At 42.8% G+C, this 144,179-nt stretch overlaps 1 protein-coding gene across 1 annotated transcript; it reads left to right on the top strand.

Annotated features, from left to right (window-relative positions):
• The first annotated feature begins 48,240 nt into the window (after window positions 1-48,240).
• DEUP1 (deuterosome assembly protein 1) lies at window positions 48,241-108,834 on the top strand. Its single transcript, XM_065423394.1, has 13 exons — window positions 48,241-48,296; window positions 48,483-48,654; window positions 54,537-54,632; window positions 62,738-62,872; window positions 64,871-64,984; window positions 67,908-68,120; window positions 73,709-73,854; window positions 74,529-74,634; window positions 76,341-76,538; window positions 77,303-77,389; window positions 79,770-79,969; window positions 101,422-101,647; window positions 108,661-108,834. The coding sequence occupies exons 1-13, from the start codon at window positions 48,241-48,243 to the stop codon at window positions 108,832-108,834; spliced, it is 1,923 nt and encodes a 640-aa protein (XP_065279466.1).
• Window positions 108,835-144,179: the final 35,345 nt, after the last annotated feature.

Genomic DNA, 144,179 nt, shown 5'->3' with positions numbered 1-144,179 from the left:
GAGGAGTCCTTCTTTGGCCCCGGCTCACGTGTCAATGGTGCCGGTGCATTCCGCACTGAGGAGGAGGTGCTCGGGGTCGGATCTGCCGACCCAGAGTCAGATTGTGGGTGGAACACAGCCTCCATGAGGAGGATCTTAAGCCACTGCTCCCTGTCCTTAAGGGTCCTGGGACGAAGCCCCCAGCAGATCTTGCGGTGGTCCTTCTGATGACTCTCCCCAAACACTTCAGACAAGAAGTGTGCGGGTCGCTTCTGGGCATAGACTTGCCACAGTCCTCACAGGGTTTAAACCTTGGGGACCGAGGCATGCCCCAGTACCGGGAGAGCGTTGCGTGGGGAGAGAACCCTCCAAGGAAACTTATAAAAACTGTAACTAACTACTAATACTAATAAACTACTACTAACTAAACTACAACTATGTGCACAGAAAAATTGACACTGCCAAGACAGGCGCTTGCTGAGGCAAGAGCTACGGGACATTCCAGCTAGCCGTCACTGGCGGTAAGAAGGAACTGGGGGGGTGGCAGGTCGGCAGGGCCGTATATCGAGCGCCATGAAGGCGCAACCCCAGGGAGCGCCAGGCTGACCCTACAGATACTGCTAGGGGAAAAATCTTCCGCTGTTGTGCACGCAGCACGTGCACACCTAATTGGAATTGACATGAGCAATCGCTCGAAGAAGAAGTTTAGTTGTGTTACTGGCTTGGTATATCTGATGGTAGAATAACCACCAGTCTGGGGTGTGTCTGCCCTATTTCTCAGCAGTTCATCCTGAATTTGGCATCCTCAGCTGTGACCCACTGAGGCATGGTGACTACTACATAAAGCTTAATTCTATATGTTAACCCCTCAGGGAAAAGACTGCCTCTTTACTAAATGTCTGCGCAACACCTTGCACAATGAAATCCCGGACCATGACTTGAGCCTTGTAGGCATAATATAATAATAATAAATAATTCGCGCTTCTTTGGTACACCTCCCTATACAGGCCCCAATTCAGCTATGTACTTAAGCACATGCCCAACTTTGAAGTCACTGGGACTACTCATGTGCTGAAAATTAGATGCATGTTTAAATACTTTGCTGAATCGGGGACTTAAGCATCACTTGTAAAGCATTCTGCCACAGCTTAAGTGACACTATGAGCTTCACCTATTGTAATGCATTTGTCAGCCAGTTTATGAGCTGACACGGGTGTCTAGAGACATTTTCCAAATGAGATCTACCAATAATAAATATTGGAGTCTGCAATTTATAATACATTATTCCAGAAAATATGGTCACCTAGCAGCCAGCCACCATATGGTCGTCTCATTTCAAAGACTATGAACTCCAGACTGCCATAATGTGAACAAATCATGGCATTATCCTAATAAATTGAAGACTACATCTGTTATCCTACACCTGCCATCACTTGCATAGTGAGGCAACAGAATGATTTATAGTTCCCGACTTCACATCATTATGAAATGGTGCATGAATAGACATGTGTGCAGTCAACAGCTCCTGGAACAGATCGAAATCTAGCAATGTCATAAACTTCAGGCATTATTTCCTGCTAATGCTGAACCTCTTTGGAACTATTAATATCATGACCAGATCTTCTGGGAATGACATCTGGAAACTAGTGACTAACATCCATATGTTCCCAACAGTGGTTTGATGAAAAATTATAAGAAATACTGAGTCTAAAGCATCTTTGACAACAGTAGATAATGAATAACGTCTAATAGTTTGACTCATTTTAACTCATCATATGGAGCCTACTCATAACATTTGTGCACAGTGCAAAGATGAAAATCCATTTCTATACACGTGACTTTTGTGTGCTAATAAAAAGAGATCATTTCAAGCTATTTCTATTTTGCATTTTATTTAAAGGAAAGAAGCAGTATGGCAAGATTTAAAGGTACAGCTGTAGCTCAGAAAGAACATATAAGCTAATACTGAGATCATTTACTACAAAACTGCCACGGCCAATGGGAAGTTTTATTCACCACTGGTTCCAGCCCCAGCAACAAAACCTATGCATCATGTTACTCCTGGGGGAATCCTGTGCCAAAAAAAAAAAAAAAATCTGCACACAATCTTTTAAAATGCTGCAAAATTCTGCATATTTTATTTGTCAAAATAACACTATATAATCACACCAGTTTCAATTGTTTTAGTAATTTATTTCAAAATACCTGTCAGCAAGTATGACTGTAACAATACAAGTATCAGAGGGGTAGGTGTGTTAGTCTGTATCCACAAAAACAATGAGGAGTCCAGTGGCACCTTAAAGACTAACAGATTTATTTGGGCATAAGCTTTTGTGGGTAAAAAACCCACTTCTTCAGATGCAACAATACAGTCACACAAAAATTCCCCTAGAGGTACAAAGTTAAAGAAACCCCTACAACAACCCAGTTCCTGTTACTCTGTCTCCTCCCCCCCCCCCCCCAGCCCAACTGCAGGGCGCCCCCCCAGCCGATACACCTGCACCTGTGCCCCCCAGGGCCCAGCTGCGGAACCCCCCGCCCAACCCAGACACCTGCACCCCTACTCCCAGAGCCAAGGGATCCAGAGGGAGAAACAGCCTGATGCTGGGTCCTAGGCTTGTACGGAGTTTTCTGCATGCTGCCTCCTTCCTTCAGGGCATGCTGAGAACTGCAGCTGCCGGGATCCCTCCCCCCAGCAGTTTCTTCTATTTGTGAGCTGGGCTTTGCCAGGTCCAGCAGCCCCTAGTGGCGGCCAGCAGCTCTGCAGCCTGTGGGGAGGGGAAAGGAAATTCTGCGCGCACATTAATTTCTGTGTAAATTCTGCATTGCGCAGTGGCACAGAACTCCCCCAGGAGTAAAAATGTGTTGAATTAAAATATGCTGAGGCCTAAGGTTTTTTTTTAATTGTTCAAGAACCAAGAGTTTCTTTGCTTATTTTTAAATTATTCTTCATTTTCTCTATCTGCATTAGAACTCGCTTACACCCCTCTTCACTAATCTAACAACATGGTACTAGTTGGTTGTATTATAACATATTACCAAGAAATTCATATTGATTACTGATCATTTCATACACACCCTGCACAGGAGAGGGGTGCTGCATAGTCCTCAGAAGCAAGTTAGATTATAGCCTGTTTAAAGGCCATATAAATCAGTGCAAACAAGGTGATTATGCTTTTTGCTGATTCCAGGAGTTTATGGTTAGACACTAAAGGTGGAACCATTGGAAATGCAGATTAGTCAAAAGTGAAATGTTCTATAGTCATGTAATGATATCAGCTAATCTTTGGATGGAAGCCTGCCTGCTGTCCTGGCAGCTCCACTGCCTCCCCAGGTCCTTTGCTGCGCTGCCACTCCGCTGGAGCTCCCAGGGCCTCCAGGCTCTCAAGTCCTTGGCAGCTCACCTTGTGGGCTGCTGCTGAACCCCAGATCCCAAGTTCCCCAGCTCTTCAGTAACCAGGAGCCTGGAAGCTCCTGGCTCCTCCACAGCTCACCTGGCAGGTTGCCATGGAGCTGAGGCTGCCAAGAAGCATATTTCATTTTTAAAACTCCAAATGTGCTTACTATGAGACTATTTCAGAGTTTCCAAAACTAAATATTGCAACATTTCACTTCCCCCAACATTTCTGAGGTTTTGTCTTTTCATCCTGACTTGGGATGACATTTTTTCCCCAAAATCTTGAAATTTTTCATAGAAGTGAAATTCACTTTCCTGACCAACACTTTTAGATACAGATCTTTCACTGGTAGATGAAAGTTTGTTAGAGAGAGATGCATAGATTTTTGGTGATTTAGGGTCAGATTTTAAAGGCATTTAGATGCCATAAATTGCACCTAGTGGAATTTCCAAAAGTGCCTAGGCGACTAACTCCCATCAGTGAAAGTTAAGTGCTTTTCAAAATCCTACTAGGTGTGTATCTGCATCCTTAGCCACCTAATACCTTTAAAATCCGTCCCTTAATGTTGAAAATGAACATTTGTGAGTTCTTTTTATTGCTTCTGTGAGAATGTCTCTGTAATAAATGTCAACTTTCCCTATATTTGGCAGGGAGTTTTATTGGTCTTTTGAAGATTTAATACATTTTGTGAGGATTACTGCTGTTCAGAGGTGTTTTGGAGCCTGGAGGGTGTTTAAATTGTCAATTTTGTATTAAGAATTCACAGTATATTAATAATGTTTCCTGTAAATTAGTTATGTGTAAATGGGAACTACTCTCTCAAAACACAGGGTACAGGGCTAAATTCTGCCTTGACATATACCCAATAAAATCGCATTGACTTCACTAAAACTGCATAGGTTGTAAATCAAGTCAGATTTGGCCAATACAATGAAACAAATGTAAAGCTCTGGAGTTTATAACTCACTAATTTTATTTTTCTATTAAAATTCCTTCAAGAGCTGCTTCTTTTTTTTAGTGAGACCATAATTCCCAGTCAACAGCCTCTGCCTCAAGGGAGAGGAAAGATGTGGCCACAAGACCAGCTTTATGCTTTCAAATGAAAATATGTCTTCACTTTTGTTAGTTATTTAGGACCTTATCCAGAGCCTGTTGAAGTCCATCATTTATTTCAATGGGCTTTGGAGCAGGCCTTTAATAGTGGCAAAGAGACTATGTCTCAAAAACTGATCTTGATTACTTTTATCTTAGATTTTCTATAGTGTGGCATTACCTGATTACTTTTATCTGACTTAGATTTTCTATAGCATAGCATTTCTATTACACTGTTTAGCACTATTTGATCTCAGAAGTTATATGAATTGTTTTGATTGTTACTAATAAACTGTTTCTGCATACAAAGACCAAACGTTCTTCATACCTTATCCACTGAACTGCTCTCTCCCCCCCTCATCAAAATAATATTTACTTTCCTATTACACTTCTTTTACTTCCAAAAAAACTTTTCAGACATGCCATTTTATTTCCAAATAATCTCATTCTGAAAGCAAGTGGGAAAGTTTAGAGAAAAGCACTTCATGTTTGCCGCAAGCTGTCTGATCTGGAAAGAATATAGGAACCTTGCTGTATGAAATTCTAGGACAGGAAGCTATTTTTATCAGGATTAAAATTTTCTTATGCAGATTATCAAAAATATACCAGCAATGGAAATCCAAACCTGGAACTGCTGTCAGATTATTTCGCTATAAAATGACTCATGATTTTATCATGAAGCTCATGGTATTTGGTGTTTTTCTTCAGACATGTCTACACTTCAAACTGGGGGTGTGAATCCCAGCTTGAGGAAGCACACTCATGAGGAAGCTGTGATCGAGCTAGTGCAATCAAAATAGAAAATAGCCATAGCAATGAAAGTAGCTAGCTGCCCTGAGTATGTGCCTAGGGTCTTGGATGGGTACATACTTGGGACAGCTAGCCCTGTTGCAGTTCTCACTGCTGGGGTTACATTCTGTTTTTAGTGCACTAGCTTGATGAGAGCTAGTTCAGGTATATCGCCTCAAGCCAGGAATCACACCCCCAGCTCAAAGTGTAGCCATACCCTTAAAATCCCAGCTTCCTGGAATCCAGCAATTACAAAAAAATCTCAGTTTTCATTTAAAACAAAAGTGAGTTTCTAGCCCTTGTAGTTGAGGAGAAAAGCTTAAAAATGTGACCCAAGTGCACCCTAAAAGCTCACAACAAAGGGCAGGGGAGCAAAGAAAAAGACCCCAACATTCATTATTTTTTAAAATCTCATGATTTTTAAGCCACTTATGATTTTTTGGGGCCTGACTCATGATTTTTGAACTTTTGGGTTTGGCAACACTCATGTAGTAGTCTGTTAAATAAAAGGCAGTGATTGCATCACTTAGGGCCTTATTATACTCTCATTTACACAACTCCATTGACATTAGTGGAGTTACTCCTGATATTATACTGGTGTCATTCTGGTTCTTGGTCCAGTTCTCCTTTATGTTGCAGCCCCTTTATACTACTCCGGGAGTGTAATGATGTCCATTGGAATCACCCCTCAGGGAATGCCCCCGTGTGAGTTGGTTCCCCAGATGATGCAGAGCCACAGAATAGCTCTTAGCCACTATTCCTTGTAGTCTCTGGCATTAGGGACATGTTGAGGAGAAAGTGGGTGTGGCCTGAGCATGCTTTTCTCTGGGTAACCTTAATTATGAATGAGCCCAAAGAAAGATGCTGCAGTAAAGCGTAAATCAGAATAGCCCCGAGGCTCTCTAACATATTAAATGGAGCCAGACCCAGAATACAAGAAGTACAAAGAAGATTTACAGCCATCTTTGTCCCATCCTGCATTTCTGCACCAGAGCTCAGTTGGAATGAAGTATCTGGCCCTTAGTTTTGAAACTATCAAAACTCCATAATGCAAAGTTTCCCTCCTCCTCTAATTCCATCTTTCCACTTCCTTGTTAATAATTGAGTTTGTCTCTTCTCAAACATTACCGCTCCAGTCCCGTTTCAAGCACCAATTCAGAAGTGTTATGTTCTAGCTGCTTTACAAGACTGTGATGTAAATATCTCAATTTTTAAATAAAATTTCAACCTTTCTTCTCGTATTTCTAATCTTCATTTCAATTCCTCTCTCCAAACCCAGTTCAGAAAACATATAATTAATAAACATAATACTTTGCACTTATTTACCTCCTCTCATCTGAAGATTTCAAAGCACTTTGGAAACATTAATTAATCCTCATAACACACCTCTAAGGTAGGGAAGTATTTGAGATATAAAGAAACTGAAAGACAGAAGTTAAATGATTTTCCCTTGGTCACCCAGTAAGTCAGTGGCAGTGCTTAGAATACAATTAGCAATCCTGAGATGCAGTCACCTACTCTAACCACTACACCAATGCTTCCTCCCTCCAGACTCTGATCTTATTTACACAGGAGTCAAGATGGACTAATCCCATTGAAATGAGACTGGGGTGTAACTGAGATGAAAATCTGGCCCTGCTACTCTTCTCTTTCTTTTCATTTCCCCCATTATCATTTGCCCTTTTTCTCAATGATAACTTTCAGGTTCCATGCTGAGCCTATCACAGCACTGTCTGATTTTATATAAATGGTCTCTGAGAACACAGTGCACTGAAGCTGAGAGTGGAATGCATCACTAGGGAGGGAGAGAGACTCATACCAGCAGTAAAAAGAGGCCAGCTATAATCTGTTTCACTTTCTAAACTGCATTTAGAAATGACATTATTTGTACAGTGGCACAAAAGGTTAGGTCTCCCATTTGAAGAGGCAATAATGCAGAAACTTCACTGGGATAAGAGTCTTCAGCCAAGTTAATTGCCTCATAAAATGAGAAACCCGATTCTTTTATTCCTTAATTAAAATTAGAACAGGAAAAGAATCTTAAATTGATTTAATTGATATCCACCTGTCATTTGCAAACATAATAATGGTTTGTCCACAGGATGAGTAAGAAATAAAGCTGACACAGTAGAGTCTTTCCAGGGACCATTGATTTGCAGATTCAGCTTTCTTGTCTGTCTTGTTAAAATGCATGCCAAGCATGATCACATCACATAATATATTTTTATTAATGTGCTCTGTTACTAATTGGAATGGTGCAAATTCAGTCTAGACATACAATGTGCTCTGAAATACCAGCATGGATTCTCTCAAGACTGTTTGCAGAGTTGCTCTCAAAGGAGTTTGCAGGAATTAGGCAACATCAGCTACACAGTGACCTTTGTTGACTTCAGAGTGAATCAGTCTATTGACTTTCTAAAGGCTATCCTTGCTAAGTTTACATTCAGCTTATTTCAAGGTCTTTCTTGGTCTCTTGAACAATTTCATTGCTATATTTGGTCATTGAATTATTATTACAAGGCATTAATATAATGGACCTGTTATAGCATAAAATTAGAGAGGAAAAAGGCTTAGTAGGACATCTTGTCCATTTCCCTGTCAATAGATGAGTGTTTCTTAGAGTACATTCTTGAGTGCTTTGTCCACTCTACTTCTAAATTCCTCAAGCAATAAGGCTGACACAATTACCCTTTGGACAATATTCCAGTGTAGCAGACATCACTGTTAAGGTTTTCCCTGACAATAAGTCTAATTTTTTCTTTGCTCAGTTTCAGCTCATTACTCATAGTTTTGCCCCCTTGGTCCACTCTGAACAATTCCTCTTTCTCTTAGTTGATTAAGCTCTTCATTCAAATAGCTGTAGATAGATATCTTGTCACCACATCTCAAGCCCTGAAACTCTTTTACCCACTTAGCCAGTTATACATAACAGGGTTCATTCTCCCTTGCTTTTACACTTATGCAAATGTGTTGTAAAATTTTATCGCATTGTATCTTTGTACTCATTTTGCACAGGACTAGATGCTAATCTCCCACCGGGAAGTCTTCCTGGGGATGCTACAAATAGCCTCTGAGTTATGGCTGCTGGGTCATGTGACCAAGTCACCTGGTACTGGACTCCATGATAATATTAGTATTTTTCTACTAACTGGGGGTGGGAACCACACTGGGAGACAAAGGATTCGTGCCCTATGCAAAAACTACTTAAGGCAGGGGAGTGACATTATCGGGGTTCGTTGTTCATTGACTTCCCGCCCAACAAGGAAGACTTCTGAAAACACCTGACAAAAGAATGAACTGGGGGGAAGGACTGAGCCCAGGCTAGAGGGTTTTCTAGTGTGTAAAAGGAATATCTGGAGTTTTAAGCTGCAAGAAAGTCTCTGCAATCTGCCTAAAACATCATTTTGAGTGAGAATTTGCTGCTTATAACCTCGTTCTTTAGTATATTAAGCTTAGATTGTGTGTTTGTTTCATTTGCTAGGTAATCTGCTTTGATCTGTTGGCTATCCCTTATAATCACTTAAAATCTATCTTTTGTAGTTAACAAACTTGTTTTGTTTTGTCTAAAACCAGTGTGTGTGGAAATCATAACTTGGGACAGAAAGCTGTGTATCTCTCTCTCCACTTTGAGGGAGGGGGCGAATTTCATGAGCTTCCGCTGTATAGTTCTCTGTGCAGCGCAGGACGGCTACATTTTGGTTTTACACTCTAGAGGGGATGTGCACTTGAGTAACTGGGCAATTCCTTAGCTGAGCTGTCCCATGCAAAGCTGATCTCAGCATCTGTGGGTATAGCTGCAGCTCGGTGTGTCCCTACTTGTATGTGTGCTGGTAAAGTGCAATCTGAAGCTTGAGGGAGGGCTTGGCTGGCTTGCCTCAGCAATACAGTGTAAAGGGAGCCCAGGCTGGTGGGTCAGGAGGGCTCAGTGGTACCCCAGTTCCAGGCGGCACCACGAAGAGGTGGGGGAACCCATCACAGGCATCTTTTATCTTCTATGTGGGAAAAGATACAGCATTAGGGAGAGCAAAAGTCTATGTTCTGCAGTCTTAGAAAATCATCAGACATTATGTGCTAAGAGTATGGGGAGATTTTGGCAAACCAGTAAAGTGCCTGAATCACTATTGCTTATTGCTAAAAGTAGCCAAGTCAGCAGGCCGTAAATTGGCCAGGCAGCAGCCTTAGCTTAGCCAACGCAGGAGGGGAGGGGGTTTTGGGTGCCACAGAAAGGGCAGCTTGACCTTGCATCCTTCCTGCTAAGAATGTTGAAATTGCTGATACAGGGGAGTCGCATCTTATGCGGGGGTTAGGTTCTAAAGTCAGTGCATAAGGCAAAAATCGCGTATAGTCAAAATTACCCTTGAAAATCCCTTAAATCGCCCATAAAGTACAGTATACTGTACATGGTTTTGTGTATACAACCCTGTACAGTAATACTGTATGTATACATGTATAATGTATACAGTAATGTACAGCATATAATAAAAAGTACATATGCAAAATATAATTTTACAGTATTTTTAATTACATAAGAGAGAGATGGAAGAATGAAAGAATAAAAAAGGAAAACATTAAACCTAACCATTCCATTCATCCTGGATATTCTTGCTAGTCTACGATGACGATGATAATGGTGATATGACGACTATGACAATGGTGATGCGACGACGATGAATGATGACGATGATGATTAGTACAGCGCCTGTATGATGAACGATGAGACGATGAAGATGGGCGCTGTACACACTCCGATGATTAGTCTTCCTCTTCCCCAACAACACTATTGGGGGGTTGTCAGGGTTGTCGATCCAGGAGACGGAGGTGACGGAGAGCGAGTCGTAGACGAAGTGCTTGGCTCTGGTTCAGCTCGAGAAGTTGATTGCGTAAGCTCATCTGCTGCTGGTTGTTTTTTCTTGAAAAACATGGTGATCAGCAACTGTCGCTGTTGTCTCTTGAGCGGCTCAAACATTTCTTGATATGGTCTCAAATCGTCCGTAATACTACGTGTGATTTTGAGGCTTCATTCCATAGAGGGATTGTATTCAGAAATTAAATCATTCAAGTGTTTCACTGCTTGGAACACTTCAGCAAATTTATGAAGATTCCAACTTGCTGGCTCTTCCTGTTCGTCGTCATCATCTTCATCTTCTGTAGACGATTTTATCAGTTCCTCTAACTCTTCGTTAGTCAATGTTTCTCTATGGCTCTCAATTAATTCTTCAATTTCTTCCTCAAGGATGTCGACGAAGCCATCACCACCCACTTGCCTGGACACCTGAACAATGCGTTTCATTTCTTTTACATCTCTTATATACTCGTGAGGGAATGGCTGACAACATTCTGGGAGGTCAGACTATTGATGTAATGGTCCCTTCTGGCCTCAGAATTTATGAATTTATGAATCTTCATTAGGTCCCTCCTCATGAACGGGAATCTACCAGAGCATACACCCAGAAAGACCTGCTGGAGAACACAGACACCATTACAAGATCATATAAATGCAAGAGGTAATAGTATGAACTGTAATGGCCAAAAGTTATTCATTTTCCCACTTATTCCTAACAAGTAGTACCATCCAGGAGATACCAGTTACTTTCCTTATATTATAACTGTAAATTCAGATTATAATATCTATGTACAATCTAAAAGATTAACAAATTTTATTGGTACAAGGATGCCAAAGGGTGCAAGTTGCAGTTACTCTCTGGCTACTCTCTGGCATTACACCTGGCAGTAGGTTGCTCCAGCATTTTGTCAGTCTCTGGCTAGCACTCCATCTAGGCACTGGGGTTTCCTTGTTACTTTACTCCTTAAAGACATAAATGAGCAGACTGACTGGCTCCTAAACCAAGCAATATTCAAATGTAGCCTCTTGCTCAAAAAAACAAGTATTATCACAGATGTTCAGCCCCTTTAATAATCAGGCCTCTTTAAAGTGTCTGAAGTTAGCCACCCAAAAATAAAAACTCCCAAAAGCACTAGTGACTTTTGAAAACTCAGGTCTGTATCTACAGTGTTAAAGTTTGGGAATAAACCATAGATATGGATAGGACCATAAGAATTGCCCTACCAGATCAGACATGAGGTCCATCTAGTCCAGTATCCTGTCTCTGACAGTAGCCAGTATCAGATGCTTCAGAGGAAGGTGTAAGAACCCTGCAGTAAACAGATGCAGGATAAGCTAAGACCCACATTAGGTCTCATCCTGATATCAAATGATTAGAGATTGTTAAGCCCGGAAGCATGAGGTTTAATATCCCTCTGAAAGTTTTATCATTAATTATGATAATTCTGGATAGTCTTGATAGCCATATAAGTGTCCAGTTCCTTTTTAAATTTTGCTAAATTCAATAACATCCTGTGGCAATGAGTTCCTAGTCCAATTATTTGTTGTGTGAAAAATTATTTCCCTTTTTTTGTGTCAGTTCTGAATTTTGTCATCTTTTAAATTCACTGAACATCCCCTTGTTCTTGTGTTACGAGACAGGAAGAATAGAAGTTCCTGATCTCTTCCCTATACAATTCATCTTGTGAGGGTGCTATGCTGATTCTATACAAACGGGAACAGTATCAGGTCTAGATAATACTTAGTCCTGCCTTGAGTGTAGGGGACTGGACTAGATGACCTCTCGAGGTCCCTTCCAATTCTGTGATTCTATTTTCATAGAATGAGCTTGATTCTGAGCTTGTAAGTGGATAACCAAGAGACTACACTGTATAAAAAGAAGATGCAATTGTAGTGTAATTGCCATTGATTCTGCAGTGGGGTAAAAACATTCAGATAAGGGCATCTAAGGGGGGAAACAAAGCTAACAGGGTATAAAAATATGGAAGGGGACATAATCTATACAAGGGTAGGAACAAAGTTTGAACTGAATATAACCAATACAGTTTTGTCTTCCTAATATACACAGCCTGAAACAATAGCTCTGAGAGGTGTGAATGTCCTCTATTCATCTCAATGGATTGCTAACTCTGAAACCCAAGGGTGACAATCAAAATCCCAACATTGTTATTTCACTACACATAATTTTAGTAGAAACATCCATCTAATGTGTTTATCTCACAATCCCAAACTGCCTGACATATCTTCCAAGTTGCAAAAGCCTCAACAGTCTCCTACCCAGATGCCAAGATTCCAAGCTCCCCTATCAAAAACAACGTCTCCAATGTATAACAACCTATGCCGCTAAAAACTGAAAGGGTGGAGATGGCATAAAATAAATTGAACTTAAGATCAAAATAAAATATACAGTTGACATTCTATGTATTCCATATTCACTTTGAATGCTTACATTCAAATTTATGTTGCAGAGAAGACAAAATGGCTTTTTCTAGAACTTGCCTGTTTTAATAGGAATAGTTTCTAATCTAATACATCATCAACCGAATTTTTGGTGGGTTCTTGTACTGTGAGGTCATTTGTAGCACAATATGGCACCTGTAAGTGGAAACAGTAATACACCATATGAGATCTGACACAGTCATATTTTTCTGCCTCTTTTCCCTCTCATTAATCATTGACAGATACCTGTAAGGATTTGCCATTTTCTGATAAGCAAGAACATGTTAGCCAAAACACATTGCTGTTTACGGAGCACTGGAAACATCCCCACACTGCTAAGCTGAGAGTCATCCCCAGAAGACACTTTTATTGTAAACCTGTCAAATTGTCTTATGCTGCAGTAGCAACAACAATGTAAGCAGATACACTGCAACAGAAGAAGATGTAGTAGTGCTAAACACCATCATGAGTCTCTAGAATGTCATACAAGCAGGAAGCTTTAGGAGAATAATTTCTCTTCTGCACATACACTACTACCTTGCATTTCCCCTTGTGATCATGACATATAAAAGGTTGAGATATTAGTTGTCCCAGTTACAGGGCTGGCCGCACTTCTGTGTCCCTCTGATTTCTCTGAGTGCACCCCCATAGTGTTAGCCTCATTCCTTTACCTATCCTGGGGTGGAATTCCACAATTCTCCCACTCTTAGACCAGACCATGAAGCTACAGTACCCTGTGTCTCAACCATGCTTACCCAGCAGGGCTGATGCACACGCTCTCATGAATAAATATCTTTTCTTTACCATAAAAAAGTGCCAGTTCTTAGTGATAATAGTGTGATGGATTTGGAGCTGCTCTGTAATTATTGAATAAATTAATATTGTATGTTGACCTGGATAATGGGATGTTTGCTATATGAGTATATTGGTTTAATTTACTGGGGGGCTGTTGGGGAAAACAAGCAGGAAGGAAAAAGAATGGGTAAAGATAAGCTACCCTTCAGCAAACATTTAAGAACTCTTTAAGAGACAGTGTGAGGACAGGAACAGGCTATAGTGTCACCAAATATACCACCCAGGATTACAAAACTAAACATACACCTTTGTTTAAAAAGAATTACAGTTAAAAATGCTTAAATGCACTCCAACTAATACTAACAATATTATTACATTTCCATTACAAAAATTCTACACATTTAAAAAATTCAAATGTTAAAAATCTGGAAATGAACAATTAAGGGCCCTCCCACTTCCTACTAGGCATATAAACCTTCATGTAATACCACCCCATCTGATTTACACCAGCCAACCAATATTAACTTTGTCCCCTTGTTTGTTCTGTTAAGGAAATATGCTATTGAATATATATTGTTCATTTTATATATTATTAAACGTGTACCGAATACTCAAAATGAATACACTCCCAGGAAATATTGTTATATCGCAGTTCTATATATTCTTGTAATATAACATGTTGGCAGAGTGAATATTTTTATGAATGGAATTTAAATTCAAGTCTCACCTCCTCCACTGATTGCTGTTAATATTTCTGTGCACTTCACAACTGTTATTATTGAGAAAGGCTTCACACATCCCTCCCTATGATGCAGATAACTATAATTCCCCTCATTTTATAGAGAACTTCTGCCAGAGCAGGGAATAAAACCAACATTGCTAATATGGCAGACCCAGCTCTTTGTCCTATCCCTGTCTGATCTGGGGAAGAGACAGTCCTCTTCCCCTCACCCACCACAGGGCCTGACTCTAGCTTTCTACTGCTTTTTGTTTATATATAGGCTCCAATGACTCTAGTTAACTTGTTCCCTCGCTAATTTAATATGGGGTATGTGTATTCCTCACAAGTTCTTTATTACTCTATATCTTTGTAATTCCTCCCCTCACCCCAGTCACTCCAAATACTATAAGGCAGTGGTTCTCAAAGCCCCTCTGCCGCTTATTCAGGGAAAGCCCCTAGTGGGCCGGACCGGTTTGTTTACCTGCCGCGTCCACAGGTTCAGCCAGTCGCAGCTCCCACTGGCCGCGGTTCGCCGCTCCAGGCCAATGGGGGCTGCGGGAAGCGGCGCGGGCCAAGGGATGTGCTGGCCGCCCTCCCCGCAGCCCCCATTGGCCTGGAGCGGTGAACCGCGGCCAGTGGGAGCCGCGATCAGCTGAACCTGAGGATGCGGCAGGTAAACAAACCAACCCGGCCCACCAGGTTCTTTCCAAAGTGGCGGACCGACTTTGAGAACCACTGCTATAAGGCATCTCTTCTAAGTAAGGCCAACAAAACTAACAAACTTTGTGTTTTTAGCCCAGCTATTTTGGAGAGAGGAGCAAAAATAAACAAAAGCATTTCTGAAAAGTCAATAACAAGGACATTTTTAGACACCATAGCTGAGTTTTTCAAAGGCATGTAGGAGATTTAGAATCACAACTCCAACTGATTTCAATGGGAATTGTGCTTCTTAGTTCCCTAGGCAGCTTAGAAAACCTCATCTTATAATTTTAATACTACTTTTCTCTTTCCCCAAAAAAAAATTCCCTGAGAAAACTGTATCAAAGTAGGAAATGTGGTAGTGAAATTTCACAATGATTAGTTACTCTGGAAAAAAGTTCATGTATGTGCGTTGAAAATTGGGCTTTAGCTGCTCCATAATAAATAACAAAACCAAGAGACAACTAATTAAATCATTAAAGTTTGCTGGCATTTAAATTTGTGAAGTTATTCCCAGGACATGAATTTAAATCCTTCTGAATGTAAGTGTTTAAAAAGGTGTCCTAAACCAGAAGAATGTAAAAATCCAGAGTTTGAGCCATGACCATTATATTTCAAACACTTCAGGTATGTGATAAAAATAAACAGCTTGACTTGGTCAGTTCAAACTAATTTTGTTGCATTAAGTATATATGCCAAAGAGGGTGCAACTAAGAAGGTAGCATGAGGCATTTCGAAGACATTATAAAAAAAGGATACTGCTGAAACTAAATTTTAAAAATAGAAAAATTAAGTGAACTTGATATTTCAAAGTGGAAACATAATTTTTAGTGACCTTCATGGAAGCTGCAAAAGAAAATTAGCTGCCCCACGAGATACTGTTAGGGTATGTCTACACTACGTGATTACTCCGATTTTACAGAATTCGATTTTTGGCAACAGATTGTATAAAGTCGAGTGCATGCGGCCACACTAAGCACATTAATTCGGCGGTGCGCATCCATGTACCGAGGCTAGCGTCGACTTCCGCAGTGTTGCAATGTGGGTAGCTATCCCATAGCTATCCCATAGTTCCCGCAGTCTCCCCCGCCCATTGGAATTCTGGGTTGAGATCCCAATGCCTGATGGGGCAAAAAACATTGTCGCGGGTGGTTCTGGGTACATCCTCCCTCTCCCTCCGTGAAAGCAACGGCAGACAACCGTTTTGCGCCTTTTTTTCCTGGGTGAACTGTGCAGACGCCATACCACGGCAAGCATGGAGCCCAGTCAGCTCAAGACAGCAGTCATGAACATTGTAAACACCTTGCGCATTATCGTGCAGTTTATGCTGAACCAGAACCTGAAAAACTAGGCGAGGAGGAGGCGGCAACGGCGGCGCGGCGACGAGAGTGATGAGGACTTGGGACACAGAATTCTCTCAAACCGCGGGCCCCGGCACTTTGGAGATCATGGTGTTACTGGGGCAGATTCTAGCCGTGGAACGCCGATTCTGGGCCCGGGAAACAAGCACAGACTGGTGGGACTGCATAGTGTTGCAGGTGTGGGACGATTCCCAGTAGCTGCGAAACTTTCGCATGCGTAAGGGCACTTTCATGGAACTTTGTGACTTGCTTTCCCCTGCCCTGAACTGCCAGAATACCAAGATGAGAGCAGCCCTCACAGTTGAGAAGCGAGTAGCGATAGCCCTGTGGAAGCTTGCAACGCCAGACAGCTACCGGTCAGTCGGGAATCAATTTGGAGTGGGCAAATCTACTGTGGGGGCTGCTGTGATGCAAGTAGCCAAAGCAATCACTGAGCTGCTGCTACCAAAGATAGTGACTCTGGGAAATGTGCAGGTCATAGTAGATGGCTTTGCTGCAATGGGATTCCCTAACTGTGGTGGGGCGATAGATGGAACCCATATCCCTATCTTGGCACCGGAGCACCAGGGCAGCCAGTACATAAACCGCAAGGGGTACTTTTCAATGGTGCTGCAAGCACTGGTGGATCACAAGGGACGTTTCACCAACATCAACGTGGGATGGCCGGGAAGGGTTCATGACGCTCACGTCTTCAGGAACACTAGTCTGTTTAAACGGTTGCAGCAAGGGATTTACTTCCCAGACCAGAAAATAACCGTTGGGGATGTTGAAATGCCTATAGTTATCCTTGGGGACCCAGCCTACCCCTTAATGCCATGGCTCATGAAGCCATACACAGGCAGCCTGGACAGTAGTCAGGAGCTGTTCAACTACAGGCTGAGCAAGTGCAGAATGGTGGTAAAATGTGCATTTGACCGTTTAAAGAGTCGCTGGCGCACTTTACTGACTCGCTCAGACCTCAGCCAAACCAATATTTCCATTGTTATTGCTGCTTGCTGTGTGCTCCACAATCTCTGTAAGAGTAAGGGGGAGATGTTTATGGTGGGGTGGGAGGTTGAGGCAAATCGCCTGGCCACTGATTACGCGCAGCCAGACACCAGGGCGATTAGAAGAGCACACCAAGAAGCGCTGCGCATCAGAGAAGCTTTGAAAACCAGTTTCATGACTGGCCAGGCTACGGTGTGAAAGTTCTGTTTGTTTCTCCTTGATGAAAACCCGCCCCCTTGATTGACTCATTCCCTGTAAGCAACCCACCCTCCCCCCTTCGATCACAGCTTGCTTTCAAAGGAAATAAAGTCACTATCGTTTAAAAATCATGTATTCTTTATTAATTGATTATAAACATAGGGAGAGAACTGACAAGGTAGCCTGGGTGGGGTTTGGGAGGAGGGAAGGAAAAGGCCACTTCAAAAGTTCAAAATAATGACAGCCTTTTGCTTGGGCTGTCCACTGGGGTGGAGTGGCAGGGTGCACGGAGCCTCCCCCCCCCCCCCGCGTTCTTGGGCGTCTGGGTGAGGAGGCTATGGAACTTGGGGAGGGGGGAGACTACAGGGGCTGCAGCGGCACTCTGTGACCCTGCTGCAGTTCCTGAAGTTCCACCAGACGCCGGAGCATGTCCGTTTGATCACACAGCAGCCGCAGCGTTTCATCCTGCCTCCTCTGATCTTCCTGCCGCCACCTCTCATCTCGAGCATCCCTCCTGTCCTCACGTTGGTCCCTCCTGTCCTCACGTTCATTGGCAGCTTCCTGTACTTTGATACCGTGTCCTTCCACTCATTCAGGTGAGCTCTTTCATTGTGGGTCGACTGCATGATCTCTGAGAACATGTCGTCTTGCGTGCATTTTTTTCGCTGCCTTATCTGAGATAGCCTTCAAGACGGAGGAGGGAGGCTTGAAAAATTTGCAGCTGCGGGAGGGAAAAAAGGGAGAGAAGTATTTAAAAAGATACATTTTACAGAACAATGCTTATACTCTTTCACGGTGAATAACACTATTCACATTACATAGCACATGTGATTTCGGTACAAGGTCGCATTTTGCATCTTAATATTGAGTGCCTGCGGCTTTGGTGTTAGAGATCACAGACGCAGGGCCGGGCAACAGAATTCGGCTTGCATGCGGCCATGGTAAGCCATTGTCTTTCGGCTTCTGCAACCTTCATAAAAGCAGCGCCCTCCTTTCCCATACCAAGCAAAGCCCATTGAGTGCTGCGGTTTTCATGTTAACGTGCAGCAGCAGAAACCAAACTAACCCCCGCCCCATCCAATTCTCTGGGATGATCGCTTTACCCCTCCCCCCACCACGTGGCTGGTATCAGGGAAGATCCCTGCTAGCCAAACGCGAAAAGCTCAGCACCAATGCCCCCCTCCTCCCTACAGTTTGGCTAACTGCAGGGAAGGATTTCTTTTCAGCCACAGGCAAACAGCCCAGTAAGAACGGCCACCTCTGTCCCCTTAATTAAATTCCCGTATTTCAATCAGGTTACCATGAATGATATCACTCTCCTGAGGATAACACAGCGAAATAAAGAACGGATGTTGCTTGAATGCCAGCAAACACCGGGACCATATGCTGCCAGGCTTTGTCATGCAATGATACCAGATTATTTGCTACTAGCATGGCGAGGTAAAGTGTCCTACCATGGAGGACGGAATAAGGCTGCACTGCCCAGAAACCTTCTGCAAAGGCTTTTGGAGTACCTCCAGGAGAGCTTCATGGAGATGTCCCTGGAGGATTTCCGTTCCATCCCCAGACATGTTAACAGACTTTTCCAGTAGCTGTACTGGCCAAGAATGCATCCCAAGTCCTCAGGGCAAATTAATCATTAAAAAACGCTTGCTTTTAAACCATGTTTTATATTTACAAAGGTACACTCACCAGAGGTCCCTTCCATGGCTTCATTGTCTGGGATACCGGGTTGGGAGGGTACTTCAGTCAGGCTGAGAAAAAGATCCTGGCTGTTGGGGAGAACGGAGTACTGTGTGCTCTCCGCAAGCTCCTCCTCCTCCTCATCATCATCTTCCCTGTCCGCAAAATCCTCAGGCATGGCTGAGAGTACCCCCTCATCGGAATCCACGGTCAGGGGTGGGGTAGTGGTGGTGGCCCCCCCTAGAATTGCATGCAGCTCAGCATAGAAGCGGCATGTCTGCGGCTCTGCCCCGGAGTGTCCGTTTGCTTCTTTGGTTTTCTGGTATGCTTGTCTGAGCTCCTTAACTTTCACGCGGCACTGATATGAGTCCCTATTGTGGCCTCTCTCCATCATGCCCTTGGAGATTTTTTCAAATGTTTTGGCATTTCATCTTTTGGAACGTAGTTCTGCTAGCATGGAATCCTCTCCCCATACAGCGATCAGATCCAGTACCTCCCGTACGGTCCGTGCTGGTGCTCTTTTTTGATTCTTGGACTGCATGGTTACCTGTGCTGATGAGCTCTGCATGGTCACCTTTGCTCTCCACGCTGGGCAAACAGGAAATGAAATTCAAAAGTTCGCAGGGCTTTTCCTGTCTACCTGGCCAGTGCATCCGAGTTCAGATTGCTGCCCAGAGCGGTCACAATGGTGCACTGTGGGATAGCTCCCGGAGGCCAATACCGTCAAATTGTGCCCACACTAACCCTAATTCGAACCGGCAATGTCGATTTCGGTGCTACTCCCTTCATCGGGGAGGAGTACAGAAATTGATTTTAAGAGCCCTTTATGTCGAAGTAAATGGCTTCGTTATGTGGACGGGTGCAGGGTTAATTCGATTTAACGCTGCTAAATTCGACCTAAACTCGTAGTGTAGACCAGGCCTTAGTAAACGCTGAGCTAAAGAATGGGGGGAGGGGAGCAAACTTTTTGGAAATTTTGCATTTCATTTTATTATTAGCTAGTCTTTAAAGACTGACTTTTTTGTAAAGAACATGGTTAGGAAGGAGGGTGTGATTTTGAGAGGATGGGGCAGGCAATGAAAGGGTTGGGATGGGGAGGGGAGGGAGCAGAGTGTGAGGGTTCGGGGCAGGTAGTGACAGGGTTGGGATGGGGAAGGGAATGAGCAGAATGTGAGGGTTCAGGGCAGGCAGTGACAGGGTTGGGATGGGAAGGGAAAGAGCAGAATGTGAGGGTTCAGGGCAGGCAGTGACAGGGTTGGGATGGGGAAGGGAGGGAGCAGAATGTGAGGGTTCGGCAGGGTCGGCCCGCAACATTTTTGCACCTGAGGCGGGGAGCTCAAATGACGCCCCCATGTCCCCTCGCTTTGGCCAAAACTTTGAAAGGTCTCAATTCTGCCTTCTTCCTGTTCTACTCCTCTCATGGTACTGCTCTGCTATCTACCCCAATAAAGGAGAACTAACAACTTAAAATGCCTTGTTCAAAAATTTTAAGTAACACTTAACTTTCAAACGCCTGAACAGCAAATGTAACTTTTCTTGTCTGAATAGTAAACACTGGCATTTTTATATGTTTGAATAATCAAAGTGGTGCTTCCCTGCCTTCTTGGTTGCAAAGATTTGAACTGCTTTCTGAAGGTCCACAGGCTGGGCCAGCTCATGCTCTATTGAGACGGTTGCAAGGCCGACCACCCTCTCCTGTGTCATTGTGGAGTGTAGATGTGTTTTTATTAACTTCAGCTTGGAGAAGCTGTGTTCTCCACTGGCAACTGTTACAGGAAATGTTAGAAGTATGCACAGAGCAACAAAAGCATTTTGAAAGAGGGTCATCTTATTTGTGCACCTATATTCCAGAACAGCCTTTGGAGTTGATCCTGCTGAAATGTATCTTGAAAGGGCTTTCAGTTCATCACCTAAATCACTTGCATCAATATCGCACATGTCATCATGTGTCAACACTGTCTTTAGTGCCCTGCATTGCTGGTATAGGTCTTCTTCAGGTATAGTGAGGAGTTTTGGAATATCCTACAACATCCCAAATGTACTGCTGTGTTCCTTGAGCTGCATGAAAGGTTCTTCAACTGACTGTATTTCACAATCTAGCACCTTGTTAAAGAATTCAGCTTTGAATTGCTGTTTGGGGTTTCTTATGGGATTATCCTGTGCCTCATAATCAAAATGTCTTCTTCTTCAGTGACTCTTGTATTCTTGAACGGGTGGGAAAATAGCTTCAGTGTGAAGTTCCTCTGCCAACTTCTGTACACTCTTCAGAATGTTTTGAAACCCCTCATCTGACTGGTAAGACTGTAGGTATGACTTTGCTTTGTCCAGTTGTTCCATTGCTCCAGATATATCAAGGTCAACACGTTGGAGTCTCTTGCTTACAACATTTATTTCAAACAGTATGTCATTCCACAACACTAAGCCACACAGAAATTTGAAGTTATGTATGTTTCTGGTTATTCCATTTCCCTCTGCCATTGTAATCCCACGAACAGTTCCTGTCGTAGCATTATCCTCCATAACGGCAACTATGGCATCATCTATCTTCCCAATTTGGTGTTTGATAGGCTTTATCGCCTCCACTCGACTTTCCCATCATGTGGCATTCAGTGGTTTCAGTGTCAGAGAGGATGTTCCCAGATGTTGCTTCAAAATTTGCCAACGATGAGTTGATGCAGAGAAAAATACTTAGATGCTTTGAATTACATTAAAAAATTCAGCAGCCTCACTAGAAGATGAAGCTGCTTCACTGACCACCAAGTTCAATGAATGAGAACTGCATTGGACAAAAAAAGCTTGAGGGTTTAACTCTCGGATCTGTGTCTGCACTCCTCTGTTCTTTCCTCTCATGTTGGCACCATTATCGTAGCCCTGACCTCTCATGTCAGCTATCGCAATTCCCGTATCTTCCAGCTTTTTAAGAAGCACATTTGTCATACCAGCTCCTGTAGTATCATCAATGTTAATAAATTCTAGAAAATGCTCTCTGACAGTCATCATTGGAGGGACATTTTCACTAGGTTCTGTTGTTGTTACAAAACACACCATTAAAGTCATTTATTCCGTATGGCTGATATCAGGTGTGCAGTCCAGAATAACAGAGCAATATCTTGCTTACTTCAGATCTGCCACAATCTTCTGTTTGACTTTTGTTGCCAGTAACTGTATGATCTTATTTTGAATTGTTTTTCCAAGGTAGTGGTATGTGTACATTTCTTGGGTGGTGACTCTTCTTAGATTCTCCTGGAGTACAGCATCAAACTCAGCCATCAGCTCCACAATTTTAAGGAAGTTTACATTGTTTGGCACATAGAGCTGATCTGAAGTGCCACGCAGTGCTAGGTTTTGGGTAGCAAGCATTCTCACAATGGCAATGAGCCTTTTCAGAACATTTTGCCAGTAAAGAGACTCTTATGCAATCTTCTCTTGATGCTGATAATCTATGGTGGCCTTTAACCTTAGTCTCATCTCAAGCTCTTTCCACCTATGGAATGCTCTCTGGTGATTTGCTACCTTCTCGTGGCATGCCAGATTTCTAGCTAGATTTTTCCAGTCCTTTGTTCCTGTAGAACCCAATGTGACTGGAACGTTAGACTGGAAGAGTTTGCAACAGAAACAGTATGCAGCATTCTGGGTTTTTGAGTACATAAGCCATGGCCTCTCCACTTTGTCACCATTGGGGATTTCATGCCAGTAATGTGTTGGATGGAAACTTCTATTTTCATTGTCTTTGGGGAACATGAAGTTTTTCACTTGCTGTGGTCCATGCAGTACAAGGAAGTCCCTCAGGCTACTGCTCAAGTGGGTCCACAGTCCTGGATCATCTAGACTTAAGGAATTAAACTCCGCAGCAGCTGTTTCTTGCGCCTCCATCACACTCTTCTCTGATCTACACTTTTCTTCAGGAATGTGCATGGTTACATCCATTTGAGATGAAGATATGGATGCTGGAGTAGCTACCAGGTCACCTGCACTCTGACTAACTGGAAGATCAGGCATCTCCTCACCACTCACATCCTCACTGGGGCCGGAAGGCTTACCGTGAAAGGCTCACCATGAACATTTGTCTCTATGTATCTCAGGAGACCTCCTTCCTGCTTAGATAGAAAAGCTTCCTTTGCTTGCTTTCTTTTTCTGAATGCTGCCCCAGAGGGGCATTTTCTTCTTTCACTCATGACTGCTGTTCTGTGCCAGCAATAGTGGCTCTCAACACTCAAGTGAAGGGGACAAATAAGCAGGCTGGTAGCAGGGCCTGAGTGAGGGAAGATATCAGGGTCTTAAGGGCCTAACTGGCTCCTACTACTTCAGTTGACTGCCTGTTCTCCTCAAGTGGGTTCAGGGAAGCATCAGGAAACAGGAAGCTCCCTGAGAAGCTGGTGTTAATCAGTCCAGGCTCCTGGGGGTGCTAGAGAGGTACATAAGAGACTCCTCCTCCTCTCTCTCCCTGCAGCTCCTGCTGCTTTCTGTTAGTCCCTCTCACCTTTTCTCCTGCCTGCCTGTTATATCTCTTGTGCCCTCCTTCCTCCAGCACAGAACTCCACCATCTCTGTGCATCTAGAGCAGAGAGAATACATATGCACCAGCAGCAGACACAATTTTCTACACTCTGGGTCCTAGTGGTGCCCCCCCGCCAGTCTGGCACCTGAGGTGGCTGCCTCAGTTCGCCTCATGGTTCGGGGCAGGCAATAACAGGATTGGGAGGGGGCTGAATATAAGAGTTTGGGCAGGCAGTGACAGGGTTGGGGCGGTGAAGGAACAGTACTGAGTGTGAGGGGCAGGGCATGGTAGGCCTTGGGCAGTGAGGTCAGGGGTTGGGAGACAGGGCAGAGTGTGACAGGTAGGGTGACCAGGTGTCCAGTTTTTGACCAGAACACCTGATCGAAAAGGGACCCTGGCGGCTCCAGTCAGCACCGCCAACCGGGCCGTTAAAAGTTCGGTCTGCAGTGCTGTGGAGCTAAGGCAGGCTAACCCTACCTGTCCTGACTCTGAGCTGCACCCCGGAAGTGGCCAGCAGGTCCAGCTCCTAGGCAGGGGGGCGACAGGGCTCCGCACATTGCACCCGCTCCAAGCACCAGCTCCACGCTCCTACTGCGAGGGCGATGCCTGCGGGCGAGAGCAGCATGCAGAGCCTTCTGCCACGCCTCCACCTAGGAGCCAGACCTGCTGGCCGCTTCCCGGGCGCAGCGCGGTCTGCGGTGCCAGGACAGGCAGGATGCCTGCCTTAGCCCCCACGCTGTGCCACTGAGTGGGCGCTGAAGCCCGTGCCCCAACCCCGAGCCCCAACCCTAGCTCTGAGCCACCCCCCAAACCCAGAGCCCGCTCCTGCACCCAAACCCCTCATCCCCGGCCCCACCCCACAGCCTGCACCCCCATATGAAATCCTCACCCCCTCCCGCACCCCAACCCCCTGCTCAAGCCCAGAGCCCCCTCCCACACCCTGAGCTCCTCTGGCCCACACCCAGCTAGGAGCCCCCTCCTGGGCCCCTCATCGCCAACCCCACCCCAGAGCCCACACCCCCAGATGGAGCCCTCACCCCCTGCACCCCAAACCCCTACCTAAACCTGCAGCCCCCTCCTGAACCCTGAACCCCTCATCTCCATCCCCACCCTAGAGCCTGCAACCCCGAGCCGGAGCCCTCACCTGCCTGCCCCCAAACCCTCACACTCAGCCCCCTCCCCTCCTCAATACTGTCATTGCCTGCCCTGTCCCCTCACACTCAGCCCCATCCCCTGCCATCCCAACCCTGTCATTGCCTGCCCCGTCCCCTCACACTCAGCCCTCTCCCCTCCCCATCCCAACCCCGTCATTGCCTGCCCCGTCCCCTCACACTCAGCCCCCTCCCCTCCCGATCCCAACCCTGTCATTGCCTGCCCCGTCCCCTCACACTCAGCCCCCTCCCCTCCTCATCCCAACCCTGTCATTACCTGACCCGTCCCCTCACACTCAACCCCCTCCCCTACCCTCCCCAACCCCGTCATTGCCTGCCCCGTCCCCTCACACTCAGCCCCCTCCCCTCCCCATCCCAACCCTGTCATTGCCTGCCCCATCCCCTCACACTCAGCCCCCTCCCCTCCCCATCCCAACCCTGTCATTGCCTGCCCCGTCCCCTCACACTCAGCCCCCTCCCCTCCCCATCCCTGTCATTGCCTGCCCCGTCCCCTCACACTCAACCCCCTCCCCTCCCCATCCCAACCCTGTCATTTCCTGCCCCGTCCCCTCACACTCAACCCCCTCCCCTCCCCATCCCAACCCTGTCATTGCCTGCCCCGTCCCCTCACACTCAGCCCCCTCCCCTCCCCATCCCTGTCATTGCCTGCCCCGTCCCCTCACACTCAGCCCCCTCCCCTCCCCATCCCAACCCTGTCATTGCCTGCCCCGTCCCCTCACACTCAGCCCCCTCCCCTCCCCATCCCAACCCTGTCATTGCCTGCCCCGTCCCCTCACACTCAGCCCCCTCCCCTGCCCTCCCCAACCCTGTCATTGCCTGCCCCGTCCCCTCACACTCAGCCCCCTCCCCTCCTCATCCCAACCCTGTCATTGCCTGCCCCGTCCCCTCACACTCAGCCCCCTCCCCTCCTCATCCCAACCCTGTCATTGCCTGCCCCGTCCCCTCACACTCAGCCCCCTCCCCTCCCCATCCCAACCCTGTCATTGCCTGCCCCGTCCCCTCACACTCAGCCCCCTCCCCTGCCCTCCCCAACCCTGTCATTGCCTGCCCCGTCCCCTCACACTCAGCCCCCTCCCCTCCTCATCCCAACCCTGTCATTGCCTGCCCCGTCCCCTCACACTCAGCCCCCTCCCCTCCTCATCCCAACCCTGTCATTGCCTGCCCCGTCCCCTCACACTCAGCCCTCTCCCCTCCCCATCCCAACCCCGTCATTGCCTGCCCCGTCCCCTCACACTCAGCCCTCTCCCCTACCCTCCCCAACCCCGTCATTGCCTGCCCCGTCCCCTCACACTCAACCCCCTCCCCTCCTCATCCCAACCCTGTCATTGCCTGCCCCGTCCCCTCACACTCAGCCCCCTCCCCTCCCGATCCCAACCCTGTCATTGCCTGCCCCGTCCCCTCACACTCAGCCCCCTCCCCTCCTCATCCCAACCCTGTCATTACCTGACCCGTCCCCTCACACTCAACCCCCTCCCCTACCCTCCCCAACCCCGTCATTGCCTGCCCCGTCCCCTCACACTCAGCCCCCTCCCCTCCCCATCCCAACCCTGTCATTGCCTGCCCCATCCCCTCACACTCAGCCCCCTCCCCTCCCCATCCCAACCCTGTCATTGCCTGCCCCGTCCCCTCACACTCAGCCCCCTCCCCTCCCCATCCCTGTCATTGCCTGCCCCGTCCCCTCACACTCAACCCCCTCCCCTCCCCATCCCAACCCTGTCATTGCCTGCCCCGTCCCCTCACACTCAACCCCCTCCCCTCCCCATCCCAACCCTGTCATTGCCTGCCCCGTCCCCTCACACTCAGCCCCCTCCCCTCCCCATCCCTGTCATTGCCTGCCCCGTCCCCTCACACTCAGCCCCCTCCCCTCCCCATCCCAACCCTGTCATTGCCTGCCCCGTCCCCTCACACTCAGCCCCCTCCCCTCCCCATCCCAACCCTGTCATTGCCTGCCCCGTCCCCTCACACTCAGCCCCCTCCCCTGCCCTCCCCAACCCTGTCATTGCCTGCCCCGTCCCCTCACACTCAGCCCCCTCCCCTCCTCATCCCAACCCTGTCATTGCCTGCCCCGTCCCCTCACACTCAGCCCCCTCCCCTCCTCATCCCAACCCTGTCATTGCCTGCCCCGTCCCCTCACACTCAGCCCCCTCCCCTCCCGATCCCAACCCTGTCATTGCCTGCCCCGTCCCCTCACACTCAGCCCCCTCCCCTCCCCATCCCTGTCATTGCCTGCCCCGTCCCCTCACACTCAACCCCCTCCCCTCCCCATCCCAACCCTGTCATTGCCTGCCCCGTCCCCTCACACTCAGCCCCCTCCCCTGCCCTCCCCAACCCTGTCATTGCCTGCCCCGTCCCCTCACACTCAGCCCCCTCCCCTCCTCATCCCAACCCTGTCATTGCCTGCCCCGTCCCCTCACACTCAGCCCCCTCCCCTCCTCATCCCAACCCTGTCATTGCCTGCCCCGTCCCCTCACACTCAGCCCTCTCCCCTCCCCATCCCAACCCCGTCATTGCCTGCCCCGTCCCCTCACACTCAGCCCTCTCCCCTACCCTCCCCAACCCCGTCATTGCCTGCCCCGTCCCCTCACACTCAGCCCCCTCCCCTCCTCATCCCAACCCTGTCATTGCCTGCCCCGTCCCCTCACACTCAGCCCCCTCCCCATCCCAACCCTGTCATTGCCTGCCCCGTCCCCTCACACTCAGCCCCCTCCCCTCCTCATCCCAACCCTGTCATTGCCTGCCCCGTCCCCTCACACTCAGCCCAATTCGCTGCCCACTCCCCTCACCGCCCCGCCCCCTCACTCTCTGACCCGCCTCGTGCCCCGTCCCCTGCTACTCCGCCGGTCTCAGACCCTGAGCCTGACCCTTTCCCCGGTCCCGCCCCAGCTCCTTTCCTCAGCCCCGTCCTGCCCCGCCCGCCCTCGCCCTTCAGCCCGCTTCCCCCGCAACGCGCCTCCTCCCGTTGGCCTTTCGCGTTGCCCTGGTAACGGGAGAAGCCGCTGGCCTGTCCTGTAACCGCCGCGGGGTGCGGGAAGGCGGCAGCCGGGGCGGGACGGCGCGGCTGGGTCGCGGGTGCCGGGGACCTGGGACCGCGCTGCGGCGGCGCACGCACGCTCGGAGGAGCAGAGCAGGAGCCAGGCTGGTAACTGCCCCTGTCCGCCCTGGGGAGCAGCGAGAGCGGCGGGCGGATCCCGCGCTGCGTCCGAAGCTGAGCAGCAGCGGGGTCTGGAGGCGACTCCACCGCCAGCACCCACCCGGCGTGAGCGTCCCTGCAGCGGGCACTGCCACAGAGCCAGGTACCTACCCCGTGCCAGTGCCAGCCTCACCCCGACGGGTCCCTGTCCCCACAGAGCCGGGGACCTACCCCGTGCCAGTGCCAGCCTCACCCCGACTGCTCCCTGCCCTACAGAGCCGGGGACCTACCCCGTGCCAGTGCCAGCCTCACCCCAACGGGTCCCTGTCCCCACAGAGCCGGGGACCTACCCCGTGCCAGTGCCAGCCTCACCCCGACGGGTCCCTGTCCCCACAGAACCGGGGACCTACCCCGTGCCAGTGCCAGCCTCACCCCGACGGGTCCCTGTCCCCACAGAGCCGGGTACCTACCCCGTGCCAGTGCCAGCCTCACCCCGACTGCTCCCTGTCCCCACAGAGCCGGGGACCTACCCTGTGCCAGTGCCAGCCTCACCCCGGCTGCTCCCTGCCCCACAGAGCCGGGTACCTACCCTGTGCCAGTGCCAGCCTCACCCCGGCTGCTCCCTGCCCCACAGAGCCGGGTACCTACCCCCGTGCCAGTGCCAGCCTGACCCCGACTGGTCCCTGCCCCCACAGAGCCGAGTACCTACCCCCGTGCCAGTGCCAGCCTGACCCCGACTGGTCCCTGCCCCACTGAGCCAGGTACCTACCCCGTGCCAGTGCCAGCCTCACCCCGATTGGTCCCTGCCCCACAGAGCCGGGTACCTACCCCGTGCCAGTGCCAGCCTGACCCCCACTGGTCCCTGCCCCCACAGAGCCAGGTACCTACCCCGTGCCAGTGCCAGCGACACCCCGACTGGTCCCTGTCCCACAGAGCCGGGTACCTACCCCCGTGCCAGTGCCAGCCTCACCCCGACTGCTCCCTGCCCCACAGAGCCAGGTACCTACCCCGTGCCAGTGCCAGCGCCAGCGACACCCCGACTGTCCCTGCCCCCACAGAGCCAGGTACCTACCCCATGCCAGTGCCAGCGACACCCCGACTGGTCCCTGGCCCCACAGAGCCGAGGCTACCCCTGTGCCAGTGTCAGCCTCCCCCCGACTGGTTCCTGCCCCCACAGAGCCGGGTACCTACCCCGTGCCAATGTCAGCACCAGCCCCACCCTGACTGGTCCCTGCCCCCACAGAGCCGGAGTTGCCCCTCTCCCACGTGCCTGTGCCAGCCTCACCCTGACTTGTCTTTGCCCCCAAAGAGCCAGGGCTACCCCCTCCCATGCCAGTATCAGCCTCACTCTGACTGGTCCCTGCCCCTGCAGTGCTGGGGCTGCCCTCCCACCCCCGTGCAAATGTCAGCCTCACTCTGATTGGGCTCTGCCCCCACAGGGCCTCTGCCCTGCCACCATGCTAGTGTCAGCCTCACTCTGGTACCTGGTCCCACAGAGTCAGTGGTGCTCTACATTGGCTGCTCTGCACCCCAGTGGCACATTCACTCCAACTGGACCTGCTCTACACCCTGTTTTCACTCCTCCTTTGATCCACCTTTACCATGGTGCTGGGTCAACTCCACACCCCAGTGTTACTTTTGCTGTGTCTCATCCTTAACTCCACAAAGATGGGGCTGTTCCAAACCCTATTGTCATGCTGCTGCACTTAAAAATGATAATAGAAATAGTATTTTTCAATTCACCTCATACAAGAACTGTAGTGAAATCTCTTTATCATGAAAGTGCAACTTACAAATGTAGATTTTTTTGTTACATAACTGTACTCAAAAACAAAACAATGTAAAACTTTAGAGCCTACAAGTCCACTCAGTCCTATTTCTTGTTCAGCCAATCGCTAAGACAAATAAGTTTGTTTACATTTACGGGAGATAATGCTATCCGCTTCTTATTTACGTCACCTGAAAGTGAGAACAGGCGTTCCCATGGCACTTTTGTGGTATTTACATGCCAGATATGCTAACCATTCATATGCCCCTTCATGCTTCAGCCACCATTCCAGAGGACATACTTCCATGCTGATGATTCTCGTTAAAAAATAGTGTGTTAATTAAATTTGTGACTGAACTCCCTGAGGGAGAATTGTATGTATTCTGCTCTGTATTTTACCCGCATTCTGCCATATATTTCATGTTATAGCAGTCTCGGATGATGACCCAGCATGTTGTTCATGTTAAGAACACTTTCACGGCAGATTTGACAAAATGCAAAGAAGGTACTAATGTGAGATTTCTAAAGATAGGTCTAGCACTTGACTCAAGGTATAAGAACCTGAAGTGCCTTCCAAAATCTGAGAGGAACGAGGTATGGAGCATGCTTTCAGAAGTCTTAAAAGATCAACACTCCAATGCAGAAACTACAGAACCCAAATCACCAAAAAAGAAAATCAACCTTCTGCTGGTGGCATCTGACTCAGATGATGAAAATGAACATGTTTCGGTCTGCACTGATTTGAATCGTTAGTGAGCAGAACCCATCATCAGCATGGATGCATGTCCTCTGAAATGGTGGTTGAAGCATGAAGGAACATATGAATCTTTAGCGCATCTGGCACGTAAATATCTTGCAATGCCGAGCACAACAGTGCCATGCGAACACCTGTTCCAACTTTCAGGTGACAATGTAAACAAGAAGCGGACAGCATTGTCTCCTGAACATGTAAACAAACTTGTTTGTCTGAACAATTGGCTGAAGAAGAAGTAGGACTGAGTGGACTTGTAGGCTCTAAAGTTTGACATTGTTTTATTTTTGAATGCAGTTATTTTTTGTGCATAATTCTACATTTGTAAGTTCAACTTTCATGCTAAAGAGATTGCACTACAGTACTTGTATTAAGTGACTTTTATTTTTACAGTGCAAATATTTATTAAAAAAATATAAAGTGAGCAATGTACACTTTGTATTCTGTGTTGAAATTGAAATCAATATATTTGAAATGTGGAAAACATCCAAAAATATTTAAATAAAAGGTATTCTATTATTGTTTAACAGCGCAATTAATCGTGCGATTAATCACAATTAATATTTTTAATCGCTTGACAGCCCTACTCTGAACCCTAGTGTCAAGACTTCTCCAATTCATTGCTGTAGATGTAGAGCTAGGACTGTGCCAATCCCAAATTTCACACTCACTCCAACTATTGCCACCACAGGACTGGAGTTTCTATAAACCCCCGGGTTGTTGCTCCTCTCTAGCCTGTGCTGCCACCACAAAGCTGGAGTTGATCCAAACCCAGCTGACATACCATCTCTACCATGGAGCGGAGGCTGCTCTATCCCTAGAGTTACCTCAAAGCCACCACCCAACAGAGCCAGGGCTCCTCTAAACCCCAGTGTTGCATCAACTCCAACAGCTGCTGTCACAGAGTTGGGGTTACTCCAGATCCCAGTGCCATACTCACTATGAGCTATTCCACAGAGCTACTCCACAATTCAGTGTGCGTGGGGTATTTGCAAATGAAAAGTTACAAAATTAAAAAAAAGTTGAAACACTCCACATGTAGTGAATGTCTGTGTAAGTATACACATAAGAGTCTAAATTACTTTATTTCATTGTTTGCTTTTGACAGTTTAAAAGAACAATATAGAGGGGGAAATGGAGCAGAAATTGCAAGTGTTGCAGGAACAATTTGTGGTTGGGTAAGCACTGACTTCTGTTTTGGGGGTTGGAGCCCTTAATGGAATTGAATTTTTGTTGTTTTTTTAAAAGATGTAGAACATAGCTTTAAGATAATTCTTCTCCCATGCCCTTCATTGCTTTTTCTATGTATATTATGGAGAAGTAGTAGTCACTATTAAGTAGGGCAGTACAGCTCACTCCATGGTAATTTAATAATCTGATGCCTGTCTGTCATTTATTTAAATGTTTAAAACTATTTTAATTTACGTGGACAAAAGAAAGATGTATGAGCAATTTTTGGAAGCCCTAAGAATTTTCTTAAAATTGTTTTTAAAAGAACAGTTAAAGTTGGTAAGCCACAGTAGTATAGATACCGATCACATCATTTACAAAATCCAAGCTCTTAAGAGCAAGGAAATGAAAAGTTAAAGATATAATTAATCTTAGGTTGCCTACATAATAAACATAAACACATTATTTTGATCAAGTATTAAGAAATGCACTTTTTATCACAACAGAACAGTCTTAACTCTGACACAAAATAAATACAATTATTTCATCTGTAATCTCAATACACAACCTTTCTAAAGAAGAAATATAAACATGGCCAGATTGTGAACTTCTTACTTCGTTACTGACACAAATAGTACCATTTAAATCAATGGGATTTATTGCAAAGCACTGTACTACTTAACATAAGGGTGGCAGAATCTGGCCCTACATATGTACACATTAATGAGACATTTATCAGCTTCAGATATAAGTCCATATACATATAGCCAGACTATGGCCCATCCTGCTCGCTGCTAGAAGGGAGCAGGGGGGTCGTAAGGGATCCTTTTACTCTTTTCTACCAGTGCCACATACCTCTGCTTTTTTCATGCAAGGGAAGCAGGCTTTGCAGAACCACTCTGTCCCTGCCTTCACCCAGGTGGGTGGAACCTTGATTCCACATGTGATGTAGTTAAGTTGACACATCAGGGAAAATATACTACAAGTATAGAGACCTGGATAGTTTATCCCTTCCCAGAGCAGCAGAAAAACCAAGAGAGAGATTGAAGTACCACCCTTTATTATGGGTTAGACAACAAACTGATGATTTGGTCCATAATTTATAAATAAAAAATGTTATATGTTTTCCTATAAAGCAACATATACAGCATTGTAAATCTCAAGTAATTATAACTATTTTATAAAAATATTCTGTCTATAAATATAATACTTTAAACGTAAAAGTATTCCTTAAAATTATACAAAAATAAATATAACACATTAAAAATGCCATGGGTCAGAATAAAGATTGTGTTGTACTGAAAAAGGTGTTTGTTTACACTTGATAAGAATAACATATTTATGTTTTGTATAGAATACGTTTAAAATGTATTATGTTACATATACAGTTTAATATGTCTTGAATTATTTTTCTTTGCTTATAAGTGCTTGGATTTTGTAAATGATCTGATAGGTAAGTATGGTGATGTCACACAACAACCTTAACTGTTTTTTTTAAATAAAATGTATTGTTTTTAGACTATATTTTAAAATTAATTGGAAGGATCCTTTAAAGGTCAAATTTGCTCTCCTCACTAATAAATCTGACAAATGTTTTACTTTATTTTATCAACTGGTGGTTTAACGGCTTTGGTTGAGATTTCAGACATTTTTGCAGTAATTCACTTCACATAAAAAGCAGTTTTGACTTAAAAGTTGGAAGTTTGCAAATTTTTTAGTCATATTATAAACTAATTCCTTTGGCAATAAAAAAAATCCATTGGCCAAAATATTGCTGTCTTAAAAAGCAGATACTGCTCTTTCTTAAAGATTTTAATATGCATAATTACTGGGACTAGCACAGTGTACACTTAGCCATCAGTATACTAGGGAAAAAAGAATATTCCCTGAACATTAGCAAGACAAATTGTATAAGAGTTAGCAAAATAATGAAGATTATTTTACTGCTATAAACACTCAGAATACACAGATTATCTATCCACGTATGTGTATGGATGATGGAAGGAGTGTAACTGTTAAGTAACTGAGCTCTGACTAATGCAATTAGGTTTTGGAGAATTTGATATTTTTTAAATTTTGACAGATAATACTGATGTTTATTTTTAAACGTTTTGATTTGTATCTATTTAAATTTTCACAGTTGTACAAAATTATGCGTTTTAAGCCTTTTTTAATCAATTTATATTTTCAAATTGTGGGAAATTGTAGAGGAACCTGACAGTAATTGTTTTATGACGGTGGACTTTGAGATTCAAAAAGTTAAACCTAAACTGTTAAAAGTTAATCCATTAAAACATGAATTCTCAACATCAAATGTCAAAATATACAGTGTAAATATCCTTAAATCAAAACTCTAATAAATTCTCAAGCAACATTTTTCTTACTTTGCCTATCTGGAAATTTAGATGATCATAGATGGAAATATTTTTTCATCAGTTTGTGTATGTATGGTGAAATCAATGTTTACTGATATTTTCACATAAAAATCTAATCCATCCAAGCCTAAATTTAATGGAATTTAATAGCAGCAGATCCTGATGGACTATTGCAGGGATCGGCAACCTTTGGCACGCGGCCCATCAGGGAAATCCGCTGGTGGGCCGGAACGGTTTGTTTACCTGCAGCGTCCGCAGGTTTGGCAAATCGCAGCTCCCACTGGCCACGGTTCACCGTTCCAGGCCAATGGGGGCTGCGGGAAGCGGCAGCCAGCACATTCCTTGGCCCACACCGCTTCCTGCAGCCCCCATTGGCCTGGAACGGCGAACCGCGGCCAGCGAGAGCTGTGATCGACCGAACCTGCGGACGCTGCAGGTAAACAAACCAGCCCGGCCCACCAGCGGATTTTCCTGATGGGCCGCATGCCAAAGGTTGCTGATCCCTGGACTATTGTATTAATAATCAGATTACATTATTCCTTTTTTAAAAGCTATAATAAAGGAAAAATACGTTAACATTCTAGTATCTGGTTTAAATATCTAAACACAAGTGAACTTATGATTTAAGATGAAACTTTCCTTAACCTATGTTGTTGGTTCACATTTACATACATAATATCGTAGGTGATGATCCAGATGTCTGCAAAATCTAAGTATAATGAGGAGAGAGGGCAAAAAGGAAAGAATGATTTTCTGGACACAGCATTTTTAGAAAGTTTTAGGCTCTAATTTCCGTTTCTAAATTAAAATTTTAACTATTATAAAGAATAAAGACAAACAGGTTCTTCTTATGTCTATTAGGAAACATTAGGAAAATTATACAAGCTGTCTAGAAACCTGGATGAGAAGGAGAATGAACGGAATTGGTGATTGAAGAGAAGGGCATGACTAGTGGGTAGAATCAACTATCGTTGAATTAGAAGAGAGAGGCGTGGTCATTGGTAATAGGTTATTAATTATTATCATTGTATGTATTATCATAGTGCCTAGAATCCCCAGCCATGGAGTAGGTCCCCATTGTACTAGGCGCTGTACAAACACAGAACAAAAAGATAATCCCTGCCCCAAAGAGTTTATAGTCTAAGCATAAGACAAGAGACCACAGACAGATGGGGGATACAAAGAAACAATGAGACATTATGGTCAGCATGGTAGGCTGTGGTCTCAGCACCTGAGCAGCCTAAGGTTGACAATGTTTTTGTAGACCTCATGGCAAAGGAGAGTTTGAAGGGTGATAATGAGTTGGTTTTGCAGATGTTTACTGGGAGCTTGTCCCTAGGATGAGGGTGCTTGTTTGAAAATTTAACAAGTGGATGAGAGAGGCTGACATCATGGACCAATCTGAGGTCGGAGTTAACCTTTCAATACTGAATGAGAGATGATAGGTAAGGTAGGGATAGGTCGTGAAAGACTTGAAAGTGAAGACAAGAAGCTTATGTTTGATACGATAGAGAAGAGTGAAGTAGTGAAGGGATTCAAAAGAGAGGGTGACATAGTTAAAGTTTGCTAATCTAATTCTGACCCAGTTCAGTAGTAAACAAAAGTTGTTACAATCTGAAAGATATTTGTGGTTTATGTGGAAAGCTGAATTGGTATTCATAGTGGAAAGTTGTCCACAGTACAAACCACTATCCAAAGCTGGCATTTTTGTTGGCAGATTTAGTACAGAAGGCTGATGAAAAATTACACACTGAGGGTGTGGAAAGGTGGGATTTAAGCAGAATAAAGTAAACAACCTGCACACACACACTATTTGCTTTTTCTGGTGCAGCCCCATCCTTCCATTCTGTCATCATGTAAATTACATCAATTTACCGATGTGTAATTTACTGCACAATTTAAATGGGTTGTGCCCGGGTTACCTCACAGCCTCTCTCTCTATGTGATATCACAACATATGGGTTCAGCTGAGGTGCTGAATCTAAACAGCCCATAGCTGTATCGTACAGGGACTGTTGGTGCAGGAAGTTTTCAGTAAGGGGGCCTCCATTATAGATTCATCGATTAAAGACAGAAAGGACAATAGTGATCATCTACTCTTTCCTCCTGTATAACACAGGCCATAGAACTTCCCCCACATAATCCCAGAGCATATAGTTTTGAAAAATATCCAATCTTGATTTAAAATTTTTGTCAGTGATGGAGAATCCACCACAACTCTTGGTAAATTGTTCCAATGGTTAATCATGCTCACTGTAAATGTACACCTTATTTTCAGTCTGAATTTGTTTAGCTTCAACTGCCAGCCATTGGATCCTGTTATACCTTTCTCTACTAGACTGAAGAGCCCATTAGTAAATATTTGTCCCCATGTAATTACTTATAGACTGTAATCAAGTCACCCCTTAACCTTCTATTTGTTAAGCTAAATAGATTTAATCTATCACTATAAACCAGGTTTTCTAATCCTTTAATCATTCTTTTGGCTCTTTTCTGAATCCTCTCCAATTTCTCTACATCCTTCTTGAATTGTGGTCACAGTACTCCCAGCAGCAGTTGCAGCAGTGCCAAATACGGAGGTAAAATAACCTCTATATTCCTACTCGAGATTCCCCTGTTTATTCATCAAGGGAGTGAGTGCATGTTGGCCACAGTATCACACTGAGAGCTCATGTTCAGCTGATAATCCACTATAAACCCTAAATCTTTTTCAAAGTCACTGCTTCCCAGAATATAGTCCCCCATCGAGTAAGTCTGGCTTACATTCCTTGATCCTAGATGTGAACATAACACACATTGTTTGCTTGCACTCAGTTTACCATGTAATCCAGATTGCTCTGAATCAGTGACCTGTCCTCTTCATTATTTACCATTCCCCCAATTTTGTGTCATCTACAAACTTTATCAGTGATGATTTTATGTTTTCTTCCAGGTCATTAATACAAATGTTAGGGCCAAGAACCAATCCTTGAGGGACCCACTAGAAATACACCCTTTCCATGATGATTCCCTGTTTATAGTTACATTTTGAGACCTATCAGTTAGCCAGATTTTAATCCATTTAATATGTGCCATGTTAACTGTATCTAATTCTAGGTTTTAATCAAAATGTCATGTGTACAAAGTCAAATGCATTACAGAAGTCTGAGTATATTACATTAACACTATTACTTCTATCAACCAAACATGTAATCTCATAAAAAATAATTTAGTTTGACATGATCTATTTGCCATAAACCAATGTTGATTGGCATTAATTATGTTACCCTTCTTTAATTCTTTATTAATTGAATCCTTTATCTGCTACTCCATGATCTTGCACAGGATCAATGTCAGACTGACAGGCCAATAATTACCTAGGTCAACCTCTTTATCCTTTTTAAATATGCACAACATTAGTTTTCTTCCAGTCTATTGGAACTTCCCCAGTGTTCCAAGACTTATTGAAAATCAATAAAAACAGTCTAGCTTCTCAGCTAGCTCTTTTAAAACTCTTGGATGCAAGTTATCTGGACTTGCAGATTCAAATGTCTAACTTGAGCAGCTGTTGTTTAACATCCACCTGAGATACTAGTGGAACAGAGTGTTATCATCATATGGTGAGACTATATCATCAGTCTTTTCCCAAATACAGAACAGAAATATTTATTGAACACTTCTGCCTTTTCTGCGTTATTATATGTAATTCTACCATTTACATCTGTAACCCTTCTGCCAGGTGAAATCGGCAACAACAAGGGCCAGGTTCAATGTCTAGTGGTTTCTCTTAACAACACAAAATGGAACTGGCTCAAGGCCCCACCAAGTAATCTGGGAAAACGAAATAACACCGCTGGGTGCTTCTATGGGGTAATACTTCCCCTCTCACAAGCATTAAGTCTGTGTACAACAAAATGATCTTTGATTAAAAGGGGAAAGGGGACCCAACATTAATTTGGCAAAACACCACAACCATAATTCAAAAGCATGTGACGATAGGCAAACACCCACCACACAGTATGTTGGGCATTATTCTTTGCTTCAGTTTCTCACTTTGCAGTGTGAAAGCCCAACAAACAAATGTCCCTTAACACCCCCCCCTTCCTCCTCCTCCTCCTCCTCCTCCTCTGTTGTACCCACTCACAGTTGCTGTCCTTGGTTAGTGGAGACCCAGAGTTCAGAGGTGCATTCACAGAGGTTCACCTTCCACCCCGGGGAAGGTGAAGGCATCGAGCAATGCCTCTGCTGCTGCAGCCACTGCTGCAACTGCCTCACAGTTGCTGCGATTCACTTTGCCATTGCTGCCCATGGCTGCCACTGTTCACTCTGCTGCAGCTGCCTCTCTGCTACATCGTTCACTCTGCCACCTGCTTCTCTATCGTGACATAACATTCTGAAGTTCCAACACATAATCCAGCTCTCAATAACTTCAGCAGATAGTGGGGAACCTCATTGCTAGTGCAAGCTGTGCAGTCACTTTCACTGCAACACTGTCCCACAGCAGGTGTAAGGTTCAGCACCCAGACCTGGTTATCAGTGACTTCAGCTCTAGTGATCACTGAACAAAACAGGGACTCTCAACTGACTCTAATCAGCTACCTCTTTAAACAGTGGAGACAGGAGGCCCAAATGATGTCTAGAACGCCTTAGGCAGTACCCACACCACAATATAAGAACACATAGGCACCAACTTTTCCTGGTGGTCGTGCCCCCCCGGCACCGCCCCAACTCCACCCCTGCCCTGCCCCCATTCCAACCCCTTCCCCAAAGTCCGCACCCCAACTCCGCCCCTCCCTGCCCCTATTGAACCCCTCCCCAAATCCCTGCCTCGGCCCCACCTCTTCCCCCGAGCGCGCCACGTTCCTCTTCCTCCCCCCTCCCTCCCAGCGCGTGCCACCGCGAAACAGCCGTTTCGCAGCGCAAGCGCTGGGAGCCAGGGGGAAAAAGTGGGCATGCGGCGCACTCAGGGGAAGAGGCGAAGCGGAGGCGGAGGTGAGCTGAGGCAGAGGGGCATGGCAGGGAGCTGCCGGTGGGTGCAGAGCACCCACCAATTTTTCCCCGTGGGTGCTCCAGCCCTGGAGCACCCATGGAGTCGGCGCCTCTGTAAGACCACCTACCCCCACCCCCTCTCTTCTTCACTGGGATTTGGCATTCCTTCCCCCTGCTTAGAGAGTGAGATTCAGTTTAGCTTTTACCCACTTGATCTTTCTTAAATAGGTTGTAATAATTGATTTTAATGTTCCAGTTATGTGAATCATCCCACCAAGTTTCAGTAATAGTATCGAGCTTGAATTCATGCTAATAAATGAGCAATTCTAATTCCTCTTGTTTGTTACCAAGACTCCTAGCATTGGTTTGTAGATAATTAAATAATTCCTTCTCTTCCTGTCCTTTGGTTCCTTGATTAATTTTGTACTCAACATCTTGATTCTGTGCTAAATGAGTCCTCGTATCTTCCATCTTTTTACCCTCCCCTTTTGTTACTAGTTAAACCCCTCCAACCCACTGAAATGATTTAACTTCAAGAAGTTCATTTTTTAGGAGGGGCAAATTATGGTCATGAGCAGCTCCCTGCCACGCCCCTCTGCCTCAGCTCACCTCCGCCTCCGCTTCGCCTCTTCCCCTGAGTGCGCCGCATGCCCACTTTTTCCCCCTGGCTCCCAGCGCTTGCGCTGCGAAACAGCTGTTTCGCGGCAGCATGCGCTGGGAGGGAGGGGGGAGGAGGAGGAGGAACGTGGCGTGCTCGGGGGAAGAGGTGGGGCCGGGGCAGGGATTTGGGGAGGGGTTCAACTGCTTCATGACCAGAGAAAAGAAGAATGGGCATAATATTTGCTAAACATGTAACTTTTCAGATTAAATATCAGTTTAAGAATAAAGAGGGATGGTTTATTTTATTAAAGGGTACAATTGCTGGCTTAGTAATAACAGTGGGCTCAGTATATACTATGAGTCAAAAGCAAATAACTTTTTAAAGGATTTCTTTAAAATGTTGCAACATTATTATGGGAAAGGGAAATTATATTTGGAGGAGACTTCAATTGTACACTGATTCCTTACTGGGACAGAGCTGATAAAAAAATTAGCTAAGGAAACAAATGCAGCATTAGACTTTCTATACCAACAATTCTGTTTCAGATTGCTGGAGAGAATTGCATCCAGTAGAATGAGATTATACATTCTAGTCAGTCATAATTTATATACAATAATAGATTTAGTGTTAATCTTTAAATCCTTAAAGAAATGAGGGAAATCTACAGAAATTGGCCCTATTACATGGTCAGATCGTGTCCCATTGGAAGCAATAATTGATAGTTTGGATGGGTCCCAAAGATCACTTTTTTGGAACATGAATTTTTGCTTCTCCAGGACAAAGATTAATCTGCAGAACAATATAAAGAGAGTTCTACTATAGGAGGCAGGTAAAGAAGTATTTAGGGATCAGTTGGTTAGCAGAGCCTTTCACTTGAAAAGAGAAATAAGTCAAGAACAATTAAAAGCAGAATAGGACATAAAAAGGTTACAAGAGATTCATTAAAACATAGGTTCAAAAAAAGTATATAGATAATTCATTAATATTAGGGGGCAATTGCATATGTTGATGACAGACTACTGAAAAAGCCATTAGATATACGGATGTTTTACAAAAAAGGAAATAAAAGTGATAAGTTATTGGCTTCGAACTCTAAAGGCATTCAGTAGCAAAACAATCAGCAAAAGATAATTGTTCATCCTAATGAAATGTGTCACTTTTGCTGCTTATTATAAAGGTATATATACTTCAGATACTCCAAGCTCTGAAGGTATTCAAAATTATCTAGAAATACAGCAGGCTTGCCAAAGATGTATAAAATTGATAAAGAACCTTTAGAGAAAGAAGTAACAGAAGAAATTGTAGAGGCAATTGCAAGGATGAAAAGTGATAAAACTCCAGGATCTGATTGATTTTCAGCTAAATGTTTCAAGATATTTATATTGGGGGTTGCCTTTAATTGTCGAGGAACTTCCACAATCTATGAAAGAAGCTACTGTTGTTCTCCCTAAAGTTGGAAAAGACCTTATCTGTATGCACCTCTTATAGGCCATATCACTGCTGAATCATGATACAAAGATTTTATCAAAAATACTAGCTAATCAGTGTGCAATCCTGACCATGGAGGAGAATGAAAACAGCAGGAAAGGTAAACTATTATTTTACCTTATTGGGGAACAAGGCAGAGAAATCTGCACCACTTTGAAGCTCACCATTGCCTCCAGCCTCACTGCAGTCCTAGGAGCCCTGGAGACCTGTTGCTCCCCACAGCAAAACGAAACTGTGGAGCAACACAGGTTTTTCACTAGAGACCAGTTTGAAGGGGTGTGGAGATAGACCCCTATGTTACTGTTTTATATATATATGGGGACTAGACAGATTTCCTTAGTCGGGACTGTGGCAGTTGGGATCACCACCTGTGGGAGCGGCTGCTCAGGAAGATGATCCCATATTAGACAGATGCTTAAATATGGGGCATGCAGTAGAAGCCGCAAAAGACAGGATGAAAGCCCTAGGAGGCACAACACCCCAAGAAGTACATGAGATGAGACAACAGAAAAGGAGAGCAGGTGGCCAGGATATCATACCCATAGTGAGATGCATTTACTTTGGGAGAAAGCATGAGCTGGTAAAGGAGCAGTGCCCTGAGCTAGGACAGTATTGCATATGGCAATTTGAGCCATTTTGTCAGTGTATGCAAGAGCAGAGGAAGGTCTCAAAGATTCAGTCAGACTTGTACAAGAGGGAAATGGACAGCAGTGATGACATGAGTCCAAGACAGGGCAGCCAAACAAAAAAAAACAAACAAAAAAAAAGCCATGATCGCGATCTGCGGCAGCAATTCGGCGGGAGGTCCTTTGCTCCGAGCAGGAGTGAGGGACCGTCCGCCGAATTGCCGCCGAACAGCTGGACCTGCCGCCCCTCTCCGAAGTGGCCGCCCCAAGCACCTGCTTGGTAAGCTGGTGCCTGGAGCCGGCCCTGGTCCAAGAGCATATCAGGTTCAGGCTGCTGGGACACAAAGGAAACAAAGGACAACACCAACCTCTGTACATGCAACTCTGTTAATAGTGAAATGCCCTCTGCGATTTCAGCTGGATGGTGGGGCTTCCCGCAATGTGATTCCTCAGTGTGAACTGGACTCAAACACACTCATTACAAAGGGAAGGCACAGTCTGCTAATGTATAGTGGGAGCATAATGTAGCCCAGGGATTGGCAACCTTTGGCATGCGGCATGCCAGGGTAAGCTCCCTGGCAGGCCAGGCTGATTTGTTTACCTGCCGCGTCCACAGGATTAGCCGATCGCATCTCCCACTGGCCGCAGTTCGCCGCTCCAGGCCAATGAGGGCTGCGGGAAGCGGCGTGGGCCGAGGTATGTGCTAGCCGCTGCTTCCCGCTGCCCCCATTGGCCTGGAGTGGCGAACCGCGGCCAGTGGGAGCCGCGATCAGCTGAACCTGTGGACGCGGCAGGTAAACAAATCAGCCTGGCCCGCCGGGGTGCTTACCCTGGCGGGCCGTGTGTCAAAGGTTGCTGATCCCTGATGTAGCCTATAGGAATATGTGACCTCATAGTATCAACTGAAGTTTGTGGTGGTGGATGGTAAGCACTCCAGACCTCTCTTGGGGTATACAGCTATAGAAGCCATGGATCTGATCAGGATATAGTGTCAGAATTTTATAGCTGCAGTGCAAGAAGCAAAACGGGGCGTTCCGTGGACAATGGAGACAATTTTAAAAGCATATGGGGATGCTTTCAAAGGCGATGAGTGCCTCAAAGGAAAGCTGCAACCAGAAGTAGACCCCAGAGGGATAGCTCAGTGGTTTTAGTATTGGCCTGCTAAACCCAGGGTTGTGAGTTCAATCCTTGACGGGCCATTTAGGGATCTGGGGCAAAAAATCTGTCTGGGGATTGGTCCTGCTTTGAGCAGCGGGTTGGACTAGATAACCGCCTGAGGTCCCTTCCAACCCTGATATTCTAACCTTGTTTTTTTTTTATATTCTAACCTGTGTGCTTACCACAAAAGGAAAATTGCAGTGACACTGTGCCATCCAGTACTGAAGAGGCTTGAAAGTCTGCAGAGCAGGGGTATCATAGAACCTGTAGAAGCCACTAGAACCTGGGTAAGCAGCATGGTGGTGGTAAAGAAGCCAACAGGCAAATTACACATCTGCAGAGACCCAAAGCCAGTGAACCAGGCATTGAAAAGATGCCACTATCCACTGCCCACAATTGATAAAATTTTGCCAGAACTTTCCAAAGCCAGAATCGTTATGGTATATGATGTGTGGAATGGGTTTGGGCACATAAACCTGGATAAAAAGTCCAACATGCTGACACCTTCGCAACACCATTTAATTGCTACAGATGGCTGTGCATGCTGGTGGGCGTAAGCCTAGCACCCAACGTGTTCTAGACGGGACCCTGGAATGACTGCCTGGGTTAAAATAATTGCAGATGATATCCTCAGTATAGGTGAAAGGAGCAATGAAACAGAAGCTGAACAAGACCATGACAGAAAACTACAGGCTTTTCTACAGCAATACAAGGACAAGAACATAAAACTCAGCCAGAAAAATGCAACTCAAAGAGCTCGAGGTGATATATATTTTGGGACATCTGCTCACAGCAAAGGGACTGAAAGCAAATTCTAACAAGATCAAAGCAGTCAGAGACATGCCTGTGCCAGTGAATATGCAAGGGGTATAGCTCATAGGAATGATACATTTTCTGTCCAGTTTTTCTCCCTTCCTGTCTGCAGCAGTGGAACCAATACATCAACTCACAAGGCAGGATGCTGAGTGGGCAGGTTCCCAACAGCAAGCATTTAACATACTGAAATAAATTATAATGGATGCTAGGAGAGCCACTGACACTCCAGTGTGATGCATCGGAGAAAGGTTTGGGTGTAGCTCTTTTACAGGAGCAGCCGGTTGCTTATGCCTACAGAGCCCTGTCAGAGATTGAACATGGGTATGCCCAAATAGAAAAAGAGTTTGTGGTTGTTGTATTTGGGGTTGAGTGATTCCATCAGCACACTTATGATCACTCATTAATAGTGCAATCAGACCACAAAATTCCTAGAGACAGTCATGGCAAAGTCCATTCTTAGTGCTCCAAAGAGATTGCAGTTCATGTTGATGCACATCCAGCACTACCAGGTAGAGATCAGATGTTGTCCAGAACAATTACTGGTGTTAGCTGACACCCTGAGCAGGTCATATATACCCAGCACCAGGGAGTTGGGGGAAGAGAAATCAGGATATTAAATCCATTAACTTGCTGCACTATCTTCTAGGTTAAGCTGATGGAAATCAAAGACATTATGAAAAAAATCCAATTACAGGCAGTCAAGACAGCAATACTAGCAGGGTGGCCAGAAGACATAAGCTAACTACTGGTAGGAGCAGAACCGTATTTTCAAATTAAAGATGAGCTGAGTTGCAGGATATAATTATATTTTGAGGAAGAGAGCTATTGTCCCCACCTCATTGCATTGGGATGTCATAAAAAAAATATGACTCACAGCTGGGCATGACAGCTGTCTTAGACAGGCTCAAGAGTATGTTTACTGGCCAGGAATGAATACATTTGATAGAAGGGTGTGACACCTGTTGTTTGTGTGATAACCACTTGCAGAAAGAGACTGTTACCACATGAGCTGCCCACCTGACCATAAGAAAAAGTGGGAGTGGACTTATTTACCTTCAAGGAAAAACAGTACTTGTTTACAGTGGATTACTATTTGTATTTTTGGGAGTTTGATGCCCTGCCTGATACCATAAGCAAGTCAGAGATCAGCTATACCCTTTTCATATCCACTGGTTCTGGAATGTCTCTGTCTGCCTTGATCTTTAACTGTCCCACTCTCCCATGGTACCAGTGCCCTCAAGTTAGGCATTATGGCTCAGATCCTCAAAGATATTTAGGCTCCTAACTGCCTTTGAAATCAATGGAACAGTGGTTCTCAATCTATTTACCACTGTGGACTGCATATGCAGCTCTCTAATATATATACTACCTTTATGGCCCTGAGGATGTCACATGGGTTGCAGCTGTGTGCTGATTGGGCCATGGGTTGAGAACAACCGCAATGGAAGTTAGGAGCCTAAATACCTTTGTGGATCCCAGCCTATGCTTCGCAACATTCTAGAAAAGTTATTTTATACAGAAAGCTAACTTTCATAGACACAATGGCTTCTGGTCAATTAGGAAAGAAAAAATCTAACTAATTTATATCAATCTTTGAATAGAGTCATAGAATTTAAGGACAGAAAGGACCACAAGATCATTTAGTCTGACCTCCTGACATCTTTCCTAACAAAGCAATATGGTTTATATATGCACCAGAGGAAAAGGATTTGGATAGACAAATTACTCGAAAGGAATGGGCTTTGACCTGGAAAAGAAGATGACCAGAAACTTCAGTTTGTAGTACAATAAAAGAAAATGTATTTAAGATCCTGTTTCAGTGGTACCTTGCACCAGTCAGGTTAAAATGGAAAGAGACATTGAACAGAGGAAATGTTGGAGAAATTGTGATGAAAGAGGAGATTTTATGCATGATGGACATTTCCAGTCATTAGAGAGTATTGGGATGCAATTAGTAATGAAATATTAAAAATCATTGGGGCTTCATGGTAGAAATGGTCTCACTCAAAGAAATGAAGAATTAGTCACTCATGTGCTACTAGATTCCAGGCTACTGATAGCCTCTCATTGAGAAAAGAAACACAGCACAAAATTAGAGAAGTGGTCCTAAAAAATAAGGGAGGATGTTGTTATGGAAAAATTAACCTTCAGTTACATACCCCAGTAAAATAGAAGACAGATGCTTAGATACTTGATTACTATTTATTCAATATCAGACAATGTACATTCGCCTGCAAAGAAACTACCATGCCTGTCCAATTTTTTTGGAATATTAATGTTTGATAGAGACACCTGGTTTGATAAATAGTAGTCAGTCGTTTCATTCAATTTAATAAAATCACCAGAAACAAGACAGGCTGGTGGTAAGAGGCTCACTTTGTAACATGATAACATCCTGCTAAATAGAGAGATGTTCACTATTATATCATTGCATAATGTTTCTCTAAACAAAAATACAAGCCCAGTGTTGTAATATTAATGTTTTATTCCTGATATTTATATGGCAATTATTGTAAACCTTCTTAAATAAACAGTTATAAAAATGGTTAAGAGGTGTAGTCCTTCTCAAATATACGTTCGATTTAATGTTTGGATAATAATTGAAAATGTTTAAATACATTTTAAAAATGAGATAATATCCTGACTTACTTTTAATCCAGAAGGCAACAAATACTGAGTTTCTGATTACTGCCTTTAATATCCAGTTCAGGAATGTAAATACAGGGCTAGTTAGTCTCTGTTCAAATTTCTGACAGTAAATAGCCTTCCTGCTTATGAAGAGTCATGACCTGGAAGTAACATTGTAAATATGTCATTCATCAGTGTCAAAGGAGTCCTGTTGAAAAGGATGAATTTCAAACTTAACTTCAAAGGTTTGGAAACCTTACTACTTTGTGTTTGAAGATATTGTGCAACTCTGCTTTTAGGAACAGCACAAGTACAATGGAAAAAGGTTTCTTCATCTCCTGAAGAGGATATTTTCTCATGACTGGTCTTTTTTCTCTTTTTAGTGAAAGTAAAACAGTTGATTTAATAGGGAGATGCTTTGTTGCTTGAGCTCTTTTACCAGTCAGACTGGGAAAGTCAATAACTAGCAGTCTTGTTAACTAGACATAGTTTTAACAACCTTTTGGCCTTCACATTGGTCAAACAACGGGTCACAAAGACCTCTAAAATACTTTTGTTGTTTTGGTGACATTCTGGAAGTTATTTCTGTACTAGGACTGCAGGATCTGAATGATTGCTTCAGTCTGATAGTGGGAAGACAATGGATATGTCTACACCAGAGCAGGAGGTATAATTTCCAGCTGTGATCAAGCTAGCACCCTACAAATAGTAGTGTCACTACAGCGTTGCAAGTGGCAGGATGGTCTAGCTGCTTAAGTATGTATCTATGTTTCAGATGGGATCGTACTCAGATGGCTAGCCCATCCTGCTGCTCACATCACCAGGGCTATATTTCTATTTTTAGCACACTACCTCAATCAGAGCTAGAGCAGGTATGTATATCCAAGCTGGAAATTACACCACCAGCTCCTAGATATACCCAGTGTCTGTCACTTTCTACTGCACTATGTGAAGAGCACAGTCTGTATACTATTCAGAGATGCTAATCACATCAGTGAAAAATTAACCTGCTTGAAACAAGGTGTTTTTTAAACTTATCTAAGTGTCTGATGTTATAACAAAAAATAATGCTGTTAATATATCAAGCTTTTCTAATTAAAATGTTTATATATTAAAATAGTTAATCTGTTTCTGAAAATATCAGTTCACTTATATGTGATAGAGTTAACTGTTTCCCCTTGAATAATTAGAATAACCACCTTTTCTTTTGGGTAGGGATATCTGTGCTTGCTATGTGCAAGCTTTCTAAATACTCAGCTAATTTAAGTCTTTCCCTGTAGGATTTTCAGGGTAGGTTTTGTTTAAATCCCAAATTAATAGAAGGGTTCAGTCAAAATATTCCCTTCAACTGGCTTATCAAGCTTGACCACGCTAATTTTTTAGTTGCTCTCTTTTGGTAAGGCTGGACTCACAACAGTATTACTCTAGTTTTACACTGGAATAAATCCACAGAAATGAAGTTACACCTGTGTAAAATTGGAATAATGCAGCAGTGAATCAGGTTCATAGTTAAAGAAAAAGACATAACTTTTCCATATGAGAGGGTGAATGGAGAAGAAATCTCATAGGAAAGATGCTGATCTTCCTGTTTATCCTTCACTCTGGAAGGCACCCACATACCACGGTAATGGGTATGGTCTAAAAACAATATAGAATAGAGACATAGGGATGGAAGCACTATCTGACAGCCCTTCTTAGGGCTCCAGCAAATAAAGATTGGGAACCATTACATTAGCTATGGGTTGTATGACCAAATCCAGGTCTGGCAGGATGTAGTTTTGAACTCTCCACACTTGGGATTTTGAGAGATGGAACTTGGTGGAAATGAAAGTTTACTATTCAGCAAAGCATGTTATTTATATGACCTACTATCAGATCTACAGGGGAAAATATCCGTTTGACAAAAAATAATGAACACAAGCTGCTAATTTAACTATATATTGTTCATATGGCAGCACTATTGTGTGGCTACTATTGTTGCATTGATTCTTCCACAGTAGTCCACTGCCTGTTCAAATAACATGCTAAATGGATGGTAGACTATAATCAGGAAGTATTATAAGGTATTTATACTTGATAGGAAGTCCAGAATACATGCTGGAACTGCCATGCGTAAGGGCTTTGAAAAAAACACTGTAGCCTCCGACCCTAACTTCAAGCTAAGGTAAGAATAATGAACTGGAATTCTGTCTATGTTTGAAGTCATCCTTTAGCTTTAAGGCTCCTCCCCTTCTGCCCCCACCCCTAAAGACCTGGTATTTCTATGAGAGTAAATAAGTTACAGTAATCTGAATAAAAATATTTTTTGTCTCTAAATCTATATTTGGAAAATTTGTGTTTTTATTATTAGAGCTTCTCCATGTGAAGCTGAGCTTCAGGAATTAATCCACCAAATTGACATCATGGTAAACAAAAAGAAACTGGATTGGGAAAGGAAGGTGCGAGCTTTAGAGGCAAGAATGGATGTCCGGGATCAAGAATTAGCAAATGCCCAAAGCAAGTTGGATCTGAAAGGTCAAGAGGTACGTACATGAATACCATCTCCTATAAAGAAAGCATTTAATTCTGGGAGTTAGTTAATAGCATGCTTTATAAATATGCCTGTTCAGTGTATCACATCAGAATACAGAACAAGTTCTTTAAAGATCAGTAATGATCTCTGATATTTTGTATTAAAATGTGGTTCTGCTCTGAAAAATTACTGTAAAAATGTCATTGAGCGGTTCAATATTTAGTAACAGAGGGTCCTGTGGCACCTTTAAGACTAACAGAAGTATTGGGAGCATAAGCTTTCGTGGGTAAGAACCTCACTTCTTCAGATGTTAGTCTTAAAGGTGCCACAGGACCCTCTGTTGCTTTTTACAGATTCAGACTAACACGGCTACCCCTCTGATACTCAATATTTAGTGTGTCTCAATTATGTCCAGTTCATATATGTCCACTGTTTACAAGTAAAAAGTTGATTTGATGGTTTTTCTAAATGCCAGCCCAGCTAATTCAATCTGGGATTTTAAAGTCAAAATGGGTTCTTTCCTTCTTGTGCATTCTCACTAATTATAAAGGTTCTCCAGGCCAAATTAGGCCTTCATTTACACCTTGGCAACTCCATCATTATTACTATTTATATTGCAGTACCACCTAGGATTACTGATTGAAGCTCAGACACCCTTTCTGCTAGACACTGTACAGATGCACAGTCCTATCTACTGGGTATACATTGAGAGACGATAGTGCAATCCTAATGTCTCCCAACAATTTGCATTTGTGTAATTCAAGTTTAGTAAAGAAATGTGGACAAAAATCCATCTTGCGAACTCTTGGCTATGGCCTGGTCTACACTATGACTTTAATTCGGATTTAGCAGCGTTAAATCGAATTAACCCTGCACCCGTCCACACAGCAGAGCCATTTATTTCGAAATAAAGGGCTCTTAAAATCGATTTCTGTACTCCACCCCGACGAGCGGAGTAGCGCCAAAATCGATTTTGTCAATTCGAATTAGGGTTAGTGTGGCCGCAATTCGATGGTATTGGCCTCCGGGAGCTGTCCCAGAGTGCACCATTGTGACCGCTCTGGACAGCAATCTGAACTCGCATGCACTGGCCAGGTAGACAGGAAAAGCCCCAGGAAAATTTGAATTTCATTTCCTGTTTGCCCAGCGTGGAGAGCACAGGTGACCACAGATACCACAGATACCTCAGCTCATCAGCACAGGTAACCATGCAGGCTGATAATCGAAAAAGAGCACCTGCATGGACCGCACGGGAGGTACTGGATCTGATCGCTATATGGGGAGAGGATTCAGTGCTAGCAGAACTTCATTCGAAAAGACGAAATGCCAAAACTTTTGAAAAAATCTCCAAGGGCATGATGGAGAGAGGCCACAATAGGGACTCAGATCAGTGCCGCGTGAAAGTCAAGGAGCTCAGACAAGCCTATCAAAAAACAAAGGAGGCAAACGGTCGCTCCGGGTCAGAGCCGCGGACATGCCGCTTCTACGCCGAGCTGCATGCAATTCTAGGGGGGGCCGCCACCACTACCCCACCTGTGACCGTGGATTCCGGGTCAGGGATAGTCTCATCAGCTACACCTGAGGATTCTGCGGATGGGGAAGAGGAGGAGGAGGAGGAGGAGGACGAGCTTGCAGAGAGCACCCAGCACTCCGTTCTCCCCAACAGCCAGGATCTTTTTCTCAGCCTGACTGAAGTACCCTCCCAAGCCTCCCAAGCCAGTAGCCAAGACCATGACCCCATGGAAGGGACCTCAGGTGAGTTTACCTTTTAAAATATAAAACATGGTTTAAAAGCAAGCGTTTTTTAATGATTAATTTGCCCCGAGGACTTGGGATGCATTCACGGCCAGTACAGCTACTGGAAAAGTCTGTTAACGTGTCTGGGGATGGAGCGGAAATCCTCCAGGGACATCTCCATGAAGCTCTCTTGGAGGTACTCCAAAAGCCTTGCCACAAGGTTTCTGGGCAGTGCAGCCTTATTCCGTCCTCCATGGTAGGACACTTGACCACGCCATGCTTGCAGCAAGTAATCTGGTATCATTGCCTGACAAAGCCTGGCAGCGTATGGTCCCGGTGTTTGCTGGCATTCAAGCAACATCCGTTCTTTATCTTGCTGTGTAATCCTCAGGAGAGTGATATTGCTCATGGTAACCTGATTGAAATACGGGAACTTAATTAAGGGGACAGAGGTGGCCGTTCCTACTGGGCTGTTTGACTGTGGCTGAAAAGAAATCCTTCCCTGCAGTTAGCCAAGCACGGGGGGGGGGGGGCGGGGGGAATTGGCCCTGAGCTTTTCGCGTTTGGCTAGCAGGGATCTTCCCTGTTACCAGCCACGCGGTCAGGAGAGGGGTACATTGATCATCCCAGGGAATTCATGGCGGGGGGGGGCGGGGGGGTTAGTTTGGTTTCTGCAGGGATCTTCCCTGATACCTGCCACGCGGTGGGGGGAGGGATAAAGCGATCATCCCAGAGAATTGGATGGTGGGGGGGGTTAGTTTGTTTTCTGCTGCTGAAGGTTAACAGGAAAACCGCAGCAGTCAACAGGCTTTGCTTGGTATGTGGGAAAGGAGGGCGCAGAAGCCGAAAGACAATGGCTTACCATGGCTGCCTGCAAGCTGAATTCTGTTGCCCGGACCTGCGTCTGTGATCTCTAACACCAAAGCCACAGGCACTCAATATTAAGATGGAAAATGCGACCTTGTACTGAAATCACATGTGCTATGTAATGTGAATAGTGTTTTTCACCATGAAAGAGTATAAGCATTGTTCTGTAAAATGTATCAGTTTAAAAACTTCTCTCCTTTCTTTCAACCCTCCCTCCAGCAGCTGCAAATTTTTCAAGCCTCCCTCCTCCGTCCCGAAGGCTATCTCAGATAAGGCGGCGTAGAAAGAGGACGCGAGACGACATGTTCACAGAAATAATGGAATCCACCCACAATGAAAGAGCTCATTTGAATGAGTGGAAGGACACTGTATCTAAATTTAGGAAAGATGCCAGTGAACGTGAGGTCTTGAGGGACGCTCGAGATGAGAGGTGGCAGGCTGCAACGCTGGGGCTGCTGCGTGAGCAAACGGACATGCTCCGGTGTCTGGTGGAGCTTCAGGAACGGCAGCAGGAGGATGACAGAGTGCCGCTGCAGCCGCTGTATAACCTCCCTCCCCCCTCACCATGTTCCATATCCCCCTCACCCAGACGTGTAAGAACGCGGGGGGGGGAGGCTCCGTGCACCCTCCCACTCCACCCCAATGGACAGCCCAACCAAAAGGCTGTCATTATATTGAATTTATTCAGTGGCCTTTTACTTCCCTCCTATCCTCCTCCCAAACCTCACCCAGATTACCTTCTTGGTTCTCTCCCTATGTTTATAATCACTTAATAAAGAATACATGATTTTTAAACGATAGTGACTTTATTTCCTTTGAAAGAAAGCTGGGGGAAGGGGGAGGGTGGGTTGCTTACAGAGAATGAATGAGTCAATAAAGGGGGCTGGTTTTCATGAAGGGAGAAACAAACAGAAATTTCACACTGTAGCCTGGCCAGTCATGAAACTGGTTTTCAAAGCTTCTCTGATGCACAGCGCTTCCTGGTGTGTTCTTCTAATCGCCCTGGTGTCTGGCTGCGCGTAATCAGCAGCCAGGCGATTTGCCTCAGCCTCCCACCCTGCCATAAAGGTCTCCCCCTTACTTTCACAGAGATTGTGGAGCACACAGCAAGCAGAAATAACAATGGGGAGATTTCTTTGGCTGAGGTCAGAGCGAGTTAGTAGCGATCGCCAGCGACCTTTTAAACGGCCAAATGCACATTCTACCACCATTCTGCACTTGCTCAGCCTGTAGTTAAACAGCTCCTGACTCCTGTCCAGGCTGCCTGTGTATGGCTTCATGAGCCATGGCATTAAAGGGTAGGCTGGGTCTCCAAGAATAACTATTGGCATTTCAACATCCCCAACGGTCATTTTCTGGTCCGGGAAGTAAGTCCCTTGCTGCAGCCCTTTAAACAGAGTAGTGTTCCTGAAGACGCGAGCATCATGAACCCTTCCCGGCCAGCCCGCGTTGATGTTGGTGAAACGTCCCTTGTGATCCACAAGTGCTTGCAGCACCATTGAAAAGTACCCCTTGCAGTTTATGTACTGGGTACCCTGGTGCTCCGGTGCCAAGATAGGGATGTGGGTTCCATCTATCGCCCCAGCACAGTTAGGGAATCCCATTGCAGCAAAGCCATCTCCACTATGACCTGCACATCTCCCAGAGTCACTAGCTTGTGTAGCAGCACCTCAGTGATTGCTTTGGCTACTTGCATCACAGCAGCCCCCACAGTAGATTTGCCCACTCCAAATTGATTCCTGACTGACCGGTAGCTGTCTGGCGTTGCAAGCTTCCACAGGGCTATCGCCACTCGCTTCTCAACTGTGAGGGCTGCTCTCATCTTGGTATTCTGGCGCTTCAGGGCAGGGGAAAGCAAGTCACAAAGTTCCATGAAAGTGCCCTTACGCATGCGAAAGTTCCGCAGCCACTGGGAATCGTCCCACACCTGCAACACTATGGGGTCCCACCAGTCTGTGCTTGTTTCCCGGGCCCAGAATCGGCGTTCCATGCCTATAACCTGCCCCATTAACAGCATGATCTCCAAAGCACCGGGTCCCGCGGTTCGATAGAATTCCATGTCCATATCCTCATCACTCTCGTCGCCGCGCTGCTGTAGCCTGCTCCTCGCCGCCTGGTTTTCCAGGTTCTTGTTCAGCATAAACTGCACGATAAGGCGCGAGGTATTTACAATGTTCATGACTGCTGTCTTGAGCTGAGCGGGCTCCATGCTTGCCGTGGTATGGCGTCTGCACTGTTCACCCAGGAAAAAGGCGCGAAACGGTTGTCTGCCGTTGCTTCCTGGAGAGGGGGGAGGATATACCCAGAACCACCCGCGACAATGTTTTTGGCCCCATCATGCATTGGGATCTCAACCCAGAATTCCAATGGGCGGAGGAGACTGTGGGAACTATGGGATAGCTATGGGATAGCTACCCACAGTGCAACGCTCCAGAAATCGACGCTAGCCCCGGTACATGGACGCACACCGCCGAATTAATGTGCTTAGTGTGGCCGCAAACTATCGAATTTATACAATCTGTTTCCCAAATTCGAATTATATAAATTCGGATTAATCCCGTAGTGTAGACATACCCTATGTTGGCTCTGCAGAGTTAATAGGAGTAAAAATTAGCAAAAAAAATTGTTTTGTCACTAATGAAAGCAGGTGTGATTTTCTATACACACATGAAAGACGATCTGTGCAGTAAGGTTCTATTTTACCTTTTTCACTATCCACAATGGCAACCCCTTCTGTTATTCAGATTTACCTACATTTTGTTGCCACAATGCTTGTGAGTTTGTTTCATTTTAGCGGGATGTTTGTTTGTTTGTTTTTGTGTTTTGTTTTTGTTTTTAAGTAATGCATAAACGTGCACATGAAAAGATAAAAATGTAAAGAGGTTCATTGTTGCCTTAAATGAGTGATGGGCACTGCTTATTTATGAGGCTAGTCCAGCAAAAATTTCACGCAGATGTGAATCTGCCCAGTTCTCAACTCAGCTACTCAGGTCAGGTGGTGGTCTAAGGAATTGCTTCTAAGACAAGATCTTTCAATACACAATTATATAATGCTATAATCAAATTATAATGTAAATATGCAATGGACTTTTTGGGTACAAAATCTCAAACTTAAGCAATTCAGTTTTGTGGTATCTAATTTTACTTTTTAATAGCTTGTTAAAATACGTACAATAAAAATATTTACCTTTGGGGCACCAGTCCTATTTACAATTTTGTCTATGTTAAATATTAACCTTTTAGGAATTATTTTGAAAAAGTAAAATTGAATGTTTATTCTAAATGTAGGTAGGGATACTTCGACAGAAGTTAGACAGCTTGCAGAAGACTAAATATGAGATGGCTCAGGATTTCGAAGCTCAACTTCAAGCACTGAAGTCTCAAGTAAGGAAAAAGTCAGATTCAGTATTTTACAGTAGTTCAATATTTTCAGGTTAGTTTTGTAGATTTTGAACAGTTTTCTAAAGTTACTTTATATTTCCATTTCTAATCCTATCAGCTAATATTTCTTTAGAATTATTTAAAGACTTACTTTGTGTTGAGAATTTGGTTTGATAAATATGAAGTATTTTTGTACTCGTTCAATTTGTGTTATCTACATTTAAAAATTTTATCCTTAACTATTTTCTAAAAAATGTTTCTAATGTATAATTTAATAGATGTGTCTTCATGGATTTGTGAATGGTAAATTATCACACTTTTTAACTTTGGGTGACCATATCCACTTTCATGGGTTCAATTATCATTTCTATAAGGAGAACTCTGAATCTACTTCTCCACATTGGACTTATTGTGACAATGTGATCAGAGGACATGGAAAGAGCCTCTGCCAGATGTAAGACCTGTGGACTATGGACTAAGTACCTTAAAGGGCTAAAATCACTTAATCAGGGTCATGATAATTAGAAGATGATTGCACACAGGGAATCTTGATGTGAGAACTGTCTTTATGTTGACGTGTTTTAGATTGCTCAAGGTTGTCTTGTTTTTAAGTTAAGATTATTTGTGTTATGAAGGCTACTGGAAAGCTCTGGAAACAGCTTTCAGGTTCATAGTTTTCAGGTTCATAGTTCCAGCTATGAACAGATTGGTAGTTTTCCATGAGAGAGGAGGTATAAAAACCAGAGGGAACTGGAAGGAGGAGGCATCAGGTTGGATTCATTTTGCTTTTTGATTATTTTGTTTGCTCCATGTCTGTCCTTTTTCTCTGTTTTTCTCTGTTTTCCACTCTTAGCTGAGTCTAATGGGTGTCAGGTTAACTGAACTTCAGTCCATAGTGTTTCTCAGATTTTAACAATGTAGCCTAGACAGTCCTAGATTTGGTCTTTTCTTTCTTATCTGATGGTGTCTTCAATGTTTTCTGCTAATGGGAAAGGGAAAGAAACAAAGGCTTGGGCTATACTTAAAACTTATACCAGCATAGCTATGTCAGTCAGCGGTGTGAAAAAAGCCACACCCTAGTGACATAGCTTTGCTGATAAAACCCCCAATGTAGATGCAACTATGCCAACAGAGGAGTGCTTCTGTTGGCATAGGTAATGTTATTTGGGGAGGTGGTGTTCTTACACCAGCAGAAAAACTCCTCCTGTCAGCGCATGCTGCATCTACACCAGGGGCCTGTGCCTGCATAAGCTCTGTAATGTAGACATAGTTTGTCCAACAACCAGACCTCTTCAACAAATCAGCCTTCCAGTAAAACCTCAGATGGACCTCGGACTTGGCATGGCCAAGTAAAGAACTATAATTTTGATCTGATGGTGACAACATTCCTTACCCACATACCACCAGACCATAAAATGGAGCATCTGTTCTTTTTTAAACTTCCATTTCCCTTCCTCCGTCTTCTCTTTTATCTGTGTTTGCCTGTATTTGGTTGGAGAAATTGATCTGACAAACAAACAGCTTTGTAAATAAGCTGAGAGTGTTTTGGTTGTCAACTAATTACCACTTTCAGTCATTTAAGAAAACAGTTATGAAACAAAAGCTGTTTTTGTAACTTACAATGTTTCCCTGCATTGTAAATATAGATACATCTTGGTGTGATTACTGAGAAGTTAAGCATTAGACAGTGAAAAAAAGAACTCTAGTTTTCCTCTAGTGATTCTGTACATATATATTCCACAGTATATAAGTGTAAGTAGGTATAAGTGCATCCAGTGCACTAGAGTCGGAGACTTTTGCTACCATTACCACCAAGTGGCTTATGCTGCCCTGCTTTCCTCATGCTCAGAAACAAAGGGCATAAAAGGGGCATGGCCACCACATCTTTCTCAGTTCCTTCTTACCATCTCTAGCAAGAATTGGAGCTCCCCATCACTCTTCAGCTTCAGTTAACCAGCCACTAGTCAGAGATTTCTCTAATTGTACAAGGTTCTGGTTATAGTTAGCCTTAGCATAATTTAGTTTATTAGATAGAGTCCTTTTATTTAGGAATTCAGTAGGAACAAATCCCCAAGATTCAAACAATGTGCCACATGCTGGGCTGTGATTGTTGTTACAGATAGACACAAAAGCTGCCTAATTTGCATAGGTGAGGGGTGTGTGAGGGACAAATGTCCTATCTGTACCCCCTTTCCTATGAAGATGAAGAAACTGGGATTTCCACCTCAAAGTCCATCTTATACAAGAAATAATGTTTCCCTCCGCAGTGCATGACCCTGATCACACGAGAACGAACAGCTCGGCCACAAGGAGCACCCCTCCAGCTGCCCCAGAGTCTAAGACAAAATGCTGCTCTTCTTTTTCTCCGGTGGCCTCCTTGAAACATTTTAAACTTTCTTCTTTATCTGAGAGGCAGTTGAAGTTTCACTCTGCACCCCACATGAGTCCTCCAGTGTCACGTCAAGGTCAGGTCACAAATACTGACACTTACCAGCGCTGTCTGAGGTGGCACTGTCAACTCTGTTTCCACTGGTGCCGGTCTTCACTGTTATAAAAAACATATTTGTTCCCAGCACTGTTGGGTCCAGTACCCCCGGCACCTGCAACAGAACACTTGCCTCTTACCTTACCTAACAGTCTCCCCCAGGTCAGTGCCACCAGCATCATTTACAATCACAGATTCCTCACTTCCACTGGCTTCTTCATCACAACCCTCAATGACGGCACTGTCAGCACCACTGACACTGACCTATTCTTTTGCCTTCCGACCATTTTGCCTGCTTCCACCAGCTCCGTCATATACATCCTCTATGTCAGTACCTTTAGGACAGCACCAGGTTTTGCTGACATTGAGACCTCCACGAATGCCAAGTGGAATGCTCGTCCATTCACTAAGGAGAGTTATACTGCCTCTTCAAATTTGGACCATGATAGACCTGTATTTCCTCCACAATCTTTCGGGTCTCCTTTTAGGTCACACTCTAGTGATGCCAGAATCAAGGGGCAAGATTGGCATTTTTACAAGGAAGTCCATGTATTATGCCTATCACCCTCATGGGCAGTTCAAAGAGTGGAATCCCCCGTTGGCTTTATTGCGCATCTTGGACTGCCCCAAGAGTGTCTAGACCACTGTTGGAGTCTCAGTGTAGGAGATGATTGCATTCTCCCCTTCTGGAGACTTCAAGGGAGGATCCTCCTACCATCCCTCAATCCCCTCCTTTGCTGAAGCCCACAGAAAAAGATGCAAGAGAAGAACACCTAGGTGTTCCCATCACCATATTTCATCTTCTTTGATGCATAAGGCCATCACCCCACAGTTAACATCACCCTCCTCCCCACCCCACCCCCAATAGAGGGCTTTAAAGTGTTTCAGGACCTCATGGCCACATCTCTAGGATTGCAGGAAGAGCTTGTGCAAGACCACCTACACAAGTTTTTTGATATCTTACAAACACCTACCACAAGAAGGGTTGTCCGTCCCATTAATGAAGCCTTTCTGGAACCTGCGAAGAACCTCTGGCAGATGCTGGCCTCTGTCCTGCCCATTCTTAAACATGTGGACAGGTGTTATCAGGTTTCCCAGCAGGAATTTGATTATTTCTTCACCCACCCTGTCCCAGAATCCCTTGTGGTTATGGTAGCCAATGAGTGTTCAAAGCAGTCTCATCCTAGGGCCACTTCAAAGGATAAGTTTAAAAGATTGGATTTATAGTGCCTTTCTGGCACTATCAATCGGCCTATATCACTGTGCTTCTTCAGATGAGGGTGTTGAATTATCAGGCACTATTGTTGAAATATACCTTTATTAACTGGTGAGCAGTTTCCAAATTGGGGGACAAAATTGCCTGAAGAATACGAAGAACAGTTCTTGGCCACGATCTCTGAAGGACATCTCACTGCCTGAACATCGCTCAAAGTGGCCATCAGTGTGGCCAACACTACCTTGTTGTGTACAATGGATTGTATATGTGCACAATCACGTAGGAGGAGGAACAGTTATTTACCAGTACAGTAACTGTTGTTCTTCAAGATGTATTGTGCACATATACATTCTTCAATCCTCCTGCCTTCCCCACTATTTCAGATATTAGATAGGCAGTGGTGTGAAGGAACAGAGAGGGAAGCTGCGGTCACACCCCTTTTATGCCATCACTCTGAGCACGAGGAGAGCAAATGCTGCCTGTTGTGCTGCCTAGTGATAATGCTGGCAAAAGTCTTTGGCTCAACTGCATTGGGCGCACTTACACTTACAGTGAAATATATATGTGCACAACACATCTCGAAGAACAATAGTTACTGTACCAGTAAGTAACTATTTTTTTTAGCACTAGTTGTGGGGTGGATTTTGTTACAATTAAATAATCCATAAATTACATCAGATCTAAATCCTGCCTTACATTATCATATTTCCTGTTATCGCTGTGGTATCTTGTATGGCTTGCCATCATCTCAAGTTAAACATTTTTTCTCCAAATGCTCTCCACTGCCATCATTTTCTGTTTCTGCTAACAACTTCACCATCCTCTCTGTTACTGAGACTCACAACTTGGCGGTCATAGATTTATAGATTCCAAGGCCAGAAGGGACCATTGTGATTATGTAGTATGACCTCCTATATAAAATAGGCCATAGAACTTCCTCATAATAATAAATAAGAAATAATAATAATTAATGAATAATTAATGTAATCTTTCATGACAATTGTGCCCTTGAGCGTATTTCTTTCTTCTGCACATCCAAGCCATGAGCAAATCCTACCTGTTCCCTTCATAATATTTTTTTAAAATCTGACCATTCCTATCCATCTTAACAACAGTCAGATTATTTGTTTACACTCTGAACATCTTCAACAACAACTAGCATAATTTCTTTCTCTCTGGTCTTGGGTCCCAGCTTGCCAAAATTTTCTTTGTTATCCAGCACTCAGACCATTTCAACCCCTCTTTGAATCTCTTCATTGATTTCTTATTGCTCTACATGTATGAAGTGCAAACTTCTTGTTCTGGCTTGTAAAGCCATACATCACTCTCTCCTGACTTCAATTGCCACCTGCCCCCTTTGCTTTCTGCGATTTCCTTTGTTCTGCCAGACATGCTAGTCTTAATGCCCCCTTCATTACATTCTCCCTCTTCTGCTTCTTTGCCTTCTTTCATAGACTCATAGACTCATAGACTTTAAGGTCAGAAGGGACCAATATGGTCATCTAGTCTGACCTCCCGCATGATGCAGGCCACAAAAGCTGACCCACCCACAACAGAATCTTCCAGCCTGCGAGCCCTGCCCTATGCTGCGGAGGAAGGCGAAAAACCTCCAGGGCCTCTGCCAATCTACCCTGGAGGAAAATTCCTTCCCGACCCCAAATATGGCGATCAGCAGTACCCCGAGCATACAGGCAAGATTCTACAGCCGGATCCTCATTTTACCCGCGATGGCACGTTAATGCCTAATTGACTAAAATCACGTTATCCCTTCAAACCATTCCCTCCATAAACTTATCAAGCCTAATCTTGAAGTCAGAAAGGTCTTTCGCCTCCACCGTTTCCCTCGGAAGGCTGTTCCAAAATTTCACCCCTCTGACAGTTAGAAACCTTCTTCTAATTTCAAGCCTAAACTTCCCCACGGCCAGTTTATATCCATTCGTTCTCGTGTCCACATTACTACTGAGCTGAAATAATTCCTCTCCCTCCTTGGTATTAATCCCTTTGATATATTTAAAGATAGCAATCATATCCCCCCTCAGCCTTCTTTTGGTTAGGCTAAACAAACCGAGCTCCTCGAGTCTCCTTTCATAGGAAAGGTTTTCCATGCCTGTCTTTGCGTGGGACATCCTTCAAATTCTTATTCACTAAGCTACCACTCACTTTTTCCTCATTCAGATCCCTCCTAAAAGCGCAATTCTGTCCTGAAGAAGATGAGTATTATGTTATACTAATAAAATAATACCAACAGGATCTTATAAAGTGTGCAAGGCAAAACGCCACATTTATTGTAAATACAGAGCGAGAGAGAAAAATTAGGATATGCAATTCAATATTATTTCACTACCATTCCTTATTCATTCACACATTCATTCATACAAGTTCTGCAGAGTTGGTATAATTACCAGCTTAGAGGTTGCTCATGGCAGAGTACTGGCCAGGTAGTCTACACATGAGGGTGGAGCCAAGTCCTTGTCAGATGCGCATCCGATGCTCCTGGAGGGTGGTTGCAGAACCGGACTCAAAATTTTCAGTCTTTAGAGTCTGTTCTTATAGGATTTTGTCCTTATACAAGTCTATGGGAATTGCTTCATTCTGCTGATGTTTGTTTGAGGTGATTTTCAAACAGCAAGTGGCACATCCCTGATGACTGAATGTCTGAGTGTTATCTTGTTCTCGGAGTCTTCAGCCCTCCATCCGGGGGGGGGCACTTGGGTGGATTCCAGCCTGCCCTCCGGGGGTCATCCGGTTATCTCTAGTCTGCGCATTCTTCAGGCAATCGAGACTGAAGTTGTAATTCCTAGGCTGGCACTTCCCTGACCATTCATTCTTTATCTAAATCAAGCATCCATTCACATACATCCTCTATTTTAACATGCATTTATCACTTATTACTTTACTATTTCTTAACTTCTAGCAACTCTCAGGATGTTGCAAATCTACTTAAACTTTAACATATATAGCAAACAAGTTAAAAGCTGTGTTCTGTTTTGAAGAACAATTACAGTTGTTTTTGAGAACAGACTTTCTGTTTTAGGATGTGTTAACACAATTAGCAGTTTGGCCTTGCATGTTTCTCACAGAGAGGGAGAGACACAGAAATGGAAAAGCAAGAGGCCTAAACTGTGGGGAATTCAATTGAATTCAATCTTACCCCTTGTCTCTCTTGGCCTCAGACTTGTTATACACATACGCTTTATGGTTCTAATACAGAAATTCCCTGATATGGTCCAACAATAAAGCCTCCCTACCCCAGATGTATCAGTTTATACACATGCCTAAACTAAGTAGCCACATGCTCTGATTAGTGTAATCCTTTTCCGACCTCATTTCTTCCACTCCCCTCATTTGTTTACTACCCTCACTTGTGTGTCATACCTAAACCTACACTGTGAATTCTTCAGGGTTGAGACATGGGGCCTAGCATACTTTTGAGTGCTGAAAAATAATATATCATAATAATATAGGGTGTTAATCTTGAGGCCCTGCTAATTAAGATTAACATTAATTTAGGGCTAAAATTCAGTGGAATGTAAACACAAAACTCTGGTGGCTGAGGGTCTGGCAGCTACTAGACTTCCAGATTATTTGGAGAAGTGTCCATGGTAAAAATTGTAAAATATTGGCAAATGTGGTGACAATGGCCATTTTAAGTATGGCCCAGTTCCTTCCACCTCAACCCCTCCGAGAATCCTCCTGCTACTGCCTGATTCCCTCCCTCTACCCTGTCACCAATGTCTTCTGCTGCTTAGCTTACCTTCTTCCATCTTGTACCCAGCACCTGAGTTGTTCTTTGTCCTCCTGTTGTCTACCTCCCTGTTCTTTCCATGGCTCCAGAGCCATCCCTTCATTATAGGTATCAGTATGCAGAGTTATATTTGGTATTATTTGGTACCTGATGATCCCAAGGTAATGAAACCACCATATCCCTAATATATCAACAGTTTTAATGTTAAAATTAAGCATTTAAATACCTTAAACTGCTAAACGTCTTCATGAATAAGTGGGTATAAACCAGTTAATCCCTTATTCTGGTTACTGAAGTACTTTTAAAAATTGTCAACACAAGATGGCACTAAACAAATGTAAAACAATTCATATAAATACAGTACAAGAATTGATTTTACATGGTTAAAAACAAAAGTGCCATACAAAATTTCAACAGAAAAAAACAACTGTGAAGTAAATCTGTGTTTAACTGGGCAGTTAATAAACACTCAGGGTTTTATGAAAGCTTAGTCTTGTTCATCTTTAATCATTTAGTTTTAGTAACTGGTGCTTTGTTACAGAGATTCACTAATTAGAATGTTTAAGCCTCACTGCATTTACCAATTATGACTTAAAGAAAAGATTATCTGAGATAGAAGAGTGACACATATTCTTAATATTCATATCTCCTTTCATTTTTAGTTTTGTAAACTGACACAAAGCTATGAAAAACTACAGTTACACCAGATAAAACAAGATAGGGTTCACGGTAAAGAAATATGTGCAGAAAATCTGGAAACTCCATTTGAACTGAGCAATTTAAACCAGAAATTGGAAGTAAGTATATTTTGCTGTTATAGTAGACCTAGTATATCTTCAGGATTCATACTTGGTTTACAGTTTCAGGCTGTAAATCCCGTAAGCATGTACAGTGTTCTGTATACAATATGAAAAGAACTGTGTGTTGACAGTGTTTTCTGTTCTTCAAAGGCATTAATTTTATTAATACTGTTTTTAGTCCTGTTAATATAGATCAGCCAGCTCATAAATTTAAATTTGAAAGAAACAGTTACTCTGTCCCTGATCTCTGAGGGACATATTATTCAATGAGGGAATGGTTCAGAAGAATTTTTGCATTCAGGGGGATGTTCTAGGCTTTTCATGTTATGGTCACTATTAATTAGTTTTAACAGATTTCAAGACTAGAAGGGACCATTTTGATTATCTAGTCTGACTTCTTGCATAACACAGAGCATAGGATTAACTCCTCCCACCTACAGAGGATTGTTCCTGCCTGATAGGGCATATCACCAGCCCTCCAATAGAGGTGTGGCTATCTCTTCACGTGGAAAAGCCCACACCATTATAAAATCTGTCAAGCCTTGGAGCCCACCAGAGTGGCTAACAGTTGTTACTACTAGAGCAATGCATGGTTTATGCATCCACCTAGGGCTAAATATATATCTTCCATGACACTCTCAGAACCTGCTAATCTGAGAATGACTTTATCCAAGGTTTGAACATGAATACAATGCAACACAGTGCTACCAGTTGGTAAATTATGCAGTATGAAAAATGAATGCTTGGAATGTGTTCAGCAGAGTCTAGTTTTAAGAAAATAATAACTGTATTGAAAATCTACTGAAGCTCAGCAATACTTTACTAGTTTCTTGAACCTGCAGTCCTCATTTTGTAGTCGGATGAATATGCATTGTATCTGATATTGTGAAGAAATAAAAGCTGTTTATATTTGCTTATAATTCCGAAACAGACAGTAGTAAAAGTATAGAAAAATTATGGATCAATCAGCTTCATAGGGCATAGATGCAGCAAACAGAATCTGACTGTTCAAAATTCATAATTACACTGAGATAGGAAAACTGCACAAATTTATCTGGGTCTCTGGAACCTACATTTCCATTTGGAAAAATGAAGTTCCTAGTCTGGGTTTTAAAGATATTTCGGCGGGGGACGGGGAGGGTTGTGTGTAAATCAATGCATTGTTACTTTGATTCTTTATCCAAAACTGAAAAAGCAACAATCTCCAGTAGCTATGGAGTACTACTAATTATTTTATTGGGTATAATCTTCAAAGTCTAGTTATGAATATTTAAATTCTAATACCTTTAAACACCTAACTAAAATACACTCAGCTCCATTACAGAAATATGAAAATAATAGAAATTGCTAATCAGGTTTGGGTTTAAATTCTGTGGACTCAAGGCAGGAATTCCTCCTACCCCTTAAAAAACCTCACAAAAACCATTACCAGAATGAGCAGCAAAAAAGGGCAAGAGAGGAAATGTTTCCCCCTTAGCTGCCCTCCCACATTCTTAAGAAAAAATATAATTCTGCACTGAAATTGTTCATCTGAACACCAAGAGCCTGACTTACTGCTGCATTATTCCAATTTGTACTGGTGTAACTCCATTGAAATCAGAAGAATTACACTGTATAAAACTGGAGTAACACAGTGGTGAATCAGGCCTCTAAGGTCTACAACAACTGAAGATATATGAAACTTTAAAAATGTTTCTAACATTTTACTTCAGTTATTGTGGATATTATTCAGCGTGCTCAGAATAACAACTTTTTCAACTGCTGGAATTTTCTCTTGTTGCAAGAAAATGAAAAACTTTTTTTTGCATTTCCTGACTTCTTTTCTTTCCACAGATTTGATTGTCCCTCATTATTAATAATAAATATATATTAATTACACAAGTGACTTTTCTTAGAACTATAAAAAAAATCTGAGTGTTCATTATTAAGAGTGCACTAGTGCAACTTGGAGAAAAATGATTTCAAGGCTTAGTGACCTTGTGTTGCTTTTTTCAGGAATTTAAAGCAAAATCAAGGGAATGGGATCAGAAGGAGACACTATATCAAAACCATCTAATTTCTTTAGATGCTCAACGAAAATTATTGTCTGAGAAGTGTAATTTATTTCAGGTATAGTTCCTACCTTCCTGCTTTAGAAAAATATTAATTGAACCATGAGCTCAGCTAAAGAGCTGTTTTAACTAACACTAAAATGTTTCTAAAACACTTGTTTGCAGTGGTGTTGTAGCCGTGTTGGTCTCAGGGTATTACAGAGACAAGGTAGGTAAGGTAATCTTTTGTTGGACTAATTTCTGTTAGTGAAAAAGGTCCTACACACGCCTATCACAACATGCAGTATATCTCATCTAGTGCACTAAGTGCCCTAATAACAACTATGTGGGTGAAATGAGACTATGTTCTCAAATTAACTCACACAGAAAAATGATAAAAGACAAAAGCACCATATTGCCCCTGGGTGAACACTTTTCAGAAAACAATCACTCCATATCTGACCTCTCAGTCCTCATCCTCAAAGGAATCCTCGTCACTTTAAAAAGATTCATAACTTTGTTAGACACTAAAAATCATGGACTCAATAAAGACACTGGATATATGGCTCATTACAACAATCTATAACCCACTAACCTCTTTTGTTCAATGACTGCAGAGATGTTAACTGCCCACTTCACCTTGAATGGTCTCTTACATGTTAACTCTTTATGCTAAACAATCTATTCCACCTTGTATTTAGCTGTGACCTTCTGAGTAACTTTCCCAGACCTAAAGAAGGGCTCTGTGTAAGCTCAAAAGCTTGTCTCTATCACCAACAGAGGTTGGTCCAATAAAAGATATTACCTCACTCATCTTGTCTTTCTAAAACACTGCTAAATTTACCATGACTCTAAAGAAGAATTAATATGCACAAATTGCTGTAAATCCAGGGGAATCCTCTCTGAAACAACTAATACTTGATACTTGGAGTAGTTTTTATTTAAGTTTTTCTTGTATATTGTGAATACGTACCAAGTGAGTATTACAAATATTTGGAATAGATAAATATGGAAAAATAATGTATACTCAGTTTTGCTTTAAAAAAGCATGATGCATATAGGGTCTTGCTCAGGTTCTTGTCTAGGTGGCATCTCTTCTATGCTATTTATTAATATACAGTTCATTAGGATGATCTGTACTGCAAGAAGACTTGCAAAGTAAGTAGTGCAAATTATTAGTGTTCATTCAATAATTGTCTATATTGATCCCCATTCATGAGAACAGTGCGACCCCAGAATTCAAGCTCAAAAATTTTCTAGAAAGTAATGTTTGATGTATCCACTCATCCGTCTTTCCTTGCACTGATTTCTGGGATTGTAACAGTTGAAGTGGCTTGACACACTTTCCAGTCCTCTTGACCACCAATGGTTCAGCAAGTTGTCCTCTGTGCTCTCCTCATTGGCTTTGAGGGTTACTGTTTTGTTTATATAATTACTTGGTCAATCAATTTTTAATTTTTTAATCTACTTTAGCACAAAGGGTAGATTTTTTTGGAGTCTTGATAGATTATACAACTATAAAAGCCTTCTTGCCTAAAGATAGGTTCCATGCCATCCAGGAGATAGGCTCCAGGCTATCAGTCTTGCGGAGAAACCTGGCTGGGGCCAAGATCTGGGGTGGACTGTTCCCTGTCAGGGCCTCCCTGAGAGAAGGGAATAGTTTATATTTCTTCGCATTTATTTTGAACTTTGGGTACCCTGGGAGGGGTGGAACTGCTATGTGACCTAACTGGAGGGCTAAATCACCTGGAAGGTATTGAAAGCTGGATAGATCAGCTGAAGGCCCTGAGAGAAACAGAGGCCGAATCACTGCCATAAGGAGGCATGCTGGCATTGAATATGGCCACAGACAGATAGGTGCCAAAATACTTTTGTTGATCTAGCACTTCGTGTAATATGAGGATAAAACCTTGGGTCAGTTTACCTCAGCTTAGATGGGTGTTGAGCCACCAAAAGATATCAGAACACACAAAATAGGACCTAAGACAATCTATAGCATGCCTTTTCACTGCCTCCATCAATGAAATATGCTACTTGTAGCTCTGTACACTTTTTTATGCAGCATTACTCTTTCAAGTGAGCTCTAGACCTGATGCCCAATTTGAAGGAGCAGTCCTGCTGTCATTTTTCAGCTAATTCAGACCCATCTTCTGGATAATTACCATTGCTTGTTAATCTTCCAGGAGTGGGGATCCACATGGTCAATTCTTGAAACAGTGAAAGTGGTTACCATAGTAACTGATTTTCCAAGGTGACTGTGGATCCATAAACACTGCCCACCTTCCCCAACTTTCAGTTGAAGGATTCCCTAATTAGTAAAAGGGACTACAGGATGGTTGGAGGCCAATCCCATTATACCCTCAGCTCAGATCCCTGTGTAATAGTACTTTCTAGAAGATTCTGAAGGTACAATTATTCCCCAGCTGAGTGGATCCATGTGGGCAATTATCTCAGAGAAGCACAGTTACTATGTAACTAACTGGGTTTTTTATATATGGATTGTGTGGTGTTAGCTTAAAAGTGAAGGGCAAATTTCTGCCTTCAAATGCACATACACAACTCTTATTGAAGTCAATGTATTGGAGGGCAAAATTGCCCTCAACTAATTATTTTTCTGTAGCTATGTGGTCCAAATATATCATTACATTCACATTAGTATTTACTCACATTATTGTCTATATCTTTCCCTTCTAGGGAAATAAGCACAAGAAGGGAAAACTCTTTGAGAAATTCTGCAAACTTAAATTTTCAGAGTTTCAACTACATTATTCCACTGAGGGCAAGGGATTTGAGGCCCAATAAAGACAAGAGTGGAACGTCCCTTGTCCTTTGGAGAAGCAGCAGGGAAGTCCTCCAGCGTGCACAAGCCTCTCTGTGGTGCTCTATCCAACTCCCATTGTAGTTAATGAAAAGACCGCTATTGATTTTATTGGTAGTGGTCTGGACCAAAGGGACGAAATATAGTTTTTGAATTTCACTGAAATTATTTCCTTGTTCTATAGAAACAGACACAGAATTATCAATTCCAAATCAGCAATAAGAACCAGAAACAGGAAGACGTAGCTACCTCCAGCCAATCCAAAATTGAGAGGGATGAGTTCATTATTGAAAAATTAAAGTCAACTGTGAATGAAATAGCAATAAACAGGAATAAGTTACAAGAGGAAAATCTAAAACTACAACAGGAACTAACAGTGTACCAAACACAGTGCCAGGTAATGACTAGTAATGGTATTTCTTCTCTATAAGTACAGTGGAATAAAGCTAAAGGAATTAATGTTGAAGCATTAATTATTGAGGAATACATTTTCAAAATTCCTTTGGAACACTTGTATGGAGGATGATTATGTAAAGTACATTCATTCTTTACAAAACCCATAATGTGCTTCCAGATGTGCCATCTTTTGAATGACACACAAGAGAAAACAAAAATGTTTTTGATATGCAGTACTGTCATTTATTTTATTCTTGTCTATGTTTTATTCCTCACACTTTACACCTCACACTTCACCAGAGAAACCCAGCTTCATTCACTGTATCTTGTGTATCAATGGCTTTCACGAATGTTGTTTGTCTGGCTTACGTGGAGTAGTACACAAGATGCTATGAAATTGTATCTAAGTATCTAGAAAAAATGTATGGTAATATATTTTGTTATAGGCAGATCTGGTCGCGCAACCTGGTATTAGGGTTGCCCACCACCCTTGAAGCCTGTCAAAGTTGCGGTAGCCTGTCCCCTGGTTTTGTGGGATTCAGTGCTGTCCAGAATCTCTGCAGTGCTATATACTGCAGCCCCATCTGCGATATACCCTTCTTTCCCTCAGCTTGCCTTCCATGCCAGAACTTGGGAGGGTATCCTCGGAAGGCAGTCTTACTGGTATCTTTTTTAGTTCTTCTTTGACTAGGGTCTCTATGGGTGCTCCAGTTCGGTGTGATTTTCGGTAGCAGTGCCAGCTATGTAGGGCTGTGTGGGCAAACTGTCTTCAGTTCCTTCTCAATCACCTAGGCCTCAGACAGAGTATTTAGCATGCCCACGTTAGAGCTGGTCAAGCTTGCCTCTGACTTTCAGTTAGTTATAGTGTTTTGTTTAATTTAATGTAGTATTTAGTATTTATTTTCTTTATTCTTGAGAGTTTTTACTTATTTCCCTGATCATCCTCTCACCCTCTCCTCCTGGGACGTCTCCCTCCATTTGAGGAGATATGCCAGAATCATTGGGACTCAAGCATGTGTGACATTTATGCAAATTATTTGCAAATGTCTAATTAAGTCATTTGCATGTATGTAAATTATTTGTATATACACATACATTTCTGCTTAACATCTAAGCATCACAAAACTTGGCAACTGTGGCAGGAGGGTGGGTGCCTGAAAGGTGTATTGGAGCTGCCTTGGTGGGGAGGTAAGTTGCAGCAGGTGGATTTGTGGGATGGTCTGGGGGTTGTATGGGTGGAGGTGGCTGAGAGATGCTGGGCCATATCTGAGGTTTATGGGGCTGTTTGGACAGAAGATGGGGTAACTGTGGTATTGTAAGGGAGGCTGGATGAAGCTATGTTTGTAGGAGTACCCAAGAGGGAGAAGACGGGGGTAAAGTCATTGCATGAGGGAAGATGGGTGGTAGCTTAGGGAAGATATGTTTGTGAGGGTGTCCAGGAAGATAGTAGGGGAGGTGTCTGGGAGGAAGAAGGAAAGAGCTGGCGAGGGTATCCTGGGAAAGTTGGGATGAACCGAGTGGGGTGGTGAAGGGTTGGGGGAGAGCTGGGTCCTATTGGGAATGAGGGAGAGAGGAAGCATGGATGAGGGGGACTGGCTGGTTACTATGGTGGGTTGCCTGGGGCTTGTATTGGGCCTCCCTCACCTTCTGTCCTTCCCACCATTGATTGCCTGCTCCTTCTGGCTGCTTTCCCCCCCACTGGGATCCAACAGGGGAGCAGTGAGCCACAGGCCAATTGGCTGCCTGCTCAGGAAGAGCCACAGCAGCCAAGAAAGAGATCTTAGAGTCATTGTGGATAGTTCTCTGAAAACATCCATTCAGTGTGCAGTGGCAGTCAAAAAAGCTAACAGAATGTTAGGAACAATTAAGAAAGGAATAGGTAATAAGACAGTAAATATCATAATGCCACTATATAAATCCATGGTATGCTCACATCTTGAATACTGCATGTAATTCTGGTTGCCCATCTCAAAAAAAGATATATTAAAATTGGAAAAGGAACAGAGAAGAGCAATAAGTATGAGTAAGGGTTTGGGACTGCTTCCATATGAGGAGAAATTAAAAAGACTGGGACTAAAGGGGGATATAATAGAGATCTATAAAATCATGAATGGTGTGGAGAAAGTGAATGAGGAAGTCTTATTTATACACCTTCACAAAACACAAGAACTAGGGGTCCCCCAATGAAATCAATAGGTAGCAGGTTTAAAATAAACAAAAGGAAGTACTTCTTCACACAACGCACAATCAATCCGTGGAACTAATTGCCAGGGATGTTGTGAAGGCCAAGAGTATAACTGGGTTCAAAAAAGGATTAGATAAGTTAATGAGGATGGGTCCATCAAAGGCTATTAGTCAAGATGGTCAGGGATGCAACCCATGCTCTAGGTGTCCCTAAGACTCTGACTGTCAGATTTTGGGACTGGATGACAGGGGATGGATCACTTGATAATTGCCCTGTTCTGTTCATTCTCTTTGAAGCACCTAGCATTGGCCACTGTTGGAAGTCAGGATACTGGGCTGGATGGACCATTGGTCTGACCCAACATGCCTATTCTTATGTTCTTTAACAACCATAAGCCATGATTAAAGGTCATTCCTGCAGCTTGTTGAACTCAGTCTGGGCTGTGGTCTGGAAATATTTGAGGTGTGGCCTGTATGTGTGTGTGACACTTGGCAGGTCTGCATAGTTCAGGTGGTGGTAGTGAATTCACTAGTGGTAATGAATTTACAAGACAACTCAGTCACACACATCTAACAAAGAAGCTGAACAGGTACAGGGAAGAGTTGAGTAGAGTTGGTTGGAAATTTTGGAAAATACTAATTTGTCAAAACTGACACTTTTTGCAGGAAAACTGCTGACTTGCTGAAGGTTTAAACATAGCTGCATTCTGGGTTCTTTGAATTATAAACCTTGCTACTGCTTTTATTATTTAATATCCATTCCTGCTCAATTCCAAAGCAGGAGTTATATGATTATAAATATAGTAATAAGAATTTCCTGGGTTTGTGTCCACTCACTATCGCTTCACAAGGAGCTGACAGATTCCTGGAATCCAAATCTTTCCTGCCTCTTTGGAAGCAATGACAGTGTTATACAGGGAATTTAGCTGAAAAGCATGCAGGATCCAGCAGCCAAACTAGAAGGCCTTGCAGAATTTCTGGTATTTATAGTAAATGCTTGACAATACATTCATACATTTAAAATCAATTCTTAAAAGAATCAAACTCTAAGGTAGCCATGAGTAAGTCCTTGTAGCCTCTATTAAGAGTTTATTAAATTTAATTTTTACTTGGAAATGCTCAGAGATGCACTTTGGTGTTTAACTAAAGCTTTAAACCCTTTAAACAAAGGGCCAGCCCAGTGGTGGAGTTGTAGCACAATACTTGAAATGCTAGAGATCCTATACACAATTAAAGCTTGGTCCACCCCTCTCAAGCCAACAAAGGCTGTGAGAATTTAGTCAGTATGCCCAACTCCTGCAGGAGAGAGAGAGTGCTTCACATCACTCTTCAGCAACCCTTTCAGGCAAAGAAAACCACAGTCCTCTTTGGTTAGAAGAAAAGTCACTCTAATCTGAGACCCCCCCTTCTGGGGGAATAAACCCTTTGAAGGGACTCACTTGCAATAGCTGTTCTGGATTCACTCTTCTGAGATGTAAATTTCCATGATCATTTTTGAAGGTTTAAAAGCTTTCTTTTCACTTTTAAATGTATTGAAATAAAACGAAGAAGTGATGAAAAACACTAACATTTTCTTTGCATACTATCTTAAAGGCAAAGTCTACCACCATTGGAACATTCTTGTTTCTTTTATCCACTACTTGGTTTTTTTGCCATTGCTCAAAAGTTATGTTTTCAAATTATATGCTCATATTTTGGTATAATTGTGCTGGTTATAATGAGGGTTTATACATAGATATTATTTCAAGCATAATACCGTTGCCCTTTTTGACCCAAGCAGCTAGTCGAGTTTGGGGCCCTATGGGTGTTCCAGTTGGGAGTAAAAATTGGTGTTAAATATTTCTTTGATGCAGTTTTGTGTATTTACAAAGAATGTACAAAGTCCTGTGATCTCTGAATGCAGAAGGAATCAAATAGCAGGAAACAGCTTCTTTTGCTTACAGTACCAAGAGCACTCTTATCAGCCTGCACTCTCTGACCCCAAAGTCTCTCCCCAGGTTTCTTCCAGGATCAGCCACCATGCTCCTTTAGGCTGTCTTTTTCTTGTCTGTTCTCAGCTTATTAGTGTAATTACACACACACACACACATGCTTGCTCACTTCTGGGCAGATTCACACACTCCTTTTGCCTTACGTGGGGCTTCTGCTTACAGTCAGGGTGAGTTCACACCTATCAGTCTCAATCCCATAACAAGCTTTCACCAAGCTCATAACAATATGATGTTTACATGTCAGTTGTTTGTCACATTTTTAATTCCAAGAAATGAATGGTGAAGTAGGGCAAAGCTCAATAGTGATGGTTTGAAAGCTTGTATAGTTGATGCTATAAATAAACTGTCATCTCTGACTAGATGCAGATAGCTTTGGAGATGAATGAGTGCATGTTTTAGCTAGATAGATTCTACTTCAAAGTGGCCTCTGCATGTTCCCACATGTGGAATCTAGTCACATACACTGCAAGCTTCTGGAAGCTTTTAGAGAGTGTCTGTTGGAGCCATTCACCTCCACCTAATCTTCTCCTTATTCAGGATTCCCAGGATATAAAATGTTAGACCTCAATGTTAGGAAAATATAAAATACCACTAAATGGTGCCACTGAATCCTGCATCATAGAGTGTGATCTAGAACAGTAGTTCTCAGTCCGGGGTCCCCTGGGGGGCCACGAGCAGGTTTCAGGGGGTCCACCAAAATAAACTGGGCTTCAGCCCTAGGTGGTGGGGCTCAGGGAGGGAGCGCCACCTCTTCCCCCTGTCACCTCATTGGGCCACCCAGCCTGCAGGTCAGCACCAACAACAAGTTTCACACTAAGTAAAAAAAAATAATATTCAGTTTTTTATTTTTGGACGTATATTATCCTTTTCTTTTTATATTATATATGTATATGTGTGTGTTTAGCTGTATAATTATCAATTTAATACAGCTTTTACTATACTGGATATGCAGAAAAAACAGTTGTGGCACAGGTGGGTCGTGAAGTTTTTATAGCATGTTGGGGGGGCTCAGAAAAAGGTTGAAAACCCATGGTCTAGATAGAACACACTGAAGCAAACTGAAACTGTTTTGGAAAACTTAAATAAAATGAGAAGTTACCATAACACTGCAGAAGGTTTCCTAGGAATATGTCAGAGATAAACGCATCTTAGCAATGCATGACCTAAAGAACTTTAAGTATCTTATTTTTGAGTGACATTTCTGGAGAGAGAGACTGACTGTTGAAAACCTTACAAAAGCAATGCCTACTCCAAAATAGGAACTGGCCTCAGAATAAAAGCAATTTTTCAAATAAAAATTGCTTCTTAAATTCATATTAAATATGTAATATAAAGTATATGTCAGAATATTTATGCTACAAGACCATGGAATTTAAAGCCACTATTGAGTCATTTTAATCATTTATTTATTTAGAACGTGGAGGCAGGACTTTCAGAGATGAGAAATGAGCTGCAGTCACGTGATGCCCTCTGGAGAGGGATGGAAGCGGAATTCCAGCAGTTGCGTAAAGAATTATTCAAAATTGGAGAATGTAAGAACATCCAAGAAAATCAAATGAAGTATGTATTTGAAAGACATCATTTACATTGTAAAGAATTTGTGAGCTAAATAATGTTTTTCTTCCCTTTGGTTTATATATATATTTTTAAAGATATTGTAGATTAGAAAATCAAATTCATGTTTGAATTAATATTTTAGTAATTTTATCTTATGAGATTGTAATCAATAGCTACACACTCAGTTAAACAGTTTTCATGATGCCTAATTGTTTAAAAAATATATTTTATATGGCTTTATATGCTCATTTGATTAAAGGAACACCTTTCCTTTGGTCTAGGTACTCTAACACAGTTTTAAAAAATACATTGATTAAAAAAACAAGACTCTCTAACACCCCCTACCCCCTGACAACAATTTGTATGATTTTTACAGCTAGGCTAGTAAACGTGTGTTTTGCTGTAGCCATGTGGCATTATATGGCATGTGGGTTCACAAGTGATTTCAGGATTCTTACAGCAGACAGGTGGTCCATGGATCTACCAAGCTCCACCCTGGTTTAGGTGACCAAATCTCCTGCCTTTTCCATAAGAGGGCAGCCCTTCCCTGATTGAATGGTGAGGCAAAAACTCCGTAAGCTGTGGCTCATGGCATTGTCTGCCCACTTCATGGTTTTTTCTCATGCAGGGAACAATTTGACCCTCAATATTTATTATTAATGCTTTTTTATTTAAAGGCTTCAGTCAGCCTATGCACAATGTATTCAGGAACTGGAAAACAAAAAAGCAGAGCTATTACAATTGGAACAACACCAGGAAAGTCAGCAAAAAGAGCTAAAAAAGGTATTTCACATTTGTAAATATTTTGAAATCTTAGTTGTAATAGAGTTGGGTTTTTTTAAGTATTAAGGCAAAATCATGACCTTGCTTATACGAATGCACTAAAGTGCATAAGAGAATAGCTGCATTTTCACAGGTAAGAAGGAAGCGTATGTGTGTACTGTGTTCCCAGAAGGAATAGGACAGCTGTACACTCAACACCACTGTGCACTGGGCAAATACCAGAACTGGGCGAAACATGCAAATAGAGGCAGAGACCCATGTCAAAGGGGCACAGTCATGGAAATAACTCCTACACAGACCATTTGGTCTGAGACATAAGCTGCACTGGCTGAACAGCTGGAGCAAGTTACCATGGGCACCTTGGAATACAATGCACATAACACAGCTCAGTGCAGGGCTTCTTTGGTTGACCTGTGTGCCATACTGCTCGTACAGGACCCTGGTGAGGTCAGTATAGCAGTGGCATGAGGTGACATATGGCTTGGCGGGTCTCTATACCAAATGTGGCTGTGTTACTCTCTCTGGTGTGTAGGGGATGCCCAGCCCTTTCTTCCCACATACAGCTTATACTATTGACCAGGGATGTGAGCAGCAGCATCTGCAATTGGGAGCAGCCTACGTGGTTGCTGAAGCAGATTTATAGTGACTTTGACATGAGATCATGATATATCCCTTAGATGTTTATATCTAAATTTAATTGCTCTAAAATATTTATATTTTTGTAATAAAATGAAAATATCAACTATTGATCATGTCATTATTATGGGAAACTAATTAAAACAAATTCAGATGTAGTTTGGCTGGTTTTTGTTCTTGCTTCTAAGTAATATGAGAATCTTCTGGTGTTGCATTACTTGTTACTGGCAGAAAGATTATGAGACCCACAATCTCTTTATAGAAACTCTGGAGTGCCAGACAGAGGAAGGTTTTGCAGAAAATATTACCTTACATGTTATGTATTATAGCAGCAGTAGCTGTCATAAAGTGACTTTGGTGGCAAATTTTTATTCTGTAATAGCTAATACTAATAAGAGCTCTGTTCCATAATACTGTATAAGCTCTTTATTTCTGTGATTATTTCTCATAAAGAGCTTCTGTGGATTCATTTTGAGTGAAATGAGTACTTTTAAAACAGCCTAAATTAATTTAGAGGTAAGGTAAATACGTCTTAGTAAGTAACACCTTTCAATAGATTTAACATAAGAACATAAGAATGGCCGTACTGGGTCAGACCAAAGGTCCATCCAGCCCAGTATCCTGTCTACTGACAGTGGCCAATGCCAGGTGGGAGTGAACCTAACAGGTAATGATCAAGTGATCTCTCTCCTGCCGTCCATCACCACCCTCTGACAAACAGAGGCTAGGGACACCAGGGATACCTTTTGTCTTAAGGTATAATTATTAAAATTAATATTTTTACAAATCCTATGCTTGTTTTTTGTTGTTGTGAATTTAAATATTACTACTACCTTTGACACCACGTAAATAGACAAATGATCTAAAGAATAAATTATGGATTGTGAAAAGATGCTGAATAAAGAAAAAAGTTAATTGCATTGAATCATAAAGACATTTTATTTTAAAATTGCCTTAAAATCACTGATACGGTTAGAAGAATAGGGGAGGAAAAAATCACTAGTAGGTAATAAGTGATGTGATCTTATATACTGCATAAACATTGTCTTTTGGGAACATATTTGCTACAGATAAGGGACCATTTTTATCACGAGGAGCAGTCCCATAGCTCCGAGCAGGAAAGAATGAGGACAGAAATCTCTGACCTGACAGAAGAGCTTCATCAGAAGGAGATCACTATAGCAACTATCATGGAGAAAGCTACTCTTCTGGAAAGAAAGTTAAACATGGAGTTAGAGATAAAAGAAAAATTGTTAGCAAAACAACAGGTATGCAAGCAAGCAAAAAAAAAAAATAAAAAAAAAAATGACTAGGTCATTCTCCAGCTCATTACTGATACATTATCTGCTAAAAAAAAAAAAAATTACATCTTGTGCTTTTGTTTTCATTGGCCTGCTATTATATTTAAGCTTTATGAAATAATACAAAAATAGAGCCAAAATGGTGCCAGAACAATAAAGGACCAGTAAACGTCAATTGTGCAACATCTAACTTTAACATACGATCCATTTTGATCATCAGCACTGTAGTTACATTTAAGCACATAGAAGATCTTGAAAAATTCTAGGTTGGTTTTATTATACCTACTGTATCATTAAAATTGTTCATTAGATTAGCCAGAAACGTTGTCTAATTTTGACCACTCTTTTTAACCTATTGATTAAAGAATGTTTATGAAATTTTTTAGAGAAGTCTGTCAATTGTAAAGCTCGATTGTTAATCTTGCAGTATTGTAAATCATTGTAAACTTCAGTTTTAAAAACAAATAAGCTCCATCCTTTACTCACATATTTGAAAACATCTGGGTAGCAGAAACACAACTTACCCAAACCCTTGAAATTTAGAGGTGCTAATTTCTACTTTTGTAGGGAAATTAATGCTTCTTCTATTCAAGAAAAGCTTTCACTATATTAGTGTCATGATTCTTTATGAATGTTTTGAGTAAAGTATAAAATTAAACTTACACAGAACTATACTGGATATTTTGTAGCTAATATTGTTAAGTTCAACTAAGAATTTAATTTTTCCTCAGATGTCAGAGATGAGGTATGAAGCTATCAGATCGGAAAACACACATTTGAAGAAGATGATAGAAAATCTGCAGTCTAGAAGATACATGGTAATTTTTGTAGCTGTGAAATATACAAAGCAGTTATTTATGTTTGTTGTTGTAATGATCTCGGGGTTCATTAAATAACAAATCAGTGAATGAGAAAGGAATAAGACTTTAATAAAAGAAACTGGAGAGCTTCTGCACACAGCCATGCAGAGTTCCCAACCTTGGCCTCTAGGGAAAATCTCCAAATTCCTACACTAATTACGTTGTCTCTTATGAGGGAACATCTCCAAATCACAATCTTTCATAAATATTGTGACAGTTTGCCCCTCTTTGGTGCCCCCTGTTGTGCTGAGATACCATTGAGCCTGCCTGTTATGCCAGCCTGGGCACCCTTTGTACCTGTCTTGCTGAGCCAAGCTAGTAAGCTTCCTTCAGCACATGGGGTTATGTTATAAAAAAGAAATAAGTATATTGACTACAAAAGGTGAATTTTAAGTGAATATAAGAGATAACAGACAGAACAAAGCAGATTACTGAGCAAATAAACCAAAGCACGCAAGCTAAGCTCAATATACTTAAGAAACAGGTTACAAAATGTAATTTCTTACCCTCAATGTTATTTTAGGCAGGTTGCAAAGATTCTGTGGTTCAGGATTCCAGTTATATTTCCTTTCAGACTGGACCCCGTCTCAGTCTGGACTCTCCCCCTGCCTCCCCTTCAGGTGGCTTTAGCGGTCTTTCTTCTTGGGCAGACAGGCCATGGAGAGGAGTCTCGTTTGCCTTCCTCCCCGCCCTTAAATAGGATTTACATAAGGTAGGAATCCTTTGTTTCCCAAACTTGATCCCCCCCCTTCCCTTCCAGTAGAAAGTTACAAGAAGTCCCTGGTAATGTTTAGTATCAGGTAACAAGACCACCTGACCTAGTAGTGTCACAGTTACGTCCAAACACCTCCCAGGAGGGAGAGAGATTAGTATCTTCATGGTTTTGTTGTTCCTTCCTGATGGCTCATCAAATTTGATGACCTGTCGTCTGATGGGTGTCTTCCCAATACACACTCAGTTGTAACTGTTACATACTCCACATTCCTAACTTTAGATACAGAAATGATACATGCATACAAATTGGATAATCACATTCAGTAAATTATAACCTTTCCAATGATATCTTACAAGATCCATCTTGCATAAAGTACATCTCCGTTATGTCATATCCATAACATAAGCATAACATTTCCAAAAATTCTAAGGCATTCTAATTCAGCTTAATAGAGGAGCTTCCGAACCATTATAAATATAAATATGTAGGTGCCTATATTGTTTCCACTGACACACTTATTTTAAACATTTATCAGTGAAATCTATAGACCATTTTCCCCTTTAAGAACCAGATGAATGTATTCATTAGTAGAAAACAAATATTATTTGCAACTTTAATTACTAAAATTATGACCTGCTTATTTTGAAGTATTTCCTTCATGGATTTTCATTTGTGTTACATAAGAGCCCAATTATTTGATGTACTAAGCACCTCCAGTAGAATTCAGAGCTTCCTCATTGTCTGTGGAAGTTAATGGGGGTTGAAGATGCTCAGAACTATGAAGAAGGTGCTCAGCATTTTGCAGATTTTAGCCTTTAACACGTTAGCCCTTTTGCACCTTTCCAATTCTTCTAACCCCAAAAATCTAACAAGAGCTTCTTTTTTGTACTAGTTGTAATTTTGGTTGAATCAATGAGCTTTTGGACCTGCAAACTAAATAATTTTACAGTAGCTTTTATAATGACAGTCTTGCAAAGTGACCTCTGAGGGTAGTGTTGGAATTGGATTTCAATCTCTAAACTCAGTTACCATTTTTTTTCTATTGCATCTTTTTGAACTCCAGGGAAGCCTGTTTATTTATAAACAAATGTCTAAGAAGATTTCTCCAGATTTTTTATCAATAGTCTGCCATGTCTTTCTAGATGTTTTGCCTTTCACACCCATGTATTGCTACTATATATAGCGTTTAAATGAATAGTCTGATAATGCCTTTGTGTATTTTTTCTTATTATTCTTATTAGTGGAAATATTACTTGAGGAGGAAATATAGTTAAATCAACTGCAAGCTTTGGCAGCTAAGGATTACTTTCATGGCTTAGTTTTTCAAGGAGAGTAATTCAAATAAACCGAACAAATTTACTACTCTACTGCCTTGAATGCATTGTTTGTGGAAAAATTCTAATTTAATTTCATTGTGTTTCAAAGGCTATTATTCCCATTAATGTAGTTCTTTTTTTCTAGAGGCACTTCTACTGGTGTATCATTTACTATGAATGCTGTGTGATTACATATGGTAACTAAGTATTTAGCAAAGAGTGTTGCCTTGTGTTTCATGTTAAAAATATTAATTCTAGTTACATTGAAAAAATGCCCATTTAATGATGATTTTATTTTCTTCCACAGACTATAGATTTATCTAACACAGAACATGAGAGTTACACAGCTTCCATTCATGAACTTGAGTGTGAGAATGAAAAGTTACGAAATAATCTTGGTAAATTGCAGAGTGATTCAGAAACATCAATATTGGCTACTCTGGATAGATATGGAGAAACAAAGCACACTAAGCAAACCCAATTAGAAATGCAAGAAAAGGAAGAGAGGTAAAATTTAAGTTGCAAAGATACATTAATTTTTCCATACGCGTTTTGTAAGCATCTTTTAAAAGAGTCAAATCCTGAAGTCCTTACTCCGGTTTTGTTCATTTAAAACTCCCACTACCTCAATAGACATTTAGTTCAATTAGTAAGCAAGTACGGCTGCAGAATTTGGCCAGAATTTAAATTATTAAAACATCTGTTTATTATTTATAGATTATTTTTGTGCTGTTTCTTCTCAAATCAATAAAAATTTTGAAGATAAAGTACATTGGCACCTGATACTGGAGACCCATGGAAGCCAATGGGAATCTGCAAGTGTTTAATATTGCAGAATTGTACCCAATGGATATAAACCCTGGTTTCTGAGTTGCAGGCAATATTACAATATAATAACATCAGAAATCTGGTATAATACATTTAGCAATAAATCAGGACTATAATTATAATTTTAGGGTTGATATCTGCTCTTATACAAAAACTTCTCATTTTTGTTTGTCCACTGGTTATGGTGCAGGAACTCGTCTGTGTGCTGGGGTGCCTAACTGAAGAGAACAGAGGCAATTTTCAAGACAATTTAGGACTATATCTAATTTTCATATACATTTATATGAATTTTATTATCAAAATATACACAACCATAATTTGTGTGGTACCTCAATCTTCCTTGATAATATACTAATAGAAATATTTTTGTTTGTTCTGAGCAATAAAAATTGGCAGTTTATCAGCTTTGTCTTCACCCTGCAGTCACAGAGATAAGTTAGTCAGGAACACATTTTTATGACTCCAGGGGATACATTTGAATCTCTGACACTAACCTGTGCATCTTATGTTGTTCAAATATGAGGGGAAAATATAGTTTCATTTACTTATTTAGATGTGTATACACACTAAAAATAGCAAATATCCATTTGTTATGGGCACCCAGAACATAACTGAAATTTATATTTATCTATCTATAAAAATACTGAAACATATCTAAAGTACAGCAGTATAATTCAGTATGGCCCACTACCAGCAAATCAAGGAATTCAAAAGCTTAAATCCCCCTCCAACAATTCCCCACTCTGACATTTCCTCTCCTAATTTTGAATTCCTGTGAAAAGATGAGCTTTTCAGAATACCCTGAACATCATCAAGTTCAGGCTACTTTGGGCCAACACTTTTCATCCCAAACTGTTTTCCCAACAAAAAAACAAAAATATACATGTAGTGGTGGAGTGGCCATTTACTGAGCACCCCCTTATGGCCAGGGATTGCTTTACAAGAACTCTCCCTATTAGCCCCCTCTTGCAAGCCCCTTTAAGTACTACACACTGTCTTAGTTGTGGCTTACAGCACCCCTTTCTGGGTCTGGTTTAATATCAAATAAAGTTCACACAATCCTCACAGTCTTTACTCACAATGAGTCCCACACATAATGTCCATAACCGTAATTTAACAGTTCATACTTAGCTCCGGTTCTTGAGCCACACCCAAAGCTCTTCCTCTGTAAATCTGCTCCACCCAAAGCCAATAATCCTGGCTGGCTGGAGCTCACTCGTTTGGCCCTGGCTTCCCTCTGCATCAGTGTCTCCCTTCGTCTGAGACAGAATGCAATCTATATATTGCCCTCCTCCAGAGAGCTCCTCCTGATTGGCTGGAGGAAAGGAGAGCTCTGTCCCATCATACATTACAGAGCTCCTGATCCTAGGCCCTTAAAGGAACTGTGTTCAAGGGTTTTTCCCACCTCATGCAACTCCTAGTTCTGCAGGACCACTTCCTCTGTTCCACTATCATTTTCTGGGCCCATTTTCCATTCCAACACCTGACACCAGGTCTTCTGGCCCCCGTATTCTTAAAGGGCTAGTATGCCCCGTTATAATAAAGGAATCACATCACCATTAAAATAAAATGTGGCCATCATTAGGATGACAGGGTGGCAGCCAAAGGACAGCTACAACATATTATTTTGCACAACAGTGAACATAGTTGAAAATGCAACAAGGGAAAATCTTTTCTCTTAGAGAGTACCATGGGATTATTATTACTTATTATTTATGTAACGCTTCTGCCAGGTGCCATCGACAGCACCGGCTGGACAAAGCCCTGGCTGGGATGATTTAGTTGGGAATTGGTCCTGCTTTGAGCAGGGGGTTGGACTAGATGACCTCCTGAGGTCCCTTCCAATCCTGATATTCTATGATTCTATGATTCTATGAAGGGCTCTGTTCCATATCTAGGGGTTTCTCTTAACATTACAAAACCAAATTGTCTCGGGCCTCCATTCAGAAATCTGGGAAAACTAAACACCACCCCTGGGTGCCTCTAAGAGGCAATGTTTCCCCACTTGCAAGCACTGAGTCTGTGGATAAGAAAAGAAAACCTTATTAAGAGCAGAGGGATACACGGCATTAACTTGGGAAAGCACCACAACAACAACTCAGAAGTAAGTAAACAATAAGTAATTAATTAAAGCACCCTCCCCCACAGGATCTTGGGCAGCAGTCCTTTGCCTCAGTTTCCCATCTTGTGATGTGAAAGTCCAATGGATGAATATCCCTTAAACACACCACTTCCTTTTCCCCTCCACTGGACCCCAATGATGGTTTGTTGTCTGAGGTTAGTGAAGTGCCACAGTCCAGGGGTGAATTCAGGTGGGACAACCTCCCAACCCACCGTTGAGGGTTGGCAGAGTGATGCTACTGACTCTGCTCACCGCTGTTGCTGCCACCTCTGTCGCTACTTGCAGTCATTGCCTCCTCTTGCTTCTCGCCAGCATTGCAGTCACTGGCACTGTTTGCCACTGTCACTCCACCAGTCCATTTGTAATTTCAGCTCTTAGTGATTTCAAGGGTAGCAGGCAACCTCACTGGTACTGCCTCCTAAGCATTATATTTTGTCACAATACTGGCCACACCACAAGGTCTAAGGTTCAGGGCCTATCCCAGCTTATCAGAAACTTCAGCTTGAGCAGTCACATAGAAGAAACAAGGACTCACAACTGAATCGGATCAGCTCTGTCTAAACACTGGAGAGGGAAGGTCAAATGGCTTTAGTACCCTTTAAACAAGTCCACACAACCAGATAAAAACTCCTGTCCACAGCCATCTCTTTCACTTGGATTTGGCATCACTACCACTCAGCGAGTGAATTTAGGGTGATCCTCCTCAATTAAGGCATATTAAATATAGTTCTACTGCTCTTTACTTATACAATAAGGATAATGACATTACATTACCCCTGCATCCAAGACTAAAGTGAATTTTAACCCAGACCAGCCAAAACTGATCACTTGGCAGAGCAGGCTGGTCTGCTGATCACCTAGGCAAAGTAAGTGTGTCTTTGAAAATAAGGTCTGCTCCTGAAGTCTTTCTCCCCAGTTCATCAATTAATGGCAGGGGAGAGCTCATTCAGACAACTACGTTTAAATTGTGATAGCACCTAGGAGTCCCAGTCATGACTATGCCCCCCTTGTGTTAGGCACTGTACAAACACTGAACAAAAATATGGTCCTTGCCCCAAAGAGTTTACAATCTAAAGATCTTCAATGACAGACAGACCAGACAAGAGCACAGTTTTTAAGGATTCAGCAGAAAAACACACAAATTAAACTCTATAAAATTCGGTTTATGCTTATCAGATGGTTTAAAAGCTGTATTTATATTCCTTGAATTTTAGTCTTAGTGAGTCTAGTTTTTTCTAAATTGAAGCTTAGGGGAAAGTTGTGGCTTTCAGACTCTGGAATGCTGTGGTATTGGAGCACGTTGTGTGTTTTAGAAGGAAGCATGATAACTATGGTGGTCATAATGCCTCTGGGGGCATTGGAGGAGCCTGATGAGGAAAGATGTGGTCTCCTCTGCCTATATTTTTATATTGACATCAATGAGACTACTCACATACTTAAAGTTAAGCAAATGCTTAAATGTTTTGCTGGATTGAGGCCAGAGTATATAGTGCCATGTGGGATCATAATGAGGAAGTATATTCTTTGTGCAGGTAATGATGTACTTTGTTGAATCCATTACCATAATTTGTAAGAGGAGTCTTTTTATGCCTTTTAAATAGTAACAGTTGAATGTAACAGTTGAATTACACAGTTTGTGTACTTCTAGCAAGCAGCACAGACTAAATAGGTGAGGTGCTTTTTCCCCACCAAAAAGCAGCATTTAGCATAAACTGAGATTAACACCACACAGCTAATTATAACCCAAAGAACCAAGAAGAAAGAAACAATCAATTACCATTGCTGATTTTGTTAGGAGAGTCAAAATCCTACTCACTCTATACAAACAGTCCAATGTCTACACAATCATAAACTCTTACCGGGGAAGTTAAGTGTCTGTATGTTGCAAAGTTCATTCATTGATTAAATCCTCAGATCCATATTATTTTACTATCTTTTCACTTTCTCTGTAACTTTTCTCGTGATGAAGTAACAGCATAGCCTGAAAATATAATATTTTTGAGTCTGTATGTGACTCATCTCTGCCGAATGGAAACTATTGTGTTGTTTTCGTGTTCTGTAAAGGGCTGTTTGTATTGGTAGCCTTTTCTTCAACTGTGTGGCTCAAATCACAGCAGCAAGATCTGAAGTGAATGACTAGTAAACATATGAAGCTTGTCATAGTCTTATCTTAGTTTACTGTTAGTATCAGTATTGGTTTTGGCTATTTTTATTAAAAACTGTATTGATAGTCATAAATATTACATTTTGTAACAGGCCCAGCTCCATCCTTGTCCCCTGCAGAAATCGCACAGACTCCACTAGGTGTGCTCTTAGTGACACTTTATTTCAATTTCTCTTCACCAGTATCACCACAGACCCCATGCTCCCACCTATTTACAATCTTTGCTGAGCTTTATGCTTGCTGAGTAGCACCTGCAAGGAACAGAGATCTTCCTACTCTGGGACCACTGCATTGCCAGGCTCAGCTAGCCCTGTTTCTTCCACCCACCCCTTCTTGCACTTCCTTCCTATGCCTCTTTTATCAGGGACCAATTGAATGTTTACACCCAGCCCATCACCCTGATTAGATAATTACTCCCATTCAGCTTCTCCTGGGACACTAATTAGCCTCCAAGTGATCAGAGTATAGGCTCACCTACTTACTCCCTGAAGAAAGACATTCTTAGTATGCTGTATGATTCATATGTCAATGTACATTACTGTACCAAGTAGCTTGCAGTATTGTGTAGGATCTGGATATAAAATATTAAAATAACCTATAGCTCTCCAAATGCAAAACACCCATATTTATTAGTCAAATAAAGGTCATGTTAACAATTCTCTCCTTTCCCACACCTCACACAATTCCTCATCCCCTCAAACATTTAGAAAGCTCTGCTGAGATCCTTTACATATCATCCACTAATATTTTACTCCTCTTTCATTAAAATCATAATGCAAGACATTGGTTGGGGAGTATCAGAGTTGCTAAATTACTTTTGTATTTATTCTAAGATATTAATATGGATACAAATTTTGCATAAAACATTTTTCATATATTTTTGTTTTTTCTATAAGACAGCCTTTTACAAATGCAATATACTGTAAATGTTTATTAGTAATGGAGACTGACAATATTCTAGTAGTTTTCCATTAAGTTTTCCATTCTAGACAAAATCAGTGGGCCTGATTCTGACAACAGTCATACCAGTATAAACCAGGAGTAAAACCTTAAAGTCAGTGGAGTTAGGGTTGTGGAAAACCAGTATGAGTAAAATCAGAATCTGATCTAATAGGAATTTATTTAAATTATGGCTGTCAATTAATCGCAGTTAACTCAAGTGATTAATGCAAAACAAATTAACTAGATTTTAAAAATTAGTTGCAATTAATCACAGTTTTAATTACACTGTTAAACAAGAATAGAATACCAATTTAAATTTATTATAAATCACCTGGATCACCTGGATCGATCGGTCTTCAGCTGTCGTTAAGACTGCGTCAATCACAACACGTCCGCCATTCTTCTCGCATTCTTGCCTTTCTTCTCCACGTTCATCTGAAACGTTTAACAATGTCATCTTCCCATCTTCTTGGAGGCCGACCAGGTGGTCTTTTCTGTTCTCGCGGGTACCACCCAGTAATTATTGCGGTCCACCTATTGTCCGTGAACCGTGCTATGTGGCCCGCCCATCGTACTAACTTCTTGGCCCAAATATACATACTGTTCCACTTCTTCAACTTCTTCTTTCGTAAGACGTCTGATCTCATGTATTTCATTTTGCAATGGTTCATTTTCAGACCGACCTGACTGCTTTTCTTGTCGAGTCTTCATAGCATGCTCTGCAGTTGGTTGGTGCTTTCAGCAATTAGTACGATGTCGTCCGCGAATCTGAGATGAGATAATCATTCTCCATTTATATTAACACCACTCCTCCAATTGATCTTGTTCATAACCATTTCAAGGCAGGTGGTAAATAGTTTCGGTGAAATCGTATCTCCTTCCTTTACGCATTTCTCGATTGGGATGCGGAGCAGAGTTTCAAGGAGAGTAATGTCTGTTGTACATCCAGTATTCGCTTCCTTTAACAAACTGATGTACTGCATATTAATGCTCTGCTCTGCGAGCGCCTTTAATATTGCGTTGAACTCAACGATATTGAAGGCATTTTCATAGTCGACGAAAGCAATGCACAGCGGGAGTTTGTATTCCCTCGCTCTTTCTAGGAGCTGGCTAAGGGTATATATATGGTCGATCATGCTGAAATTTCTTCGAAACCCTGCCTGCTCTCTCGGCTGTTGTTCATCCAAACTCTGCGAGAGTCTGTTCGTTATCACCTTTGTAAAGAATTTATAGATATGAGAGATCAGGCATATAGGGCGATAGTTCTTAAGATTTTCTCGATCCTCCTTCTTGTACAGCAAGATGGTATTCGACTCCTTCCAGCTTGATGGTATTTTTCCTTCTTCAAGATATCGACTGAATCTTAAAGCGAGGGCCTTCCAAAGTTTTTCGCCCCCTGCGGAAATCATTTCTGACATTATTCCATCTTTGCTTGGAGCTTTTCCCTTCTTCATCTGGTGTAGTGCGCTTTGGACTTCGCTGACGATTATTATTCTTCTGACTCTTGGAGCGTTGAGAGAGGGACATTGATTCTTGATTTGAACAGTTCTGTATAGAAGTCCTTGTAGACCTCCTCCATCCCTGCTCTGTCAATTACTGTCTCTCCATCCTTGTTCTTCAATGCTGTTACGCTCAATCTATACTGCGTCAATTCCCGCTTGCATATCCTGAGGCTCTTGTGTGATTCAGCTGTTTTAAAGAGCTTTTCTTTCTGGAAGTTCTCAAAGTTGTCCTTCAGTTTTTGCCATATAAGCTTGCACAGAATGGAGTACTCGAGGTTGTTATCCGAGCTCCTTTTTCATATTTCTCTGCTTCTCTAACAAGCTTTTTGTTTTGTTTGAGATTCTTCCCTTTGCCGCCTTCATCTTTTCAATTTCAGCTGCTTTTATGCAACGTCTCAGCTTGTCAGCAAAGATACTATAGTCCTCATCACACTTTTCCGTCTGGCTCCAGTCAAACCCAGAAATCGCTTTCTTCAGCTTTGCTTCATCAAAAATATTATTATAAATATTATAAATATTTTGGATTTTTTTTTCTACATTTTCATATTGATTCATTTACAACACAGAATACAAAGTGTACAGTGCTCACTTTATATTATTATTTTGATTATAAATATTTGCACTGTAATAAAGATAAACAAAAGAAATAGTATTTTTCAGTTCACCTCATACAAGTACTGTAGTGCAATCTCTTTATGAAAGTGCAACTTACAAATGTAGAATGATTATGTTGCTTTATTTTTAGTGGCTATGTAAAAAAATGTAAAACTTTAGGGCCTACAAGTCCAGTCAGTCCTACTTCTTGTTCAGCCAGTCACTAAGACAAACAAGTTTGTTTACATTTACGAGAGATAATGCTGCCCAGTTCTTATTTATGTCACCTGAAAGTGAGAACAGGTGTTTGCATGGCACTGTTGTAGCCAGTGTTGCAAGGTATTTACATGCCACATATGCTAAACATTCATATGCCCCTTCATGCTTCGGCCACCAGAAAGGCAATTCCTTAAGGTATGGTAGGCAATTTGTTAACAAGAAAATGGGTTCATCCCTAATAAGTTTTATGAGTACTCAGTGCAAAGAAATATTTGCTGTTAAAGCCCTGTGTAGCAGAAGTGAAGTATTTGTGAGTCCTGACCATCAAAAGATACCTGGGTATCAAGAGGGCCTTCCTCTCTCTGCCTAAGTTCAGGCATAAGACACTCATCTATGTACAAGGCAAGTAATTTTTTTAGTGGCTTATTCCCAGCTGGTATCTGGTCCTTTCCTACTCCTGAGACAGCATGTAGGTGTCACTCTAGCAGTAGGGATGGACAAATGCTCACAGGCCTTTTGCGGTTGGATAGCTACATAATATAGGGAGCTCTTGGGTACAAGAGAAGGTGGGATGCTGTGACACTTCCCAAGGGTACCCAGGGTTGTGAGGCACCTTGCTAGCAGCTGCCCTTAGCGGGAAGAAGCCTTGTTTGTGTCTTCCAGGGTTCAGTTCCCTGACTCCACCAGCCACAGGCAACAAAAGCACTCCCCTCTCAGCCCACGCAGCCTTGGCTGTCCCTCACCAGGCAAGCAATAGACACACTCCAATCCCCCAACACTCCCCCTGGAGTGACCAGCCCTATGCTCACAGAATTCAGAGATACACTACTCCCAGTGCAATAGCGCATCCAACTTACCAGTTTCATGTCTGCTCAACTCACAGCACTTAGATTTGTTTACAGTGAAAACTAGTAAAAGTTTATTTATCAAAGAACAGATATTCTAGAAGAAGCAAGTAGAATTAATGGAAACAAATGGTTATGTATAAAATAAAACCATAACTTGTTTTCTAGAACTTAAACTTAACTAACAAGACATTCTCCTGTCTCTTAAAGGATAGCTCATCCAAAGTTTTTCTCCCAGTGTTAAACAGCCAGACTGGTTGTGATCTTCCATCCATAAGAACAGCCAGCTAGCAGCTTGTCCCCTAGGTGAAGGCTACCTGGATGTACCTTTGCACCCCCGGAAATAGTTCCATTGTTTTCACTTGTAAACAGGATAACCCCTGCTGCTTGTTTTTGCCTGTAATAATCTCGTGGGGAGAATCTTCAATCACTTGATTAGCATTTTGCTCAGACTGTAAATATGTGTTCATTGTGAGGGATAGGATACTTAGTTTACATATAGCCAGACAGGTAGATAAGCATTTCCTGCCTAAAAGAAACTTATCAACTTAAGAGCATAATTTTCAGTATAGATATATAACTCCTTACATATTATCTGTACATACATTTTGCAGTGTGTGATATAGGCTTCAGTAGAGACGTTACATGACACATTCCCTTCACATACACAACAACTCCTATGGGATGTCAGGTTTTATTACTATTACATCGCCAGAAGTGCCCATGGCAGAGTTCAGAAGGCCTCAAAAATTTTTGCTGCATAACTTCCTTCATTACACAATGTCAGTTATGGAATTAAACTCGTTATGCATGGATGGGTTTCTTTATTGTCATAATTATATCAATAGTTTCCCAACAAATCCACATAAATTACCTTTTATCTTCCTTTTTTTTGCATTTGATAATATCAGTTACCCCATTCAGTACATCTGAGTCAAATTGTTACCCCTTTCTGGATGACTGTAGGAATTTGATAAGAAATAATACCCTAGAAATTTCCTACTAGTATTCTGTATTGTTTAGATACACAAAAAGTTGAATATAGCGTATTTTAGCTGATTTTTTAAAACCTTGTTTTGTATTCTGTTTGTATTATTCTTTTGCTACTCACTTTGCAAAATAGTCCAGGCTATGTTAATACTGCCTGATAAAACAACACAGTGGGGGAATATACAAACCAACATGAGAGGTAAACTGCTCTGCAGGAGATTATCTTAATAAGCAGTTAGAACTACAACTCCTGCTGCAGAGCCTTGTGTCCTGCCAGTTTCATTTGTTGGAAGTTTCATTAAATGCATTTTAATGCCTTGTCTGATTTTGGTGTTCTTCAGTGACCTGATTTTTAAAAGAAACAGCATTTCAGATGTCCTGAATAAATTATCATGTTAAACTCCCTATTAAGGGGAAAATAGTGAATTCAGACTCAGAAAAAAAGCATATTGTATAAATATCTATAGTTCTCAATTCATTTTAGCCAGTGACGAACTGAATTACCCCAAAATATATAATAAACATTAAATTGAAAATTAAAAAGACAATTAAAGTAGTTAATTAAAAGAAAAATAAACTACTTACTATCATACTTTATGCAGTATAGCAAAGTAAAAATGAATGGAAAGATAAAAATTGTGATTATACCAATTTGAAGAACCTGTGCAACAGCAAAATTCCAGGAAGTAAAGATTTAAATAATTTGCAGCCACAGATATTATAAGGTTTAGGTTTTCTGAACCTGTATATTTAATTCTTGGCTATTTCTACTTTCTAAAAGTTATTCTAGTGCAATAAAATAATACATTTGTCTAATTATCTTCTTATATTCTTCAGACTAAAATTTCCTTTTCAAAGTGAATGTATTGTTGTTGCTATTTTTAATCATAACATTTATGATATATTGTTTCTGGTTGCACTAACTGTATGCTAGCCACTCTAAAAGCCGAGGTATGGTTATTGTCTAAAAGAGCTTTAAATATTTTTAGAATTTTATTCTTTTACTTATCAGAGGGGTAGCCGTGTTAGACTGGATCTGTAAAAAGCAACAAAGAGTCCTGTGGCACCTTATAGACTAACAAATATATTGGAACATAAGCTTTCGTGGGTGAATACCCACTTCATCAGACACATGCGTCCCCAAATCTTTGCTAAAACTTAGATATATACCTACAGAATTTCCCTTCGTCCATTAATCTTGTAATTTAATCAAAAACCAATCCAATTTTTCTGGCATGATTTGTTGTTTATGCTTCCATTACCCTTAACAGAGGGGGAGAAAACCCACTAATTGTTTCTCAATTTTATTAGGGATTAAAGTTAGATTTAATGGATGGAAATTGCCAGGATCTGTTTGTTTGTTTGTTTGTTTGTTTGTTTTTTGAAGATGAAGACTGCTCACAAACACACCAGTATATACTATTTAAAGTTATTGTAATGTAATGTGGGATACTTTGACTAAGAAATGTGTTCCACTTTTTATAAAATACTTAAATATTCATTGGGTCAGACAGAGAAACTCTATAGCCCAGTGCGTGGGGTAGTCACCTGGGAGACCCAGGTTTCAGTCCCTGCTCCAATCAATATTTTAGTATTTTATACAAAGTAGAATAGCTTCAATAGGAGGGAGAGCGAGAGCAAAGCCCACTGCTGAATATCCTATAGCCTGGTGGTTAGGGAACTCACCTCAGAAGTGGGAGATCTGGTTTTCAAGTCTCTGCTCCAAATCAGGCAGAGTGGGAACTTGAATCTGGGTCTCCCATTTTCTATGTGAGTGTGCTAACCATTTGGATTTTAGGAAATAAGGAGGATAGCTCCTCCTCAGTTTTTTGTGGGAAAAGGTCTGATCTGGCTTAGGCACCTAACCTCAGGAGAGGGCTCATAGTTGTGAATCCTGAGTGCACATGGGCACTTCCCTCCAGCCCAAAGTTAAGTGACTAACTCCCTTTGAGGAATAGGGCTTAGGCCACACCTCTCTCATTGACATTTCCTACTGGCTAGCTTAGGCAACTCCCTGCTCAGCCTGCTGGTTTATGTAAATTCTTTTCTTAGATTCCTAATTCTTCCCACGCATTTATGGTAGCTTGTGAACCTAACTCGGAGCTGTGGATTCCACTAGGTGTCAGGATGCCTAAAAGTTAGATGTTGTGGGTATATCTACACTGCAATAAAAGACCCATGACACCAAGTCTTAGAGCCCAGGTCAATTTACTCAGGCTTGCAGGGCTTGGGCTGCAAAGCTAAAAGTAGCAGTATAGGCATTCTGACTTGGGCTGGAGCCCAGGCTCTGAAACCCAGCAAGGTGGTAGGGTCTCAGAGCCTGGGCTCCAGTCCAAGCAGGAATGGCCTACACTGCTATTTTTAGCCCCTCAGTCCAAGTCCCGTGAACCCAAGTCAGTTGACCCAGGCTCTGAGAATTGGTACCACGTGTTTTTCTTTGCAGTGTAGATATACCCTGTAATGCTAAGTCTAAGCTCTTATTGTGCATCTAGAGCTTAGGAGACTAAGAGCCATATTTTCAAAAGTATTTAGGCACTTAAAGATGCAGTTAGCCCTCTAGGACCATATTTTCAAAGGTATTGAGACACATAAAGGTCCAGATAGACCTAAGAACATAAGAACTGCCATCCTGAGTTAGACCAATGGTCCATCTAGCCCAGTATAATGTCTCTGACAGTGGCCAGTACCACAGCTTCATTGGGGGAATGTACAGAACAAGGCAATTTTGGAGAGATCCACCCCTGTCTTTTCCTCCCAGCTTCTGGCAGTCAGAGGTTTAGGGTTGCCCCAAGCATGCGGACTGTGACGGGGCTTGGGTGGCCAGGCGACCTAGTGGTTAGATCGCCAGGCTCTGAGCCGCCTGCTGGGCTGAGTAGTCTTAGTCCTTAAGGCTGAGCGGGTGGTAGGGGGACCCGGGCCCTCCCTCTCCCCCAGGTCCTAGCTCAGGTCCCTGTGTATATCAACCCCTGGACAGTTGGTGTCTCTCCTGGTGGAGAGTCAGAACCTGCTGTCCTGGGCTAATTCCTACAAGTCCCCCACAGCTACTCTCCGCCATCCCAGGAAAAGAAGTTGGCATTCAGGTGGGCTCTTCTAATCCAGTATTGAATGCGGAAGGAAAAGGGCTAGAGGGAGAGGTACCACCTCATAATTCAGGGGTTCATATCATTCATGACATGTAACCATTGGAGAGGGGCATGGTCGGTGAATAGAGTGAAGTGAGTGCCCAGAAGGTAATAGCATAGCGAATCTATAGCCCATTTTACTGCCAATACCTCTTTTTCAATTACAAAGTGAGCCTTCTCTCTTGGGAACAGTTTCCGGCTAATGTACAGAATGGGTGTTCATCATCTCCTACTACCTGGGATAAAACTGCTACTGTGCCCACATCCGAAGCATCCATCTGTAGCAGGAACTCCTTGGTGAAGTCAGGGCTATATAGGACAGGTTCTTGGCAGAACTGGACTTTCAGGGTTTGAAAGCCTCCTCCCAGGCTCTGGTCCACTGGATCTTTTTTGGGCTCTTATTCTTGAGAATATCGGAAAGAGGGGCTGCAATGGTTGAGAACCCTAGAGTAAATCAGTGGTAGTATCTGGCCAGTCCTAAAAAACGGTATACTTGTTTCTTCGAGAAAGGTGGGGGGCACGCCTGGACGGCCTTAACCTTGCTGACCAGGGTCATACTGTGCCTTTTCCCAAAGTATACCCGAGGTAGGTGGTCTCATCCTTGCGAGGTGACATTTAGCGGGGTTTGCCATCCGGCCGACCTTCTTGAGAGATTGCAACACAGTCGTCACGTGTTTTAGATGGTCCTGCCAGTCTTGACTGTAGATCACAACGTTGTCTACGTATGCGGCGGCATACTGGCTGTAGGGTTGGAGGCCTCTCTCCATTAGCCTTTGGAATGTGGCTGGGGCCCCATGCAATCTGAAGGGCATTGTCTGGAACTGAAGAGCCCAAAGGGGGTAGAGAAAGCTGTCTTTTTTCTGGATTCAGGTGTGAGGGGGATCGGCCAATACCCTTTTGTTAAATCCAGAGTGGTGATGTACTCTGGCTTCCCTAGCTGGTCAAGCAGTTTATAAACGCAAGGTATCAGGTACATGTAAAATTTTGATACGGCATTGATCTTTCGGAAATAGGTGGTCCCATCAGGTTTAGGGTCCAGCACTACAGGGCTTTTCCAGTCAAAAAATTATTCTTCGATCACACCCCACTCTAGCATTGATTGGAGTTCTCGCTTCATGGGCAAGAGGGTAAGGGTTTTCCCTGACCTTAACTCCCAGTTCCATCTGAATATTGAGGGTTATCAGATGGGTCCACCCCGGTTGGGTAGCAAATACTGAGGAGAAGGAGGTGATCAATTGCTGAACCTGGATTCTCTGTTCTGGAGTAAGGTTGTCCCCAATCTTGACCACCCTTGGCTTTGAGGCCTTGGCAGCCTGTGGGCCTAATTCGGGCTCTGGTGGGTAAGGAGTTATTAGTAGGCTTTCCTGGGCTTTCCACGGTTTTAAAAGGTTCATGTGGTAGTTTTGTTATACCTTCTGCTTGTTGGGTTGTCTGATTTCGTAGTTCACCTGTCCTACATGTCGGATCACCTCATATGGCCCCTGCCAGTGGGCTAAGAGCTGTGTCAGAGCTGGGCAATAACAAAAGTACCTGATCACTAGGTTCAAACTCCTGGAGGAGAGCCCATTTATTGTAGGCTGCTTCCTGAGTGCTTTGGGCACGTAGGAGGTTCTCCCTGGCAAATGAGCCTAAAGATTCAAGAGATGACTGCTCTTCTAACATTTCCCAAATGAGGTCCAAAGTCCCTCATGGTTGCCATCCATATAAGAGTTCAAATGGTGAGAAGCCAATGGAAGACTGGGGAGATTCTCACATCACAAATAGAAGAGGAGAAAGTAACTGGTTCCAGTGTCAGACATCCATAAGGACGAACCTTCGGAGCATCTTTTTTAGTGTTCTGTTAAAGCGCTCCACCTGGCCGTCCATTTGGGGATAGTATACAGACATCCTGAGGGTCTTGATTTTCAGTAAATGGCAAAATTGCTTCATCAAGTTTGTTCCTTGATCTGTTAAGATCTCCTATAGCATCCCAACTCAAGTGAAGATTTTCATAAGTTCTGTGGCAACAGTTTTGGTGTTCATGGAGCGTAATGGTACAGCTTCCGGGTACCAGATTGCATAGTCCACTACAACTAAAATGAACTGGTATCCTATAGCGCTCTTCTCCAGTGGGCCAACTATGTTGATTCCAATCCACTCAAAGGGTACACTCATAAGCAGGAGGTGAATCAAGGAGGCTTTCTCAGTTGGTCAAGAGCAGTGAGCTGACACTCCAGGCATGAGGCACAGAAATCCAGCACATCTTTGTAGACTCCAGGCCAAAAAAACGTGCCAGAATACACGCTAGTGCCCTTCCAAGGTGCTCAGTGAAGGGTATCACATGGGCCAGTTGCATAACCCCCTTCCAGTAGGGTCGGGACACCAAAAGCTGATTCCAAACCTCCTCAGTTTCTCAGTCTTTCTCTGTGCGATATAGATGGTCACCCTGAATCTCAAAGTGTGGGAACAGTCCCATTTGATGGGATTTGACAGATTCCCCATTCATTGCCGCCACCTGAGTGTATGCTCAGCTCATTGTGTTGTCTGCCCATTGCTCTTCCACAAAGTTGGAGAACTGAGTCAGAAACTCTGACTCAGGTAATGGAGGGGGCTCCTCATCTGGTTGGGACGGGGTTTGGTCTTGCTGGGCTGGCTCTGAAGAATAGGAAGTCCCCTCACCAGCAAGTATAGCATGGCAGGGCTAGCTGAACCCAAAGGTTTTCTTTAACCCTTGCTATGCCAGCTGGTAGTTCCTCTGCTTCATCACAGGGACCTATACTGAAACTATCCTCCATGAACGCATCTGAGTCTTTTTTGAACACAGTTATACTTTTGGCCATCACTTTTGGCAGTGAGTTCCACAGATATTGTATGAAAAAGTATTTCCTCTTGTTTGTATTAAACCTGCTGCCTTTTAATTTCATCAGGGAACCCCAGTTTTTGTATTGTGGGAAACAGGGGTGTTGAAATAATTTGTATAGTGGGGGTGCTGAGAGCCATTGAACCAAACTAAACCCTGTATATGATGGAAACCACTTCAAGCCAGGAAGTGTGGCAGCACCCCCAGTACCCGTATTTCTAGCACTTATGGTGGGAAAGGGTAAATAGCACTTCTCTATTCACTTTCTCCACACCATTCATGATTTTATTGACCTCTAGCATATTCCCCCCCCCCCCCTTAATCAACTCTTTTCTATGCTGAACAGCCCAAATCTTTTTAGTCTCTCCTCTTATGGACGCCACGCTGTACCCTTGACCATCATTGTGGCCCTTCTCTGAACCCTTTCCAGTTCCACTACATCCTTTTTGATATGGGGTAACCAGAACTGCACACAGTATTTAAGGTCATGTTAATGGGCACTATAGGGACAGAAATCAAAATTGAAGAAAAGAAACTGGAGAAGGTGGACAATTTTACATATCTTGGAAGGACCATCAGCCAAGATGGTACTAGTTCCAAGGGAATAAGAAGAATCAGGAAGGCAAACGCTGCATTTGGAAGACTCAAAAACATCTGGCAACTCAAAAACATCTCCCTCAAGACAAAACGGAATGTGTACAAAACAATTGTTATTGCCATCACAACATATATCAGTCAGACATGGCAACTTACCAAGAACGATACGCAAAAAGCTGGATGCATTTCATCACAAATGTCTAAGAATATCGGGAATAACATATAGAGATAGGAAGACAAATGAAGAAGTCAGAAAAATTACTCGACAAGGTACTCTCTCACAAATAAACTACAAAAGAAGACATCAGTGGCTGGGACATGTGCTGACTTACCAAATACCAGAACACTTACCAAATACTGCCCTTGAATGGAAGCCAGAAAACACAAGAAGAAAGAGGGGAAGACCGCGAATAACATGGAAACAAACAGTTCTGAATGACATCAAGAACCTCAACATGAAATGGGAAAGTTTGGAGAGAAGGGCAGTTGACAGGCAAGGATGGCAAATGTGGGTAGCCCAATGTGCAGCAAAGCACGGGATGGACTAAGGTGTAAGGTAATACCATGGATTAAAGTGGCATTATGATATTTTAAGTGCCAAGGCACCTAATTCTCATTGAAACCAATGGGAGTTAGGCACTGACCACTTCTGAAAATCCCACTAGGTGTCTGCATCTTTAGGAGCCAAAAACTCCTTTGAAAATCTGGCCTTTAGGCACTTTTGTAGTGTTAGAGGCAATGGAAGAACCCAGTGGGCATACAGACCTGTGGTTTTTTATAACCATAACATCTCAGAATAGAAATCTAAACAAATCTAAACAAATACTTCAAAATAAAATATAACTAATTCTAATTAACAGTGTTAAGCACTTGGAATTGTGACCAATTTTGACATTATAGAACAGTTTTTTGGTTACTTCTTTGTGCCCCACTTTCACTAGAATTTCAAAATGCAAAGGCCAATGGGTGACATGAGCACCTTTCCCTGATCGGTTTGTAACTGAGGTCACTTTAGTTAGCATTCCACCAAAGGGGGGGGGAGGGGCAGTACCCTGAATTAGCGCCTGTTTATGCTTGTGTGTTGGTGCAGTGCAGTGTCAGGTTTGAAGGAGCCAGAACTTTGTAGTTGTTGCACATGAAAGTAGAGAACATATTTGCATGAGCTAAGAGATTTAGGGCTTCTGTGGCTGGCCAAAAATTTCTCAGAGTAGGTCATGAAGCTACTAAGATATGTGATGGCTCTTTAACTGGTAAATCTTGGGTCTGGTTTTCAAGAAGTAAAGGGCCCACGTGTTTCCAGTTTAAAGTCTAATTTACATATTCAGTTGCCATAAATGCATGCACAAACTGGGTACTTGTGTTTACAAATATGATAATTGTCCATGCAAATCAAATGTGCAAATTCCACATGTATTTTGTATGCACATTAACATACCAGACTTTTTGAAAATCAGGTCCATTGTATGCTTCTAATTTTGTGTTCCCAGACTACAGTTAAATTTTCAATCATCAGATGTATGCAGATGAACTTGTTGCTGGTTTATTTTGAGGCTAGGACATGTTTTATTTTATTGTGAACATAAACTATATTATTTCTGTTTTAATTTGCTCCTCTGTTTCCATGGTAATTATGACATAGGAGAAAGGGCAAAAATATATTTTTTTAGATAGTAAAAATAGAAACATGTGGTGCTGCTGGTGGGTTTCTTATTTTTAAGTAGTAATTTCGAGATGCCATGCTGGATTTTTTTGTTTTGTTTTGGGGGTTTTGTTTGTTTGTTTTTGCTATTTGTATTCATAATTCTGGAAATGTTTGCATAATGGAAAAGGAGCCTTCATTCAAGTGTATTCTTTAATGCTTTCAGCCATACCACCGTGATCTATATTTCCACCAGAACCCCAGGGATGAGCCTGGTCAGTAGCTAAATGGGAGACCCCCAGGGAAATCCAGGATGTTGCAGGAAGTGATATTAGTGATTTAGGTGGTGGCATTCTTCTCTATCAGTTGTTAACCAATGTCTGAACGTTAGGGGCATTACTGTCTTTCAGCTGAGACATAAAACCAAAGTATGACCACTTGTGGGCATTAAAGATCCCTTGGTTCTGTTTCTTAAGAGTCAAAATGTTAACCCTGGAAAACAGTCTAGGGGCTTGATCCTGTATTATTGAAGACACTAGGGCTCTTGTAATTGATTTCAGAGGGAACAGTATCAAGCTACAAATTACAGTTTGGGTTATTACATTTTGCCTGTGTAAATTTCCCTTGCAGTTTCAGTTGGATGGGGATTACTTTGTGTCCACCACAACAATGAAGTTATGCTGTATGTGTATATGGGCACGTCTTCACTACCCGCCGGATCGGCAGGTAGCAATCGATCTATTGGGGATCGACTTATCGCGTCTAGTGAAGACGCGATAAAATCGATCCCTGATCGCTCTGCCGTCGACTCTGGAAATCCACCGCGGCAAGAGGCGGAAGCGGAGTCGACGGCGGCGCGGCAGCGGTCGACTCGCCGCCATCCTCATAGCCAGGTAAGTCAACCTAAAATACGCAACTTCAGCTACGCTATTTCCCTGGGGGTCTCCCCCCCCGTAGTGTAGACCTAGCCTAAATTAATGATTCCATCCTAGACCAAATGATAATACAAATAATAAGCAAAATGCAAAAACTTGATAAATGGTTAACCTGCACCTTTTCAGAATTTGACTTGCCTGTATAAACAAATAGTCATGTTTTCACAATTTTTCAGATCTTTTCATACCTTTAATCTTGTATTAAAATTAGAACTCTGTTTTTACACATTATGGTAGATCGAGTTGGCAGAAATTTAAGGTCAAAATGATCAAACATGAATGTCTAAAGTTAGGCTACAAAATCCATAATAAGGCATCTAAGTATAGGTGGCCTGTTTTTCAAAGTTAGTGCGCAGCATACATCCATTGACTTCAGTGGAGACTGGGGTTGCTAAGCATCTTTGAAAAATTACGCCACCTATATTTAGGTATGTAAATATTTTTTGTTTTTACTATCTTAAAAAATATTATAACTGTGGACCCACAGGTTTGGAAATGTTGGCCTTTGTGAAGTAAATTTCAATATAAATCAGTAATAACTATTATTAAATACATAGAGAATCAGGTTTGAAAAAACAGAACACAGAGACCTTTGCTGTGGGCTTTTAGAGGAAATTACTTTCAAAAAGGTCAAAACACAAAATGAGCAATTCCATGTTTTTATTATTCATGCCAGCTCTCATCACCGTGGCGGCTTCTTCACTGTGCCCTTAATCCAGCAGTGGACTAAATAGGCTTTAAAATGGTGGGGTGGGGAGGATTTATTCTGTACTCCAAAGAGCAAACTGTATGTATTCAGTGAGCGGTAAGGAGTAAAGTGGAAAATTCTGCTAAAGGTAGAGTAAACATTAGATGATTCTGAGTGTCTTACTTTCAGAGTATCTCATCTTGGAGTGGATAATAATTACAGCATTCTAATCGTACTTACATTCTGCTTATTTTAATCCCCACTTCATTTGTAATTAGAGAAGATATTCTTCATTACTTCTTTGAGGTGGCCTTTACATATTCCCACTTGTGGGATGCTCCCTGCCCCCACAACTCCAGCACCAGTGAACTTCTATTTAAAAAGTATTTTAAAAGTTCCTAGTATTATTGCATAGACACCGCCTCACAGCATCAAATATTCAAAATGAGATTATACCAGGTCTGTGTGGTCCCTGTCTCAATTCCTTCCTTTCTGCACTTAGCTATGGGAACAGGGATCTTCACTCCATGCTTGGAGACTATTTTTTTAAGCCAATTTCCCTTGTACCGGATAATGTTGTGCTCTTTTGAACACTTGTCAGATTTTACCACAGAGGTGTTGGTATTTCAGTGAGAGATAACATAATCATTGTCAAAGTTTGTATACTAGTATATTATATTAGTAAAATGCTTTGGGATCCTTTGGGATTTAAGTTGGTATACAAATTTAGGACTATAGTGTTTAATTAAAGTAAGTATTGAGTATTCCATGTTACCTACAAAAGCAGAACCCTTCTTTGTAATAAGCTCAGACTTTAATACAATGGTGGAAACTTTTACCACTACGAAAAGTATTCTAAGAGAAAAACCTGCTGTGTAAGAAAAAATAAGGTTATCAGATTTTTCTGTTTTTCACACTTTGGTACATATTACAAATAAAGATACAACTGGAAATTATTCTAATTAAGAAAGCATGTGTATAAGTAAGAAGAAATCAAAACCGCATGCTATTTCTCAATATGTTTTTAGCAGTTGCTCAGACAGCTACCAAGAGAATTTGTTTGCAATGGGTAGCAAGTAGATTTCTTTTCTAATACAACAGTTAATTACAGTAGCTGTTACTTGACTGATCTTCAGGTAGATAAAAAACATATGATTTCACATCTACTATGGATTACACAGTCAATAGGGTCCAAAGATTATGGAGCACCATAATACTGTACTTGAAGTATTCTTGAATCAGCTTGAAGTTCTTCAGTTATTATTGTTAGAGAAAGAAATACCCCTATTCAGTTTAAATATATATTTAATGTTTCTTCTTTTCTCATTCTTGTTTTGACCTGCGCTCATTGAAGTCAATGGCAAAGCTTCCTATTGAGTTTAATGATGCAGGATCAGGGGCTCCACATGCTAAAGCTTTAATTTGATTTATTAAAAGCGTCAGTTCTAAATCCTAGGCACCTGCATGTATTTACATCCATAAGACGTTTGAATGGATCAAAATCCACTAACCCAAACACCATAAATAAGGTCTCCCCTTCCTATCTCTTTTACACTCTCATATTGTAACTCGTTGTATCAGTTAAAGCATGAGAAAATATAGATGTTAACAGGCCTGCAAGTCAACAACATTGGTCTGTATCAGACCAAGGTGGGGAATAAATTTCAGAGATTAATGTCATTCTCTGAAAGTGCCATGCCCACTACTGTTTTAAGCTGATTTAAATGTATCCGTCATGGAACTCATACTTGAAGCAGTTTGAAAAGCAAAGAGGACAAAATTATATTAACAGAAACCATGGCCTAACCACTATATTTCATAGTTTAACTGGTCTTCATATTTTGAAAACATTATTTTTATTATTTTAGAACTTTCCAAAATAAAATTAAATGGCAAATGAAACCTGTGCAACCCACTATCTATATCTCTACAGAAACCAAAATCTTACTCTACATGGTCAAGGTGATATCATTGGTACTAAAAGTGGCAGCAGCTTACCATCTCAGAAACTTAGCAGAGATCATGACCAGAAACTAGATGGTAAATCTCCATCACCACCAATGTTATATCCTTCACACTACAACAGCCCATTTCCTGAAAAGCACAGGTGTGATGTTTTACTGAGCCATGTGTACAGTGTGGAAGAAGTCAACCCAATGGTGAGTAGTTATTTTACTTTAAACACAGAGGTGGCCAAAGTTCAGTCTGTAGGCCAAATGTGATTCATGGATTCCTATAATATAGTTTACACTTGCTGTTATGGTATATTTCATGCTCAGCCATACCTCAGTGTTAATGGTGATGGTGGTTATCACCGCTATTATGAAAATAAGGTGTGAGCTTCAGGCTTTTAGCAAATTGCCAATATGGCCTTCAGCTGGGGCACCCTGCTTTAACAACTCTATCACAGTAAATTCATAACGACTCTAATAAGGACCCTAATGTGCTGTTAGAAAAATAAAATTTCTTTAGAAGTAGATTAATGGATACAATGAAAGGAATCTGTGTACCTGTTATTCTAGGTGTAAACTATTGAATCCAAACATGAAGGAGAAAATCCTGAATGTTGTAATCTCTATTTTTCTTAAAGGGAAAGAGTAAAATTATAGCATTCTCAGTCCTCTCCACGTCACTCTTCACAGTGGGGTGTTACCCATCTCCATGGCAACTGGGGGCAAACCACTTCTTTGCTGCAAGCCTGAGTTTAGGACTGCCAATCAAGAAGAATTACCCAGAATTCTCTGCCTCCAAACTGTACATGCTGCAGACTCCAGGGCTCCCTTTGTAGCAGAACTTTTGCAGAGGGAGAGTGAGAGTGTGTGTGTGTGTGTGTGTCTCAAATTCTTCATTGGCTTTAGATTTGTGTCCTCAACATTGTTAAACCGGGGGGGGGGGGGGAATTCTTTTGGCTCTCTGAACTGGGTTTGAAGGACAGCACCTTTCCTCCCTGTCTCCCCCCACAGTAAATGGCAGACAAGGACAACAGGCCAAAGGGAAACTAGCTCCCAGCCAGCGCATGGGCTAGGTCAATTGAACAGAACGTTTGGAATCTGTCTTCATTGAAACCGGGCCCGTATCTGTGGCATGGGTCACAGAGTAAGTTTTTCAAAACCCATCCCGGCCCCCTCGCCCGATACTCCCCTAGTCATAGGGCCCCTATTTCAACAACTTGTAGAGCAAGGAGGAAAACTTCACTGGAGCCTCCTGACTCTTGTGGGAGGGCAAGTTCTCCCCATAGCAACCAAGAGGAAAAATTTCTGCTCCCAGACAGCCTGTAGGCAAGGTCTATGCCAAGGTGCTTGAGAAGACCACAAAACATGCCCTCTTCCTATAAGCAATTTTACCTGTAAGGCCTCAGCTGCCATGAAAAGTTAGATTAAATGACCCTTGTGATCCTGTCTAATCTGGTTCTATACCAGCTCCTGTGACCTTTCTGATACCAATGGGTAATTTGCCTTCAATGGTTCCAGCTCATTCCTCATTTTGTGCAGTCAGTCCCCAGTCAGCACAGATCCAGCAGCAGGGAGCATGGGGTGAAGTGATTCAGATCCTCTACTCTGGTAGATAGGCCTTCCTCCTCTCCTCTTCCAACCTACAAGGGTCCCACAGGAGGTCATAAAATGACCACTATTTTCCTTAAGGAAATATGCAGGATACATCCCTGTAGACTTTCCTTACAATCTCCCAGGAATAGCACTCTCCCCTTCATGGGACCCCTCCCACCTTTTCCCAGGGATTTTTGACCTAGGGACTGGTGAAGGATCTTAGCATTTAAAAGGACAGCATAAGAACATAAGAACGGTCATACTCGGTCAGACCAAAGGTCCATCTAGCCCAGTATCCTGTCTTCCAACAGTGGCCAATGCCAGGTGCCCCAGAGAGAAAGAATAGAACAGGTAATCATCAAGTGATCCATCCCCTGTCACCCATTCCCAGCTTTTGGGAAACAGAGGCTGGGCACACCTTTCCTGTCCATCTTGGCTAATAGCCATTGATGGACCTATGCTCCATGAACGTATCTAGTTCTTTTTGAACCCTGTTATAGTCTTGGCCTTCACAACATCGTCTGGCAAGGAGTTCCACAGGTTGACTGTGCGTTGGGTGAAAAAATACTTCCTTTTGTTTGTTTTAAACCTGCTGCCTGTTGATTTCATTTGGTGACCCGGAATTCTTGTGTTATGATAAGGAGTAAATAAACTTCCTTCTTTACTTTCTCCACACCAGTCATGATTTTATTGGCCTCTATCATATCCCCCCTTAGTTGTCTCTTTTCCAAGCTGAAAAGTCCCAGTCTCTCCTCATATGGCAGTTGTTCTATTCCCCTAATCATTTTTGTTGCCCTTTTCTGAACCTTTTCCAATTCCAATATATCTTTTTTGAGATGGGGTGACCACATCTGCACGCAGTATTCAAGATGTGAGCGTACCATGGATTTATATAGAGACAATATGATATTTTCTGTCTTATCTATCCCTTTCTTAATGATTCCCAACATTCTGTTAGCTTTTTTGACTACCGCTGCACATTGAGTGGATGTTTTCAGAGAACTCTCCACAATGACTCCAAGATCTCTTTCTTGAGTGGTAACAGCTTAGTTAGACCCCATTATTTTATATGTATAGCTGGGATTATGTTTTCCAATATGCATTACTTTGTATTTATCAACATTGAATTTCATCTGCCATTTTGTTGCCCAGTCACCCAGTTGTGAGAGATCCTTTTGTAGCTCTTCACAGTCTGCCTGGGACTTAACTATCTTGAGTAGTTTTGTATCATCTGCAATTTTTGCCACCTCACTGTTTACCCCTTTTTCCAGATCGTTTATGAATATGTTAAATAGGACTGGGCCCTGTACAGACCCCTGGGAGACACCACTATTTACCTCTCTCCATTCTGAAAACTGACCATTTATTCCTACCCTTTGTTTCCTATCTTTTAACCAGTTACCAGTCCACGAGAGGACCTTCTCTCTTATCCCATGACAGCTTAATTTTCTTAAAAGCCTTTGGTGAGGGACCTTGTCAAAGGGTTTCTGAAAATCTAAGTACACTATATCCACTAGATCCCTCTTGTCCACGTGCTTGTTGACCCCCTCAAAGAATTCTAGTAGATTGGTGAGGCATGATTTCCCTTTACAAAAACCATGTTTATTCTTCCCCAACAAATTATGTTAATCTATGTTTCTGACAATTTTGTTCTTTACTATCGTTTCAACCAGTTTGTTTGGTACTGAAGTCAGGCTTACCGGCCTGTAATTGCTGGGATCACCTCTGGAGCCCTTTTTAAAAATTGGCATCACATTAGCTCTCCTCCAGTTATTTGGTACAGAAGTTGATTTAAATGATAGGTTACAGACTACAGCTAGTAGTTCTGCAATTTCACATTTTGAGTTCCTTCAGAACTCTTGGGTGAATACCATCTGGTCCTCCTGACTTATTACTGTTTAGGTTATCAATTTGTTCCAAAATCTCCTCTAATGACACGTCAATCTGGGAGAGTTCCTCAGATTTGTCACCTAAAAAGAATGGCTCAGGTTTGGGAATCTCCCTCACATCCTCAGCCGTGAAGACCAATGCAAAGAATTCATTTAGTTTCTCCACAATGGCTTTATCGTCCTTGTGTGCTCCTTTAGCATCTCAATCGTAAGCATAAAGTCTTAAGTCCTCTGCCGAGAGAGACTCTCCCCTTTAGATCCTCTAAAGAGGTGAAATCTGTAAACCTGAGGCTCTGAGCAAGATACATCAGACTCTCAACTAAGTTTTCCAGAATTAAGCACAAATGGGGATTTAGCTTCATAAGTGCTTATTTTCTTAGAAAATGAAACACCAATAAATAAGTTAAATAAATAAATAAAAATTGGAAAGTTGATGAAGAGGTGTGTGATTTTTCCTCTGCTGGTTTATAAAGGAGTGGGAATTTCTCTATTGAGACCTACTCGTACCTAACGACTACAAATTCTTCATTACTCTGCCTCAAGTTAAGCCTGCTGCATTCTTAGTAAAGGACATAGTTATACTAACTGAGGGAGTATTCCTGCCAAATACACAGACAGGAAAATAAAATAATTCAAACAAAACTTGGATACAACTGCCTCAGGGCTGATAGTATTGCCTGCAATCTCTTATTGTGGGAGGTCTATGCTCAACTCGGAGGCCACTGTGAGTGTGCACAAAGAAAAACACGACATAAAATCTACTTTAATTACGCTTCCCTAGCAACTTTTTCGAGAATGATGCTTCACCTGACTGATTTGCTATACATTCAAATATATGTTCCCAGGGCAACCATAGAATAGCATTCTAAACTCTGATATCCTTCTAAATGTTTTGTTGGTAAGCTCTTTAGGGAGCACAGAGATAAAGCAGTCACTGATGCTTTAAACAAGGGAATAAGGGGTTTCTGAAGTCTGGGCAGATTTCCCCCTTTAATTGTCATCTGAGAATGAATCATCTAAGAAAATGGGTGCTTGAGATGTCCAAGAGACAAGTTTATCCTTTCCCCATGTACATTAAAATAAACCAACACTATCAGTAAGACCCTTTGTGATACCAGAAGATAAAAGGTGCAGTCGGCCATCTTCTACTCATTGGAACAACAGAACCAGCTTCATGAAGAAACAGTTATTTTGGAAAGGGCACAAGATTCTTTGTGATACAAAGAGAAACAATGACATAGAAATCTCAGGTGTCTCAACAAGTCCATAAGGAGATCAATATTTTAAGTGGAAATACTGAAATCCATCATTGCAGAATTTTCTTCCCCAGACATCAGAATACAAAAATAAATTTCCTGTAGTCCCTACTGATCAGGGAGAGTCACCCAGAGATACTTTAGCTTCTGCAACACAAGAAGCTTTTTCAATACAGAGTACTCCCTTTTTGGACTTGTAACTTCTATGCGGTTCACAAATGCCGTATTTCATCCCTCCCTTCAAGTGAAAAGGATACATGTCTGTCTTTCTCTGGACAACCTTCTCATCATGTTACTCAGGCCTCAGCAGCCATCACAAAATACCTTCAGAAACAAAAGTTTGAGCAAACAAGTGGAAGGGCCAATTACAGCGCTCACAAAATTCCAGCATTTAACTTATCTTCTATGATAACCTTTATTTCAGAAGAGAGACAGAAGAAAATAAAGTCTGACATTAGCAGACCTCTATAAAGACAAAATCTCTGACAGCTCCTGGGCTTTTTGGTCTCGTGTATACCCAGCACGATTGTTTCTTCGCTTCCAGATAGCAATTCCAGCAAATAAGTATATAAAAGATCTTGGTCTAGATCCAGTACTAGCATCTCATGTTGAATTCATTCTTAATATTATTTAATAGCTACCTGATGTCAGGTCTAGATAACAGATGCCATGTGGACTCTTATGTGACTCTTATGTGGGGGATGTGGTTCCAAGATGAGACACAAAGTATAACCTGTCTCATACTATGGACTTCCAAGCTCACTTCTCCATTTCCAGCATATGATTCTTCAAAAACATGGTGTTTAACTGCTCGGAAGGCAGAAAACCTTCAGCACAGCTTAAAGAAGTAATTTTGTTTATGTCCTGGATGGAAGCCTTCTCTCAGTTTCTCGGGGCCTTATACAATGAAGAAAAGTCAGGGTTAGTCAGCTCAGGAAGACACACTTAGAACCAAGTGATGCAGTCTAGCTTTTTGGTGCATCACACACCAGGTTGGAAGCCTGTTGATGAACCTATTTGCATCCAAGTCCAGTTGTAAAACCAGAAGAAGTACTGTGTGAGGAAGGGAAACTTAAAAGCAGAGGCTGTGGTCCCCTTATCTGAGAAGCCACCAAATAGTGTTGAGTCTTTCGACTGTCCCAAGCAGCCTCTGTGGCCTTTCTAGCTAGTATTCCCATATTAGACATTTGCAAAGTGACAACCTGCTTATCTTGTCATACATTTACCTCTCACAATGGACGAGTGGTTCAATAGACTCCGAACCCACCTCCATTTTGAACTGCTTGTGATTCATCTATAGGGGAATGGACATACGCAATCACTCAAAGAAGAACAGTTACTAACCTTTCTGTAACTGTTGTTCTTCAAAATGTGTTGCATATGTCCATTCCACTGTAGGTGTGTGTGCCTGTTGGGGCATCCTCTTCTGTATCACGCACTGAACGCAGGCATAAAAGACAGAGCAACCCCTAACCCCTCCTCAGTTCCTTTGTACCAGAAGACTCCAATAAAGAGGGGAACGAGGGTGGTTCGTGGAATGGACATGTGCAATCACTAGAAGAAAAAGAAATGGTTTCCATAAGTATTGTTCTTCAAGATATGTTTTGAATGTGTCCATTCTACAACCCACCCTCCTTCCCCTCTCTATTTGAGTCTTCCAGTAGGAAGGAGTTGAGGAGGGTCAGGGGTGGCTCCACCCTTTGTGTGTGCATTGCTCATGCAGTGCACAAGACAGCAGAGGACACTTATGCCATCCTGATGGACACAGCTAAGGAGAAAAGCTCTGCCGCAGCTGTGCACTGGAGCACACACACTCCTAAGTGGAATGGACATGTGCGACATCTCAAAGAACAACAGTTACAGAAAAAAATTGTAACCATTTCTTCTGGAGAGTTCTTCCTGAGGGGCAGTCCTAAGTCCAGCTCAGACCAAAGATCTGGTCTGCTCCAGTTGCCATGGAGATGGGGAACATCCCACTGTGAAGACTATGTGACATGGAGGTCCTAGAATAAAAATTCACTGGTAGGAGAAATGAGGTGTAACCCAAACCAGGTTGAGACTAATACTAAAGTTTTTCTGAGTGTCTTGGTTGCTAGTATTACTGAATTAACATTCTTTTAGAGAACCGTCTATCTAACTTCTTAAGATGCAAAAAAAAAATGTCTTTTTATTCAATATATCCCATCATTTCAAATACTGTTTGCTAGAGGCTATTCTAAACTACAGCAGGGACTGAAGTGTCCTGTGACTGGCGCAAGGGTCTTGAGGATAGCAGGGGAGCCAAATTGTGACCAGTAGTACATTTAAATATGTAGTGACACAGCTAAGGACTAAGTCTATGTTTTAGTAAAAGACAGAAAATATGCAAAGTTACTAGCTTGTAAAACTTAAGATGAAAATTTTGTTTTATGCTTCAATAATGTAAAATTATTGCTGTACTTTCAATTCATTACTAACTGTGCCTGCTCTATGTATTGTTCAGCTTCCCCCAGAGATGACCTTACCTACAACTGCAACAGAAAAGTTCTTTCAAGAAGAAGAGAAACGAGCAAAAGAATTTGAAGAGATTTTAAATTCACACATTGAAGAACTGCAAAGGCATTCTGAAAATACTGTCAAAAAATATGCCAGGCTAAAGCAAAATAGACATATATGAGCCTTTTAGCTTTTTATATGCAGTTTAAAAAAAATAAAGGTATAACCAAATAGTTACTCTTCTGATTCTCCAAACTAAACTCTGCTACCATTTTCTTGAATTTACACAGAAGACAGCTAGTGTCTTGTAATATAAATGGGGGGGAGGGGTTTGCATTCCTATATTAACATGACATATTGCTCTGTTATGGCTTTAGTTAGAGCGTCTATTTGCAATCTAAGACATATCTAGAAATTAAATATGTAATTTGTTTTTGTCTACTTGAATTGTGTGCTCGAGAAACCCATTTGGACCACTGTAAATTAGGTAAAGATACATGAAACTTGATGGGGTAAGGGAGCTATATAATCAATGGAACTGGCCACTTGAGACTATACCTAGTCTAAGGGGATTCTCTAGCTTGCATAGAACTGGAATAACAGTTTTACACTGTCCTATTCACAGCTTATAGCATCAGGGGCATAGCTGTGCTCTGGTTATGCTTGGCTACAAGAATAGCCGTTTATGTCCATTGCAGCTGAGCCTGCTCTAACCCATGCTTAGGACCAGGCAAGCCCTGGTCAAGAGTAGGGAAAGGGCAAACATATCTTGAATTCACCTTTCCCACCACAGTTTGCATTGCTGTGCTAAGCAGAGTTCAGTTGGAACAGAGCATCTTACCTATAATTAGGGCCCTATCAAATTCACGGCCATGAAAAACGCATCACGGACCGTGAAATCTGGTCTTTTGTGTGCTTTTACCCTATACTATATAGATTTCACAGGGAAGACCAGCATTTCTCAAATTGGGGATCCTTATCCAAAAGAGGGTTGAGGGGGAGGGTCGCAAGGTTATTTTAGGGAGGTTGCGGTATTGCCACCCTTACTTCTGCGCCGCCTTCAGAGCTGGGGAGCTGGAGAGCAGCAGCTGTTGGCTGGGTGCCCCGCTCTGAAGGCGGCGCCCCACCAGCAGCAGTGCAGAAGTAAGGGTGGTAGTACCATACCATACTATCCTTACTTCTGTGCTGCTGCTGGCAGTAGCTCTGCCTTCAGAGCTGGGCACATGGCCAACAGCCACTACTCTTCAGCTGCCCAGCTCTGAAGGCAGCACCGCCGCCAGCAGCAGCGCAGAGTAAGGGTATCAGTACCGCAACCCCCCCTACAATAACCTTGTGACCCCATACACACAACTCCTTTTTGGGTCAGGACCCCTACAGTTACAACACTGAAATTTCACATTTAAATAGCTAATATCATGAAATTTACAATTTTAAAAATCGTATGACCGTGAAACTGACCAAAATGGACCGTGAATTTGGTAGGACCCTACCTATAATGGTTTAAAAGTTTTTCATTAATATTTAAATATCTGAAAAAAATTATTCTTAAAAGTAAATCTTTCTGCAAAGCAAATATTGGTGTTTAAGTATAATGTTGGCCTATTGTTTTTATCACAGTGTAGAACATGTAAAACCTTTGTCCTCAGACTACCTAGACTGCTGAACATCCCCTTTGTAAAGGCTCTTAGCAGTTACTACTTTTCCAATTCTCAATCCTTCTTCCAACCCAATGCTCTGCATCTTGAGTAACTGTCTGTTTCACACGACAATTCCTTTTATTTGCAGTTCATACTAAATTATTTTGTTGTGTAAGTGGAACAGTCAGAAAGTACAGGAGACATATTAACAATCGACTTTAATGGAATAGTTACAGAAAAACTACAGTACAGCATGTACTGCATTTTCTGTTTGCAACTTCATGGAAAAAGCTGGATAAAAATAATACTGGTGAATCAAATAGGCTGGTTTGTGAGTAACAGAATTATCGTTAATATTCAAACCCACACCAAAATGTGAATTGTTTTTGGAAGCTATATTTCCAATATAGCAAAACACACTATTTCACACTTAGACAAAATAGCCAGATTTTAAATACCAATTTGCTCAGTTTTCAATAAAATGGGTAATGATAATGAAAATATAAAAGAACCTTAAACTCAGGCAAATAACTAAAGAAAGCTGGAGAGTAAAGAATGAACAAAAAGATGATGAAAGAGTATTTGAACAAACTAAATAAATGTAAATCTTCAGTTTAAAAGACAATGCATCTGCAAGTTTTAAAAGAACTATGGTATAAATTTAGGAATCTCTGGAAATAATATTCAGTAAATTATAAGTCAGAAGTCTTCCCTGGAGACTAAGAAAGCAAAAATTTGCCTTTAAGAATGATAGAAAGGAAGATACTAGAAGATATTGACATAGTAGCCTTGTTTCTTTTCCAAGTAAAATATTCAAACATATAACGAGTCAGTATTACCCAGCTTCTCAAAGGTACTTAGGTGTTGTTCCACAGCGTATTACAACACCTAATCCCTGCACAGTCCAGTGAAATCCTCAGCCCCAAGCATGGGGAGAGTTACGTGCCTGAGGCCAGATTCACAATGGTACTTAAGTGCATTAAGTACTTAACTGCCTCTTTAGGTGCCAACATTTAGGCACCGCTGACATTCTTAAACCACCACTCAGATGTCACCTGATCTTGTAGCATTGCAACACTTAAATACCTTTGTGAACCCAGCCCATAGGCTCCAACTCCGTGGGTGCTCCAGGCTCAACCACAGAAAAAAAAGAGGGGGTGCTCAGCACACACCAACCATAGCTGTTCAGCGGGGTCCACCAATCAGGTGTTGGGTGGGGCCACTAATCAGCTGTTGGGCAGGTGGCAGGGAGGTGCTCATGGGAGGGTTGAGAGCAGTGAATGGCGGGGGGTGGGAAGAGGAGAAGCGAGGGCAGGGTCTTGGGGAGAGGGGGCTGAGCAGGGGGAGGGGGCTGAGCAGGGGCGGGAAAAAGCAGAGTGAGGGCAGGACCTCGTGGGGAGGGGCGGAGTGGGTGTGGGGCCTCAGGGTGGAGCAGGGGTGGAGTACCCACCGGGAAAAATAAAAGTTAGCACCTGTGACCCAGCCCCTAAGAAAGGGATCCTCAGAAGTCAGCAAGCTGAGCAGGGAGCTGCCTGAGCTAACCAGGAGTGAAATGGTGGGGAGAGGGGTGGGAAAAAAAGAAGGGCTTAGGCATCTAAACTGCTGACCTTTTGTACCTGGCTGATGGGCCAGAGATAGGTATTTCCTTCTGCTGGCGATCCTCAGCTGCAAACCTTCTCCTGGAGCTAGGTGCCTAAGCCAGGTCAGCCGCTTATGTAGTCCATGCCCTAACAGCTGATACCATCTCTCTCACTGCCTCCTGTTCATGGGCAATACTCTCTCATGCTTGCCCTATGTTTCCCTGTGCACCCTACCTATTGGTGGCCTACATCTGGACCACCTGCTGCAGGGTCTGCCAGGTATGTGCCTGCTCTAAGCATGCCTACAGGATCAACCTTCCCTAGTTTGAGAAGGTCTTTGAGCTGTTCATTAGCTGTGGGCAGCATCCGGGTGTAGGTGGCTTTGTGAATGCCAACCAGCAGAAACTTAGATGCCTACAAGGTTAGTGGCACCTAAATGGTGGAATTAGGTGCCTAAAGAGGTAGGTAGGCATCTAAATATTTTTGGAGATCTGTGCCTATGTGACTATTTAGAAGAAAGCTGTCCAACAAATTAGTTGATTAAAAAAATACATCTGGCCAAATTAATAACCTTGTTTGCTGCAATTACTCATTCAACTTTCTTGCAGTACCATATACCATAGACTCATGGTACACAGTGCACCAAAATGCCATTTGGAAACTTCAGGTAGTGCACATAGAAACCTACTTGCTAACCAATGTTTCCTGCACAGATCACATTACACCTGATAGGCACTGGTTGTCATATAATTTCTAGATATAAATCCAAGTGCTGTTTTTTACCCACTTACCTGAAATGTGACCTTTTTCTTTGTGTAATAACTTCCCAGATGAAATCAGCTAAGGTTGCTGAATTGACAATCCCCTACTTTAAACAACAGGGAGTTGCTGGTAGAGCAATTTCATCAAGGGATCCTTGACTCTGAATCTGCACCATCTAGATTCACCAGAACCCAGATATATTGACCTTCAGGGCAAACTTTAAAGCCTATTTGCTCTCCATTCCCCAGAGGCGAGGACCAGGGAGTGGTAAGGGAATGTACTTTGTTCATTGTGAATAGGTGAGGCGTTCACAACTTAATTTGATAACATTTGTAAATGCAGGGAGGGGCAAAGGGGTTATGTACAGATATCTGAACCAACAAACTATGCAGGGGCATATTTTAAAAATCAAAATACATTTGATACTTTTATTACGTATGTAAAAAAAGGTGAAAACTCAACCATGATCAGATTGATTGGGAGGTGCAATCTAGAAATTGCTGGGTGATGGGGCACCTAAAATACTTTGTGCTCTAATTGCCACATTTTAGGAAAGTTAGTGGGAAAACTAGGAAAATTTATGGTGGCCATCAAATATAATGAGGATTGAGATATAATATACGTGATGACCAACTGCAGGAGCTAAATTTGTATAGTCAAAAAGGAATACTCAAAAGGGGACAAGGATCAGAGACTATATAAACTTGCAGGTAAGAATATAAATTAAAATGTTTTAATAAATTACAATTTAAAATAATTATGAATTATTATTCTTAAATTCCTTCAGAAGTTGCTAGGACAAGATGCAGTGACCTGATGCTAAAGTTTATGAAAACTTGAGTATGAGCAATTGAGCAATAGAGCAGATATCTAAGCAGCAATACTGTTTTTAACATTTTTCAAAGGCCTCCCAATAATATTTTTAGCACCCCAATTGAAAGGCTCATTTTAAATAAAAAGCTGCCAGCTTCCTTTGCAGCAGGAGAAATGAAGATCAGTTGTGTATACTTGCCAACCTGTTTTATCAAGGGATAATTTTGAAATAGATGGTGGCCTACGGGCTGCTAACCTATCCTATCCATTTTTCCAAGACTTACATTGGAAGTGAGATCTGTCAGTGAAATAACAATAAAGGAGCATAAATATATTAAAATCACTCACCTGAAAGTTGGGTATTTTCTTTTTTCCTTCTCTTTAGCCTCCTCTTTTTCTTACCTTCCATTTCCCATCCATTCTGTCTATCTCCAACCCAATTTTCTCATTTGTGTTTTCTCTTTTTTATTATTCTGTCCCACCTCATCCCCAGGGCTATTGGTGGGGCTATTCAACACACACACAGTCACCTACAAGTCAGTCCAGGGGCTTCCAAAAACCCTGGTAATCCACAAAGTTTGTGGGTTCCAAAGGTCAGCCATTCACAGCCATGTTGAGAACTAGGAAAAAACCCTAGTGATGGGCTCGCAATGTGAAAGTTAGCTTTGCAGCAAAATGAAATTCATCTCTCATTTAAGGGGGAGGGATAGCTCAGTGGTTTGAGCATTGGCTTGCTAAACCCAGAGTTGGGAGTTCAATCCTTGCGGGGGCCATTTAGGGATTTGGGGCAAAAATCTGTCTGGGGATTGGTCCGGCTTTGAGCAGGGGCACCTGGCACAGCTTATGATGGAGCAGTAGGAGAACACAAACATGGCCAACTCAAACTGGCTGAGGCTGCTCATGATACTCAGTACAGCTACCGCTGCCCCTTATGTAGCCCAGTGCTTCTGGAGCAGGCCACAAGCACAGGCTTATGGGAGTACATTGTCATGCAGATCTGGGACAACCAGCAATGGCCAGAACTTTTGCATGAAGAAAACTACATTTCTGAAGCTTTGTGAGCAGCTTGCCCCGACCCTCCAGTGTCAAGACACACAACTGTGTCACCGTTGCTGGTCCAGAAGCGGGTTGCTATAACTGTCTGGAAGCTGGCTACTCCAGACTGCTAAAGTCCGTTGCCAACCAGTGTGGGTTAAATGGTGGTGGAGGTTTCTGCACCAGTCAGGCATGCGGTTTACCCCAAGGCATAAAAGATACTTTTGAGGTAATTGTTGGCTTTGAGAAAATGGGGTTTCCTAACTGTGCTGGGGCCATTGATTATGTGCCCATAATTTTCCCTCCTCAAGAAGCACACGAGTACCTAAACAGTAAAGGGGACTACTCCATTTTTGTTACAGACCTTTGTGAACAACAGAGGTCAAGTTATAAATGTCAAGGTGGGCTGCACTGGAAAAGCTCATGACCTCAGGAGTCTGCATTCATGGACCAGCTGGGACACTATTCTCACCAAATAACATTGTCATAAATGGAATTACTGTGCCCACCTTTTGCCTTGGCTTATGAATCTATAACCTGATTTCAGAGGCCCTGGCAAAAGCCAGCTTAATTATATTCACAGCAGGTGCAGAATGGTTGTTGAATGTGCTTTTGGCAGATTGAAATCCCATTGGAGATGTTTACAGACCCATTTGGATGCCAGTGTCATCAGTGTTGTCTGCATTACTGTGGCTTCCTGTGACTCCAAAGTTCCCTCTAAATTTTCCTATGCATGTATGGAATGAATTTTGTTATGTGCACCAATATGGAGGTGATGTGTGACGGGGTGGGGCCAAGGGGTTCAGAGTGTGGGAGGGGCTCAGGGCTGGGGAGAGGGTTGGAGTGCAGGGGGATGAGGGCTCAGGCTGGGGATGCAGGCTCTGGGGTGGGGCCGGGGATGAGAGGTTCAGGGTGTGGGAGGGGGCTCAGGGCTGGGGCAGGGGGTTGAGGTCCAGGGGGGTGAGGGCTGCAGCTGGGGATGCAGGCTCTGGGGTGGGGCTGGGGATGAGGGGGTCAGGGTGTGGGAGGGGGCTCAAGGCTGGGGCAGGGGGTTGAGGGCTCCAGCTGGGGATGCAGGCTCTGGAGTGGGACCAGGGATGAGGGGTTTGGGGTGCAGGCTGCCCCAGGACTGCGGCAGGGAGAGAGGACTCCCCCCAGCCCTCGCCCTCTCTCCCCGCAACAGCTCCAGGGCCAGGGGAGAGTGCCTCTCCCCGCCTCTCCCCAGTTACGGCAGCTCTGGGGCTTGGGGAGAGCATCTCTCCCTGGCCACAGCAGCTCTGGGGCTGCGGGAGAGCCTCTCTCACGGCAGGGCTGGAGCTGGGGGAGAGGCCTCTCCCCACCGCAGCCCTGAGCTCCTGCGCGACTCTTGATGGCCTGCTGTGCGGCCACACAGCTTAGAGGGAACTTAGCTCTGCACCATATTTGTTAAGCCAGAGGTGAGCCATTTCCCCCTGACTAGACCTATGAAAGCGATGGGCCACTGAAACGGTACCCTCAACCAGAAAGTGCCTCTCCACTGTTGGAACTGGATGCACCTGGGCAACAGCAGTCAGAGATGCTTTGTGCTCCCACATTATGGACTTGCAAGGCCCAATGAAAAAGGGGGTATTGTACCTTCATGAATATGCTTGTGGGTGATGGGTATGGGACTCATTGATTGTGGGGGGTTTCAGTGCTTGGGAGATGGGGGGGGGGGTTGATTGCCACGCAATGTACTTATGAATAACCTGACTGCTTTTGAAGGGGGTGGGGGGGATGATTCACAATCTGGATTGATGTAAAGAAGTGATGGAAGTACGAATTGATGTAGATAACTGTATTGAGGAATAGTGTTTGTACACTGATTCCTAGTTCTCCATGATCATGTGTTTACCTTTATTATTTTAAATACACATCGTATGCTGCGGTACAGTGATAGCAATAAACTTTAGTTATAAATGTGTATTAGAGAAATACATTACCCCATTGCCAGGCAGGCCAGCTGCCATTACCACACCAAAACACCAGTAACAACAGAACCTTTAAAAAAAATAAAAGTGCACAAACAAGTGCAAACAGTGAAACCATGTACAAGACAGAAACCCCCTACTATTGCATGTCTCCTGGCCACCTGTTCTCCTTTCCCTTCTTTTCCGATTTGCCACACACTTGGTACTAGGAGGGGGTGAGGGTGGAGGCATCCACAAAGGAGGGGGTCAATATGGAGGGCTGCATGGGGTAAAGATGCCCTGCCTAGCCACTCATAGGACCCAACTGCATGGGCCACTCAGCCATAGAATTCACCAAGCTATCTCTGGACCGCATCACCGAGTAACTCTCAGGGATTCAACCATGGTGTGGGTGATGCAGCAGGAGCCTGTACTCTTGCAGCCATTAGTGATAGCAGCCTTCAAACAGCTCTTTCTGTGTCTACACTCCAACGTAAGCCACTGTGACCTTAAGAGCTCCCCCATGCCAGATGGCAAGGGGCTGCCTGATATATAACAGGAAAAGTCAGCTGGCCTGACTAGCTGAATACGCCTCACACACTGTTGCCATGATATTTATTTTAAAAATGTTTTGTAATATATCATTTGAAAACGAATAGCATGCTGGCCGGGAATATAACTGTGAAATGTATGTAGTGAAGGTGTATGTGAAATTAGGGATACTCTCTGATATTGGGTTTTGGAGTCTGTAAACAGACCAAGGAGGCAAAACAGGTCTTTTCCCAGACAAAGGCGAATGGCCAGTACCTTTTTGGTTCAATTGCAAACCAAGCCAGGTGTAGCTATTTGCATAAGGGATCACAGGAAGATCATTTACTTTGTAAAATCACAGACGATTGCAAAAAATTAAGTTAGCATCAGCTCCCTCACATATACACAAAGCTGAGCTCTGAGGAGGGCTTCCTGCAAAGACTTTGGGGTATCCATCACCTAGGGGACACAGGAGAGCAGTACCCTTTGAGTTCATGAAAGGTGGATCCTCTCAGGCAGTTCCCCTTCTTGGCGAAGTGATGGACCAAAGTCAAAGGGGCACTAGCTCTGCCTGGACCAGGGCCGGCCTTACGCGTGGGCAGGTTGGGTCCCTGCCCAGGGCGCAGTATTCAAGAGGACGCCGTGCTGGTACCTCCTACCCACCTGACCTGCTGACGGCCAGCAGGGCTTAGAGGCAGGCAGGCAGGCATGGCAGCAGCTGGAGTGAAGGAACAGACTGAGCTGCAGGAGGAAGGGAGCTGGACTAGCCAGGTAACTCCTCCGAAGTGGGGGTGCCCCTCCTCCCCTACTGCCTGCAGCCGCTGCTGCTCCTGTCCCCCTCCCTCAGCCTATGGAGCCGCCCTGGCCCAAACTTGGACCTGGAGCCTGCCTCCTGTGCTGTCTCCCCCACCTGTGTACCCGATCTCTGCTGAGCTGGGGTGGAGGTCAAGGAGAGCATGTCTTTGCTGATGCCTCTGGGTGCGGAGTGGGAGCTGCTGGAACTGCTGTTCAGGCTCCTGAATGCTCTTCTCAAAGAGACAGCGCGCTGACACAATCACTCAGGCACACATACACTCTCCCCCAACACACACACACACAAATCATGCACACATTCATCCTCTCTTTCACACAAACACCCCAACACTCAGACACACTCCCCCTCACACACACCCCCAGCCCACACACACACACACCCTCTCACACACACACACCTCCCAAAACTCTGAGCTTGGTGCCAGGCTAGCACCAGCTGCTCAGCCAGTGTTTAATTTGTGCCAGGGCTAAGCCCGGCACCTCTTTCAATACAAATTAAGCACGATGGGAGCAGCGGGGCCTGGAAGTTATGGGGGGGGGGGGAAGTTGTCGAGATCAGGGACGATGGGGGGTGCCTGCTGGGGCAGAGGTGCCAAAATACAAGTTTGCCCAGGGCACCATTTTCACTAAGGCAGGTGCTGCCAGAGACCAGTGTACAGGGGCAGTCTCCGGGCCTGGCTCTAATCCAGGACGAAGGGAGTGCTGCGTCATAAGAATTCTCAGCTTGATCTCCTGGTTCTTCCTGGCCCTAGATTTCAGAGCTAAATAGAAGTTACACTTCTGTGGAATGTGTAACTCCCCTAGGCAGTGAAGACACCTGGAGTGGCCATCGCCAACTGGGATAGCCTCCCAGCAAGTGACGCAATGTTTTAAGTCTCGTGAGCCAGGCATGCTCTCCCGAAAAAGGCAAGTCTCCGTGATGGGGGGGTGGGGGGGGCGCGGCCCTCCCCTCACTAAAAACTAAACTAACTTCTTAATAAGCTAAACTAACACTAAGAAAAAGATTCTAAGAAGATGAGGCATGCTAAAAGCAGGTCTCTCTCAGGTGAAGGTGGTTGAGAAGGAATTGACGGCAGTTCGCCCACAGCACGGGACATGTACGGTGCATGTGTGGGCTGAAAGGACACAGCTAATGAAAATCTCTAATTGCATGAGCACCTGAAGTGGATCACGCATAGGGACACTACTTGAAGAAGAACCTGACTTATGAGGAAAGGTTTAACAAGTAATTGAATGTTTAATCTTGAGAAAAGAAGACTGAGGGGGGAACCTGAAAACAGTCTTCAAATATGTTAAGTGCTGTTATAAAAAAAAGACAGTGATCAATTGTTCTCCACGACCACCAAAGGTAGGACCATGAGTAATGGGCTTAGTCTGCAGCAAGGGAGATATAGACTAAAACTTTCTAACTATAAGGATAGTTAAGCTTTGGAATAGGCTTCCAAGGGAGGTTGTGGAATCCCCATTATTGGAGGTTTTTAAGAACAGGTTAGCCAATCACCTGCCAGGGAAGGTCTAGGTTTATTTAGTCCTGCTTCAGCTCAGGGGGCTGGACTTGATGACCTCTTGAGGTCCCTTCCAGGCCAGCCCTACATTTTTATGATTATATGCAGTAACAGATAAATACCCATAGGTTCTGACCCGGCAAAGATTTAAGCACGTTTAACTGTATGCACGAGTAGCCCCACCGATTTAAATGTGACTACTCACCTATACAAAGTTAAAACACATGCTTGGGGGGTGAATTTTCAAAAATGTATAAGTGACTTAGGCACATAGACCCCTAAATACCTCTGAGAATCTGGGCCTATCTACCCCTTTAGGCACCTAATCCACCATTTAGGTACCACTGACACTTTCAAAACCAATGCTCAGCCGCCACCTAACCCTGTGGGTGCCTAAGTCCCTAGGGCACCTAAGTTTCCACCGACCTAGACCCAGATGCTGACCCACACATAATGAGCAGCTCAGAGCCCTTGCTCAAGCCGAAGCTGGATTGGAGAAGCAAGCAGGGGATGCCCTATCTCACCAGCAGAGCCTGGTCCTGTAGGTATGGAGCTTAACACCTGATACCTGTCAGACCCCAGAGCAGAAAGGCTGGCTGCAGGCCAGCAATAGGTGGGAGAGAAGCACAGAACCCACACTGAAGATGAGGGCACAGGCACTCATAGGGTGAGTGGGAAAGAGGTATCAGGCAGGAAGACAGTTTCAGCTGGTTGGGCCAGGGCTACCTAAGCAGCTGACCTTGCTTAGGTGCCTAACTCCAGAAGAGCGTTCGTGGCTGAAGATCCCCAGCTGAGATGCCCATCTCTGGACCATCAGCCAGGTGTGCCAGGTCAGCAACTTGGGTACCTAAGTCACCTTTCTCAGCATTTCACTCCTGGAGAGCTTAGGTGGCCCTTCATTCAGCTTGCTAGCTTCTATGGGGTCCTTTTTTAGGCACCTCTCTCTTCTGCATTGTAGGGCGGGAACCTGGATGCCTAGCCCAGGGCTGAGGATTCCCCTGGGCAGCAGCCACTTCAGAGTTAGGCATTGCAATGCTGAGCAGAGTGATGCCTGAGTATCTTTGAGGGGCAGGGCCCCAAGCACTTAAGTACCACTGACTTGCATTTTATCTGCTTAGAGGTGCTCAGATACTACAGTAATGGACAAAGAAGAACCAAAATAGATAAAGATAAGGACTTTATTGTACTTACCGCTGAACTGACACAGACAGTCAGCATTATTTCCAGGTGCAGTGAGGCCTTTAAACACCCTCCAGAACTTTACTGTTTGGACTGCAGAAACTTCAGACAGGTCACTAGAAGAGGCTGAACAGCTCAGATGGACCTGGCCAATGTCCCAAATGTTACATGCTTTAGGATTCTTTGGGGTATCATATTTGCCATTCAGGTAAAATAAAATTAATGTAAAAAAATTAACAGTAAGGGAAAATGCATTTAGAATTGAGAGAGACACTCAACTTTAAGAGGCCCAAGGTACTTTTCTCAAATCAATTGGTAAATTTCATGTCATTTTTCAAGACTTTCCTATACATATTCCACACAAAACACAAGCTTAATCAGAGAGACAGTCGGAGAATTAGGGCTGTGATTGCAATCTCCTTGGGCCATCTGTGTATGTGATCTCTGCAGATGCAGCATGCTCAGCTCTTGGGGGAAACAAAGGATATTCCCTGCATTGCTCCCAATTCTGGGGTGGTTGTGTGGCTCTTCTTTACTGGTCACGGTGAGATCTATGATGAGCCTTTCTGCATGAGGGAAAGGCTGCACAGCGTCTTTGAGAGAATGAAGAGAATGCAGGGGACTGGACTAGATGGCCTCTCGAGGTCCCTTCCAGTTCTATGATTCTAAGCAGGATCAATTCCTCCTCTGCCAAGAGACTATTGGAAAGTATTTTTTTTAAATGTAACCCAGGGTCATTCTATCACTCACTGCTCACACCCTGTAAACGACCAATTGTGCCTGTTCTTTGGTGTTGGGGAAGGAAAAACAATTTGAAACTTACATAGAAGATAAAGACCAAGTTAAGAAAAAAATGAAAACTATTGTTTGCAGTATTGTTGTAGCCGTCTCAGTCCCAGAATGTTAGAGACACAAGGTGGGTGAGGTAATGTCTTTTATTGGACCAACTTCTGTTGCTGAAAGCAACAAGCTTTTGAGTTTACACAGAAGAGGTCTGTGTAAGCTTGTCTCTTTCACCAACAGAAGTTGGTCCAATAAAAGACATTACCTCACCCACCTTGTCTCTCATGAAATAACAAGTCGTTCATTACAAGGGTTTAACTATTCATTGCTATTTCATAAGTACTATTTGCAAGCCAACTTCAGGCTGGAGAGCTGTAAAAATACTGGGCCTAGTTTGGATGATCATATATATATTGTACAACAGTTTAACTTCACTGATTGTAGTGCAATTACTCCTGATCTACCCTAGAGCAGTACTGCCACCTTCAAACATTCAGTGAGATCAGCTTAAATATCATGAGATTTAAAAAGAAATACTTTTAAAAAAGATTTACCTTCTGGCTTTTGAACCTTCAGGCTTCATGTTTTCAAGCTTTTCTCTGCACTGTGAAGGCTACAAAGTTACATTTAAAAAATTTTTTTTTTTTTTTTAGTAAAAGCTGAGATTCTCGCTTGTAATCACATGGCTCCAGAACCTGGTGTCTTAAATAAAACACCACATAATGTGGGAGTTGGCAGTACTGCTAGTGGGGAGTCTACATGAGCTATATTCTATACAGAATATGGCCCTAAATCCTGCAATTTATTGTGCATGGGCAGACAGCAGCACCTGCAAGGAGCCTATTGCTCCAGTGTAGTTCCTCATGAAAGCAACAACATGCCAAAATGCAAAAAATTGCAGGATCAGGGCCTGGCACCAATTTGAAGAGCATTCTGTGTTTGAGCTTCTCTTTCCGCATATCCCCGCTCTGCATAGATATTTTTTGTCCATGCACCCTAGTACATATTATTCCTTTTTTTTAAATGAAGGCCAATTTCATATTTCCACTATTTCACTTTACCAAAAATAATTTTCAAAGTGAGAATTTAAAGGGGCAAGCATGCTCCTATTGTGTGATTGAACCAGAAGACTGAAGATCAAGTGCTCTAGCATCTAAAAAATGACTAGTTTTACCCTCAAAACCCCTTGCAGTGTCAGTTGTCTTATACGCTTTGGTGACAGGGATTAAGATCTTGTTTGAGAAATAGCCACTTACACCATTCTATGAGTATTTGACATAACTCCTTTATTTTCTTTATACTTCAAAGCCATTTATAAAAACTCCATTAAAACCTTGATCTTTAAGTATTTTACTTATATTTGATTTATGCTTTGAAAATTTGCTCCTAATAAATTGCTCCATAACTTGATTTATCAGAAGGCAATGCCAGGTTTATAATGACTTCACCTGATAATGAGCACTCTTGGAAACCATATCACAAGACATTGTTGCAGAAATACCTCAGCATGATTTCCTGATAAAATGCTTGTAATCAATCATTCAATTTTGCCACAAGCCACTATATGCTGGGAAACAGTTTGAAATCTTATTTCTAAAATACTTTTGAACTCTAATGACACTTGGGTTAATACATAGTTAAAAAAACAGATACAATTAAACCTTTGTCTGGCAAGTTCAGAATATTTGACATTTGACCAACTGCCCTTAGTTTAGTTCCTGATGCTTAAGTGTCAGGATTTATGTCAATTTCAAAACATGATAAAGGAAATACATTTTTCTAATGCATATTCCCATATGCTGTAATTAAAATAGATCTCAGTAAAAGATGCCAAAGTTGAGGTGCAAAATGTGATCTTCACAACATAAAAATATTGACAGGTCTACAATCAATTATTCTTAAAAGATTTTTTTTAAAGTTTCAAATTAAGGCTATTAATTTAGTCTCTGTTATTTTGCATAATGAACACCTCAATAAGTGAAGTGTTCTGTTTTATTCCTGGATGTAGCAGCCTTTAAAATTGCACGTTCCAGTGCACTGGAAATACTGTACTAGATATTAGAATACCAATTTGAATAAACATTTTGATCCATATAGTTGATTATTTTGATTACAGTCGCACTCCGAATACATTAGGTGTGACACGTTGTCTTTGTCCTAAAGAGCTCACAATCAGCAAAGATAGGTGACAAATGAAAAAAATGAGGAGAGAAGACATGATCAATGAGGGTCATTATTAATTACTTGTGAGTTATGGTAGAAACAAGTCTTGACCGATTTTAAAGGAATAGCATAGTGGCTTTGTGAACTAGTTCAGAGGGAGCCTTCCAGGTCCATAGTGCTTCTCAGGATAGCAAGGAACACAAAACAGACTGACCAAAAGAATCCCTTTGTTGAACTCAGAGGGAAAACTCATGGGATTTAATATAGAGGACACGCAAAGAGCAACCCAGGATAGACAAGGATGGCAGAGCCTTGTCTGTGCCCTAAGCAATATCTGACAGGGCAGGAAGGATTCAGATTCAAGGCTGGTCTCTAACTAAATGCAATTTTACTTACACTTGAACAGGCAGACGAAGGACACTGCAGAATTTACATTTAGGTTGTGTGGTGGTGTGTTAGCTTCCTCAGCCACAAATTTTAATTCATTCTTATTTAAGGTAACCAACTTTTATCCAGTGAGGACAACGTACAACACAGAGCCATGGCTGTCCCTAATAAAGAGGTAATTCTTCGTCACAGGAAAGTAGAGGAAGACAAACATTATGCTAAAAGCCATGAGAACTACAGTAACAGTTGAGAAGGAGCATCAGAGATTGACCAACTCCAGCACAGACATCATTTAGCTCGATCTCTAACCACACGGGGGCATTTCCTCAATATAAGAGGTCCAGATGATTTTCCAAGAACAGGAGATGCTTTGAGCAACAAGTAGTAGTACAGTGGAACCTCAAAGATACGAACACCAGAGTTACAGACTGGCCTGTCAACTGGACACCATGTGGAACCATAAGTAAGCAATCAGGCAGTAGCGGAGACAAAAAAAAGCCCTAAAAAACAAAAAAAAAACAGGAAACACTGTTCTGTGCCTGTATTGCATCCTAAAGGTCCCCACCCCTCTACTCACCACACAGGGGGCAGCCACTTACAGATAGGAGGTGAATTTCACAGGCACTGCTATGAGCCCCTGAGCAGGCAGAGTAGGAGGAGCACTGGAGTCTGTGCCGCTTTCCTGTAAGCTATGGGTGCAGTTCGTCCCCAGGAGGGTGACAAGCTTGTATGCTCAGTCCCAGTCGGGGAAAGAAACTTCCCGAGCTCCAGCTGAAACCTGGCCTGGAGTGTTTGCTGTTGGAGCTGGACCCAAGCGCCTGCCTGCCTGCTGTGCTCTGGAGGAGCAGCTCAGTTTTAAAGGGCCATAGCCTTCACCACGTGCTAACGCCATGGTGCCCCACTCATCACCCTTGCAGTCAGGGGGCTAGAACCAGCTGCCTGTCCCCACCCCCACTCGCTGGGCAGCAACTTAGGCCTGGTCTACACTAACCCCCAAATTCGAACTAAGGTACGCAACTTCAGCTACGTGAATAACGTAGCTGAAGTTGACATACCTTAGTTCGAACTTACCGCGGTTCAGACGCGGTCCACACGTGGCAGGCAGGTTCCCCGTCGACTCCGCAGTACTCCTCTCGCCGAGCTGGAGTACCGCAGTCGACGGCGAGCGCTTCCGGGATCGATTTATCGCGTCCAGACCAGACGCGATAAATCGAACCCGGAACTTTGATTGCCAGCCGTCGAACTACCGCGGTAGTGTAGACCTGGCCTTACAGGCAGGAGGTGAAGACCCTGAAGTTCGCAGGCACAGCTGTGAGCCCCCACTCTGAGCAGTCCGCCCTGAGGAGCATCCCATTACGTCTTGTTCAGAGTTACGAACAGTTCAGAGTTATGGACAACCTCCATTCCCGAAGTGTCCGTAACTCTGAGGTTCTGCTGTACTTGGTTATTCAGTAGATAGCACACCTCAGACAGCAGTGATTCAAGACCAAGCTTGGAGCTAGTGGTCATTGCAAACATGTCAAGTGAGTAGCAGGAGAGAGATCAGGACCACTTCTGATTAAAATTCCCAGCTCTTTTTCTGAGCATAAGGATTTTAATTCCCACATCTTAAACCAAATCCAAACAGACATTTACATTTTGCTGACCCAAAATTTCTCCTGCAGTTTCAATGTGACATGGCATTCTACACAGTAACATCTTTACGACACAAGAGTGCAGGAAGTGAATAAGGTCCTAAACCTGCACATGAGTAGTCCCAATAGCTTCACTGGGACTATCCAGGTGCTGATAGTTAAGCACATGCAGAAGAGTTTGCAGGGTTACAGCCTTTTTCACTTCCTGCACTAAGCAACCGTGGGAAATACTGATACACAGCTGCTGCGTTGTATTCATCCTCAGCAGCATCTGCCCTGAAGTGGTGATGAAGTGATCCCTAAACTACCTCCCCAACATGTTTTGAGGGGGGGTTTTGGGTTCTAAGTGCTTTGAGATCCTTGGATGAAGAAGGGATGAGGAGTAGAAGTGCATAGAATTATTCCAGGAATTTTGATATACTTTTCTTTTTAACTTCTTGGAGTGCAACTGTGGTGGTTTGATGCTAGGTTCTAAAGAGAAATTGGGATCCATATAAGAATGGTCTATTTGAATAAAGTGTTTGAAAGCCTAACCTACATTATTCCATATTTTCTTCATTTAAAGAACAGAAGAGTCATGGCCTGTGACTGTGTCTTTATATTAGCTATTTTGCCATGAAAAACCTGTGGAATATTTCTCGTGGGCTTCTGCAAGATTGTTCTGGTAGATCTTATGTTATTCACTTTGAATGTTGAAGTCCCACAGGAAAACGAAATCCTTTGTAAGTGCCCCACCCCACCTCTTCCCGCCCCGCTTCACCCCTGCCCCTCCTCTTCCCCACCCTCTCTCGAGCATGCCTCGTCCCCGCTCCTCCCCCGCCCTCCCAGCACCTCCTGCACGCCACTGAACAGCTGTTCCACAGTGTGCAGGAGGGACTGGGTGGGAGTGGGAGGAGTTGAGCAGCGGGGCCGGCGGCCCCGGACATGCTTCCACCCCCAAACACGCCTCATCCCTGCTCCTCCCCCTCCCACCCAGCGCCTCCTGCACGCCACTGAACAGCTGTTCACCAGCATGCAGGAGGCGCTGGGAGGGAGGGGGAGGAGTTGATCAGTGGGGCCCGCGGACTCCCTGGGATACCCTTGCGGATCCCGAGGAGTCCGCAGATCCCAGTTTGAGAAACGTTGCTGTATAGCATTTAATGAAAAAATATTACATAATGTAGGTCATGTTTCACAATCAAGCCACTTTCTGGCTAAACAAGATGAAGATTCTACGTAAGATTAATATCTTCTTTATTCCAAAAATATATATATATATATATATTTTAAATCAAAGCATTTCAAATGACATTAAGCACAAAGAAGAAATGTACTTCTTTGGAAGTTGTGAAACAGACATACAAAAACTCATGGGAGCAACATTACAGATTACAGTGATAAAATCTGAAAGCTGATTTATACAAATTTATAACACAACAGAGTTTCCTTTCACAATATAGAACTTCAAAGAGCTTTAAGAAAAACACCATTTTAAAAGTCTGAAAGGCACATCACCTGGACCATAAAACGGATTGGCATGCTCACTAATCCGTTTTATGTTACATTCCAAAACAGAAATCATAGCACTCCAAGTAAGTAGAAGACTGAAGATGACAGTAGGTTCCTTTGTAAAGTACTATTAAAAAGTGGGATATTGGAAGAAAGGTTTGGGGTGGGTTTTTTTGGCTCTTCATAAAATACGAGTATTAATACACGAAGTTAGAGAATTTAAAAAGCTGCATCATTCCGTTGTATTTGGGCGCGTTGCCACATAAACAAACACAACAATTAAAAGCACAACAACAGCCATTGTGGGAAGCACTACAGTGGTGATTTGTTGTCGAGCCTCTTGCATTGCCTGCTTTCTCTCCTTTTTATCTTTGGAGGTCTCCTTTTTGGGTTTTCCTTTCAGCTGCCTCATTCTTCTCTTAGGCTCTTTTGTTGTCCCCCCCGCCAAAACAAAAAACAAAAGCTGAGTTGCAGAGATAGGCCAAGGAAGGTCTTTGAAAAGTCGTGAAACAGTCCTTGCTACTTCAGATGGCTGCCTGTGCCACAATCTGTAAAAGGGGGGGGAAAAAATAAATCTTTGAGACAGGATCAATGTGTATTTTGAATAGTGATCACACACATTTTTGGCTCCCCTTTGATATCACTTTCATCTAACGCACACCAACATTTACACAGCTACCGTCAATGAAGGCCTATCTCTGAAGACTCTCACTTCATTAATTACACTGTCCATGTGAAAAATTATAGCAGTTCATCATGATGTGTACATTTGTCCAAAGGCCACTGAACTTGTGCTATGTTAAGTCAGATACAATGCAGGGTACCATACGTTGGATGCACCAAAGCATACAAGATAATAAAACTAAAGACAATGAGAATAATAAGAATTAGTCTTCTGTCACTACATAGCACCAGCTGCCTCTTCTTGTAACAGCAGGGGTTCCCTACCAGAGGTCTATGGCTTCCCACAGATTTGCATTACAGATAGCATGGGGAGTAAGCGCATACCTTGTCATTATATTCAAAGACATCACACATTTATTATCCCCATAAGGCATTTAGTGGAATAAAGGGCTGTCTGATGGAAAAAAGAATTGGAAAGATGTGTTTAAAGCATGGATCTTGTTCTCTGGCAGCAAGAACAGTATTAAAGCATGCCATGAACAATGCTGTGTCTGTGATTTTATTAAATTTGGCATTTTCAGAAGGAGGAATTCATTCCAAGTGATAATCCTTGAGGCAAACCAGACTATTCTACACATGAGGTCATTGAAAATAAGCTGCTGTGAAGCTTCTACTAGTCCAGTGTCTAAGCAGAAGTACCTGTGAGGTGAGGTTAATAAGCACAGTACACAACGTGAAAGTCTCTCTGAGATGTACCTGCTCTGCCACATTCACATGCAGATCTCTTATTTGTGCATGCACATGTGGTTCTGTGCCTGCACAGTGTGCAAACGTCTGCTCTGACTGAAAATTAGGAGTGAAATAACACTTGACCCTTTTATTTATATATTTACGGTAAGTTAACAGACCACTAGCCAACCTTGTAAATGAATCTTTAAAAGATGCTACAGAGCACCCTGCCACCATGGAAATTTCCCAGCGATTTAACAATTACCTAAATGTGTCATTTAAGCCTTCCCATTAGCTAGGAAGAATCTGAACATAAGAATAGCCGTACTAGGTCAGACCAATCTAGCCCCGTATCCTGTCTTCTGACAGTGGCCAGTGCCAGATGCTTCAGAGGGAATGAACAGAACAGGGCAATTATCGAGTGAGCTATCCCATCATCCTGACCCAGTTTCTGACAGTCAGAGGTTTAGGGACACCTGGAGAATGGGGTTGCATCCCTGACCATCTTATCTAATTCTTTACTGAACCCAGTTATACTTTTGGCCTGCTCAGCATTCCCTGGCAACCAGTTCCAGAGGTTCACTGTGTGTTGTGTGAAGAAGTACTTCCTTTAGTTTGTTTTAAACCTATTCATTTCATTGGGTGACCCAGGTTCTTGTGTTATATGAAAGGGGAAAATAACATTTCCTTATTCCATTTCTCCACACCAGTCATGATTTTATAGACCTCTATCCTATTCATCCCTTAGTCGTCTCTTTTCTAAAATGAATAGCACCAGAACTTTTTAATCTCTCTTCATATGGAAGCTGTTCCATAACCTTAAATGATTTTTGTTGCTTTTCTCTGTATCTTTTCCATTTCTAATATATAGTGGCATTTTTATTCTTGCAGGTGTGTGTTTTGGAGGGGAGGGGGGTTATTGGACTAAGTTTAGAGAATGTTTATTAGGTGTATCTGGCTCTCACATTCCCTCTCTAAATTCCCTGCTCAAAAATCCCCCGTTCACCAGCTCCTCTGGTTGCTCAGGAACTGGCTTTTAAAACCTCTGTTCTCCCTGAGTTAACACCGCCTCCTTGTCAGGGAATCCTAAAGGAAGTAGGGATGAAAGGGGTAACTCTACTGTGCTTGGTGGTAGGCTCTACCTGGATAGCAACCTAGAGGTGCCTCTCACAACATGTTGTCCCTCTGTATACGAAGCTAAACATTTTTGGAATCCAACATCTAAAAAAATTCAAGGGCTGGGGCTTTTTTTTTTTTTAGGTTTTTTTTTTTTTTTTTTAAATGAAATCTGATTACGAGGAAAGCAAAATAATTCTGATTATCTTTTTATCATGAAATATATACATTGTATTAACGGGCATGATTGCACAAGTTATGCTAGGTAGGAAGCAGCATAAACCCAGCAGAGTAGAGCTGCATACCTCCTCCAGTTCATCAGACCCAAGCTTTCTGTTTTTGTGTCTCTCACTGCTAGCAATTAATAGCTTTGTGATCGCTTCATCACAGCTTTAAAAGGACAGAATATTGATAATTTCTATCCATCTGGTGTTCTTGCTACACATTAAGGTACACAATGTCACTCCAGATGCCAGTAAGCTCCTGCTGATAGAACAGAAATCTGCATAAATGGCCTCCCTATTGACTGGAGGATGTAGCAAATTACTACAAAAAATAGTCTAATTTTACTGCAAGTGGTTTTTTTTTTATTTTCACCATCCAGCCCAAGTTCATAACTTGACAGCAGAAAACAAAAACAAGCTAAAATTGTTTTGATTTACAGACTAAGAGTCATTTTAATTCTTCTATGTGAGAAACTTTGGACATTAGGAAAAAGTTCCTAACTGTCAGGGTGGTTAAACACTGGAATAAATTGCCTAGGGAGGTTGTGGAATCTCCATCTCTGGAGATATTTAAGAGCAGGTTAGATAAATGTCTATCAGGGATGGTCTAGACAGTATTTGGTCCTGCCATGCGGGCAGGGGACTGGACTCTATGACCTCTCGAGGTCCCTTCCAGTCCTAGAATCTATGAATCTATGAAACTGCACTACAAAGGAATTTTCCCATCCTCTCACATAAGTAATAATACACTGACTGCTGAGGTTCTCATCCAGATTTACTATTTCATTGAATGAAGTCAGTGTGGCATCATCCTACTTACCCGTAGCTTATGGAAACATTCAGAATAGCACAGCAAACATGTAATACCAGGAAACTAGATGTAAATCAATAGGCATGTGTTTCTGTCAGAGTCAGGTTCTGCATGGATAGAGACTACAAAAAAAGGGGGGGGGGAATAGTTGGGGAGTTTGTGTTTCTCATGTTGTGATGAAGTAGGAATTTTCTGTAATATTTTTATGAAGCCTGTGTGCCTCAGTTTCCCCTGTATTTTGCATAGTTACCCAGTGGCAGGGGGGTGAAGGGAGGACTAAGGTTGCTCTTGCGGCAGACTGGGAGACATAAGTGTGCATGCTACTTAGCTGTTCCTCCAAGAGACCGTTCCAAACTAGGGGCGTAGCACTGATCCTATGGGTCGGTGACATTTCTGACTGGTCCCATATCACCTGTTCTCAGTTTCCAAACAAAACAATGTTTCTTCTGACTGACACGCCTGAAAACTCAATCTGGATTCGGAGACAAGCTGGGTTTTTCCCCCTCTTATGTTTGATCAATAGAGAGATTCCGGCAATGATGATGATGTACAGTGAGGACATAACCCAGCTTGACTCTTGGAGAGAGTCAGTTCTTTCAGCGTACTGCAACCTTGGGACCTGGATGAGTAGAGGCCCATGAGAATCAGAGATGTTCAGTGAACTTCAGGATGGGTGGCAAATCCTACATCATCACAACACTCAGATCACTCGACTTCCGGGATTCCCAGTTTGTTTCTGGATCCTCTTCAAATGGGATTGCCTTGTTTTTAAAACCCCTGCATATACTTTCTTCAGCTCACCGTGGCCTCTCACTCCCTCCACATGCTCCCACTGCTGTTGATTAGGGTGAGGGTCTTCTACACTCCTGAAACAGCCTTTTTATATCTGCCTCAACTTTCCTTCTTTTAAACCATCTTAAAAGAAATTTCTTTTGTCCCTTACATTCCTCAATTCCTCCCTTCCTCTGGTACTTAGCTTTATTATTTCACTCTAAAACAGATGATGTACAAAAAAGAAAAAAAGTTTTATATTTGTCACTCAGTATAACTAGATGATCTGATATTACAGCCTGGAGAGAGAGAGAGCAACATGAAAATATTGTTTCTATTATTAATATAAGTCAGCATGTTTCATATTTTTATTACTTAAGGGACCAGGGAAATGACCGACAGGAAAAGCGTGTGGGACTTCCTATGATCCACAATACAAACAGATGTTAAAATGAAACCAATTTCTCACTCAAACAATAAATGTGTGCCTTGTCCTGTACAGCATAACCCATCATTAGCTACACAGAGACCGAAAACATCAATTGTTTATAACCTCTTTAAAATGAATATTTCATTCTGAAACTAAATTAATTAAATCCTGAAGTATTGGAACAGAAGGTTTTCCATAAATGTCAGTTCCCTTAGAATTACAGACTACTGCTCCCAAGTCTGGGAGCCTGGCATCAACATACGAATATGTTTCCAATAGGTTTGGGTCATTTGGCTTCATTGCTAGCAGAAGCTGGGCTTATGTAGAGATCCGGCCTGAGGATTCCAGGGAAGGTTAGTGAGGCAATTCTTAGGGTTTCACCCAAACTGAACTAAATCATTTGCTATAAAAATGGGGGAGGTGGATCTCCTCAGATCACTGCAGGACCTCTGCTGCACCTTTTACCAGGGATCCATTCATAGCTTCCAATATTGAAACAAACGTTGCAAGAGAGAATTTGTCCAAGTCACTCAGGACTCAGCCATGGGAGAGTTGTGCACACGTTCTGGTGCAATGTAGCACTTACACAGGATTTTACAAACAATAACTAAGCAATAGCTTGGGGTTTGATAGTGTTCACTTGTATAATAGGAAAGAACAAATCTCCACTCTGCAATAATTCCTGGGTGAAATTCCTGGGCTATGCGAGTGAGACTAGACCAAAGCCACAGAGCAAATCAATGCCAGAGCTGGGATTAGAACAGAGTCCATTGTTCTCAATCCCATTCTTAGCCCATTAGAACACACTGCCTCTCGTTTCTGAGCTACCTCTTCTCGTGGCCAAAGGTCATGCTGGCCGCTCAATACAAAAGCCTAATTCAGGTGGAGGAAGAGTCACTGTAGCTGTGTTGGTCCAGGGATAGGAGAGAGACAAGGTGGGTGAGGGAATATCTTTTGTTGGAACAACTTCTGTTGGCGAGATAAGCTTCCGATCTTACACAAAGCTCTCCTTGAGGTGAAAGCAGAAAAGAGCTTGCAGCACCCTAATGCTATTGGTGGCAGCATGGGTATTGGTGATCCCCACAGGTCCAACATTATTTGCGTCCTCCCCAAAATTCAAAGGATCTGTGCCCACTGTTTTCACAAACCGTAAGGGCCATCAGCCCAAGGTGACTATATGGAGATAAGGGGCTAAAGATGGATCATGAACCGTCTGAGTTTTTGGTCAAATCATTCATCTTTCAATCCTAGTGTGATCAACCAACTCTCTTTGTAAGGCGAAGAACTGGAAACTTAGTTTTTCTTTTAAACAGAAAGCTAAGAGTCTCCTTCACATTTCTAGTTCCCTAAACCAGAGAGGCCTCGTGGCTGCAGGTCGTGCATGCCTCAAAGCCTTGCTCTGTTAGCAGTCGCTCATCCTGGTCCAAGCTTTCGTCAAGGCTGGAACTGAAACATCAGACTAGTTCAACTAACCGGTTTTGGAAGAGAGATCAGATGCGTGTACACAACTCGACAGATACTCATGTGGGAACAGCACTGAAAACCGTTACCTTTCTTGTTTGTTGGGATTAATGACTAAATTATTAGATAGAAAGAAATATTCTTAATCACTAATCTGAAACAAAACGACAAGGTGCTGCAGGAAGTGGTACTGGTTATTCCATACGGGGCACCATTCCCTCTGAAAAAAATAATACCCCAGCATACCCTGCCTGACCATCTTTCAAGCAAGACTTGAGAGTTCTAACTACTTGGAGTCAACTAAAGAGTCCCTGGTACCTTCACAAGTATAAATGTTTTTATATGCAGTGCCTGGCCAAAGTCCAGCTAAGGTAATATTATACTGCTGTCACCTCCTCCACTGCTCCCCACCAAAATTCTCCCTGCAGTTTCAATTGGTCCTAAACTGTTGTGTAGGGTTAAGTTGTACCAACTGTTGCTGTGATGTGGCTACATTTCAAATGAACATATAAATCCTTTTTAAAGAAAACCAGCACACAAGGAGAGAGCATTCCTGGTTGTACGGGACTGTAGTACTTCATGACTATATACACTTCTACCCCGATATAACACGAATTCAGATATAACGCGGTAAAGCAGCGCTCCAGGGGGCAGGGCTGCGCGCTCCGGCTGATCAAAGCAAATTCGATATAACGCAGTTTCACCTATAACGCAGTAAGATTTTTTGGCTCCTGAGGACAGTGTTATATTGGGGTAGAGGTGTAAAATGAAAGCTATCTTTAGTAATCTAAATAGTTCAACCACACACTATATAAACAACTATGACCAACTGCTACGAGACAGGAAAGGCTAGGCTGTTTCCAGTTATTCTAACCAATGCCAACTCAACACTACAATCTCTACAGCTCTCTCTACACACAAAACACATGCACAAAAGACTGTTTACCTGCACTTAGTATAATCACATCTATACAGCTGAAGAATTTATTACAGCCAGTCTTACACCATGAATGTATTAGCCACATGAATCTGAATAATTTCTTCTATCTCCTAATCAAAAAGAGTTTGCAAACCAAACTGGATTGACCAGGCCTCGCTGTCCTGTGTAACACCATAACACTCCATGAACGGCTGCACTGCTTGAAATTCAAACAGGAACTAATATTTATAATTTAAGATATCCTTTAGGCAGGGTACCTGCATATTAATAAATCACACATCAACAAATTAGCAGTGAGGCAGGTTTTGCTCCACTGAAGATAGTTGATGGCAGTGGGAAAAAGGGATGCTAGGAACTTGAACAGACAATGCTCTGCAGATTACTGTAGAGGCACTTGGGGATACCCCTCTCCAGAGCAGAGATTAAATCGGGAATACACTCTAGCCTTATTATAAGGACAACATTTTCCACTAGGAAACGTGAAAAATTGCTTTTGGTTGCAACACTCCTGAAGCAAGATACAAGCCATATTGACAAGAGATTCTGTGGGAGCGTTTGCTTACAGTTCAGTGAGTTTGCCTATACAGGGGTGGCTCTATCATGCAGCCAGAGGGGGCAGTTACATGGATCAGCAATTTGGTCTCCTCTGCCCAGGGCTTAGCCAGCATGGCTGAAACTCTGTTATGACTGAAGGAGATGCGACCATATTGGGTCAGTAAGAGCAGTTCAGTTGCTGGGGGAGGACGTAGTAGGGTAGGTCTGTACATGTGTCCATGAATGTGGTTTTGCCACAATCCCCCTTTTGACCACATCTAAGCCCCAGGGGCACATGTCTGAGGATGAGTAAGCTAGCATGTCGGAGGGGTGTTGGTAAGTACACATCTCAGGCTGTGACAAGGCCCCGTACCCATGCCAGTGTGCAGTATACACAGGGCCAGATCTCAAGTTTCAACTGTCCTCCACGCCCACACTGCACTGAACCCTTTTCTGCCTGAACCTTACGCAAGCTATAAAGGTCCCTCTCCCCTCCCACTGTCATCATAACAGCTTTCCATTGCAAGCTTTACAGATTAATGCAGGTGGACACGGGCAGCCGCTTGGTCCAGCAACCACACCAGGTTGGTGGTCGGAGTGCACTGTCCTTCACGACTTGGCCCAGAGTTGCAGGAACATTCACCTGTACCGGTACATTTCATGGAGGCTGGAGCAGACGGACATTCAGCAGACTCCAGCCTAGTGCCAGGAACGCACCGAGCCCTTGAGACTCCTCTACAAGAAGGCAGACAACTCCAACAGTCGTTCTGGGAGGGCTCGTCGTACATGGCTGTGCTATGAGGAGCTGGACTGGGTGACATCAAGGCTCTCAGTGCAGAGTGCCAAGTGGCTCATGACCCCCCTCTTCATCCCAGCCAGCTTCACTGCTCCACAGGATACTGATAAGGGCCTGAGCCAGGAGTGCCGGGAAGCTGGATACCGCAGACCTGGGCCAGTCTGGGTAGGGCAACAGAACCCTGAAGAGCTGGTCTGCATAGAATATTAACATGGAAAGAGCCACTGAATCATCCTCCTGCTCCCTTTTGGACCAGCTCACCCTTCAGCAAGACCTAGGTGGTTCCATGATTCAACCTCTGGTTCCTATTACATAACAGAACATCTGCCATTGAAACAGGCAAGTGTATTTAAAACAGTGCCCGTGTAATTGCTGGACAGCTACTGTTTACAGAGGGAAATGGTAATGATGAGCCTGATTATGAAACCTTTACTCACACGAGTAGTCCCATTGCGGGGACTAGAACTACTCCTGTATGTACTGCCCAGTAAGAGTTATGCAATTTAGCCCTAAATGACTGAAAGCAACATGAATAAGTCTTACCCCTGCATTTTCAAATTAGTGATCTGGGTTATAGCCGTATGACTTGTTCAGTTAAAAACAGGCAGGACACAGCTAAAATCATGCACAACCAAGAATTTAGGAGTTAATGTTAACAACCGCCAGGATTTTGAAATTACCACATTTCTGTGACATTTTTATCATATGGCTTCAAAAAGAGCTAACATTAAGACATTGATTAGAAGAGAATATTGGACCTGGTGAAAAAGATCAGTTCTCTCCTCTATAACAAAGACAAATTTTTGAGATACTACAAAATTTACCTCTGTCCATTTCACTGTGTCAAAGTATTATGATTTGCTCCTACAATCCTTAATTTTAAGGATAAAAGCTTTTAGTTGCATGCATGACAATGAGAGAATTATTAAGGTAGTGCACAAAAATCAGTCTTTGTCCTTTAGCAGGGTTTTTTTTTTGTGCCAAATTACAGACCTAAATCAAAATTGACCCACCATTACTAGAACATCACATTTACAGTAAGTGCTGCTTTGAGATTCTCTAAACTATTCATTGCATTTGGAAAATGAAAACCACCACTATATTCTTCCACAGTGTCAGAGGAGAAAAAAGGTTGTCAAAGTAAAAAGAGCTATTTCAACCCGTACTGGGGGAGAAAAAAAAAAAAAAAAGATTTATACATCTGGGAAGATGTAGTTCAGGGATCGGCAACCTTTCAGAAGTAGTGTGCCGAGTCTTCATTTATTCACTCTAATTTAAGGTTTCGCGTGCCAGTAATACATTTTAATGTTTTTAGAAGGTCTCTTTCTCTAAGGCTTGGTCTACACTAACCCCCCAAGTCGAACTAAGGTACGCAAATTCAGCTACGTTAATAACGTAGCTGAATTCGACATACCTTAGTTCAAACTTACCGCGGTTCAGACGCGGTCCACACGCGGCAGGCAGTCCAGACCAGACGCGATAAGTCGAACCCAGAACTTCGATCCCCAGCCGCCAAACTAGCGGCTGGGTGTAGACCAGCCCTAAGGCTTGGTCTACACTAACCCCCCAAGTCGAACTAAGGTACGCAAATTCAGCTACGTTAATAACGTAGCTGAATTCGACATACCTTAGTTCGAACTTACCGCGGTTCAGACGCGGTCCACACGCGGCAGGCAGGCTCCCCCGTCGACTCCGCGGTACTCCTCTCGCTGAGCTGGAGTACCGCAGTCGACGGCGAGCACTTCCTGGTTCGACTTATCGCGTCCAGACCAGACGCGATAAGTCGAACCCAGAACTTCGATCCCCAGCCGCCGAACTAGCGGCTGGGTGTAGACCAGCCCTTAGTCTATAATATATAACTAAACTAATGTTGTATGAAAAGTAAATAAGGTTTTTAAAATGTTTAAGAAGCTTCATTTAAAATTAAATTAAAATGCAGAGCCCCCCGGACCGGTGGCCAGAACCTGGGCAGTGTGAGTGCCACTGAAAATCAGCTCATGTGCCGCCTTCGGCACGCGTGCCATAGGTTGCCTACCCCTGATGTAGTTCTTAAACACAGGCCAAGTGCTAAAATTTTTGGTACATAAGGCAGTGCTAATTTGTAGTTTTATTCCATTAATAGAGCAGAACTCCATGAAAGAAGAGGAGAGAGAGAAGCATTTTAGGCGCCGTTAATTAGTGGCATCAGCAACAGATATTTTTTGTAGGTAAAGATCAGTATCAAGAAGGCTCTTAGGTTAGGTTCTAGTATGAAGTAGTTTTCAGGAGAGAGAGAGAGAGAGAGTGCACACAAGTTAAAAATAAACATGAATTTGTCACAGAATGTATTAGTTTGGGGGAGGTTGCCAAAGGAAGAAAAGAAAACCTTGCCATTTCCTATTTACACAAACAGAGATCTTATTAAATTTAAATGCAATATGCTGCAAGACCCAGCAAATGACTTGATAATATGTTTGCTCAGCTGTTTTCTTCTAAACTGCAATTTTCTTCTGCTGTTACTGACAAGAACCCTCTGAAAACAAGATATTTCTCTTACTGGTGCATTTGTTCAGTTCAGTCAGTTTCTAAACAACAACAAACAACAAGCTGGAAGATTTAAACCAGTCACTGATAGCAGCCTGCAGTGATTTCAAATAACAAGCATTCAGCCTTTGTGAGAATGAACAGCAAAGGAAACCAAATGTGAAAATAACATGGGTTTTCCAATATAACTATGTTAGGGTCAACTGTCCACTGGGAATTTGACTTTCACTACCAACTCCTCTCACAAACTGAACAGTCATCATTCATCCTTTGAACTGGTGATGACCTAAGATGGGAAATACTCTGTTTCCTATTATCCAATATATATACTCTGTTACCTCTTTCATTCAAACTACCAGATTCCCCAAAAATCCACTCTGTGAAACTGCCTAACCATAAATCTATATATGAAACAGATTTATAAGGCACAGGCACAGCAAAACACCAGGAAATCTGAAGCCTGATGTTGCAGTTTTGTAATATGAAAGGTCTGCTGATGCTTTTCATTATAATCCCCTTTATTGTCATTAAAACTTTGGCACTGAAAATGCCATTCAGGCTCAAACTTGGCAGGCAAAGTCTATGCCCACAGCAGGAGGGGACTGTTAATTCTAAAAAACAAAAATTAGATTTGTTTGGCAGGGAATGGGAGAAAAACAGAGGAAGCGATCCCCCAGATATGGGGGCAAGATCCAACAACAACAGATCAACAGCCTTCTGACTGCAAGGGGGCTGGGCCTATGTTGGATCCGAATGGTCAGGGGTAAGGTTGATTGCTCCATTCAGGACATAAAAGGAGGAAAAACCTCCTGCAGCTGGAAGTTACGGAGCAGTCTGGGGAAGAGCTCATGTGAGTGAGCTCCTTGTGTCCTCGTGGGGCTTCAGTACACCCAAGCTCGGATGCTTTTTACTTTACGAAGTATCTTGGAGATACTCACAGATTTAAAGTGAGACGAGGCTGCTGCCAGGGCATTTTGAGTGAGGGGTCCTGGTCTCAAGCTCACTCCTTCAGGGCAGATTGGAAGCCCTGTTGTTCAAGGCTTCTCAGTGGATACCTGTGGAAAGCCTTTGCTGGCTTTCGTGCCTGTCTGCTCCTGCTTGCACATGCACCCAGAGACGTCGGATTAGCCCACTAGATAAGTACTGCACGGTTTATAAATAAATGTAAAGCGAATCCCTCACCCCCAATACAATCATTGATGAGGGCGAGCTGGGAGCCAGGAGACTAACCCTGCGGGAATTAGGAGGGAGAGGGACTCCCCGGCAATCACCACGTTTTCAGGTTGGATGACTATTTCAGAACGTAAGCGATGCGATGGCTTTGCTGGTCCGGTTTTCATCTGTGCCCTGCTCTCCAAAGCGCTCACTCGGAGTCGGGACATTACCGAGGGGTGATAAAGAGATATTCTTCTCCCTGTCGCACATATCAGCACACCCAAAAACCTGCCATCCCCACATTAAAATAAATACCAAAATGTTAGGAGAGAACTGCCCAAACCACGTACACTCAAAGCAGGGTTCCCCCAGTGCTGGGGGATCCAGGCCTGCTGAAACTACTTGTTTCTCCTACATGCTTGATAATCTTTCAAGGGAGTTCAGAGTAGCAGCCGTGTTAGTCTGTATCCGCAAAAAGAACAGGAGTACTTGTGGCACCGTAGAGACTAACAAATTTATTAGAGCATAAGCTTTTGTGGGCTACAACCCACTTCTTCGGATGCATATCAAGGGAGTGTTTGCTGCACACTCAGTCATTAGAATCAGAGTTTTCGTGGGCATTTTAGGGTTTTTCCCTCCAATTTACTAAAATCTAATTCAATCTACTCTCAAGCTTACTCCTACATTCGTGTTATATTTTACTAAACTATCCCACACGGTAACAAAGCACCATGGCTCCTCTGCCTTGATTGAACCCACCTGCAAGGTGACACATCATTACATAGAGCTGGATCAGGCTGATCAAATCCCGGTTAGTTCCCCTCAATTTACACGTAAGAAGACAGGGCAACATTAAAGTAAATTAATTAAACTTTCTGCATTTAAATTAAGACCTAATAAAATAAACAAGACAAAAGGAAAAGCTTTACATTGTCTAACCAAGGACTGTTTTCCCAGCATAACTGTCCTCCAACGAGAGCCCATGGGGCTTAGGAACAAAAAACTGCAGCCCCATTTTGTCTCATGAAGGTAAAATCTAATTGGTTCTGCAACCATGGCTCGCCCAACACGTTTATTTATTGAGGAGTAACACTTGAGTTAGGATTTTCCAGCAGCACAAGACCCATTGGCAGTAACAGATGGCACAGAGCCAGGTGGCTAATGTATCAGTCCATTACCAACAAGCATGAGAAATGCAGGTGGCTATGGGAGAGCATCTTGTAGAAGTTCTTCCGGAAAGTTCAAGAAACAACTACAGGTTCATACCACAACCCGGAAAACAAAATAGAAACACAAAAGTGACTTTTAAAAAAAAAAAAACGCTTATCAGTTCCCCTTATGTAACAGAATTAAACAAGGAAGGAGGAACAAAGCACAATACATAACCCTCTCCATGCAGTACTTCTACAAACAGTAATTAGTATTCCATTACCCGGAGGCAGACACCGAGGATCTCAACGTACTTCTAAACCATCAATTAGCCTCACAACCCTGTGAAGCAGACACTGTTTTTCATCCCCATTTTGCATATAGGGAAGGTTCTGGTCCAAACATTTTCAAGTGCATGTGAGTAATTTAAGGGAAACTGCTCAGGACCACATACATGTACGAGTACATGTGCCTCCCTAAGCTGCATATAAACATCTGGTGTTTTGGATGTAAAACCTACTTAGGCACACTATTTGAAACACTCATCTAAATGGCTTAAGACCACACAGTGAATCCAATGCAGAATTGGAAATGGAATCCAGGAGTCCCAAATCCCAGTCTCCTGCTCTTATTAGCCCATGCTCCCTTTTTTCTCTCTCTCACAATATTTTATAATACATTCAACTCCCACCCCAATTTGTATTTATTTGTGTATTTTGATTTATGCACCCACCCACTGCCCAGGAAGCATGTTCACTTACAGGCTGTGTCTGTACTAGCATTTTTCAGGAAGTTCCCACTGGTGCAGCAATGATGGGAGCACTAGTGTAGACCGAATATAGGTGTAATTGCCACAGTGTATCACAGCAGGTCTAGACCACAGGGCTAAACACGCTTGTGCTCTGCAACACTATCATGGAAAACGGATGGTAGTGCCACTCTAGGATATTTTCCAAGAAAATCGCAGAAAAGGCATTGAAAATACAATAATTTAGAAATATCATCCAACAAATTAAGCCCTCCCAAGTTCAATCACATCCCACCAAAACACTCAGTACTCCATCCAACCTTCCATTCAGATTTCATATCCCTTTAATAAAATAACTGACTTCTTATTCCGAATGTCTCTTAGCCCTGTTTCTGTTTTGCTTTCTCTGGCAGCAGTTATTTAAGTCATTTCTAAGTCACGACCCATAGTCATTTTTCTTGTTTCCATTCCATTGCAATCTTTCAAACCATCATAAATAAGTGCTTCAGTTCCATTGCTTTCTATTTATAATATCACAAACACCTTGCTTTCTTTGTAGATTCATGCAGATTGTTCCAAAAGTCCTTGTACGTTATGGCAATTTCAAGACACATGCCAAAAGTAAATGCTAAAAAGCAAATTTATTACCTAACAGATGCTACTGACCAACTTCTTAAAATACTGCTCCCTCTGCAGCAAACTGAACTGAATCAGCTGGTATCTACTCTTAGCATCTCTTCTTGAGATTTCAGAACATGCCAAATGCTCTCCTGTTATGTACCTTCAATTACACCACACTTCCCAGATAGCCTAAATCTGGATCACTTTTAGCTGTAATCACAACCTAAGGTGGTGTAAGCACAGTCAGCATTTGGGAGTGTGGGCAATCTGAGGATCTCAAAGAACCTTACAACATCAAGAACCTGATCCAGATCCTAATGACTAAGTCACTGGATTAGGTAGTACCTGACCTTACCATATACCTATGTCATTTTCAGAGGTTTCAGATGCCTCTAGTCTGTCATCCAAAATTTGACACACTCAGAATTTCTGAAACACAGTATAGGACACATTTCTGAATGAGAAAGCTCCAACTCACTCTGTTTGCCAACAACAAAAATAACCTTGTGATATTTCTATCTTAGAAATCAGCAGAATTTTATTTTTTAGTGTGGGAGGGAAAGGGAAATAAATCTTCAGGATCTCTTTGGACACCATAAAGAAGGGCACAAACCCAATTCCCACCCCATCCCCCTTTTACAGGTCACCTTTAAAGAGAGCATACTCCACATCTCTTTCTAGCCTCTGGCTGACACTTAGAAGTTCCCATCCCACATCATCTCCAGCTTGCATATATTTCATATATATAAGAATGCATATATTTCATTCTTCCATTACTCCTTTTCTATCCTCCAGGGAGGTTTTTCATCTGGTGTCACAGCAATATCCAATAAATCTGCAATGAGAAGCCATGCTGTCTATAATCTATATTTCTGAATCTATAGCTAACACACTGTTTTGGGCTTTGAAGCAACTAGGGCAACTTAAAATGGCAAGCGTTGTTCTGTCTACCCATCCATAAATTAGGAGTGACAACAGCAGATTATTACTCATTCGCTCCGAGTGTTTGTTTGGCCCAGAGAGAGCTGGCTTTGTTCCAAGAGCTGGCAAACACTGGTTAATAGACATGTAAATGTATTATTTCTCTCAGAGTAGGCAATTTCACAAAATGAAACACCGAATTAAAGACGAGCCTAGTTTCCTGCTGATGTGTGTCTCAGATGCAGCGTTGCTGAAAGCCTTTGCAATCTTTTTCACACTGAGTCAACAGGGAAAAGCCACCATTTCATTTGATAGTGAGACAATTTCACTGTGGCAACATGAAAGCATTTTGTATAAATATTAATCACTGAAGTTCTTCTGGAGTTAAAGTGGGATGGAGGCTAGATTACATAAAGCTCCTGTACTGACCTGATAGGCCAATATATGCTGAGGAGGTATCGCCAAAACTGTTCCAAATTAGGATGCTCTTCAGTACAATTATCAACCCTAGAAATAGATCCAGAAAACCCCAATTTTTATCATGAAAGTGTATTTTCAAATACCTTTCACAATTCATAAGAGGCAAGAGGAGGCATCTTGCCATGTCAGCTTCCAAATTTCGGGGCTGAGCAAAATGAGTATGTTGTTTTCTTAGCAAATTACTACTAACCAGGTGTGTGTGTGTGTGGGGGGGGGGGAGAATGCCATAGAAACCACAAAATATTTAAAAAGAAGAGGTAAGCAAACTAATGCACCAAACCATGGAGAAGGGAGAAAATGAATTTGTTTAGACACGATCTATCTAGGTGCTTATATCATGCTCATCACTCTTGTAAGAGCACATCAAGCTTGAAAGCTTCTCTCTCTCACCAAGAGAAGTTGGTCCAACAAACGATATTACCTCACCCTACCTTGTCAGGACACATCAAGTCAGAGGCACATTCTGCCCAGTCCAACAGAATGGGGGAGGTCGTGCTGTACAAGAAACTCATCTGGGAAGCCCATGCCCAGGTGTACACCCTTCACAGCTCCAGTGGGGATCTCTTCTCTGTCAAGCAGATAGGGCTAGGGATGAAGGCAGGGAGGTAGATCTACCAACCACTGGTGTCTATCCCCATACAATAGAGGTGCATTTGCTATGGGAGTTACTGCAACTTGAAGGCTCCAACAGCAGTCATAAAGCAACCTTATGGGTGGGGTTAGGGTTTACCCACTAGCACTGGGAAGTGCTCCAGCGTACAGCCCCACATGAGCCTGGTAGAAGGCTGAGGAACACCTAGCATCAAGGGATCCTAATATTGGGTCTCAAATGCTAATCGAGTCTCTGTAGAGCAGAAACACCAAAAATATTTACACACTTCAGAAGAAGTGGACTTAGAAGGAATGCAAAATGAGCTAGAGAAAGCTGGCTGGAATCCAAATAACGTATTGGAAATCAGCAGTAGGAAGTGGGAAGCATTTCAGAAACAACTGGGGCAGCTGCAATCAACATTCATCTCCATCAAGTGAAAAAAGGACACAAGATGAATGAAAACAAATGGCAAGTAAAACAGCTATAGACAGGAGACGTTTAAAGAGAGAAAGAAACCGGACAAGACCTGGATTTATGGGGCTACATACATACAGATGGTGTCAACAGCAAGGAGGGAAAGGAATTACTTAAGTCCCAAACTGTTCCACGTTGACAGACCCATTCATTTCAGCCGAGCCCCCAGAGGGGCATGAAGGTCCACTC

This window comes from Emys orbicularis, chromosome 1 (assembly GCF_028017835.1).
Source record: "Emys orbicularis isolate rEmyOrb1 chromosome 1, rEmyOrb1.hap1, whole genome shotgun sequence".
Taxonomy (NCBI): Eukaryota; Metazoa; Chordata; order Testudines; family Emydidae; genus Emys; species Emys orbicularis.
The sequence above is the reverse complement of the archived record's forward strand: the minus strand, read 5'-3'. Positions and strand labels throughout refer to the sequence as shown.

Coding starts and splice junctions, on each gene's coding strand:
- DEUP1 (XM_065423394.1), top strand. CDS start 48,241: ATGCGTAAGGGCTTTGAAAAAAACACTGTAGCCTCCGACCCTAACTTC. Junction 68,121..73,708: donor TGTACCAAACACAGTGCCAG/GTAATGACTAGT, acceptor TTATTTATTTAG/AACGTGGAGGCAGGACTTTC. Junction 79,970..101,421: donor ATGCAAGAAAAGGAAGAGAG/GTAAAATTTAAG, acceptor ATATCTCTACAG/AAACCAAAATCTTACTCTAC.